This window comes from Salvelinus alpinus, chromosome 3 (assembly GCF_045679555.1).
Source record: "Salvelinus alpinus chromosome 3, SLU_Salpinus.1, whole genome shotgun sequence".
Lineage (NCBI taxonomy): Eukaryota > Metazoa > Chordata > Actinopteri > Salmoniformes > Salmonidae > Salvelinus > Salvelinus alpinus.
In genome coordinates, this window is record NC_092088.1 from 88558934 (window position 1) to 88703112 (window position 144179).

Consider the following 144179-nt stretch of genomic DNA (forward strand, 5'->3'; position numbering starts at 1 on the left):
GTGCGCTATGAAAAGGGTATTTACTGTCTGAGTGCACTAGGAACAACTATTTACTGTCTGAGAGCACTAGGAACAACTATTTACTGTCTGAGTGCAAAAAGAACAACTATTTACTGTCTGAGAGTAACTAGATGTGTAAACAACGATTTACTAGCTTACTTATTGGAATTGCTAGACAGCTAAACTAGCACTTTGTGCATTTCATGTGGAGAGAACGACAGATCATTACTTTATTATGTTCTTTTGATGTGCAAAGATTCCATATTCTACATTTCATATTCTGACATTGACAATTTCATATTCTTTTCATATTTTCACATTTACATTCAAAAGACGATCTTATAAAGTTAGACAAAGTTTTGGTAAAATATATACTTTATTTCTTCATACAAAGAAATAGTATGAATGTTTATCATTTCAATATTTAAAACATTTCTTCCATTTTGCTCTTTCACTGTGTAAAATTCCTTTGATGTACATGATACCACAAAATACTTGATGTACATGTTCTTTTTCATTTTTAAACATACAGAATCTGCTAAACCTCTAAATATTAACCATTTTATATGCAGACGGGGTGGGAAAGACAAACAACACTAGCATTATATTTTGTAGATCTGTAAAAGGGTTGAATAAAACTCAACCAGAACGGATGAGGCAGCATGGGTCGTGACCATGAGTGCAAGCTTTTGAGATAGCGTTTCATTTCGGACCGATCCTATTTCCTATAAAGTGCACTACTTTTGACCAGAGCCCTGTAGGCCTTGGTCAAAAGTAGTGCACTAAATAAGGAATAGAGTGCCATTTGGGATGCAACTCTACTCTCTTAGTAACATGAATAACACCATAATTCCAATGCATTAGAGGGACTGTAAATGTAACAGAGGGCAACTGCCCCAGTCTCCTTTACTCCAACCGTTACAGGGAGAAAGATTGACATTACTCAGATTCAGAATTTCCTGCTCTATACAAAGGCCATTTTAAATGCTTTCAACAAACATTGCACTATAAGGAGAGAAGGGCAGGTTGAGGCGTTGTCCATATAGGCATGATCATTGAAAACAGGTGTAAATTCCTTGGTGGTAAAAGCCACTATGTGAATAAGGGACCAGTAAAATGCTGGGACAAGCCCTCATCTCCACTAATACCATCCACTGGTTTGAGATAAAAATCAACCTTCATAACTGGTTCCACACTGTTGAATTGAGATGGAGGTTGGGTATTTGAATTAGACTGGGTGGTTTAGAGGCGCAACATTTTCTTAAAACTTGAAAAAAGTACCATAATGTCACTTCTTTTTTTATATACTTCTCAATGGCCAATAGTCAGTGACAGACACTTTCAACTTTGCATTTGATTGGAGGGAATTTGATGTGTAGTATGTAGGGGAAAGGATGTGCATATTCACTCTTGGTCCCTCCACACTCAGACGTTTTAGGCTTACCACGCAAATGGTCTCCTATTCCCTATGGGCCCTGGTCACACTGTAGGGACTAGGGTGCATATTCAGCACTCTTACAATCCAAAGAGGATAGGATGGCTTTGAAGTAGCCCCTACCTGCGAGAGTGTGGGCCAGCATAAATAGACTGTTTCTCATATGAAGAAAGTTTTCATATCATCTGTATCAGACATCCTACCTCAACTCATGCCAAGCATTCTCACTGCACCATGAAGACAATGGGTGTCCCAAATGGCACCCTATTCCCTTTATATTTCACTACTTTTGACCAGGGGTCACAAGGCTCTGGTCTAAATTAGTGCACTATATAGGGTAGTGTGCCATTTGGGATGCATTCAAGGACTATACTACAGTCCTCCCCTGATCCAGTGTGTCCTCCCCTCTCAGTCTCTTCAACAAATCAAATGTCCCTCAGAACAAATTTGATTGTTTATGACCTTTGAACCCTGGCTCTGAGCCAACAGTGTCTTATAATGGAGGCAAGACTATAGCGGAGAGGAGACCTGAATCAATTGGCCTCATTAACGTTATTCCATTAGCATCATGTCAACATGGAGCCATATCAATGTGATGCGGTCAGAAATAGGATTTAGATCTTTCGTGGATGGGCCATTCATTAGAACAGCCTATAGGAGCACTAGAAGAGGAAGGCCACACTTTAAGCATGGCTGACACAATGAGCAGCAGTTAGGCCTATTGATCCACCTGTTATTAAGTGAAAGGGACATGAGATTAGCTGGTTAGGCCAATGACAGGGCAGGAGATCCGCTGGTTAAGCCATTGGGATGGTAGGATAATGGGTTGTGGATGGGGGTAACCGGTAATAACTGAAATGACCTAATTTCAATGAAACACAGTGTTTGAATGGATGGAACAGAAACCGATAAGAGTAGATAAGGAGTAATGTGGGGGGAGGGTCTGATGATGGCTTTTGATGAAGGGTCTGATGATGGCTTTTGAGGAAGGGTCTGATGATGGCTTTTGAGGAAGGGTCTGATGATGGCTTTTGAGGAAGCATCTGATGATAGCTATTGAGGAAGGGTCTGATGATGGCTATTGAGGAAGAGTCTGATGATGGCTATTGAGGACGGGTCTGATGATGGCTATTGAGGAAGGGTCTGATGATGGCTATTGAGGAAGGGTCTGATGATGGCTATTGAGGAAGGGTCTGATGATGGTTATTGAGGAAGGGTTTGATGAAGGCTATTGAGGAAGGGTTTGATGATGGCTTTTGAGGAAGGGTTTGATGATAGCTATTGAGGAAGGGTTTGATGAAGGCTATTGAGGAAGGGTTTGATGATGACTATTGAGGAAGGGTTTGATGATGACTATTGAGGAAGGGTTTGATGATGGCTATTGAGGAAGGGTTTGATGAAGGCTATTGAGGAAGGGTTTGATGATGGCTATTGAGGAAGGGTTTGATGATGGCTATTGAGGAAGGGTTTGATGATGGCTATTGAGGAAGGGTTTGATGATGGCTATTGAGGAAGGGTTTGATGATGGCTATTGATGAAGGGTCTGATGATGGCTATTGAGGAAGGGTTTGATGATGGCTATTGATTATGAATGTTTAAATCAGAATGCACATGAATGGAGTATGTATTACTGTTCAGTCAACACTCTATACCCATAAAACGGGGCCTTAATCAATATCCCTCTATTCTTACTTAAAATATACTGTTGACATGAGGGACCATTAAGTGAGGAGTAAAGAAAAAAACATAAAAGGTGAATGTAAAAAATATAAATCAAAGTGTGGGCCAGATATTATGCATGTACATATATGGTTAGGCAGCTTAGTGAATTAATTGCTTAGAAATAAAAAATAAATTATTATAAAATAGATTTCTGTACATTTTACACACACACATGTACATATATATTCATATACATATATACATACATATATATATACATACATATATATATATATAGATATATTTGTATATATATATATATAGCAACATCTCCCATGTCTTACTTGCCATTCATTGAATTACAGAGAAGAAAATAAACAATGTGTTCTCCCAAATTCACATCCATCAATCCCAACCAAAGTTATGTCCCGTCATCTGGTAGAACTTCATGTTGAAAGGCCTGTAGAAGTCCCGTAGCCTCTGCACCACCTCTGGGTGGATGTTGGGGTGGGTCCGCCCTTTGGTTTTGCCCAGGCAGTGGGGCTTGCTGCTGCCCTCAGCCTTCTTGAGGCAGGGGAAGCCCTTGGTCTGGTTGAAGTAGAAGTGTTTGTCTGTGATGATCCTCTTGAGTCCCAGGAAGTCCTGCACCCGGCCCAGCTCTCCGGCCGGGTCGCTGATCAGACGCTCCCCACTCACGAACAGAATCTGGCCCATGGGGAAGTACTTTAGCCAGTTGTCCAGGTGCTTGGCATAGATGCCGATCTGGATGGCGCTCCAGGACGTGTCGATGAGCCCCGTAGTCCTGTTTTTGAAGGTCAGGCTCTCGAAGGTGGGAATGTCTGGGTTCTTGGACAGCGTCTGTGTGTAGTCAGAGATGGCCCTGGTTATGGGGTCCCTCACAACCACGATCAGCTTGGTGTCCCGGGACATGACGGCGATCCGGGCTGGGGCCTCTCTGGTCACAAAGTAGCTGGGGGTCTTCTCCATGGTGATCTGGCCCTCCAGGGTCTTGGGCATCAGCTCCCTGAAGAGAAGGAGGAGAGGGTGAAGAAAAAATCTATGACTCATGACTATTACAACTATGAAATATTACATTTTAAACCAATCAGAGTGAGAGTGAGAGAGAGTGAGAGTGAGATTGAGAGTGAGAGAGAGAGAGAGAGATAGAGAGAGAGAGAGAGAGAGAGAGAGAGAGAGAGAGAGAGAGAGAGAGAGAGAGAGAGAGAGAGAGAGAGAGAGAGAGAGAGAGAGAGAGAGAGAGAGAGAGAGAGAGAGAGGATAATCTTGCATATAGTCATCAACCAGATGGAGACCAGTGTTCTACAACCAATGAGCCAGTCAGTCAGAGAACTTCATAAAACCTATGAAGTAAAACCTATAAGAACACCACATTTTGAATGAAAAGTGAATGTGCTCTCCACTGCGGATTCATGTTTCAGAAATGGTAGCCAATCATAGAGAGTGGATTATGGTGAGGCGATAAGAGGGGCTATGATGGACACCGGGATACGGATCCCATTTTCCTCACTGGTGGAGAACCCCTGGAGCCTCTGGCAGAAAACCCTGTATGTCTCTGATTTCTACATGTGATCACATGTGTTTCTGATACCCGCTAGCTGGAGGTGAGGTGATCCTGCTATAACCCGGAGATTACAGGAACTAGTACACATGCTTATACATGCTCATTAACACAAACACACACACATACACAAACACACACACACACACATACATACACAGCCTTGATACAACCCTGCAGGACACACAGCCTTGATATGACGCTGCAGGACACACAGCCTTGATTACAACCCTGCAGGACACACAGCCTTGATACAACCCTGCAGGACACAAAGCCTTGATTACAACCCTGCAGGACACACAGCCTTTATACAACCCTGCAGGACACACAGCCTTGATACAACCCTGCAGGACACACAGCCTTTATACAACCCTGCAGGACACACAGCCTTGATTACAACCCTGCAGGACACACAGCCTTTATACAACCCTGCAGGACACAGCCTTGATTACAACCCTGCAGGACACGTAGCCTTGATATGACCCTGCAGGACACACAGCCTTGATATGACCCTGCAGGACACACCGCCTTGATACAAACCTTGAAGGACACACAGCCTTGATATGACCCTGCAGGACACACAGCCTTGTTTATAACCCTGCAGGACACAAAGCCTTGATTACAACCCTGCAGGACATACAGCCTTTATACAACCCTGCAGGACACACAGCCTTGATACAACCTTGCAGGACACACAGCCTTGATATGACCCTGCAGGACACACAGCCTTGTTTACAACCCTGCAGGACACAAAGCCTTGATTACAACCCTGCAGGACATACAGCCTTTATACAACCCTGCCGGACACACAGCCTTGATACAACCTTGCAGGACACACAGCCTTGATATGACCCTGCAGGACACACAGCCTTGTTTACAACCATGTAGGGCACAAAGCCTTGATTACAACCCTGCAGGACATACAGCCTTTATACAACCCTGCAGGACACACAGCCTTGATACAACCTTGCAGGACACACAGCCTTGATATGACCCTGCAGGACACACAGCCTTGATTACAACTCTGCAGGACATACAGCCTTTATACAACCCTGCAGGACACACGGCCTTTATACAACCCTGCAGGACACACAGCCTTGATTACAACTCTGCAGGACATACAGCCTTTATACAACCCTGCAGGACACACAGCCTTTATACAACCCTGCAGGACACACAGCCTTGATACAACCCTGCAGGACAAATAGCCTTGATATGACCCTGCAGGACACACAGCCTTGATACGACCCTGCAGGACACACAGCCTTGATACGACCCTGCAGGACACACAGCCTTGATACAACCCTGCAGGACACACAGCCTTGATACAACCCTGCAGGACACACAGCCTTGATACAACCCTGCAGGACACACAGCCTTGATTACAACCCTGCAGGACACACAGCCTTTATACAACCCTGCAGGACACACAGCCTTGATACATCCCTGCAGGACACACAGCCTTGATACAACCCTGCAGGACACACAGCCTTGATATGACCCTGCAGGACACACAGCCTTGATACGACCATGCAGGACACACAGCCTTGATACAACCCTGCAGGACACACAGCCTTGATTACAACCCTTCAGGACACACATCCTTTATACAACCCTGCAGGACACAGCCTTGATTACAACCCTGCAGGACACACAGCCTTGATATGACCTTGCAGGACACACAGCCTTGATACAAACCTGCAGGACACACAGCCTTGATATGACCCTGCAGGACACACAGCCTTGTTTACAACCCTGCAGGACACACAGCCTTGATTACAACCCTGCAGGACATACAGCCTTTATACAACCCTGCAGGACACACAGCCTTGATACAACCTTGCAGGACACACAGCCTTGATATGACCCTGCAGGACACACAGCCTTGATTACAACCCTGCAGGACACACAGCCTTGATACAATCCCTCAGGACACATACGCATAAATGCACAATAGAAGCATGATATTATCTTGTTTGAACCCCGATCAAGTGCAGCAGTGTGCAGTAACAGCAGCAAATTTTTCTGCTACAAGAAAAGGTCAACAAGTGAGTCAGAAACACCAATGGAAATACAACCCATAATCAAATCAAGTTTATTTTATATAGCCCTTCGTACATCAGCTAATATCTCGAAGTGCTGTACAGAAACCCAGCCTAAAACCCCAAACAGCAAGCAATGCAGGTGTAGAAGCACGGTGGCTGGGAAAAACTCCCTAGAAACAGATATAATTATCTGTTTATTTTTCCCCCCTCCCCCTATTTACTGTTCATGTCTGGTTGCTGTTGGTTTTTGTCATTGTTTTGTTTTTTTCATTTGCATTGGCAATGTAAACACGTTTCCCATGCCATTGGATCCCTTTGAATTGAAATCAGATAACCCATGCAGGCAGGCTGTCAGGGTGCATACACTGACAGAGATAAGGGTTCCTGTTAGCCTATTGTCGCCTGAGTATCAGACTGTGTTGTTGTGCAGGGGCAGAGTTACACAGCATTATAAAAGGCCCTGCACTGTGTAATCACACTCTGAGTGTTTACACACCCGAGAAGCTGTTAAACTTCTTGTCAATAGGGGGGCGCTGTTTTCACTTTGGAAAAAATCGTGCCCAATTTAAACGGCCTCACACTCTATTCTAGATCATACAATATGCATATTATTATTACTATTGGATAGAAAACACTCTCAAGTTTCTAAAACTGTTTGAATTATATCTGTGAGTAAAACAGAACTCATTTTGCAGCAAACTTCCAGACAGGAAGTGAAAAATGAGGCTCTGTTTCAGGGCCTGCCTATTCAATTGCCTAATATTTATCGATATGCATGCACTTCATACGCCTTCCACTAGATGTCAACAGGCAGTGGAAGGTGGAATGGGGTGTCTAGCTTGATCTGAGGCCGAACAAGAGCTCTTGGAATGACGTGTCCAGAATTTCCTTTCTCTACCTAGGCGCGGGAAGCACCTCCATATTGTCTTATGATAAGAGTTCGGTATACACGGCTAATATCTCCGGCTCTGTTTGTATTTGATACATATTAGAAAAACATCATAAAGTAGGTTCTTTCAACCGAGTTTCATCAGTTTATTCAACGTTTATTGGGACTTTGGAGTTTTAGGTTCTTTGCGTCGAGAGAAACTGGGAACGTCATCAACATTGGCTAGCATTGTGGCACGAATTCGACAGGAGAAAAGGACATTCTAAAACCAAACAACGATTTATCCTCGACCGAGGACTCCTTGTACAAGCTCAACAAAAGTAAGAACAATTTATGATGTTATTTCGTATTTCTGTGGAAAATGTTATTCCTATTCTCTGCCGTTTTGGCGGGCGCTGTCTCGCAATAACGCAAGCTGTTTGTTATGGTAAAGTTATTTTTTAAAATCTAACACGGCGGTTGCATTAAGAACCAGTGTATCTTTCATTTGCCATACAACAAGTATTTTTATGTAAAGTTATGATGAGTTCTTTGGTCAGATTAGTGTCCAAAATAGCTCCGGACATTCTGGTGAATCAATGCTACATATTCACAATGTATAACCACAGTTTGCAGCTCTAAATATGCACATTTTCGAACAAAACATAAGTGTATTGTATAACCTGATGTTATAAGACTGTCATCTGATGAAGTTGGTCAAGGTTAGTGATTAATTTTATATCTTTTGCTGGTTTTTGCGAATGCTATCTATGCGGTGAATAAATGCGGTTGTGTGTTTGGCTATTGTGGTAAGCTAATATAATGCTATATTGTGTTTTCGCTGTAAAACACTTAAAAAAAATGGAAATATTGGCTGGATTCACAAGATGTTTATCTTTCATTTGCTGTACACCATGTATTTTTCATAAAGTTGCTCTCTGTAATTATTCTGGCTGCTTTGGTGATATTTTTGATGGTAGCTGCAATGTAAAATTATGATTTATACCTCAAATATGCACATTTTCGAACAAAACATACATTTATTGTATAACATGTTATAAGACTGTCATCTGATGAAGTTGTTTCTTGGTTAGTGACTAATTATATCTATATTTGGTCGGTTTTGTGATAGTTACCTATGCGGTAGAAACATGGTGAAAATATGAGTCTTTTGCTATTGTGGTTAGCTAATAGAAATACATATTGTGTTTTCGCTGTAAAACATTAAAAAAATCGGAAATGATGGCTGGATTCACAAGATGTTTATCTTTCATTTGCTGTATTGGACTTGTGATTTCATGAAAATTATATTATATGATATCCCTGTGGCGTTAGGCTAGGCTATGCTAGTCAGCTTTTTTGATGAGGAGGATCCCGGATCCGGGAGAGAGAAGCGGTAGAGGTTAACAACATTCTAAAGTTTGATTCAGTACATCGTTTGACATGTTCCTACTGACTGTTACGGAACTTTTGGACATTTCGTCACGTTATAGTGGACGCGCTTTGTGACTTTGGAATTGTTTCCAAACACGCTAACCAAAGCTAATTGGACATAAATAACGGACATTATCGAAAAAATAAGCATTTATTGTGGACCTGGGATTCCTAGGACTGCATTCTGATGAAGTTCACCAAAGGTAAGGAAACATTTATCATGTATTTTCTGGTTTCTGTTGACTCCAAAATAGCGGCTAATTTTATTATATTTCTGAGCGCCGTCTCAGATTATTGCATGGGTTGCTTTTTCCGTAAATGTTTTTTGAAATCTGACACAGCGGTTGCATTAAGGAGAGGTATATCTATAATTCCATGTGTATAACTTGTATTGTCATCTACATTTATGATGAGTATTTCTGTTGAAACGATGTGGCTATGCAAAATCACTTGATGTTTTTGGAACTAGTGAATGTAACGCGCCAATGTAAACTCAGATTTTTTTATATAAATATGAACTTTATCAAACAAAACATGCATGTATTATGTAACATGAAGTCCTATGAGTGTCATCTGATGAAGATAATCAAAGGTTAGTGATTCATTTTATCTCTATTTCTGCTTTTTGTGACTGCTATATTTCGCTGGAAAATGGCTGTGTTTATTGTGGTTTGGTGGTGACCTAACATAATCGTTTGTAGTGCTTTCGCTGAAAAGCATATTTGAAATCGGACACTTTGGTGGGATTAACAACAAGATTACCTTTAAAATTATATAAGACACATGTATGTTTGAGGAATTTTAATTATGAGATTTCTGTTGTTTGAATTTGGCGCCCTGCACTTTCACTGGCTGTTGTCATATCGAACCCGGTAGCGGGATGCAGCCATAAGAATTAAGGTGACTACAAGCTTCACTCAGTTGATCTACATGTGTGTTTGTGTGCGGAACAGGATTTTTGGAGCATTGGACACTTTTTGTTAACATGATATCCCCACCAGTCCCACTCCCTTTCACAAGGGGGCAACGTTTTCTTGGTATGTCTTTTCAATTGGCGAAAGCAAGGAATAATTGCTTTCCCTTGCTAGTAGTAGCTAGCTGGCAGCCTGGCTAGCTGGCTTTAGCCTGGCTAAAAACATAGCAAGCCAGCTAGTCTTTTCAGCTTCCCAAATTCAGTCCATGTGAAATAATCAGATGTATAATTGTAAAACATATTCATGTACTTGCCGGCTTGAATATTCTCTCTCTAATTCTTTCTTTCTTTCTCTCTCTCGGAGGACCTGAGCCCTAGGACCATGCCTCAGGACTACCTGGCCTGATGACTCCTTGCTGTCCCCAGTCCACCTGGCCGTCCTGCTGCTCCAGTTTCAACTGTTCTGCCTGTGGCTATGGAACCCTGACCTGTTCACCGGATGTGCTACCTGTCCCACACCTGCTGTTTTCATCTCTCTAGAGACCGCAGGAGCGGTAGAAATACTCTGAATGATCGGCTATGAAAAGCCAACTGACATTTACTCCTGAGGTGCTGACCTGTTGCACCCTCGATTACCACTATGATTATTATTATTTGACCCTGCTGGTCATCTATGAACATTTGAACATCTTGGCCATGTTCTGTTATAATCTCCATCCAGCACAGCCAGAAGAGGTCTTGGCCACCCCTCATAGCCTGGTTCCTCTCTAGGTTTCTTCATAGGTTCTGGCCTTTCTAGCCACCATGCTTCTACAACTGCATTGCTTGCTGTTTGGGGTTTAAGGCTGTGTTTCTGTACAGCACGTTGAGTTATCAGCTGATGTAAGGGCTTTATAAATACATTTGATTTGATATTCATTCCCATATCAGGTAAAAATTGAATATTGTGTTTTGGTCATGGAGAAAAAAACACTTGGCTATCTAGCTGGCTACAGCAGGTTCTAATTCATGGACATGTACTTCTGGTTAAGACTACTGCACCTCATGGCTAATTGATGAACATATACTGCTGGCTAAGACTACTGCACCTCATGGCTAAAACTTCTGCACCTCATTGCTAAAACTACTGCACCTCATGGCTAAAACTACTGCACCGCACGGCTAAAACAACTGCACCTCATGGCTAAAACTACTGCACCTCAAGGCTAAAACAACTGCCCCTCAAGGCTAAAACAACTGCCCCTCAAGGCAAAAACAACTGCCCCTCAAGGCTAAAACTACTGCACCTCAAGGCTAAAACTACTGCCCCTCAAGGCTAAAACAACTGCACCTCATGGCTAAAACTACTGCACCTCATTGCGAAAACTACTACACCTCATTGCTAAAACTACTGCACCTCATTGCTAAAACTACTACACCTCATTGCTAAAACGAATGCACCTCATGGCTAAAACTACTGCACCTCATGGCTAAAACTTCTACACCTCATTGCTAAAATTACTGCACCTCATGGCCAATTAATGGGCATGTACTTCTGGCTAAAACTACTGTACCTCATTGCTAAAACTACTGCACCTCATGGCTAATTAATGGACATGTACTTCTGGCTAAAACTACTTCACCTCATTGTTATAACTGCTGCACCTCATTGCTAGAACTACTGCACCTCATTGCTAGAACTACTGCACCTCATTGCTGAAACTACTGCACCTCATTGCTAGAACTACTGCACCTCATTGCTAGAACTACTGCACCTCATGGCTAATTCATGGACATGTAGACAACTGCACCTCATGGCTAATTCGTGGACATGAACTACTGGCTAAGACTACTGCACCTCATGGCTAATTCATGGACATGAACTACTGGTTAAGACTACTGCACCTCATGGCTAATTCATGGACATGTACTACTGGTTAAGACTACTGCACCTCATGGCTAATTCATGGACATGAACTACTGGTTAAGACTACTGCACCTCATGGCTAATTCATGGACATGTACTTCTGGCTAAAACTACTGCAGCTCATTGCTAAAACTACTGCACCTCATTGCTAAAACTGCTGCACCTCATTGCTAAAACTGCTGCACCTCATTGCTAAAACTACTGCACCTCACTGCTAAAACTACTGCACGTCATTGCTAGAACTACTGCACCTCATTGCTAGAACTACTGCACCTCATTGCTAAAACTACTGCACCTCATTGCTAGAACTACTGCACCTCATTGCTAGAACTACTGCACCTCATGGCTAATTCATGGACATGAACTACTGGCTGGTCCCTTCAATGAACTATTAGACATGGTGTATAGTGGAAATTCCCTTTCTTAGAGACAGTGCAAGAGAGAGAGGGGGGTGTTGGAGAGAGAGAGCAAAAGAGAGACCTCCTGCCAAATGTATGACCATATTAGAGACACATATTTCCCTCGGATTACACAGACCCACAAAGAATTTGAAAACAAATCAAATGGTGATAAACTCCCATATCTATTGAGTGAACTACCACAGTGTGCCATCACAGCAGCAATATGTGTGACCTGTTGCCACAAGACAAGGGCAACCAGTGAAGAACAAACAGTATTGTAAATACAACCCATATTTATGTTTATTTATTTTGTACTCTAACAATTTGCATATCATTACAAAACTGTCTGTAGATATAATGTGACATTTGCAATGTCTTTATTCTTTTGGAACTTCTGTGAGTGTAATGTTTACTGTTAATTTTTATTGTTTATTTCACTTTTGTTTATTATCTACTTCACTTGCTTTGGCAATGTTAACATATGTTTCCCATGCCAATATAGCCCTTGAATTGAAATTGAATTGAGAGAGGGGGCGTTAGAGAGAGGGGCGGTAGAGAGAGTGATGAAATAAAAGAGACGAAGCCCAGGGTGGTGTGAGGTAACTCGTGAAATGGCAGATATGTGTAGTAGTTTCAACAGAGTATTTCAAGAGCCAGCCATTGATCTAATTCTGAATATAAACTGGGTGGTTCGAGCCTTGAATGCTGATTGGCTGACAGCCGCGTTATATCAGATCATATACCATGGGTATGACAAAACATTTTTTTTTACTGCTCTAATTACATTGGTAACCCGTTTATAATAGCAGTAAGGCACCTCAGGGGTTTGTGGTATATGGCCAATATACCACGGCTAAGGGATGTATCCAGGCCCTCCGCGTTGCGTAGTGCTTAATTAAGAACAGCTCTTAGCCATGGTATATTGGCCATGTACCACACCCCCCCGGGCCTTATTGCTTAATCATATGAGATTGATTGCTGACATATCAGAAGAGAAGAGGGAAGAGAACCAAGGCTCCTTCCAAAAGCTCATTAACTGCATATTGAAATCGAAAGAGATAGGGGGATGCACTGAATCTCTCTCTGCAAGAGCATGACCGATCTCCCCTAAGTAAGCAGAACCATTATTAGATTGAGAAGAGAGAAGTACAGGCCAGACTGATTATATATATATACACACACAGGTGAGCCCTTACACATACGCACACGCGCACGCACACACACTCCAATCCACTATTTCCTCAAGAGCGTTGATCCCACTTAAAGTGTTTATACAGCCTTCTAGAATGTCTTCAAGGAATATACACCAAAGTCAGCCTTCAAATACAAAGCATTAGTCACTAATTCTCTGTATGATGGTGATACAGCCGGCAACCTTTTTGTCTTATGTAGTGCTAACGTGCTGCATAAAGTGCCGAGAACCAAAACAACTCAGAACAACAGCTCTCATTCTAATGACAATGGGGCCTGGCGATATGAATGGATAGGAAGAGATAGATAGAGATAGGGAGGGATAAGGGAGGGATAGGGAAGGATAGGAAGGGATAGGGAAGGAAATGAAGGGATAGGAAGGGATAGGGAGGGATATGGGAGTAACATGGGAAGGATAGGGAGGGATATGAAAGGGATAGGGAGGGATCCTACCGATTCCTGCTTACAATCAAAAATTAAAGCAGGAAGCACCCGAGACTAGATCAATAAAAAAGTGGTCAGATGAAGCAGATGCTAAGCTACAGGACTGTTTTGCTAGCACAGACTGGAATATGTTGCGGGATTCCTCTGATGGCATTGAGGAGTGCACCACATCAGTCATTGGCTTCATCAATAAGTGCATCGATGACGTCGTCTCCACAGTGACCGTACGCACATACCCCAACCAGAAGCCATTGGTTACAGGCAGCATCAGCACTGAGCTTAAGGCTAGAGCTGCGGCTTTCAAGGAGCGGGACTCTAACCCGGAAGCTTATTAGAAATCCCGCTATGCCCTCTGACAGACCATAAAACAGGCAAAGCGTCAATACAGGACTAAGATTGAATTGTACTACACAGGCTCTGACGCTCGTCGGATGTGGCAGGGCTTGCAAACCATTACAGACTACAAAGGGAAGCACAGCCGAGAGCTGCTCAGTGACACGAGCCTACCAGATGAGATAAACTACTTCTATGCTCGCTTCGAGGCAAACAACACTGAAACATAATAAGCTAAGGATCCTTAAGCTAAGGACCCTGAGACTAAACACCTCCCTCTGAAACTGGATCCTGGACTTCTTGACGGGCTGCCCCAAGGTGGTAAGGGTAGGTAACAACACATGCGCCACGCTGATGCTCAACACAGGGGCCCCTCAGGGGTGCTTGCTCAGTCCCCTCCTGTACTCCCTGTTTACTCATGACTGCACGGCAAGGCACAACTCCAACAGCATCATTCAATTTTCCGAATAAAAAACAGTGGTAGGCCTGATCACCAACAACGACGAGACAGCCTATAGGGAGGAGGACAGAGACCTGACCGTGTGGTGCCAGGATAACAACCTCACCCTCAACGTGACCAAGACAAAGGAGATGATTGTGGACTACAAGAAAAAAAGAACCGAGCACGCCCCCATTCTCATCGACGGGGCTGCAGTTGAGCAGGTTGAGAGCTTCAAGTTCCTTGGTGTCCACATCACCAACAAACTAACATGGTCCAAGCACACCAAGACAGTCGTGAAGAGGGCACGACAAAACCTATTCCCCCTCAGGATACTGAAAAGATTTGGCATGGGTCCTCAGATCCTCAAAAGGTTCTACAGCTGCACCATCGATAGCATCCTGATTGGTTGCATCACTGCCTGGTATGGCAACTGCTCGGCCTCCGATCGCAATGCACTACAGAGGGTAGTGCGAATGGTCCAGTACGTCATTGGGCCAAGCTTCCTGCCATCCAGGACCTCTATACCAGGCAGTGTCAGAGGAAGGCCCTAAAAATTGTCAAAGACTCCAGCCACCCTAGTCATAGATGGTTCTCTTTGCTAACGCACCGCAAGCGGTACCGGAGCGCCAAAACAATAGCAAGTCAATAGTCTCGCTATTGTTGTTTTACTGCTGCTCTTTAATTACTTCATACTTTTATCTCTTATTCTTGTCCGTATTTTTTTGAACTGCTTTGTTGGTTGGGTGCTTGTAAGTAAGCATTTCACTGTAAGGTCTACACCTGTTGTTTTCGGCACATATGTCTAATAAAATTCGATTTGATTTGCTATGAAGAGATAGGGAGGGATATGAAGGGATAGGGAATGATAGGGAGGGATAGGAATGGATAGGGAGTATAGGAAGAGATAGGGAGAGGTAGAATGGAAAGGCAGAATGAGGTAGAATGTGCATGCTGATAGATTATGCTGATCTAGGGAATCCCTTGTGAATCAATTGTTGAAGGTTGGGATGGCTGGAGGGATGGAGGGATAGAGAAGGTAAAAGGAGGGTAGAGTTGGACAGAGAGAGTAGGAAGACAAGACCTGACAAATCCACCACAAGAGTAGAAGAGAAGGCCCCTCAATAAAAACATCCCCCTCTGACTTGACCCACTCATCTCTGAGAAGAGTGGCAAAGAAGCAGAAAGGGAGGGAATAGAATAGAAGAGAAGAGGAGGAGGGATATCAGTTCAGTGGGAAGAGTAGCTCTTGCGGGGAACAATGCCTATTATGCTCAATTTGATTTATGAGGTAGTTCTGTCAGCAAACCGGCAATTGTGTCACAACGAGCCCCTCTTTTTCCCTGCTTTCCTTTCAAAACGAGGGCATTGTCCTTTGGCGGCGGGGTGAACAGGGCAGTGGCCAGGCCATGGGGGCGGGGGTGGAGGGTGGAGGGGGCTGGGTGCCTATTGAGGACTGAGTGGAAGCACTTCTTGACCACTCTTAGCTTTGAGTGAGAGGAGCTTTTGGAGAGCTCTGGAGTGGAACGTGTGCCTAGAGGTTCCCCCTGGAACACTCGGCTGCCCCCTAGGTTCCAGGAGCTCTAGGAGGGTTCCACTGTCTCTCTCTGCTCTGTCTCACATGGAAGAAATGTCTTTACACTAAACAACTAACATCTATCCATGCTTTAGTCTGATATACAGTGGGGAGAACAAGTATTTGATACACTGCCGATTTTGCAGGTTTTCCTACTTACAAAGCATGTAGAGGTCTGTAATTTCTATCATATGTACACTTCAACTGTGAGAGACGGAATCTAAAACAAAAATCCAAAAAATCACATTGTATGATTTTTAAGTAATTAATTTGCATTTTATTGCATGACATAAGTATTTGATCACCTACCAACCAGTAAGAATTCCGGCTCTCACAGACCTGTTAGTTTTTCTTTAAGAAGCCCTCCTGTTCTCCACTCATTACCTGTATTAACTGCACCTGTTTGAACTTGTTACCTGTATAAAAGACACCTGTACACACACTCAATCAAACAGACTCCAATCTCTCCACAATGGCCAAGACCAGAGAGCTGTGTAAGGACATCAGGGATAAAATTGTAGACCTGCACAAGGCTGGGATGGGCTACAGGACAATAGGCAAGCAGCTTGGTGAGAAGGCAACAACTGTTGGCGCAATTATTAGAAAATGGAAGAAGTTGAAGATGACGGTCAACCACCCTCGGTCTGGGGCTCCATGCAAGATCTCACCTCGTGGGGCATCAATGATCATGAGAAAGGTGAGGGATCAGCCCATAACTACACGGCAGGACCTGGTCAATGACCTGAAGAGAGCTGGGACCACAGTCTCAAAGAAAACCATTAGTAACACACTACACCGTCATGGATTGAAATCCTGCAGCGCATGCAAGGTCCCCCTGCTCAAGCCAGCGCATTTCCAGGCCCGTCTGAAGTTTGCCAATGACCATCTGGATGATCCAGAGGAGGAATGGGAGAAGGTCATGTGGTCTGATGAGACAAAAATAGAGCTTTTTGGTCTAAACTCCACTCGCCGTGTTTGGAGGAAGAAGAAGGTTGAGTACAACCCCAAGAACACCCTCCCAACCGTGAAGCATGGAGGTGGAAACATCATTCTTTGGGGATGCTTTTCTGCAAAGGGGACAGGACGACTGCACCATATTGAGGGGAGGATGGATGGGGCCATGTATCGCGAGATCTTGGCCAAAAACCTCCTTCCCTCAGTAAGAGCATTGAAGATGGGTCGTGGCTGGATCTTCCAGCATGACAACGACCCGAAACACACAGCCAGGGCAACTAAGGAGTGGCTCCGTAAGAAGCATCTCAAGGTCCTGGAGTGGCCTAGCCAGTCCCAATAGAAAATCTTTGGAGGGAGCTGAAAGTCCGTATTGCCCAGCGACAGCCCCGAAACCTGAAGGATCTGGAGAAGGTCTGTATGGAGGAGTGGGCCAAAATCCCTGCTGCAGTGTGTGCAAACCTGGTCAATAACTACAGGAAACGTATGATCTTTGTAATTGCAAACAAAGGTTTCTGTACCAAATATTAAGTTCTGCTTTTCTGATGTATCAAATACTTATGTCATGCAATAAAATGCAAATTAATTACTTAAAAATCATACAATGTGATTTTCTGGATTTTTGTTTTAGATTCCGTCTCTCACAGTTGAAGTGTACCTATGATAAAAATTACAGACCTCTACATGCTTTGTAAGTTGGAAAACCTGCAAAATCGGCAGTGTATCAAATACTTGTTCTCCCCACTGTATGTTACCAATCAAATTGTACTATTATTTTTCTATTCTCTCTCTCTCGCTCTCTCAGATGAACACGAGAAGAGAGATGTAGATGCAACGTCTGCTAAAATACAAAGACTTGTCTTTCTTTTGCGGTATAAGATAGGCATCTTCAGCCCCACTTGTTCGTTGACTGGACACAAAGTTTGGAGAATGTTGTGAATTATACCTATTTAACCCCTGTTCTAGACAACTCGCTGACAATTAAGTCTGGGCTCAAAGTAGTCTATTAAGTATTCTATTGGTGCCCCTCTCTCTGTTCTGAATTTAGAAGAATTCTTCTGCATTGTTCAACTCTGAGGACACATTCAAGTTGGCTGTTTTCCTAAACACCATTTATCACGGCATGGATGATGAAGGGTCCATTCAACAAAGGAAAGTATATTATATTTGACCGTTTTTTTGTAAGAACTAATTTGAACAAATGCAGCAGCTTGAAGCCTCTATAGGGCGCTGAAAGAAAGCTACTACAGTCTGTTTGTAATGGCACAGCTTGTCTGTCTGTGAAATGGGATTGAAATGAGTAGAAAGAGTTTATGTAACACACACATACAGTGGATGCCACTGACTGAGCTGACAGGCAGGCAAGCTCAACTCTCCTGGATCACTGCATACATATTTTCAAAGCAGTGTTGAGACACACACAGAAGCCAGATGTTTTGAAATATACCCCGATGAACCTGGAGTCTGACATTATATTTAAACGCAGAGCAAGGTTGCGGCTATAAATTCAAAATAATTAGTGGAGATAAGAGGATAGGAGAGGACAGGAGAGGAGGACATAAGAGGAGAGGAGATAAGAGGACAGGAGAGGAGAGAAGGAGATAAGAGGAGAGGATAGGAGGGGAGGAGCTAAGTGGAGAAGAGAGGATGAAGAGATCAGACGAGAGGAGGAGATATGAGGAGAGGAGGGGAGAGAAGAGGAGGAGATAAGAGGACAGGAGACGAGAAGACAGAAGATGAGTGGAGGAGAGGAGATGAGGTGAGGAGAGAAGAGGAGGAGATAAGAGGATAGGAAAGGTAAGAAGATAAGAGGAGAGGAGAGGAGGTGAGGACAGGAGAGGAGGGAAGGAGATAAGAGAAGAGGAGCAAAGAGGAGATAAGAGGAGGGGATGGTAGGTTCCTGTACATGGCCATTTAGTGTTTCCTGGCATCATTTCCAGTTTGAAGAGATCCAGGGATCTCCTCTTAACCTAAGGGGCAGGAGATTGCATGCATGGATTGCCTGTGTTCGCGCTTACGTCTGTGCTTTCTCTTGATTGTGTGTGTAGTCTCTATTTGTTAGTGAGTAAATGACTGTCTGGCTGCCTGACTGGCTGGCTGGCTGGCTGACTGCCTGGCTGACTGGCTGACTGTGGGATGAACCCTATTTGATACTAAAGCACCATTAAGCCTTGAGAAGGAGCCCCTCTTCAGACTGTCAGGATGCTTTCCATCCAGGCCTGGAGCTACACATTAATAGACCTCGCTGAATAAATGGTGTCACTGGATCCCTGTAAGATGTCGGGTTGGATGGTGGAACAGGCACAAACAATCACACCACATACAGACACAAGCCCCTGGAAGAGGCTGTCTGAGCGGTCTACTGAAGAGGAGAGATTAATAATGTAAACAGGCGTAGCCTCACACTGACACACTGACCTGGCTGGCTGGCTGGCAGAGCCCAGCCTCTTTCAAACCTCTACCGCATACCAGGCGTCAGACACTCAGAACATCGTAGGAAAGAATTGACCTTCGGCTCCAACGTTAACAAACAATGAACTTAAACAGCCCCATACATCACTGAAATCACAGGGAGAAATATGCCAACAAAGGGCATTCTTATCTAAGCATGTTTACTCGTAATGTCTATCTGGTTTAAATTCAGGCTATGGACCAGCCAGAGAAGAGTAAATCAAGAGAAAGCAACCGACACATACAGAGTAGAGGGATTGTATCTCAGGCAGTCAAAAAGACACACCAACACTGTATTACTGTACTCACCAGCTTTATATACTGGCTTGCACTACAAATGGTACACTATTCCTTATATAGTGCACTACTTTGGACTAGAGCCATATGGGCCCTGGTTAAAATAGTGCACTTTATAGGGAATAGGGTGCTATTTGGAATGTATCCACAACACAATAGTCTCCGTTTTTCCATGAAAACACTTAACTGAGGATAGAAAGCTCCAGAAGCCTTTCTCACAACCACAGTGGTTCCTTTGTGATGGGTTACCATCCCCACAGCATGACACACACAAATCACTCAATTCTATAACTCACCATTTGCTACACGGTCTGTTGCGGGTATATTTTTGCTAATCAGCACCTCTGGAAGGAAAAATAACAGGAAGAAAGTGCCATTGTTCTAATCTGAGGGAGATACAGGCCTGAGGCCATGCAGGGTGAGTGACATCACTGAGTGTTAATAAAAGGACTGTGGTAAGGAGAGGCAGCTCTCCATGTGGTATAAATAAAACAGTGAGGATGGTGGGGGAGTAGCAAGGTGGGGGAGTGGGGGAAAACGGTGGGTGATGGGGGAGTAGCGGGGTGGGGGAGTAGGGGAGTGGGGGAACATCGGATGGGGAAGCAGGGGAATGCGGAGTAGAGGAATGGGGGAGTAGCGCAGTGGGCGAGTGGGGGAATGGGGGAGTAGGGGAATGGTGGGGGATTAGGGGAATAGGGTGGTGGGGGAGTAGGGGAGTGGGGGAGTGGTGGGTGAATAGGGTGGTGGGGGAGTAGGGGAGTGGTGGAGTGGTGAAGTAGGGGAGAGGTGGAGTAGGGGAGTGGTGGAGGAATAGGGTGGTGGGGGAGTAGGGGAGTGGGGGAATAGGGTGGTGTGGGAGTATGGGATTGGTGGAGTGGGGGAGTGGTGGGGGAATAGGGTGGTGGGAGAGTGGGGGAGTGGTGGAGTAATCGGGTAGTGTGGAAGTAGGGGAGTAGTGGGGGAATAGGGTGGTGGGGGAGTGTGGGGGAGTAGGGGAGTGTGGAATTAGGGGAGTGTGGGAGTATGGGATTGGTGGAGTGGGGGAGAGGTGGGGGAATAGGGTGGTGGGAGAGTGGGGGAGTGGTGGAGTAATCGGGTAGTGTGGAAGTAGGGGAGTAGTGGGGGAATAGGGTGGTGGGGGAGTGTGGGGGAGTAGGGGAGTGTGGAATTAGGGGAGTGGTGGAATGGGGGAGTGTGGAATACTCTTGTTGAAGCAACATTGGCAGTGATTACACCCTCAAGTCTTCTTGGGTATGACGCCACAAGCTTGGCACACCTGTATTTGGGGCGTTTCTCTCATTCTTCTCTGTAGATCCTCTCAAGATCTGTTAGGTTGGATGGGGAGTGTTGCTGCACAGCTATTTTCAGGTCTCTCCAGAGATGTTCCATCGGGTTCAAGTCCGGGCTCTGGCTGGGCCACTCAAGGACATTCAGAGACTTGTCCCGAAGCCAATCCTGCATTGTCTTGGCTGTGTGTTTAGGGTCATTTTCCTGTTGGAAGGTGAACCTTCGCCCCAGTCTGAGGTCCTGAGAGCTCTGGAGAAGGTTTTCATCTCTCTGTACTTTGCTCTTTCCATCTTTGCATCAATCTTGATTAGTCTCCCAGTCCCTGCCGCTGAAAAACATCCCCACACCATGATGCTGCCACCACCATGCTTCACCGTAGGGATGGTGCAAGATTTCCTCCGGAAGTGAAGCATGGAGGACTCTGAGTTCTTGGGGACCTTCAATGCTGGAGAAATGTTTTGGTACCCTTCCCCAGATCTGTGCCTTGACACAGTCCTGTCTCAACTCAAATAAAAACGTATAACACATGCACCAAATACAACAGGTGTAGACCTTACTATGAAATGGTAGTACAGGCCTTTAACTTCTTTGATATAGGGGCAGCATTTTCACTTTTGGATGAATTGCGTGCCCATAGTGAACTGCCTCCTACTCTGTCCCAGATACTAATATATGCATAGTATTATTACTATTGGATATAAAACACTCTGAAGTTTCTAAAACTGTTTGAATGATGTCTGTGAGTATAACAGAACTCATATGGCAGGCAAAAACCAGAGAAATAATCCAAACAGGAAGTGAGAATTCTGAGACTGGTCATTGTTAAACTCATCGCCTATTATATTCCCTGTAATCCGGTTGGAACCTTATTGGATATATATGATAACAACATCCTGAAGGTTGATTCTCTACTAAGTTTGACCAGTTTATTCGACTTGTAATATAACTTTTTTAAGTTTTCGTCCGACATGGCGCCAATGTAAACCGAGATTTGTGGATATAAATATGCACATTATCGAACAAAACGTAAATGTATTGTGTAACATGATATCCTATGAGTGTCATCTGATGAAGATCATCAAAGGTTAGTGATTCATTTTATCTCTATTTCTTCTTTTTGTGACTACTATCTTTTGCTGGGAAAATGGCTGTGTTTTTCTGTGGCTATGTACTGAGCTAACATAATTGTTTGGTGTGCTTTCCCAGTAAATCCTTTTTGAAATCAGACATGTTGGCTGGATTCACAACATGTGTAGCTTTAATTTGGTGTCTTTCATGTGTGATTTCATGAAAGATAGATTTTTATAGTAATATATTTGAATTTGGCTCGCTACATTTTTTTCTGGATTTTAGCCAAGTGGGACGCTACTGTCCCACCTATCCCAGAGAAGTTAACCAACAATACAGTTCAAGAAGAGTTAAGAAAATATTTGCAAATTAAATTAAAATAAAGTAACACAATACAAATAACGATGCTATATACAGGGTACCTGCATAGATAATAAAGAGTGAGTAGCAGCAGTGTAAAAACTAAAGGGGGGGGGGGGGGGGGGGGGGCGTGTCAATGTAAATAGTCGTGGATGAACAGAGAATACAGGAGGGGACTAAGCACGCACCCCTGAGGGGTACCAGTGCTGAGGATCAGCGTGGCAGATGTGTTGTTGCCTACCCTCACCACCTGGGGGAGGCCCGTCAGGAAGTCCAGGATCCAGTTGCAGAGGGAGATGTTTAGTACCAGGTTCCTTAGCTTAGTGATGAGCTACGTGGGCACTATGGTGTTGAACGCTGATCTGTAGTCAATGAATAACATTCTCATATAGGTGTTCCTTTTGTCCAGGTGGAAAAGGGCAGTGTGGAGTGCGATTGAGATTGCGTCATCTGTGGATCTGTTGGGGAGGTAAGCGAATTGGAGTGGGTCTAGGGTTTCCAGGATGATGGTGTTGATGTGAGCCATGACCAGCCTTTCAAAGCACTTCATGGCTACCAACGTGAGTGCTATGGGGCAGTAATCATTTAGACAGGTTACCATCGCTTCCTCGGGCACAGGGACTATGGTGGTCTGCTTGAAACATGTAGGTATTACAGAATCGGTCAGGAAGAGGTTGAAAATGTCAGTGAAGACACTTGCCAGTTGGTCAGCGCATGCTTTGAGTACACTTCCTGGTAATCTTTCTCGGAGCTCTACAGGCTACTCCTTCAACCTTGTGGCTTGGTTTTTGTTCTGACATGCACTGTCAACTGTGGGACTTTGGATAGACAGGTGTGTGCCTTTCCAAATCATGTACAATACATTTAATTCATCACAGGTGGACTCCAATCAAGTTGTAGAAACATCTCAAGGATGTTCAATGGAAAGAGGATGTACCTGAGCTCATTTTCGAGTCACATAGCAAAGGGTCTGAATACTTGTGTAAATAAGGTATTTCTGTTTTTTTAACTGTTTTTGCTTTGTCATTATGGGGTATTGTGTGTAGATTGTTGAGGATTTTTATTTATTTAATCCATTTTAGAATAAGGCTGTAATGTATCAATGTGGAAAAAGTCAAGTGGTCTGAATACTTCCTGAAGGCAGAGTAATTCCTTCTCGCAACTATCTACGCGCTCTCCTCCTTTCACCTTTTCCCTCTCACACTCCCTCATCAGCTGTCTGTGACCAGGCCAAAAAAAAATCAAAGCCAAATCTTCATTTCATGACCACTAAGTGCTACACACAGCCTTCATCGTTGTCATGTCATAGTCAACATAAGCATTAAATTAATAAAACCAAAAGCTTACCTTGACTTGGAAGAGTTCCAGTGTTGGATAGCCATAGCCAGCTTGATAACATCCCTCTCTGTGAGTAGGCTGCATTTGCTAGCTATGTGAAAGTAAAAAATAAAATAATATACAACCAAATCACTCTCTCTGGTCTAGATACAGCCCTGGCTCTCTGGTCTGGATACAGCCCTGGCTCTCTGGTCTGGAAACAGCCCTGGCTCTCTGGTCTGGATAGAACCCTGACTCGCTGGTCTATATAGAGCCATGACACTCAGCCATGATGAACAAAATATGAAACAGACTATAGAGGAATATACATGTCACCATCCCCATTACAGACAGACAGACAGACAGACAGACAGACAGACAGACAGACAGACAGACAGACAGACAGACAGACAGACAGACAGACAGACTCACTCACTCACTCACTCACTCACTCACTCACTCACTCACTCACTCACTCACTCACTCACTCACTCACTCACTCACTCACTCACTACCGGTCAAAAGTTTTAGAACACCTACTCAATCTAGGGTTTTTCTATATTTTTACATTGTAGAATAATAGTGAACACATCAAAACTATGAAATAGCACATATAGAATCCTGTAGTAATCAAAAAAGTGTCAAGATATATACAAATCCAGATATATTTTATATTTGAGATTATTCAAATAACTACCCGTTGCCTTGATGACAGCTTTGCACACTCTTGGCATTCTCTCAACCAGCTTCATGAGGTAGTCACCTGGAATGCATTTCAATTAACAGGTGTGCATTGTTAACTAGTTAATTTGTGGAATTTCTTTCCTTCTTAATGCGTTTGTTTTGTGAAAAGATAGGGGTGGTATACAGAATACAGCCCTATTTGGTAAATACCAAGTCCATGTTATGGCAAGAACAGCTCAAATAAGCAAAGAGAAACGACTGTCCATCATTACTTCTTCTTCAGGCTAGAGTCTATTTTTCTCAATTTCCATCTGACTGACGTGCCCAAAGTAAATTGCCTGTTGCTCAGGCCCTGAAGCCAGGATATGCATATAATTGGTACCATTGGAAAGAAAACACTCTGAAGTTTGTAGAAATGTTAAAATAATGTAGGATACTATAACACAATAGATATGGTAGGAGAAAATCCAAAGAAAAACCAACCAGAATAATATTTTTTGAGAGCACATGCTCTTCCAATGGAACGTCTAGGGAAATAATAAAATCTATCTCCCAGTATGCAATTCCTATGGCTTCCACTGGGTGTCAGTAGTCTTTGTTCAAGGTTTCAGGCTTGTTTATTCCAAAAAGAGAAAGAAATATGAGTTTTACTACAGGGACACAGACTTGGAAATTCGTATATGTGTTCGCAATGAATATTACGCACACCTGCTAATATCTCTTTCCTATTGAACATACTTCTTTCCGTATTAAATATCATAGTTTAATTACATTTTAGGGTATCTGAGGATTAAATAGAAACATATTTAGGGGTACATTTTCTGATTCCTATCTTGGCATGTTGAACGAGTGGATTTCTCAAATCGATGGCGCCAACTAAACAGACTTTTTGGGATATAAAGAAGGATTTTATCTAACAAAACGCCACTACATGTTATAGCTGGGACCGTTTGGATGACAAATCAGAGGAAGATTTTCAAAAAGTAAGTGAATACTAAATCGCTATTTGTGAATTTATGAAACCTGTGCCGGTGTGAAAATATTTTGATGTGGGGCGCCATCCTCAAAACAATCTCATGGCATGCTTTCACTGTAAAGCCTACAGTAAATCAGACAGTGCAGTTAGATTAACAAAAATGTAAGTTTTTAACCAATATAAGACACTTGTATGTACCTAAATGTTTAATATCCATCATTTTTATGATTATTTATTTGAATTGCGCGCCCTCCAGTTTCACCGGAAGTTATCCCGCTAGCACGACGCCTAGCCTTAATTAATGAATGTCAGTCAATACGGACAATTTCAAGAATTGTGAACGTTTTTTCAAGTGCAGTTGCAAAAACCATCAAGCGCTATAATGAAACTGGTTCTCATGATGTCCACAAAAGGAATGAAAGACGCAGAGTTATCTCTGCTGCAGAGGATAAGTTCATTAGAGTTACCAGTCTCAGAAATTGCAGCCCAAATAAATGCTTCACAGAGTTCAAGTAACAGATACATCTCAACATTAACTATTCAGAGGAGACTTTGTGAATCAGGCCCTCGTGGATGAAATGCTGCAAGGAAACCCCTACTAAAGGACACCAATAAGAAGAAGAGACTTTCTTGGGCCAAGAAACACAAGCAATGTACATTAGACCAGTGGAAATGTGTCCTTTGGTCTGGAGTCCAAATTTGAGATATTTTAGTTCCAACCGCCGTGTCTTTGTGAGATGAACGGATGATCTCTGCATGTGTATTTTCACCGTAAAGCATGGAGGAGGAGGTGTGATGGTGATTTACTGGTGACACTGTGTGTGATTTATTTAGATTTCAAGGCACACTTAACCAGCATGGCTACCACAGCATTCTGCAGTGATACGCCATCCCATGTGGTTTGGGCTTAGTGGGACTAACATTTGTTTTTCAACAGGACAATGACCCAAAACACACCTCCAGGCTGTGTAAGGGCTATTTTACCAAGAAGGAGAGTGATGGAGTGCTGCATCAGATGACCTGGCCTCCACAATCACCCGACCTCAACCAATTTAAGATGGTTTGGGATGAGTTGGACTGCAGAGTGAAGGAAAAGCAACCAACAAGTGCTCAGCATATGTGTCATCAAGGCAAAGTGTGGCTATTTGAAGAATCTCAAGTATAACATATATTTTGATTTGTTTAACACTTTTTTCATTACAAAATGATTCCATATGTGTTATTTCATAGTTTTGATATGTTCACTATTATTCTACCCTGTAGAAAATAGTAAAAATAAAGAAAAACCCTTGAATGAGTAGGTGTTTTAAAAATTTTACCGGTAGTGTACACACACACGTATATATACACACACGCTACTTTGCATCGTGTTTGAATTGGCTGACATCCGTAACTGCCTGAGTACTTTTTAAAGGCAGGTGAGCTACAAAACGAGGGGATTTCCTCCTTGTCAGTCAGTGTACAGGGATCCATATTAATGTGTGTGTGTGTGTGTGTGTGTGTGTGTGTGTGTGTGTGTGTGTGTGTGTGTGTGTGTGTGTGTGTGTGTGTGTGTGTGTGTGTGTGTGTGTGTGTGTGTGTGTGTGTGTGTGTGTGTGTGTGTGTGTGTGTGTGTGTGTGTGTGTGTTCACCATGACATGTCTCTCCTCCATTACTCCCAGACAGTACAGCTGTGGTGTGGGTTAATGGTGTAGAAATTCCTCAAGACAAGCTGTCTCTCTGGGTAACATATAATTAGTGTTGTGTGGCAATAGTAACACAAGTGACAATTAAACTGCTCATTTGTGAGGAGAATAATGACAGCAGTGTTGTTATGCTCTTGGATCCTCAGGCAGTTCTAAAGCTCAGTCTTGGAGGATAGCCTAGATAATGTCTGCTATGATATCTCAGTGCATCCCGAAGACAAGATAAATTGCAGTTAAGTATAGTGAGCTGGTCGGGGCACACGTTGTTACCCAACTGCTGCAAGTTCCAGTTATCGGCCAGCGTTGATGTCCAATATGGAGCGAGATTTCAGGGTTCCATTATTTCATTTGTATGTCGGATAACCGTCGACAGCACGATGACAAATGTTTTCTTTTCGCCCTCCGCTGTCTCTAGCGAGGGCCTCATGGTTCGCAGCGAAACATGATTTGCTCACACTCCATGCCAGAAAGACAAAAAAAATCTGAGATTTGAAAAAGACATTTGAGAAATGGGTCCTGCCAACAAAATATGTGAACCTTGGCCAGAACACTTTAGAGTTTGTTTTCACAAGACTTTTCAACTGTTATACAGTATTTCTTCACTGTCTTTTTACCTCACGTACGTCTTGCTGTGTTTTCTGTGCTCAGTTCCACAGGATAACCAGAACCTGTTTTCTCACTATATGATAGTTTATTTTTTCTCTCACAGTTATTTAGGAAACTCAAACTATTCCTGACAAAGTTAGTCCAGTCCTGTGTCTCAGGGGTCTTCAACTTTTCCTTGCCCAGTGACCCCCTCGCAGGCAAACCGGCAACCCAGGGACATTAGCAAAAAAAGAAAAGGCCCACACACTGGGGAGCCAGAACCAGCCAATAACAATTCGTTTCTGCCCAAAAATAGGCTTTATTACAGACAGAAGTACTCCTCACATGCATCAGCTGTCCGGGTGGCTGGTCTCAGACGATCCTGCAGGTGAAGAAGCCGGATGTGGAGGTCCTGGGCTGGCATGGTTACATGTGGTCTGCGCTTGTGAACCTGGTTGGATGTACTGCCAAATTCTCTAACGCTGGAGGCGGCTTATGGGAGAGAAATTAATATTAAATTCTCTGGCAACAGCTCTGGTGGACATTCTTACAGTCAGCATGCCAATTGCACACTCCCTCAAAACTTGAGACATCTATGGCATTGTGTTGTGTGACCAAAACTTGATTATTTTAGAGTGGCCTTTTATTGTCCCCAGCACAAGGGGCACCTGTTTAATCAGCTTCTTGATATGCCACACCTGTCAGGTGGTCCTGTGTGGCTCAGTTGGTAAATCATGGTGCTTGCAATAGCAGGGTTGTGGGTTCAATTCCAATGGGGGACAAGTCAGTCGTTCTCGATAAGTGTCTGCTAAATTAATTAAATGTAAAATTATCTTGGCAAAGGAAACGCTCACTAAAGTGGATGTAAAAGAGAAATAAGCTTTTTGTGTGTATGGAAATTTTCTGGCATCTTATTTTAGCTCATGAAACATGTGACCAACACTTTACATGTTGCGTTTATATTTTTGTTTAGTGTAAACTACTGGTCAAAAGTTTTAGAACACCTACTCATTCAAGAGTTTTTCTTTATTTGTACTATTTTCTACATTGCAGAATAATAGTGAAGACATCAAAACGATGAAATAACACATATGGAATCATGTAGTAACCAAAAAAGTGTTAAACAAATAAAAATATTTTTTATTTTTGTGATTATTTGAATAGTCACCCTTTGCCTTGATGACAGCTTTGCACACTCTTGGCATGCTCTCAACCAGCTTCACCTGGAATGCTTTTCCAACAGTCTTGAACGAGTTCCCACATATGCTGAGCACTTGTTGGCTGCTTTTCCTTCACGCTGCGGTCCGACTCATCCCAAACCATCTCAATTTGGTTGAGGTCAGGGGATTGTGGAGGCTAGGTCATCTGATGCAGCACTCCATGACTCTCCTTCTTGGTAAAAATATGTCCTGCGCCTGACTCCGTCCCACCTGCTGCACATCGACCCTTGACAATTACAGCATGTTAGATGATTGTCATTCATATTCCATTCCCCCAGTCCAATGTAACACCGATAGGTTTAGTCTACTACATGATACTCAAATGTTCCCTGTACCCATCATGAGGGTGCTACAACCTAACCTATGAATGAAAATGTACAACGTAGGTGCACAGGTCGAGAGAATTTTCAATAACTCTTTTCATAATCTTGTCTGCATCTAGCTGATCAAGGGTGTAATCATTAATCCAACAGTTGCAAATGTGAGTTTCTATAGGACAAATTCAGGTATGTTTATCCGTTTCATTTCGTTTGCTAAGAAACGTTTTTCAACAGAATCGGTTTTCAATATGGTCCAAGTAAAAACTATTTCTCTGAACTTTTTATGTTAGATGTTCCGTTTGGTAAACTGCTATAGCGTAGCTTTACAACTTTGCAGGGGAATAATGCTAACATCACCCAGTGCTATAGTGTAGCTTTACAACTTTGCAGGGGAATAATGCTAACTACACCCAGCGCTATAGTGTAGCTTTACAACTTTTCAGGGGAATAATGCTAACTACACCCAGCGCTATAGTGTAGCTTAACAACTTTGCAGGGGAATAATACTAACTACACCCAGCACTATAGTGTAGCTTTACAACTTTGCAGGGGAATAATGCTAACTACACCCAGCGCTATAGTGTAGCTTTACAACTGCGCAGGGAAAGAATGCTAACTCCACCCATTGCTTTGATCAGGAAATAAAAGAAAGCAGAAGATAGAGACAATATGAGAGAGAGAGAGAGAGAGAGAGAGAGAGAGAGAGAGAGAGAGAGAGAGAGAGAGAGAGAGAGAGAGAGAGAGAGAGAGAGAGAGAGAGAGAGAAACCCCTGGGTTTGATTGGCTGGGTTGCCTTGGAGCTGAACTGTTCTCCTCTGAGGCCCATTCACTATCGAGAGAGAGACAGCAACACAATTCGACCCAACCAAATCATGAGAAAACAAAAAGATAATTACTTGACACATTGGAAAGAATTTAGAAAAAAACAGAGCAAACTAGAATGCTCTTTGGCCCTAAACAGAGAGTACCCAGTGGCAGAATACCTGACCACTGTGACTGACCCAAACTTAAGGAAAGCTTTGACTATGTACAGACTCAGTGAGCATAGCCTTGTTATTGAGAAAGGCCGCCATAAGATGTGGAAACTAAGCTGCACATCCTAAACTCCTGCCAAATATTTGACAATGTTAGAGACACATATTTCCCTCAGATTACACAGACCCACAAAGAATTTGAAAACAAATCGAATTTTGATAAACTCCCATATCGATTGGATGAAATACAACAGTGTGCCATCACAGCAGCAAGATGTGTGACCTGTTGCCACAAGAAAAGGGCAACCAGTGAAGAACAAACACCATTGTAAATAAAAACCTATATTTATTTGTATTTATTTTCCCTTTTGTACTTTAAATATGTGCACATGATTACAACACTGCATATAGACATAATGACATTTGAAATGTCTCTAATATTTTGCTATTTTTGTGAGTGTAGTGTTTACTGTTAATTTTTTATTTTTTATTTCACTTTTGTTTATTATCTATTTCACTTGCTTCGGCAATGTAAATATATGTTTCCCATGCCAATAAAGCCCCTTGAATTGAATTGAGAGAGACCAAGAGAGAGAGAGAAATCACGCAGAGCTCCTAAAGAGGTGTGCTCTTTTATGGCCGAGGGTAAATAGAACACATCCTAGTCCCTGCTACTTAACTCTCACTTTCCCTCTCACAGCCCCAGCCCCTACCCCATCCTCATTCCCTGCCAATACTCAACCACACCCTAATGGTTACCTCTGGGACTTAATACCTGGGACAAGTCGAGGTTTACAGGTTTACTGTCATCTCCTTCCTCTCCTCCTCCACGCCCACCCCTTTCTCACCTACTACTCTCGTCTCTTAATATCCGGGGGAGCAAAGCCAACAGAACACTGACTGACCATGGTGTTGGAAGGAAAGCTGTGTAAGAAAGAGGCTAATGAATAACAAAGCATATAGGAAAGCTTATGTGTTTTTCTCTCTAACTCCAAGCCCCTGGGCTCTGTTTAATGTGCCAAACAGTGTTTATTTAGCAGCAATGAATGACCATTAACTCAGGAGGGAGGTCTGATATTGCTCTGACATGTGTTCCCACATCCAAAGAATCACCTCGTTAAATACTGCCCAATTCACCAACACCACAGAGGGAGGGTCTGTTCAAGGAGAGAGAGAGGGGAAGAACATCACTACCTCAGAAGACCATAGCTTATCATCTTCTTCTTCTTCGATTATTTCTTCTTCTCCCTTTTCATCCTTGCCTCCCTCATCTAGCTTTGACTCCAGTCCCGGGGGGAATACATAAATGATTTCTCAAGAAACAGACAGACAAACAAGTGTCTGCTCTCCTCATCCAGAGTGAATGAATGAGCGCAAACAATAGCCAGAGTTTTTAAAACGTTATTTGCTGTGTGTGTGTTTGAGTGCGTGCATGCGACACTGAGTTCCTGTCAGGCTCAGTGTCCTTTATCCATAGTTCCAGCAGGAGGTGCCTGCCTGTGGCGGCCATCTTCTTCCCAATGTTGTGGTCAGTCCTCAATAGGCTCTCACATGGGCCACCAGGCCACCGCAGTGCTGCACTAGCTAGCTGCCACTCCCCTCTCCCCAGGTCACCCCTTTCACAATTAGCCGGTGGTAATTTGGGGATGAAAGCTCAAAGCTGCCTTCCTCCAGCATCCAGCCCCCTCCTCCACGCCTATTCTAGCCTCCATTCAGTAGGGCCATGCCGGCTTAGGCAGGGGGAGCGAGGGCCTCTTCTCCCCTTCTGTGCTGACCAAAGGGCTCTCTGGGTCATTGAGGCCTGCAGGGAGACCCGCCCAGGATCGGGCGGACAGAGCACAACATGTGACACTATTCTTATTTGCCAATAGACGGAGTGCACAGCTGGAGAATGGAGAAAGGAGATTCTGAAAAGAGAGGATGGGTTATTTTGGGGTGGAGGGGAGAATGGGGGGGGGGGGGGGGGGCAGTCAGGGTTGAGGTTTGAAGCCTGACCACAAAGAAAATAATCCGCTCTCATTTGGGACCACTGGGGAAGTTTACCCAACACTGAGGAATGGTTTCGAGCTACTTGTTTTTATGTTTGCGGCTCCCGCTCTTTGAGGAGGGGATGTCAACCTGCTGTCAGCGGTACGGTTGGCTGGTCGGCCATGTTGGCCCCTGAGGAGGGGAGCTGTGGAGGGAGGGAAGGCCAGGATGTAGGATACAGGAAGCCATCAGAGCGCCAAAGTATCAGACCGTCGCAGAGTAAACATTCCTCTCTAGCTCTAACTACAACGTAATAGCAGCCGTTTCCAGTTTGCGGTTTCAAGGAATATTTCAGCTACCTCATCAGACAAATCCCTTACAGTGAATACATTTCCTGTCTCACAGATGGAAAGTCAGGTTCCTTAATTCAGCAGGTTAGTTTGTATATCGACATAACAATTCATGTTTTCCTGTGTTGATAGTGGATACTCAGCGGGTTAGTCTGTAAATCAACGTAACTAACCATATTTCCCAGGGTGGACTGGGGGAGTAAAAAGATTTGGAATACCCAATGGGACCAGTAAGGTCCAGCAGCCCTGTAGGGTCCAGCAGCCCTGTAGGGTTCAGCAGCATTTTCCTGCTCTGCAGATGGTCAAGCACATAGAGCCTGTCAGTCAGCAGCAGCCATACTGGCTTCCAGTCAAAGGCCCTTAACCCATCTAACCCTTCTACACGCTTCACCTACAATCAGGCCAGACTAATCAATACACACTACTCCCTAAGGACCCAGGGACAAGGCTTTGTGTCATCTGTGTGTGTTTGGTGTCTATCTGTGTGTGTTGACCATTCTTTTGACTGGAGAAGAAAATTATAGTGTTTCACAGCTGCGTCTCAAAGCCTTTCCTCGTCACAGGAGAAGACTTAAAAACTGGTTGACTGACTCCATCATTCTCCATTTGAGATTGAGTTTCTATTCTTTTGGACAACACTCACATTCCTTCCAGGCTTTCGTGTTCGATCATATTAGTTTAAACTTTGCCAGCATGGCATTAAAACCAGGTGGCCTTTCTGCCATTCTGCCTGCCAGAGAGAAAAGGGTGAAGCCTTTCTGCCATTCTGCCTGCCAGAGAGAAAAGGGTGAAGCCTTTCTGCCATTCTGGCTGCCAGAGAGAAAAGGGTGAAGCCTTTCTGCCATTCTGCTTGCCAGAGAGAAAAGGGTGAAGCCTTTCTGCCATTCTGCCTGCCAGTGAGGAGGAAGAGGTCTTTCTGCCATTCTGCCTGCCAGTGAGAGGAGGGAGAGGTCTTTCTACCACTCTGCTTGCCAGAGAGAAAAGGGAGAGGTATTTCTGCCATTCTGCTGCCAGTGAGGAGGAAGAGGTATTTCTGCCATTCTGCCTGCCAGTGAGAGGAGGGAGAGGTCTTTCTACCACTCTGCTTGCCAGAGAGAAAAGGGAGAGGTATTTCTGCCATTCTGCTGCCAGTGAGGAAGAAGAGGTATTTCTGCAATTCTGCTGCCAGTGAGGAGGAAGAGGTCTTTCTTCCATTCTGCCAGCCAGTGAGGAGGAAGAGGTCTTTCTTCCATTCTGCCAGCCAGTGAGGAGGAAGAGGTATTTCTTCCATTCTGCCTGCCAAAGAGAAAAGGGAGAGGTATTCCTCCCATTCTACTTGCCAGAGAGAAAGGGAGAGGTATTTCTGCCATTCTGCCTGCCAGAGAGAAAAGGGAGAGGTCTTTCTGCCATTCTGGCTGCCAGAGAGAAAACGGAGAAGGATTTCTGTCATTCTGCCTGCCAGAGAGAAAAGGGAGAGGTCTTTCTGCCATGCTGCCTGTCAGAGAGAAAAGGGAGAGGTCTTTCTTCCATTCTGCCAGCCAGTGAGGAGGAAGAGGTCTTTCTTCCATTCTGGCTGCCAAAGAGAAAAGGGAGAGGTATTCCTCCCATTCTGCTTGCCAGAGAGAAAAGGGAGAGGTCTTTCTGCCATTCTGCCTGCCAGAGAGAAAGGGGAGAGGGCTTTCTGCCATTCTGCCTGCCAGAGAGAAAAGGGAGAGGTCCCTCTGCCATTCTGCTTGACAGAGAGAAAAGGGAGAGGTCTTTCTTCCATTCTGCCTGCCAGAGAGAAAAGGGAGAGGTATTTCTGCACTTCTGCCTGCCAGAGAGAAAAAGGAAGAGGTATTTCTGCCATTCTGCCTGCCAAAGAGAAAAGGGAGAGGGCTTTCTGCCATTCTGCCTGCCAGAGAGAAAGGGGAGAGGGCTTTCTGCCATTCTGCCTGCCAGAGAGAAAGGGGAGAGGTCTTTCTGACATTCTGCCTGCCAGACAGAAAAGGGAGAGGTCTTTCTGCCATTCTGCCTGCCAGAGAGAGTAGGGAGAAATCGTTCTGCCATGCTGCCTGCCAAAGAGAAAAGGGAGAGGTCTTTCTGCCATTCTGCCTGCCAGAGAGAAAAGGGAGAGGTCTTTCTGCCATTCTGCCTGCCAGAGAGAGTAGGGAGAAATCTTTCTGCCATTCTGCCTGCCAGAGAGAGTAGGGAGAGGTCAGTGGAGAGGACAGTGTGTGTTGGGTCACCTACATGTAAACAGGAGTGCTCCTGTGGTGAAGAGATAAAGAAGAGACATCCAACCAGAACTGTCCTTGATACGGACATGAGCCCCTGTCTGGTCTCTGGAAGCAGGGGGCAGGATGGCCCATAGATAACTATCAACTCACCGACTTCCGCAACCATCTCCAGTTTGATAGCATAACTGGGTTCTTCCACTATAAAGGCCCCTTTAGAAGAATGCTCCACTTGTCCCTTTGTTGTGGTGAAGTTTCAAAGCAGGCCCTAACTAGCTAACCAAAGCTAGCTGCCATTAAGTGTTTACTTCTTTGGTTCTTTATCACGGGGTGGAGGGAAACAAAGGTTCTACGGCCCAAAAAGACACCCCACTCAGGGATGGCGCCATTTCAGTCCAACTAGTCCTTTAACAGAAGACTGAAGCATAACCTTTGATCAACCACTGCAAACAAAACAGCAGCCAGATTAACTTGATATTGTTGAGAAAGCCTATCCACGTTTCAATGATCGATTATGAGCTTTTTCTGAGTTATGTATATTTACTTAATACATCACATGAATGGATTGTAATCTCTATATGGGAATGGCATTACTACAACACTCCTTCTGAGGCCTCCAACTGCTTTTAAATGCAAGTAAAACTTAGTGCAAACTCTTCAATCGATTGCTGCCCGCACCCTTCCGCCCGACTAGCATCACTACTCTGGACGGTTCTGACGTAGAATATGTGGACAACTACAAATACCTAGGTGTCTGGTTAGACTGTAAACTCTCCTTCCAGACTCACATTAAGCATATCCAATCCAAAATTAAATCTAGAATGGGCTTCCTACTTCGCAACAAAGCCTCCTTCACTCATGCTGCCAAACACCCTCGTAAAAATGACTATCCTACCGTTCCTTGACTTCAGCGTTGTTATTTACAAAATAGCCTCCAAAACTCTACTTAGCAAACTGTATGCAGTCTATCACAGTGCCATCCGTTTTGTCACCAAAGCCCCATAAACTACCCACCACTGCGACCTGTATGCTCTCGTCGGCTGGTCCTCGCTACAAATTCGTCGCCAAACCCACTGGCTCCAGGTCATCTATAAATCTATGCTAGGTAAAGCCCTGCCTTATCTCAGCTCACTGGTCACCATAGCAACACCCATCCGTAGCACGCGCTCCAGCAGGTATATTTCACTCGTCATCCCCAAAGCCAACACTTCCTCTGGCTGCCTTTCCTTTCAGTTCTCTGCTGCCATTGACTGGAACGAACTGCAAAAATATCTGAAGCTAGAGTCTTATATCTCCATCTCTAACTTTAAGCATCAGCTGTCAGAGCAGCTTACCGATCACTGTACCTGTACACAGCCAATCTGTAAATAGCACACCCAACTACCTCATCCCCATACTGTTTTTATCATCTTGCTCTTTTGCACCCTAGTATCTCTACTTGCACATCATCATCTGCACATCTATCACTCCAGTGTTAATGCTAAATTGTAATTCGCCTCCATGGCCTATTTATTGCCTTACCTCCCTACTCTTCTACATTTGCACACACGGTACATAGATTTTTCTATTGTGTTATTGACTGTACATTTGTTTATGTGTAACTCTGTGTTGTTGTTTTTGTCGCACTGCTTTGCTTTATCTTGGCCAGGTTGCAGTTGTAAATGAGAACTTATTCTCAACTGGCCTACCTGGTTAAATAAAATAAAACAATTACTTACATATAATGGTGAACTAAGGGCCATTTTGTAATGCAGGGCCATTATATAGATGTTTACACCACCTCAGCTCTCCACGGTGGTGTCATTGTTCTGAGTATACAGGTTCCAGACAGGTTCAAACAGCCCTCATTCCCTAATGTATAATAAGAAACGTGACAGTTTACAAGTATCATAAGGACACTCATTAACCACAGACAGTAACGGTCAAAAAAGGAACGTTGCACATTCCCCAAGAGCTCCAAATCAGGGAAGAATCCATTTTTTTTTCAAGACAAAAAAGTTTGAATGCCAGAAACTCAATATAAACTTTTGTTCAGACTAAGCTCAACTATTCTCTTTCTTATAGGCAGAGGCTGGGGATATTATGCAGAAGTACAGATTGATCTTTCCTCAGTTATTCACACAAGAGTGACAGATTCCATATCTAGAGCATGAAAGTTAGAAGGAGCCTTGTGGCTATAAGTGTTCAGAACTACTTGTTAAATCATAAAAACACTTTTTGGGAGGAGCCGTGAGAGAGCACAGTACAGCACTGCATAGAGCTGACAGGCAGCTAAGATGAAAGCCCACGACACGTTAGCAAACCACAGAACCAGTCATTATAAATCAAAGCCCCTTTATGATCAATACATCTGTATGGAATGTGAACACGGAAAGAGAAGCACCACATACCACCAACTGTCATAATCAACTTGACAAATGTAGACTAAGTTGTATATAAAATCTACATGTCATTTGGATGAGGAAACAAAAACTTTGACATGACAGAAGAAACAGTAAAAAGGTTGGAAATAGAGAGTGAAAAGTGTGAAGAATGAATTGTGAGCAGCTAATGAAAACAGTCCAACGGAATGGACCTAACAGTACCTCTAGAACTAATAAATCTACATCCAGGTTCAGTTCCAGGAGGTAGAACCATAGAATTAGAATACTAATTGAATAGGATCTCTATGGGTAGAACACAGAGGGATCCATGTTGTGTTCTAAAAAGTATAACACTGAGAAAATCTCTCTCTCTCTCTAGTTGGAGGTATTCCAAGGTTAAATTTAGGTGTCCATGGGCTCACAGAGACAAAGATGGTGCAAACTAGCCAGAGAAGAACAGTGGAAGGCAAATGAACATCATGGCATTACACATCCCTTTATAAATGACCCACACATCTCTTTCGTTGATCTTCTCCTTGAAGAAAAAAAGAAACCGGTGCCCAGATATAGACATCTGTGATTGCATGAGAGGAGTCACTACAGCATACTAAAAACATGAGATGCTTTCTGACAAACTGGGTTAGATCGAAAAGCTCAGCTTAACTTTTCAGTCAGTTGAACAGAGTGTGTGTGTGTGTGTGTGTGTGTGTGTGTGTGTGTGTGTGTGTGTGTGTGTGTGTGTGTGTGTGTGTGTGTGTGTGTGTGTGTGTGTGTGTGTGTGTGTGTGTTTAACTATTCTTGTGGGGACCCGAAGTCTCCGCAAGAATAGTAAACTAACAAAAATTGGACCAACTGGGTATTGTAAAGTGGTTGTTCCACTGGATATCATAAGGTGAATGCACCAATTTGTAAGTCGCTCTGGATAAGAGCGTCTGCTAAATGACTTAAATGTAAATGTAAATGGGACATTTTGTTAGTCCCCACGAGATCAAAAGCTATTTCTAGGGGTTTAGGTTTAAGGTTCAAATTTTTTGGGGGGGTTAGAATTATGTTAAGGGTTAGGAGCTAGGGTTAGGTTTAGGGTAAGAGTACGGGTTAGGAGCTAGGGTTAGTTTTAGGGTTAGGAGCTAGGGTTAGGTTTAGGGTTAAGGTTAGGTTTTTGGGTTAAGATTAGAGTAAGAGTACAGGTTAGGGTTAGAGGTTAGGATTTTGAATGGGACTGAATTGTGTGTCCCCACAAGGTTAGCTGAACAAGTGTGTTTATGTACTAAACAACAATTTGACCACAGATCTAACTGTGTCCCAATGTTATTACCATTGTCCCATCAAATGATAAGCCTAAAGAGATAGAAACAGATAGGGGTTTATGGGCCCAGATAAACTACAGCCAGGAGCCCAGCCAAACCACATCCAGGAGCCCAGATAAAACACAGCCAGGAGCCCAGATAAAACCCAGCCAGGAGCCCAGATAAAACACAGCCAGGAGCCCAGATAAAACACAGCCAGGAGCCCCGATAAAACACAGCCAGGAGCCCCGATAAAACACAGCCAGGAGCCCAGATAAAACACAGCCAGGAGCCCAGATAAAACACAGCCAGGAGCCCAGATAAAACACAGCCAGGAGCCCAGATAAAACACAGCCAGGAGCTCCGATAAAACACAGCCAGGAGCCCAGATAAAACACAGCCAGGAGCCCAGATAAAACACAGCCAGGAGCCCAGATAAAACACAGCCAGGAGCCCAGATAAAACACAGCCAGGAGCCCAGATAAAACACAGCCAGGAGCCCAGATAAAACACAGCCAGGAGCCCAGATAAAACACAGCCAGGAGCTCCGATAAAACACAGCCAGGAGCTCCGATAAAACACAGCCAGGAGCCCAGATAAAACACAGCCAGGAGCCCAGATAAAACACAGCCAGGAGCTCCGATAAAACACAGCCAGGAGCTCCGATAAAACACAGCCAGGAGCCCAGATAAAACACAACCAGGAGCCCAGATAAAACACAGCCAGGAGCCCAGATAAAACACAGCCAGGAGCCCAGATAAAACACAGCCAGGAGCCCAGATAAAACACAGCCAGGAGCCCAGATAAAACACAGCCAGGAGCCCAGATAAAACACAGCCAGGAGCCCAGATAAAACACAGCCAGGAGCTCCGATAAAACACAGCCAGGAGCCCAGATAAAACACAGCCAGGAGCTCCGATAAAACACAGCCAGGAGCTCCGATAAAACACAGCCAGGAGCCCAGATAAAACACAGCCAGGAGCTCCGATAAAACACAGCCAGGAGCCCAGATAAAACACAGCCAGGAGCCCAGATAAAACACAACCAGGAGCCCAGATAAAACACAGACAGGAGCTCCGATAAAACACAGCCAGGAGCCCAGATAAAACACAGCCAGGAGCCCAGATAAAACACAGCCAGGAGCTCCGATAAAACACAGCCAGGGGCCCAGATAAAACACAGCCAGGGCACCAGATAAAACACAGCCAGGGGCCCAGATAAAACACAGCCAGGAGCTCCGATAAAACACAGCCAGGAGCTCCGATAAAACACAGCCAGGAGCTCCGATAAAACAGCCAGGAGCTCCGATAAAACACAGCCAGGAGCTCCGATAAAACACAGCCAGGAGCTCCGATAAAACACAGCCAGGAGCTCCGATAAAACACAGCCAGGAGCTCCGATAAAACACAGCCAGGAGCTCAGATAAAACACAGCCAGGGCACCAGATAAAACACAGCCAGGAGCTCAGATAAAACACAGCCAGGGGCCCAGATAAAACACAGCCAGGGCACCAGATAAAACACAGCCAGGAGCTCCGATAAAACACAGCCAGGGGCCCAGATAAAACACAGCCAGGAGCTCCGATAAAACACAGCCAGGAGCTCCGATAAAACACAGCCAGGAGCTCCGATAAAACACAGCCAGGGGCCCAGATAAAACACAGCCAGGAGCCCAGATAAAACACAGCCAGGGGCCCAGATAAAACACAGCCAGGGGCCCAGATAAAACACAGCCAGGAGCCCAGATAAAACACAGCCAGGGGCCCAGATAAAACACAGCCAGGGGCCCAGATAAAACACAGCCAGGGGCCCAGATAAAACACAGCCAGGGGCCCAGATAAAACACAGCCAGGAGCCCAGATAAAACACAGCCAGGAGCCCAGATAAAACGTAGGTGCATTTGTGTTTATTTTATCTGTTGGTGCCTTCTTATGGTGGGATAAAGGTCAGCCATTTTGGTCAGGGAGTTGGTCAACCATGGTTTGCCAGTCCTGTGATAAGATAGTGTAGAATTGATCTGCACTGTATGTTTGTGAGCTAGCTAGCCAGCCAGTTTTAGAAGAATGATTACATACATTTTTCAAATTAGCTGCCAATATTCCAACATTCCATTCAAACAATGCAGTCAATCCACAGCCGTACACTGGCCGAAATCAGTTGATGATAGGACTGAGACAACTTGTAAATGCAACAACTACTGATACTGTATCATAAAAGAAATCACACTTTCCAAGAACACAAAATGTTGACATTTATGGTCTGTTTACATATATTTCAGAGGCTATTCATACAGAAAATGTGTATAAAACCTGTATAAACTGTATTTATAACTTCGTGACAATATTTTACGTTGACAATAATTCTATTACACAATGTCGAATATATCCCATGACTTTCTTTTATTTTCCTGCTTAAGAAATTCAGGATTATGTCTCTACTGCCATTCATTTCAATCAAACTGGTTTTGATTTCTCCCTGACCAATGTGGCTGCCAATTTCATTCCATTCTGGAACATTGAGGGTTTATGACATTGCCCCTCTAATTTAGGGTGCGTTAGTAAATTCCCTCTGGTTATCTCCCCTGACTTCAGAGCACTCTCGTACGAGTGTTCCGAGACCAGAATAACTGATGAATTTACGAACGCTCAACGCCCGTTGAATATTACCAGTAAACGTCGGCAAAAAAGCGTCATTAAATTGTTGCCAGCAGCACAGTTACAGTCGCCAACGCTCTGAATTTATGAACACCCAGAGCGCAGTCTGAGCATACTCTGGCACTCCAGATTGAATTTACGAACACACCCGCAACACCGACCCAAAATAATACACCTTAGCCTTTGTCCACATTACCGTTATCACAAACTGTTCAATGTTCCCTATTAGCCGTGGATGTTCTTTCTAAAATGATGCAATTGTGACGAGGAGATTGGGTTATTGGACAATGTAAATAAAATGATACAACAAGCACCATTTGGATAACGTATTTCAGCCAAAGTGTGCACAGTTTAATAAAGCCTACTTGTAAGCTATGTCTATCAATGCAAATTCAAAAGCTCAAGTTGGATCCCACCCTGAATAATAAATTGGGCGGCAGAAAGTATGTTTATTTTAAATCAAATCCATATAGCCCGTCACCCCCTCTAAACACCCAGATTTCTCATGCCGCTTTTTCTTTCATTTAGTTGCTTTACTTTAGTTTGGGCTCTCAACCACCTCGCATATTTAACAGCCCGGCTCTTCACACCACACTGCACCAAATCCGGTTATTCAGAGGGGCATGCAATCCAGAAGTGTTTTTATCAACTTGTCAGATAAGCTATTAGTTCTGCTCCGCGTCCAGGGAAAAGAGAGGAAGAAACTCTCCCTAAGCTATAACAATGTCCCCGGGGTTAAGGCGAGAAGGAAACCATCCACTATGCTCTCGGATTTTGCTGCAAAGACCTTCAAGTTTCTTTCGGCTACCTTTCACTTAAATAAACAATTCACACATTTCATCCATTAACTTAATTATTTTAAAGTGTTGCTTTGACTAATTTAATTAGGTAAGATGATTAGGCTACATAATATTCCACTCATATTGATTGGATATGAGTAGCAATTGCCGAGTCGTCGTTGACTATAGTGGCCTATTTAAAAACACGTCTAAATTATATTACTAAACCGGGCGCCATCAACTGAGTAGGCCCTGGTTCTTTTATAGGTCGAGTCAAGAGAATGCAACGCGAGGTAGAGTCCTCATTATCTCTGTTAGAAGTCACACTGGCTCTGCACGTTGTTTATAATGTTTAATTATGCATGAAGAATATAGGAGGGGAGGGACAGGGTGGGTCATGTATTTCCAAATATTGATCAAGAATAGCGCTCATACTGTTGGTGGGATTTTGTATTAATTTATTATTTAATTAATTCTGGCAAAAATGTTTTATTCTTTATACTACAGTAGCCTACTTAGCCTAGTATATTAGGCCTCCTCCCACTCATTGTCTGTTCAAATGTAAATGGCTGGTGTAAAGGTATAGCTACCATCTTAAAACACGTTTGAATAATTTTTGTTTGATTGATGTTCTCAGAGAAGCTCAGTGCTACTGTGTTGTAGAGTAATTACTGTTCCATTCGAGAGCATGTATTATGTAGTTCTATTGAAGGAGAGAGCTAGGACAAATCCGCTTAGTTTAGAATATATTTAAGATTAACATAATTTCTTCAAACTCAAATAGGACTAACTAAAATAATAAGTATAGCCTGATATTGCATATTTATTTACATTGAAATGTGTAAATATAAAAAATTAATAATAATAATTAAAGTAATCAAGCACATCTTACTTCAAATACATTAGGCCTATACTTTCTCGATCTTGAATTAATTACATTTCCACATCAGACCACAACTTGCACATTGCCTAACCTTTTCAGCGTTGTAGTATAAGAAACGCATGTATAACTAGCTTGTATTCATTCCAATTATTTATTTATATTCAAAGGTTAAACTCACCTCAACAGCGCTGAAAAGTAACCCGTAAACTTGCAATGTTGCACTGTGTCCAATAGAGACCACTGCACAACGTGGAAACCGCACAGCCCATAGCTTAGCCTATGTGACCGTGACGGTGCATTGATTCATTATTCAGGCAAAGTCTAGCCTACTACCGGAACATGGTGAAAGATGAATACAAAAAATATGAATTTGTTCTCACTAATGCTATCCAATGACCCTACAGTTTTACTCAGGTTTGGATACTGGATGATCATATGTCCACGTTGATGCCAAGACTGCTTGGATTTTGGAAAGCACCCTACTAACAAATATACAGAACAAAACATCGATTGAAATAATAGTAAATAACTGTATCTTATAAATATCTTATAAATATGGTCACTGACATTATCCATAAACATTTATTTAGAATACATTTATGTGGCAAATAGAGATTAATATATGATCAAGGCCTATTAGTGTGCATTATGGAGCTAACTGAATTGAGTTTTGGGACATATTTAGTTCTATTTGATACATTATTAATACAAATCGTATTGTAAAAACGCACAGACATAAATCGCCTGAATTATGCTATCGAATCCTTTACATGCATTGTTTAATTATATAATGATTATAACTTTGTAATACATAGGATAATCAAACTTCTCCTGTGATTTAAATACATTGTCAACTATACCATTCTAAGTCGATATTCGAATGTTTTAATGCGAAGAAACCCTTCACAGTTTCAATCCAATATGTTGTTTGTGGAAGATATAGGCAACGAAACGAAAAGCAATAGGCTGCTATGGACAACTATTGGAAGCTGAGTTCTAATAACTGGATGGATAGCTATGACTGTCATGCCTATTCCCTCACCGTTTCTTGTATAGCGCTGGTTGAGCTATGGGAATCATTGATGTACGTCTGATAGCCTATCTTTAATGCACATCGAACGTGAGAGCATACAAGGTTGATATATTTACCTGTACCACTCCAGTCCGTTCTCGTAGTTGCGGTCGAAGAAGTGCGGCTCGGCTCCCACCGCTCTGATGTCTGGATGCACGCGGAGGAACTCGAGCAGCGCGCGCGTCCCTCCTTTCTTTACCCCGATGATGATCGCCTGCGGCAGTTTCTTGCTCCCCAAGTCGTTGGAGAAACTTGACATCGCACCGGGTTCAGGAGCTCTCTGCCCCTCACCCCTCATCTCACCCCAGTCATCAACTCCTCTGTACGCGTCTATCTCTTTATTGAGCAGGTCTCTGGAGGAGGTCCGGACGGATGGTTCGTCGTAATCGGATTCTATATCCACCCAGGGTGGGAGTCTAGGGAGTAGTCTGGACACGAGGTCCGCTCTGGCGTTATTCTCGGTCCTTTTACCGACCACGGACCCCGTGCCAGTCTCCTTTCCCCGGTTATTGTCCACGACCAAACTTGGCATGGGGGCACAGTAGCCCACGCAGGAGTAAAGCATATATACCCAGAGTAAAAACATGATGCCGAGCAAAAATAATATATTTTTAACCGGGCTGAATGAGAACGCATACAGATTGTGAGAAATCTGGCTATATTCCATAAGCCTTTAGGTTGCATACCATATCGCAGCAACACATATTGCCAAAACCTCTCACTCTCGATTGTACCTCAAGTATCCTCGCCATTCACCTAAAATGAAAAAAAATAACAAACCAAGCAAATAATCTAAAGCGGATGATGTATCCACGAGTGCAAAGTCATTGCATGCTATAATTGTTATTCACCAGAGCCACGGGAAATAATTCGGAAATTGATAGGAACGACTGGTGCACTTCAGTGGTGCTACTCCAAGCCCCAGCCGTCTCTCTCCACAAGCACCCCCGTCGCCAAACCTTTCTTCAAACTGTAAATTTGAGGGCTTCCTCCGAGGACTAGACATTTACAGCGCGAGGGGGCGTACCGGTACTTTTGATTGACAATCACCATGGCCAATTGACGCAGGCAAGCTAATTAGCAAGCTAAACTGACCTATCACAGGAGATTGTGGGAGGGCGCTCGCGTGGGATCCTCGTTGAAATCATTAAGTAAGGGATAGTCAACGAGCGGCTAAGCGTTCTATGGAAAACAATGAACGACGTGGAACGGACCTTCCAAGGAGTTGCATTATTTTCCAGAGAACGCATGGAGCCCCGAGTTGATCATCCCTTTTATACCAGGGCTATAATTTAATACATTTGCTGCTAGAAATTAGTTAATTTGCCGGTAGAAATGTGTTCAACATTAACTGAAGTAGCTGGCAAGTTTACTAGATAACTACAGCAGTTGCCGTGGTAACCAAACCATCAGTCCTAGCTTGCTATTATGAACATCAAATTCAACAATGCCAATAATGTTTTCAATTCGACTTTTGCTTTCAAAAGCAGCTCAAACAAAACATGTAAAAAATAACTATAGCCATTAAATTCTACTATGCAAATATTATGTGCCTTATTTAATCAATTAGGCCCGAGGGGATGTGGTATATGGCCTGTATACCACGGCAAAGGGCTGGTATATTGGCCATATATCACAAACCCCCGAGGTGCCATATTGCTATTATAAACTGTTTACCAAAGAAGTGTTTTGTCATACCCCTGGTATACAGTCTGATATACCACGGCTGTCAGACAATCAGCATTCAGAGCTCGAACCACCCAGTTTATAAAGGGAAATAATGCACGCTCTAGAATGCCCTTCAAGCCATTCAGAAACAAGTATTCAACAATGCCATGGTATATTTAAGCAATAAGGCCCGAGGGGGTGTGTTATATAACCAATATATCAAGGCTAAGGACTGTTCTTAACCACGACAATGCAGAGTGCATGGATACAGCCCGTAGCCCTATACCACAAACGCCTGAGGTGCCTTATTGCGATTATAAACGGGTTGCCAACGTAATTAGAACAGTACTAGTAAATGTTTTGTCATACGTGCGGTATGTGGTCTGATATACCATGGCTTTCAGACAAATCAGCATTCAGGGCTCGAATCACCCAGCTTATGTCTGTATACCACGGCTGTCAGACAATCAACATTCGAACCACCCGGTTTATAAATGCTCTTATTGGATTTAGAGACATTATGGATTCTAATCACTAAGGACATTCTAAAGAGTTCAAATTATTGTTGCCGAGGCAGCTGTGAAGTCCAGCAGCTGTGCTATTCCCTTTGTATCTTTGAGCATTATTTAATGTGTATATGAACACATTGGATTGGATAGGGTAGTCTGCTCTGGTTCTATGTCATATATCCTACAGGCCTACGGCAATACATGATTTATTATGCATAACGATGACCCATCTTGTCTTCTCAAACTCAATATCAACTGATATAATTGTTGCTGGCACAGATCTTCTGTATTGACAAACATATAGGCCATCGATTGTGCGAAGCACAGTATATAGGCTGCATATAAGTTAAATAGGCTGCATTATACGTTAAATATTTTCTTCCATATTTTCAAGGAGAAAAACAGTTCGATTATTGTGCTTGCAAGTCATTTTAGATGAAGAAAGTAGCGGTGGTTATCAAAGGAGAGTAAGCAGCCTTAGCCATTTGATTATTATTATTTATTTTTTACACTGAACGTAAGTAGCCATTAAATAAAAATGAATAACAATGGTTCATACCTTTATTATTGATAACAATACATTAATTATCAGCAGTTGCATGACAACAACGACAAGATTTTTTTACATGATTTATTATTATGATCGAAAACGACACAGTAATTCATTTTGAGTTATATAAGTGTTGTAAGAAAAACATTTTGTTCATTCGTTGGGACTTTGGCCTATCCATTTGTTATTTGTTAATGTTAAACTACTTGTTTTATACCAACGGCAAATACCCCATGTTGGCCTAAATTCAAAGTAAATACTCAGAGAAATGTCGAACTGTGTGTGCTGGAACTTTCGATCCAGTTCACCAACAAGTCTCCAAACTTTATGCTCGCTCTGATAAGGTGGCTATTCATGATTAAATAAACGCTTTTGTATACCTGTTGAGAACGTTTTCACGCTCACATGAATATGAATGTTATAATGTGGATGAAATATGTTTTATGTTTTTGGAGCAACATATGATTGCTCATTCATAAAGGTACATTTGTGTTTATTATTTCTTACTGCATTTGAACTCATACGGCTACCTCATGAACTGGTGAACATGTTCTTCTTAAAGAAATTAGACAAACGTTTGGTAAATAAATCAAGTCTTTTTTCGTAAATTGTCAAGGCAACTGTTGTAGCCTAGTAGCCTGCAGACCTCTGCCAGCGCCTGCTCAACAGCCTACAAACTGATGCATGGTACATGAAAACTAAACCCATTTTCCGAGGACAAAAAACGATTATATTTTAGCATGATCGTTGTTAACAATATTTTCAAACTATCAAAAAGGTCAAAAAATCAACAAGATCTTAGCATGCCTAAATAACAGCAATATTTTAACACAACTTTGCAAGGCTGACGTAACTAAATGACAACCCTAACATTGTTTAATTTAACTTCAAAAGACATCTAACTTCACATGAATTAGGGGTCCTAGCACCGAAGTTACTGGACAAAAATACTGCTATTGTAGGAGTTATTTTACTTGTTATTATTAAAATGAATAACTGATAAACCAAATGATAAAACAACGACTGCCAAAAAAGATTAGCCTACTTGAGCCTGAACATTTAACAAAGACACCAGTAATGTTAATGCTATATAATTTACAGGCCTCCATAAAAAGACAGTTCCGGATACAATTCAAATCCTTATGAGTCACTGAAATCTTTGCATTACATTGTGTTTTTGTATCTGAGCTTGAATATCTCACAAGTTCTAAATACATTTCGTACAAGATCAAGTAAATTGGCCACGATCTGTTAAAAGGGCACACATTTACTTTTAAAGTATGCTACATTACCGAGGGATCGGAGGTAAATCCACGACCCCAAGAGTAGGCTAGTTTACATGACTGGCCAGGCACAGTAAGGCCGCGCGGGGAGACTCGGCCAGATGTTACCGTCAAGAATCAACTCAGTCCTCCTTCGGGAGCCGGGCTCATTCGGGAGTCGGGATACACATCGAGTGTACAAAACATTAAGCACACCTTCAGGACAGCCTCAAGTAGTTGGGGCATGCACTCTACAAGGTGTCGAAAGCGTTCCACGGGGATGCAGACCAATGCTGGCTTCAATGTTTCCCACAGTTGTGTCAAGTTGCTGGATGTCCTTTGGTTGGTGTACCATTCTTGATACACACCGGAAACTTTTGAGCATGAAAAACACCGCAGGGTTGCAGTTCTTGACTCACAAACCGGTGTACCTGGCACCTACTACCATACCCTGTTCAAAGGCACTTAAGTATTTTGTCTTGCACATTCACCCTTAATGCCACACATACACAATCCATGTCTCAATTGTCTGGAAGATTATAACTCGTTCTTTAACGTATCTCCTCCCCTTCATCTACACTAATTGAAGCGTATTTAACAAGTGACATCAATAAGGGATCATAGCTTCCACCTGGATTCCCCTGGTCAGCCTGTCATGGAAAGAACAGGTGTTCAAGATGTTTTGTAAACTGAGAAAATCATCTGTTAATGGTAGCCTATAGCAACAAAATCTCCCTCAATTCGTGCAAATATGTACAACAAATATTTCAGCAGATTTTGTGCATTTCTGTGTGACTTTTTGTGCTAATTAATTTGTAGGAGAATACCCCCCAAAATGTTTATTTTTATTTGTATTTAACCTTTATTTAACTAGGTAAGTCAGTTAAGAACAACTTCTTATTTACAATGACGGCCTACCCCGGCCAAATCCAGAGGACACTGGACCAATTGTGTGTCACCCTATGGGACTCCCAATCACGGCCGGATGTGATACAGCCTGGATTCGAACCAGGGACTGTAGTGACACTTCTTGCACAGAGATCCAATGCCTTAGACCACTGCACCATTCACAGTGAGAACATTTTTTGGGGGGGCAAACTTCCAGAACCCAATTTGTAAGTCGCTCTGGATAAGAGCGTCTGCTAAATGACTTAAATGTAAATGTAAATGTAAACAACATTTTAGAGTTATTAGAGTTTCGGGAAATGGGTTTCGGGAAATGGGGTTCTACGCTGCCTTTTTTTGTGTCCCACAGTTATTTGTATATAAAAAAAAACATTCTAACTCAATATTGTTATCTAGGCAAGTCAGTTAAGAACAAATTCTTATTGCCAATGACGGCCTACCAAAAGGCAAGTCTTTGTCCTTGTCTTTGAAAGAAATGCACATTTCTTCCATTAAAATAATATCAAATTGACCAGAAATACAGTGTAGACATTGTTAATGTTGTAAATTACTATTGTAGCTGGAAACGGCAGATTTTCTATGGAATATCTACATAGATGTACAGAGGCCCATTATCAGCAATCATCACTCCTGTGTTCCAATTGCATGTTGTGTTAGCTAATCAAAGTTTATAATTTTAAAAGGCTAATTGATCATTAGAAAATCCTTTTGCAATTATGTTAGCACAGCTGAAAATGGCCAGAAACAAAGATATTTCTTCTGAAACTCATCCGTCTATTCTTGTTCTGAGAAATGAAGACTATTCCATGCAAGAAATTGCCAAGAAACTTATGATCTCGTACAACGCTGTGTGCTACTCCCTTCACAGAACAGCGCAAACTGGCTCTAACCAGAATAGAAAGAGGAGTGGGAGGCCCCGGTGCACAACTGAGCAGGAGGACAAGTACATTAGAGTGTCTAGTTTGAGAAACAGTCCTCAACTGGCAGCTACATTAAATAGTACCAGCAAAACACCAGTCTCAATGTCAACAGTGAAGAGGCGACTCTGGGATGCTGGCCTTCTAGCACATTCGGATGGCCGAATGGTAAAGAACATCTAGCCGCTCGAGAGCACCCTTACCTGCCGATCTATAAATTATGTCTCCGTAATCTAGCATGGGTAGGATGGTCATCTGAATCAGGGTTAGTTTGGCAGCTGGGGTGAAAGAGGAGTGATTACAATAGAGGAAACCAAGTCTAGATTTAACTTTAGCCTGCAGCTTTGATATGTGCTGAGAGAAGGACAGTGTATCATCTAGCCATATTCCCAAGTACTTGTATGAGGTGACTACCTCAAGCTCTAAACCCTCAGAGATAGTAATCACACCTGTAGGGAGAGGGCCATTCTTCTTACCAAACCACATGACCTGTGTTTTGGAGGTGTTCAGAACATGTATTCATTATCTTTAACTGGTTGAATGTTTGTAGTTTGCACATTTCAGTAATGATTAACATGCACAAATAGTGTTAAATCTCTGCTTGATTTAGCGTTTGGTATATTTGGCATTTTTATACATATTTTGTATTTCCACTGAAGAAGCAATAATTAATCAACACTACTGTAAATAAATGTACACTACACCTTTTATAAAATGGAAATTGCTCTAGGTAAATAAATGGTGAGAAATGCTCAGTCTGAAGCCATTAGGCTATGGGTTTCACAGCCCTATAATAATTAACAAAAGGTTATATTACAAAACAAAATGTTATTTAAGGTGGCGATAAACACCATCTTTCCCACTAGCTGGATATCTAGTTTGGAAAACAATAATCCACGTCTGAGTCGCTCTGAAGAGTGAGATTTGAACCAGTTCATCAGAGTTTAACATGTGTACAGTAGGATGTAGTACACAGACATTAACTTTCTAAAACACCATAGCTGCTCTTTGGCCCAAAGTTGGATCAACAAGTGTGGGTGTATCCTTCTTTTCTCTCCTCCATCCCCCGTTTACCAACATATTCAGTTTGAACAGCTCGTCATAAACCCACTGCTTCATCGTGAAACACAAGATGAGGTATCAGTACTGTGTGTGTGTGTGTGTGTGTGTGTGTGTGTGTGTGTGTGTGTGTGTGTGTGTGTGTGTGTGTGTGTGTGTGTACATTGTGTGTGTCCTACAGTTCAGTACCTGTGTCCAGAGTGGCCGTCCTGTCCATGACAGGGGGAATGGCCCCCACCACGGCTCCCACCCAGGTATTGGTGGTGCTGAGCCTCTTCAGGGGGGTGTAACAGCAGGTGTAGAGGAAGATGTTGAGGGCCCCCAAGGGCCCTTTAGAGTGTTCACAGCCAGGGTCACCACGATGATACCAGGGACCCCACAGGCTAAGGTAAAGCCCACCGCATGGAGAGGACTGAGGGAGACAGAGAGAAAGGATAGAGGGAGAGGGAAGGACAAAGTTAGGGAAGTACAGAAAGAGGGAGGGGGGGAGCGGGAGGGAGGCAGAGAAAGACACAATCTTAATACAACTTTCCCCACATTTGTATTTCACCAACAACAAATTCAGCAAGCAATAGCAATACTGAACACGGGGCTTAACGACAGAGAGAATACTGAACACCGGGCTTAACGACAGAGCGAATACTGAACACCGGGCTTAAAAGACAGAGCGAATACCAATCACCGGGCTTAAAGACAGAGCGAAAACTTGAGTGGGTTTAGTCGCTGACGTGGTCTTCCTGTCTGGGTTGGCGCCCCCACCCCCTTGGGTTGTGCCGTGGCAGAGATCTTTGTTGGCTATACTCGGCCTTGTCTCAGGATGGTAAGTTGGTGGTTGAAGATATCCCTCTAGTGGTGTGGGGGCTGTGCTTTGGCAAAGTGGGTGGGGTTATATCCTCCCTGTTTGGCCCTGTCCGGGGGTATCATCGGATGGGGCCACAGTGTCTCCTGACCCCTCCTGTCTCAGCCTCCAGTATTTATGCTGCAGTAGTTTGTGTGTCGGGGGGCTAGGGTCAGTCTGTTATATCTGGAGTATTTCTCCTGTCTTATCCTGTGTCCTGTGTGAATTTAAGTATGCTCTCTCTAATTCTCTCTTTCTCTCTTTATTTCTTTCTCTCTCTCGGAGGACCTGAGCCCTAGGACCATGCCTCAGGACTACCTGGCATGATGACTCCTTGCTATCCCCAGTCCACCTGGCCATGCTGCTGCTCCAGTTTCAACTCCTCTGCCTGCGGCTATGGAACCCTGACCTGTTCACTGGACGTGCTACCTGTCCCAGACCTGCTGTTTTCAACTCTCTAGAGACAGCAGGAGCGGTAGAGATACTCTCAATGATCGGCTATGATAAGCCAACTGACATTTATTCCTGAGGTGCTGACTTGTTGCACCCTCGACAACTACTGTTATTATTATTATTTGACCATGCTGGTCATTTATGAACATTTGAACATCTTGGCCATGTTGTGTTATAATCTCCACCCGGCACAGCCAGAAGAGGACTGACCACCCCTCGTAGCCTGGTTCCTCTCTAGATTCTTCCTAGGTTTTGGCCTTTCTAGGGAGTTTTTCCTAGCCACCGTGCTTCTACACCTGCATTGCTTGCTGTTTGGGGTTTTAGGCTGGGTTTCTGTACAGCACTTTGATATATCAGCTGATGTAAGAAGGGCTATATAAATACATTTGATTTGAATCCCGAACACCGGGCTTAATAACCTCTTGTCACTATAGGGGGTGCTGTTTCAACTTGGACATTTATCGTTCCCAAATTAACCTGCCTCGTACTCAATTCTTGCTCATACAATATGCATATTATTATTACTATTGGATAGAAAACAATCTCTAGTTTCTAAAACCGTTTGAATTATGTCTGTGGGTGATCCAGAACTCTTTCTGCAGCGAAATTCATGACAGGAACTGCGAAGGTCTGAAAACGAGGCTCTGTTCTCAGATCAGTTTAAAGCTCTGTATGTATCCTATGGGTCGACATGAACTGCACCCGCCTTCCCCTGGATGTCAGTAACCAATGAGAATTGGAATGGAGTTTCTACGTAGATCTCAGCCCTTATAAAAGGCCAAGGAACGAAGGGAGCTCTCTTTTCGACGTTCGTCATTACGCAAAGCAAGACCTCAGGATGGCATTTTGAAACGCTCAGTTATCGGCCTTAGATATATCCGTCTGTAATTTAATTCGATATAGGTGTTAGAAACATCATAACGAAGTTATTTTAAACCGAGTTATATCAGTTTATGCGAGTATATTGCTATTTTCGGAATTTCCTTAGTATTGCGTTTTGAACATTTGGGCATGTTGTGGCCACATAGCTATTGTTAGCTGCTAAATCCGAAGTTGAAGATGACGTTTTACAACCAAGCAACGATTATTTTGGACAAAGGACAACTTGCCCAAGATTCTGATGGAAGCTCGTCCAAAAGTAAGAGCTATTTATGATGTTATTCCGTATTTATGTGGAAAAATGTAAATGGATTTGTCCGCCATTATTGCGGCACTGGTCTGGCTGTAACGCACACTGTATGTCTAGTAACGTTCATTTTAAAAATCTAACACAGCGGTTGCATTAATAACTAATGCATCTTTCATTTGCTGTCCAACCTGTATTTTTTAGTCAAGTTTACGATTATTTATTGATTAGATTAGGTGCGCCTCCAAGATGGCGCCGGCCAGAATGCATGAAATGTTGCTAGTGATCACATTGTATAACCACGATTTGTGCTGCTAAATATGCACATTTTCGAACAAAACCTATATGCATTGTGTAATATGATGTTACAGGACTGTCATCTGATGAAGTATATCAAGGTTAGTCAAAAATTATATATCTTTTGCTGGATTGTCACGATCGCTAACATTTGCTGCTGGTAAATGCGGTTGTGTTTCTGGCTATTGTGGTAAGCTAATACAATGCTATATTGTGTTTTCGCTGTAAAACACTTAAAAAATCTGACATATTGGCTGGATTCACAAGATGTTGGGCTTTCATTTGCTGTACGCTGTGTATTTTTCAGAAATGATTTATGATGAGTAATTATGTATTTGACGTTGGTCTCTGTAATTATTCTGGCTGCATCGACGCTATTTCAGATTGCAGCTGCAATGTAGAACTGTGATTTATACCTGAAATATGCACATTTTTCTAACAAAACATATGCTATACAATAAATATGTTATCAGACTGTCATTTGATGAAGTTGTTTCTTGGTTAGTGGCTATTTATATCTTTATTTGGTCGAATTTGTGATAGCTACTGATGGAGTAAAAAACTGGTGGAGTAAAAAAAGTGGTGTCTTTTGCTAACGTGGTTAGCTAATAGATTTACATATTGTGTCTTCCCTGTCTTCTAAAAATCAGAAATGATGGCTGGATTCACAAGATCTGTATCTTTCATCTGGTGTCTTGGACTTGTGATTTAATGATATTTAGATGCTAGTATTTACTTGTGGCGCTATGCTAGGCTATGCTAGTCAGCTTTTTTACTGATGGGGGTGCTCCCGGATCCAGGTTTGGGAGGAATTAGAGGTTAAAGACAGAGCGAATACCGAACTCCGGGCTTAAAGACAGAGCAAATACCGAACTCCGGGCTTAAAGACAGAGCGAATACCGAACACCGGGCTTAAAACTTCTTAGGGATCAAATCCCGTTAACGGGATCGATTTGACAACATCCGGTGAAATGGCAGATCGTCAAATTCAAATAAAATGATTAGAAATATTTAACTTTCATACAATCACAAGTGCAATACACCAAATTAAAGCTCTACTTTTTGTTAATACAGCCACCATGTCAGATTTCAAAAAGGCTTTACGACGAAAGCAAACCATGCTATTATCTGAGGACAGCACCCCATCAAACAAACACATGACAATCATATTTCAACCCGCCAGGCGCGACACAAAACTCAGAAATAACGATATAATTCATGCCTTACCTTTGAATAGCTTCTTCTGTTGGCACTCCAAAATGTCCCATAAACATCACAAATGGTCCTTTTGTTAGATAAATTCCATCGTTATATCTCCAAAATGTCCATTTATTTGGCACGTTTGATTCAGAAAAACATCGGTTCCAACTCGCCCGACATGACTACACATTATCTAATAAGTTACCTGTAAACTTTGTCCAAACATTTCAAACATTCCTAATCCAAATTTAGGTATTTTTTAATGTAAATAATCAATGAAATTTAAGACGGGATTAACTGCGTTCAATAGCGGATCAAATTAAAGTGGAGCGAGCCTCAGGTCGCGCGCCCCAACCACAACAGTACACTTGGCTATCCACCCAGATAGGAAATGGCTACTTCTTCATTTCTCAAAGGAAAAACATCAACCAATTTCTAAAGACTGTTGACATCTAGTGGAAGCGATAGGAACTGCAAGCATATTTCTATTAAAACGGGCTTGCAATAGAAATATAATAGAAAACAGATTGACCTCAAAAAAATTTTTCCCTGGATGGATTGGGCTCGGGGTTCCGCCTGCCAAATCAGTTCTGTTACACTCACAAACATTATTCAAACAGTTTTAGAAACTTCAGAGTGTTTTCTATCCAAATATACCAATAATATGCATATCCTAGCTTCTGGGCCTGAGTAGCAGGCAGTTTACTTTGGGCATGCTTTTCATCCGGACGTGAAAGTACTGCCCCCTAGCCCAAAGAAGTTTTAAAGACAGAGCGAATACTGAACACCGGGCTTAAAGACAGAGTGAATACTAAACACCGGGCTTAAAAACAAAGAGAATACTGAACACCTGGCTTAAAGACAGACTGAAAAAGGGAATAGAACAATTGCTCAATCCCCATCACAGATCTACAATGAAGCCTTAATGGTCTGATTGAGAAATGCAGACATGTGGAGATTATAGGATAAGATGATAATAGCCCCACATGCAAAGACACACACACACACACACAAACAGCGAGCGCCACAGAGCCGGGCCACAGAGCCGGGCCACAGGGCCGGGCCACAGGGCCGGGCCACACACTCAGACAGTTTGCGGCGGAACGGCGCATAGTCTGAATACAGGGGCTTAGAGGAGAGCTCATGTGATCAGCATTTGTCAGGGATAAAAGATGCCCTGCAAGACAAAGAGTGTGGCTACGTGGCTGTAGGCATTACACACGTCCAGAGATCAAACCCTCCTCAGCCCTAACTACAGAGACTCCGGCTTTTAACCGGATGAAGACTTCCTCCTTCTCTCTCTAGCTTTTATTGAAAGCAGCTAGCTACAGACTGGTTCAAATTCAAAAGTAAATACTTTGTAAATTAGAGGGGGGTAGGTTTGGAGATTAAAATCTTGACCAAATGCAGCAGGCCTTCAGAAGAGAAAACTGGGCTTTTATTTTCTGTCGAGTTCAGGAGATAGTGTATTAATGGGATTAGTGGTGTTATTTCTGTTTTATGTGCCCGTGGTGGTGGTGAGTCCTGTGTGTGTGTAGGCTGAGTTTGGGTTATCTCTGTGTGGGTCGAAGTACGGAATGTGTCACGCGGCCTGAGGGGGGTTATCTGGCTTTTGTTTACAGTTTATTTATTTTGTACTTTTACCCCTTTATCTCCCCAATTTCGTGGAATCCAATCGGTAGTTATAGTCAACGGGAGAGGCGAAGGTCGATATCCTAATATGGGCATATCAACTTCCTAACACATCATATCTGCTCTTTGGCCCATGCGTCTTCCGAGATCCATGCGTACTCTGAAACACGACCCTGCCAAGCAGCACTGCTTCTTGACACACTGCTCGATTAACCCGGAAGACAGCCGCACCAATGTTTCGGAGGAAACACCTGCCGACACCTGCCGACCATGTCAGCGTGCAGGCGCCCGGCCCTCCAAAAGGAGTCGCTAGAGCTCAATGAGACAAGGACTTCCTGGCCGGCCAAACCCTCTCCTAACCCGGACAATTGTGCGCCGCCTCATGGGTCTCCCGGTCGGCTGCGACACAACCTGGTATCAAACCCAGATCTGTAGTGAAGCCTCAAGCACTGCGATGCAGTGCCTTAGACTGCTGCGCCACTCGGGGGACCCTCGTTGTTTACAGTCTGACACTGTCCCAGTCATAACACGGTCAGCCAGGTGGGTAAAGTCAGCTCTAAACACTAAGGCAATGAATCTGAAGCTGGCTGGCTATCAGAGGGAACTTACTCTCCACAACCGGGGGATAAAAGGTCTTCACCAAGTTCTAAGTTACTCAAGCTATAGTGAGAGAATGAAGAGACGATGAGGATTCATACAGGAACATAAGTTGAAGGGGTGTCTCAGAGTGATGAGGGGTGGATAGTCTCAGGCATCCAGGCTTTTCCAATTAGATCAATGAAAAGGGCTACACTAAGGAATGTGTATGTGTTCAATTGAAATGATATCAAGAGTGTGAGGTGCAAGAGGAGATGGTGGTGAGGTGAGCCGTCTCTCTCTCTCCCCCCATCTCTCCCCCGTCTCTACCCCCCCCCCACCGCCGTCTCTCTCTGAATTGGTTATGTTCCAGAACCACCACATGCTTCAACATCACACCACAATAGAGAATGACTCAATTTAATTGAAAGATTAGAGGGAGAGGAGAGCTCTGACAAGATGTACAGAACGTTTATCAAAGATATCCACCAGAACGCTTGGTTATATAAGAGAAAAAAAATTTTTCCTCATTGAGCATATTTTATAATCGGAGCTAAGCTTGAGCTGGGTCCAGGGAGCCTCATGGAGAGAGAGAAAGAGAGAGAGAGAGAGAGAGAGAGAGAGAGAGAGAGAGAGAGAGAGAGAGAGAGAGAGAGAGAGAGAGAGAGAGAGAGAGAGAGAGAGAGAGCGGATGGAGAGAGAGAGAGCGGATGGAGAGAGAGAGACAGCGAATGGAGAGAGAGAGAGAGCGGATGGAGAGAGAGAGCGGATGGAGAGAGAGAGAGAGAGCGGATGGGGAGAGAGAGAGCGGATGGAGAGAGAGAGGATGAAGAGAGAGAGAGAGCGGATGGAGAGAGAGAGAGCAGATGGGGAGAGAGAGAGAGAGAGAGCGGATGCGGAGAGAGAGAGAGAGAGCTGATGGGGAGAGAGAGAGAGAGAGAGCTGATGGGGAGAGAGAGATAGCGGATGGGGAGAGAGAGAAAGAGCGGATGGAGAGAGAAAAAGCGGATGGAGAGAGACAGCGGATGGAGAGAGAAAAAGCGGATGGAGAGAGAAAAAGCGGATGGAGAGAGAAAGAGCGGATGGAGAGAGAAAAAGCGGATGGAGAGAGAAAGAGCGGATGGAGAGAGAAAGAGCGGATGGAGAGAGAAAGAGCGGATGGAGAGAGAAAAAGCGGATGGAGAGAGAAAGAGCGGATGGAGAGAGAAAGAGCGGATGGAGAGAGAAAGAGCGGATGGAGAGAGAAAAAGCGGATGGAGAGAGAAAGAGCGGATGGAGAGAGAAAGAGCGGATGGAGAGAGAAAGAGCAGATGGAGAGAGAAAGAGCGGATGGAGAGAGAAAGAGCGGATGGAGAGAGAAAAAGCGGATGGAGAGAGAAAAAGCAGATGGGGAGAGAAAAAGCGGATGGAGAGAGAGAAAGCGGGTGGAGAGAGAGAAAGCGGGTGGAGAAAGAGAATGTGAGATGCTGAGGGCTTGTTTGACAGCGACTGTAACGGTTGTCTAGGCCACAAATGGCACCTTATTCCCTATATAGTGCACTACTTAGGCTATGGTCATATTCCCTATGTAGGAAATGGGGTGCCATTTGGGACCCAGTTGTAGCTATCCAGCTGGTCCACAGGTTACGTGTGTGTCACACACATTACTCAGTCACGTCAACAACAGGAGGTACGGACACAGCCAAGCTGTGTTTGGAGAACAGTCTACATTCTGAATCACCAAATCAACAAGAGGAGTGTCCTTTAAACAACACGTCCCATGAGGATTCCACTGTGGACATGACGAGATAGGGCCAGGTCAGGGTTCAACAGTTGTTATGGTAGGAGTCTTCTCATTTACCCTGGAGTTCCCCTAGTCCAGGGATCATCAACTAGATTCAGCCAGGGGACGATTTGTTCTTGAGCGGATGGTCAGGAGGCCTGGAACATAATACTAAGAATTTGTAGACTGCAAATTGACCCACGAGAAGCTGAAACATGGTCCAGTGTGCCTCAGTTGGTAGAGCATGGCGTTGCAACGCCATGGTTGTGGGTTCGATTCCCACGGTGGACCAGTATGGGAATAAAGTATGAAAACTCACTACTGTAAGTTGGTAAATCTGCTAAAAATGACTAAAGAAATATCATATTTGACTAAAACCTAATCATTTCAAGTCTTGCTTACATTTGTATACAATCACATATCTCTCTATTATGCGTGGGAATACTTTGGAACAGATTTTCCAAATTAAAATCACTTGAAGCTGATTTGTTGGCGTTTTGACCCTTTTTAATTTCCCCCCACCAGTTGGGGAACCCTGCCCTATGCTGTGTGTGCATGTAGGCTACCATGCTTCAGAACCAGCACAATAATTAGGCTTCTAGCTTCTAGGTGGCAGGTAGCCTAGCTGTTAAGAGTGTTTGGCCAGTAACCAAAAGGTCGCTGGTTTGAATCCCTGAGCCAACTAGGTGAAGAATCTGTCAATGTGCCATTGAGCAAGGCAGTAATTTGCATGTCTCCTGGCCAATGTTCCCAGCTCCCTGGGACTGCCACGCAGAAATATCAGCCCATGGAGAGGAGCACGACATTGAACTTCACTCAACTTTCTAAAGCAGTGGTCACCAACCGGTCAATTGTCAAACATTTTCTGTAGAAAAACAAGCCTTGTGTTCCATTTTTATTTATTTTTTGTCTAGGGCTGTTAGATGCACCCGATTCAGCTGCCCTGCGCGCCGGGTAGGCGAACTGTGCCATTTTTAACCATTTCATGTGTCAGAAGGCACAAACTCTGCCTTCCCGGCAAGACCAGAAAGCAAATTAAGAGCACTATAGGCCTACCACTTGCCAATCGGATGGCTCAGATGACCGTGTCTACAGTAATGTAGCAGGCATAAAAGAAAGCAACAGCAAAGTTGATACTGTGAGAATTCAAAACATTTAAAACTATGACTAGAGAGACTCAACGAATACAGCAAAGAGATGCTGTTTTTATGAGTGGGTTCATGTCATAAAATGGACATTCTTCCCATTTCCACTCAGCGCTACAACAAGCGGTGCAGCAGTAGTTAATGAGTAAGAAAGTGTATCTATAGGCTTGCATTGTTATGAATATCAATAAATATTTATATTTCTCTGGTCATAGGAGTAACAACATGAATTTGTGCATGATGCAGAAATAATGTGTTGCGACTCAAGTTTGGCCATCAGCTGGAAGACGGTGTCTATTTTTGGTCAGTGTCAGTGGAGGAAAGGGAGAGCGGAGGGATGTTGAGAGGTGGACCCTCAAGTCTGCTGCTCTCTCCCCCCACTGTGACTGACCATCATATGTAGGCACCATCAGCCCAGTAAAATACAAATAAAAAGCTAATTATTTAAATGTATGTTCACTCAGCTGTTCTTCACAAGTAATACAACGGGATCTATTACCGGTGTGATCATACAGTATAGCCTACCTCAAATGTTGAAATATATATATTTTTTAAATGCCTGAACATCAGCAGGGCAATTCAAGCAATATATGGGGTGGTAAAGTATTGGGCCTATAGCTTACTGCACAAACCTCATTGCTACAGTACAGTTTTTAATTGGTTAATGTTGCATAAGCTTACGTTTTTTAAGTCATGTAAAAAAAAGATCTGATCGGTAGTTCTCGGCTTGCATTTTGATTCAAAGTGATCCAGAAGAGGTTGGTGACCACTGTTCTGCAGTTTTCTTTGTTAACACTATCAATGTTCTCCCTGAGTGCTGCCTGCTCTCACTCACACAGCTCCCCATCACATGATCGGGCATTTCTAACAGGCTACAAGTGAAGATTAACACATCGGGGACACAACTGCACTCGTCCTTATCCAATTCCGAGTTGCGTATAAATGCAGCAGAAAAATTTCCCTTTATCAGGACACTGTCTTTCAAAGATAATTCACAAAAATCCAAATAACTTCACAGATCTTCATCATAAAGGGTTTAAACACTGTTTCCCATGCTTGTTCAATGAACCATAAACAATTCATGAAAATGCACTTGTGGAACAGTCGATAAGACACTAACAGTGCATTTTTTATAAAAAATGTGCATTTTTTATAATGAAGATTATCTTCCCCAAACTTGAAACACACACTGCGTACGGTGTGTGCTAGTTAGGTTCTACACCTGTTTTAAAGCGGATAAATGTGCTTTATTTAAGAAGTTATTCGGCCACTTTAGTTGTGATACAAACCTTGACTAAACATATAGGCATATTTATTTATTTATTTTTATTTCACTTTTATTTAACCAGGTAGGCAAGTTCTCATTTACAATTGCGACCTGGCCAAGATAAAGCAAAGCAGTTCGACATATACAACAACACAGAGTTACACATGGAGTAAAACAAACATACAGTCAATAATACAGTACAAAAATAAGTCTATATACAATGTGAGCAGATGAGGTGAGATTAGGGAGGTAAAGGCAAAAAGGCCATGGTGGCGAAGTAAATACAACATAGCAAGTAAAACACTGGAATGGTAGATTTGCAATGGAAGAATGTGCAAAGTAGAGATAGAAATAATGGGGTGCAAAGGAGCAAAATAAATAAATACAGTAGGGGGAGAGGTAGTTGTTTGGGCTAAATTATAGATGGGCTATGTACAGGTGCAGTAATCTGTGAGCTGCTCTGACAGCTGGTGCTTAATTGATAGGGGGCGCAATTTTAACATATGGCAAAATATGCGTACCCATTTCAAACTGCCTATTTCTCAGCCCCCGAAACTAGAACATGCATATAATAGTCAGATTATGATAGAAAACACTCTGAAGTTTCCAAAACTGTAAGAATTTTGTCTGTGAGTTATTGCAGTTTTATTGCAGGTGAAAACCTGAGAAAATTTCAAGCAGGAAGTGGCACTCATTTTGAGAGCTCTGTGTTCCAATGCCTTCCTATCGCATTTGTGAAGTCACATCAATAAGACCTCTTTTTCTATGTCTTCCCTAAGGTGTCAACAGCCTTTAGACGTAGTTTCAGGCCTTTATTTTGAAGGATGAGCCTGCAAGAGCACATTGGGTAAGTGGACAGGTGGGGGCTCTCTGGGTGATTTTTGCGCAAATCTGAAAGGTAGCCATTGTCTCTCTCGCTCCTAGTGAGAAGCCAACTGTCCCGGTTGATTTATTATCGAATAGATATGTGAAAAACACAATGAAGTTGGATCAAAAACAACGTTTGGCATGTTTATGTGGACATTATGGATATAATTAGGATTTTTTTCCGCCGTTGTCGCGAACACTTTTTCCGGTGGATTCCTGGTCATGACGCATCAAACAAACGGAGGTATTTGGATATAAAACATATCTTTATGGAACAAAAGGAATATTTGCTGTCTAACTGGGAGTCTCGTGAGTGAAACCAACCGAAGATCAACAAAGGTAAACGATTCATTTGATTGCTTTGCTGGTTTTTGTTACCGAGTTACCTGGCGCTAGCTGTTCTTATTGTTTTGTCTAGCGATCAATACATTTACACAAACGCTTGTATTGCTTTCGCTGGAAAGCATAATTTCAAAATCTGAGACGACAGATGGATTAACAAAAGGCTAAGCTGTGTTTTGCAATATTGCACTTGTGATTTCATGAAATTATATTTTATGATTACCCTCTGGCGCTAGACTACGCTATGCTAGTCAGGGTTTTTAATGACAGAAATCCTGGATCCGGGATGGGTATGACTGAAAGGTTAAAGCTAGTGAGGGAGATAAGTGTTTCCAGTTTCAGACATTTTTGTAGTTCATTCCAGTCATTGGCAGCAGAGAACTGGAAGGAGAGGCGGCCAAAGGAAGAATTGGTTTTGGGGGTGACCAGCGAGATTTACCTGCTGGAGCGCGTGCTACAGGTGGGTGATGATATGGTGACCAGCGAGCTGAGATAAGGGGGGACTTTACCTAGCAGGGTCTTGTAGATGACCTGGAGCCAGTGGGTTTGGCGACGAGTATGAAGCGAGGGCCAACCAACGAGAGCGTACAGGTCGCAGTGGTGGGTAGTATATGTGGCTTTGGTGACAAAACGGATGGCACTGTGATAGACTGCATCCAATTTATTGAGTAGGGTATTGAAGGCTATTTTGTAAATGACATCGCCGAAGTCGAGGATCGGTAGGATGGTCAGTTTTACGAGGGTATGTTTGGCTGCATGAGTGAAGGATGCTTTGTTGCGAAATAGGAAGCCAATTCTAGATTTAACTTTGGATTGGAGATGTTTGATGTGAGTCTGGAAGGAGAGCTTACAGTCTAACCAGACACCTAGGTATTTGTAAGTCAGAACCGTCCAGAGTAGTGATGTTGGACAGGCGGGCAGGTGCAGGCAGCGATTGTTTGAAGAGCATGCATTTAGTTTTACTTGTATTTAAGAGCAATTGGAGGCCACGGAAGGAGAGTTGTATGGCATTGAAGCTCGTCTGGAGGGTTGTTAACACAGTGTCCAAAGAAGGGCCAGAAGTATACAGAATGGTGTCGTCTGCGTAGAGGTGGTTCAGAGACTCACCAGCAGCAAGAGCAACATCATTGATGTATACAGAAGAGAGTCGGTCCAAGAATTGAACCCTGTGGCACCCCCATAGAGACAGCCAGAGGCCCGGACAACAGGCCCTCCGATTTGACACACTGAACTCTATCAGAGAAGTAGTTGGTGAACCAAGCGAGGCAATCATCTGAGCAACCAAGGCTATCGAGTCTGCCGATGAGGATGTGGTGATTGACAGAGTCGAAAGCCTTGGCCAGGTCAATGAATACGGCTGCACAGTATTGTTTCTTATCGATGGCGGTTAGGATATCTTTTAGGACGTTGAGCGTGGCTGAGGTGCACCCATGACCAGCTCTGAAACCAGATTGCATAGCGGAGAAGGTATGGTGGGATTTGAAATGGTCGGTAATCTGTTTGTTGACTTGGCTTTCGAAGACCTTAGAAAGGAAGGGTAGGATAGATATAGGTCTGTAGCAGTTTGGATAAAGAGTGTTCCCCCTTTGAAGAGGGGGATGACCGCAGCTGCTTTCCAATCTTTGGGAATCTCAGACGACACGAAAGAGAGGTTGAACAGGCTAGTAATAGGGGTTGCAACAATTTCGGCAAGATAATTTTAGAAAGAAAGGGTCCAGATTGTCTAGCACGGCTGATTTGTAGGGGTCCAAATTTTGCAGCTCTTTCAGAACATCAGCTGACTGGATTTGGGAGAAGGAGAAATGGGGAAGGCTTGGGCGAGTTGCTGTGTGGTGGGCAGTGCTGTTGACCGGGGTAGGGGTAGCCAGGGGGAAAGCATGGCCAGCCGTAGGAAAATGCTTATTGAAATTCTCAATTATAGTGGATTTATCGGTGGTGACAGTGCTTCCTGTCCTCAGCGCAGTGGGCAGCTGGGAGGAGGTGTTCTTATTCTCCATGGACTTTACAGTGTCCCAGAACCTTTTTGAGTTTGTGTTGCAGGAAGCAAATTTCTGCTTGAAAAAGCTAGCCTTGGCTTTTCTAACTGCCTGTGTATATTGGTTTCTAGCTTCCCTGAAAAGTTGCATATCACAGGGGCTTTTCGATGCTAATGCAGAACGCCATAGGATGTTTGTGTGTTGGTTAAGGGCAGTCAGGTCTGGAGAGAACCAAGAGCTATATCTGTTCCTGGTTCTAAATTTCTTGAATGGGGCATGCTTATTTAAGATGGTGAGGAAGCCATTTAAAAAAATAAACAGGCATCCTCTACTGACGGGATGAGAACAATATCCTTCCAGGATACCCCGGCCAGGTCGATTAGAAAGGCCTGCTCGCTGAAGTGTTTCAGGGAGCGTTTGACAGTGATGAGTGGAGGTCGTTTGACCGCTGACCCGTTACGGATGCAGGCAATGAGGCAGTGATCGCTGAGATCTTGGTTGAAAACAGCAGAGGTGTATTTAGAGGGCAAGTTGGTTAGGATGATGTCTATGAGGGTGCCCGTGTTTACGGCTTTGGGGTGGTACCTGGTAAGTTCATTGATAATTTGTGTGAGATTGAGGGCATCAAGCTTAGATTGTAGGATGGCTGGGGTGTTAAGCATGTTCCAGTTTAGGTCTTCTAGCAGCACGAGCTCTGAAGATAGATGGGGGCAATCAGTTCACATATGGTGTCCAGAGCACAGCTGGGGGCAGAGGGTGGTCTATAGCAGGCGGCAACGGTGAGAGACTTGTTTTTAGAGAGGTGGATTTTTAAAAGTAGAAGTTCAAATTGCTTGGGTACAGACCTGGATAGTAGGACAGAACTCTGCAGGCTATCTAGGGCAGTAGATTGCAACACCGCCCCCTTTGGCCGTTCTATCTTGTCTGAAAATGTTGTAGTTAGGAATGGAGATTTCAGAATTTTTGGTGGTCTTCCTAAGCCAGGATTCAGACACGGCTACAACATCCGGGTTGTATATGGAATAGGCTATATGAGGTGTGGGACTATGATAAAAAAAGGCACAAAAAAAAGTATGCACTGTTTCTTGACTTAAGCTGGGCATCATTCACAAGTGATAATATGTAATTCACAAGTGATAGGCTAATCCTGTCACCCGTCAGACTATTCTTGTTTTAATCTTGTCTTTACATATACTAAATCATATACAGTACCAGTCAAAAGTTTGGACACATCTACTCATTCAAGGATTTTTCTTTATTTTTGTCATTTTCTACATTGTAGAATAATAGTGAAGACATCAAAACTATGAAAATTGTTTTGATTTAGAATGGAACATTATCATGCACCTTTCTCGAAACAGGGGCAAGGGAAAATATATGTCATCCCTGGACTTCACTCGTGAATTGAGGACGCTATTCCTGTGGTTCATTTTCATGCCAGCCAGGTAGGCTATACTCCTGTTGTAAAGAGAAGCAATATTCTTAATATTAGGAAAGTTGAGAAATAAATATAGTAGGTCTAGCCTATAGAAAGCTGATGGAATCCTCCTCTTTTTAAGAGGCCATCACTCTGTTTTCTCACACAATTTCATTACCTGTAGAAATGTTGTTCAACATGAGCTCATGGGCTCTCATGAAGTGTTTGATTAGATTTTCGAATACATTTGCGTTGATGTCAGAGTGATTAGAGGGACAATAGAGTGCTGAGTACCAGACAGTTAGCACGTTTGGTAGGATACTAATGACCATCAGCATCATCAGAGCTTGGCCTGATTACTGTGATTAAACGGTCACTTGAAATTTGACTGCCTTCGTGACTCGTGACCACCGGTGTGGCGATAATACGATCACCGCAACAGCCCTATTTTCAATGCATCATACCGAACCAAGAACTATGCAACAGATTTTGTCGTAGGCAGAACGCATCGGAGTAGGCTTCAATTGCATTGACACTCATGACTCAGGTGCTCCATAACCAATCAGAGCTGCAGTAGGCGTATATGCAAATAGACCATTGCCATACATGGATCTGTGCCATTTACTTTGAACTGGACTGTGTTTAACACATCTTTGAAAAGAGAGTCAGGTAAAGTGTTTTTTTTTTGTCTTAAAGGGACAGTGTTGCATTTTGAGACAGACTTGAATAAGCGAAGTAGCCAATAGGCATGGGGTAGAATAATGTCACGTTCCTGACCTTGTTTTCCTTTTGTATAGTTGTGTTTAGTGGGTCAGGACGTGAGCTGGGTGGGCAGTCTGTGTTGTTTGTTCTATGTTAAGTGTCATTGTTAATTGACCTTGTATGGTTCTCAATCAGAGGCAGGTGTTTGACGTTTCCTCTGATTGAGAACCATATATAGGTAGGTTGTTTCACATTGTTTGGTGTGGGTGGTTGTCTTCCGTGTCTGTGTATGTCGCACCACACGGGACTGTTTCGTTTTCGTTCGTGTATGTAGTCTGTTCCTGTTCGTGCGTTCTTCATATTGTACGTTCGTTTGTTCAGGTCTGTTGACTTCGTTTATTATTTTGTAATTTCTCAAGTGTTCTTCGTGTTTCGTCTTTGTTTAAATAAATCATTATGTATTCATCACCCGCTGCGCCTTGGTCCAATCTCTCACCTAAAGACGACCGTTACAAATAATTTGTCTGATTCTCTGTAATAATGGTATGGGAATAATAATGCATTGTATTTTGTAAAGTGATTTCTTGTATCAGACAACAACACTTTCAGTCACCTCCTTGTCTGAAGTGTGTGTGTGTGTGTGATGCTGTGCCTTGCGTGCACAGCAGCACTACTGTTTCATTGAAGGTGTACCCACGGCGCTCCTGCCTCCCCACGGCGCTCCCTGCCTCCCCACGGCGCTCACTGCCTCCCCACGGCGCTCCCTACCTCCCCACATTATGATATGAGACACAGAATAACACAGAGCTGCTATTACAGTGATCCCGTTTCCCCACTGGTAACACACTCCACTAGATAGATCAGATACCAATATAGAGATGATAAGGGCAGTGGCAGCATATTTGGTGATGGTATCCAGGTCTCACTCAAAAGAGAGGGATTAAAGTAAAATGATTTTATCCTGGTTAAATAAAGGCTGAATATATTTTATGTCAAAATGTTGTGAGACATAAACAGATGTCGAGAGACAAAGACAGGCTAAGTCCCAAATAGCACGCTATTCCCTATCTAGTGCAGTACCTTTTGACCAGGACCCATAAGACTCTGAACTATATAGGGAATAGGGTGCCATTAGGGATGCACTTTAGAGGAAGTATAATTTTTAGTTTACCTTATCTGTCCTCTGACCAGGGGCCGTTTCTTTGTGCGGTTCATGTTGGAGTCAAAGGGCACCTCAAAGTACTGTGGAGAGGAAATTATGGGTTAATGAATGAGTCATGCAAACACAGACTCCAGATCAGTGGCACTTTCCTCAATAACACCCACACAGACCCCAGATCAGTGGCACTTCCCTAAATAACACCCACACAGACTCCAGATCAGTGGTACTTTCCTAAATAACACCCACACAGACCCCAGATCAGTGGCACTTCCCTAAATAACACCCACACAGACCCCAGATCAGTGGCACTTCCCTAAATAACACCCACACAGACCCCAGATCAGTGGCACTTCCCTAAATAACACCCACACAGACACCAGATCAGTGGCACTTCCCTAAATAACACCCACACAGACCCCAGATCAGTGGCACTTTCCTAAATAACACCATCGCTCTGGTATAGTGGGTGTCTTAACCAATATCATCTTTTATGGGAGAATTAAAAATATCACCACAACTAAATGGTGGTGAACATACACTGAAAAATATTTAGACATCGGTAGTGAAGGAAAGTGATGGGAACAGCTCATGGCAAATCTCTGAGCAGAACAGAGTCTCTTTACGTCACAGTGCAGGGACAGAGGAGGGACAGAGGAGAGTCCCTTTGCATCACAGAGCAGGGACAGAACAGAGTCCCTTTACATCACAGAGCAGGGACAGAACAGAGTTCCTTTGCATCACAGAGCAGAGACAGAACAGAGTCCCTTTGCATCACAGAGCAGGGACAGAACAGAGTCCCTTTGCATCACAGAGCAGGGACAGAGCAGAGTCCCTTTGCATCACAGAGCAGGGACAGAGCAGAGTCTCTACATCACAGAGCAGGGACAGAACAGAGTCCCTTTGTATCACAGAGCAGAGACAGAACAGAGTCCCTTTGCATCACAGAGCAGGGACAGAGCAGAGTCCATTTGCATCACAGAGCAGGGAGAGAACAGAGTCCCTTTGCATCACAGAGCAGGGACAGAACAGAGTCCCTTTACATCACAGAGCAGGGACAGAGGTGGGACAGAGCAGAGTCCCTTTACATCACAGAGCAGGGACAGAACAGAGTCCCTTTGCATCACAGAGCAGGGACAGAACAGAGTCTCTTTACATCACAGAGCAGGGACAGAGGTGGGACAGAACAGAGTCCCTTTACATCACAGAACAGGGACAGAGGTGGGACAGAGCAGAGTCTCTACATCACAGAGCAGGGACAGAGCAGAGTCCATTTGCATCACAGAGCAGGGAGAGAACAGAGTCCCTTTGCATCACAGAGCAGGGACAGAGCAGAGTCCCTTTGCATCACAGAGCAGGGACAGAGGTGGGACAGAGCAGAGTCCCTTTACATCACAGAGCAGGGACAGAACAGAGTCCCTTTGCATCACAGAGCAGGGACAGAACAGAGTCCCTTTACATCACAGAGCAGGGACAGAGGTGGGACAGAGCAGAGTCCCTTTACATCACAGAGCAGGGACAGAACAGAGTCCCTTTGCATCACAGAGCAGGGACAGAACAGAGTCTCTTTACATCACAGAGCAGGGACAGAGGTGGGACAGAACAGAGTCCCTTTACATCACAGAGCAGGGACAGAGGTGGGACAGAGCAGAGTCCCTTTACATCACAGAGCAGGGACAGAACAGAGTCCCTTTGCATCACAGAGCAGGGACAGAACAGAGTCTCTTTACATCACAGAGCAGGGACAGAGGTGGGACAGAACAGTGTCTCTTTACATCACAGAGCAGGGACAGAGGTGGGACAGAACAGTGTCCCTTTACACCACAGAGCAGGGACAGAGGTGGGATGTGGTGGGGGGCGTGACGAGGGGGTTGAAGGGATCTGGGGTACATAGGGGGACAATTATGTGGGAAAACTACTTATTTTTCAGTTTTCTGATCTACTCTGGGGGAGTCTGCTTCAAAGTGGCCCCAAGAGATCAGCGATGTGTGACTAACACACACACACATGGGGGTACTTAAACGCAGGAACTGGCTAATCTGTCTGTGTGTGTGTGTGTGTGTGTGTGTGTGTGTGTGTGTGTGTGTGTGTGTGTGTGTGTGTGTGTGTGTGTGTGTGTGTGTGTGTGTGTGTGTGTGTGTGTGTGTGTGTGTGTGTGTGTGTGTGTGTGTGTGTGTGTGTGTGTGTGTGTGTGTGTGTGTGTGTGTTTATGAGCTATCAGCCTAATGAATAAAACAGAGTACTCGGACCAAAGTCCAGACGACCAGAGAATATCAAGATCCATTACTTTTGAAATATGGATGGAATAAAATAAACAGATAATACACTTCTCTCCATCCTTAAATTACTGGCCGTTTGACATCGGAAAGTCTCCATATTTAAAAACACCCCTGTGGTCGGTAATAGGTTTCACATAGAGTACATTTATATTTTGCTAGAGGCCTCTGGGAGTTGGGTCATACCACTTTAGTGGCACAGCAGGGGAAAAATGTCTTTGCATTAACTGTGACAAAAGAGTCTGTCTGCTTGGCCTGCCTGCATAGTGTTCAGGGAACAAACATCTCCTTGGATAGGCTAGCTAGATGAGTGGCTGCATAACGACCTTCAGGATTCACCTAATAGGGCCCTGGTCAAAGTAGTTCACTAGCCACTATAGGCAATATTGTGCCATTTGGGACACACAGTGAATTGTTCACTATATTCACACACTACTGAGGCGATGAATACAACATTGATTGATGACCAACAGGTAATACTGTACAAACAGGTAGGTACTCTACTAGTCAGGTCTAGACTGCATCCAGAGGTTTGGGTTGATAATTGATGTCTTTCATTTTGTTTTATTGGCTTCTGGCAGCAGAGTGTGTAACACAAACCCACAAGCCACCCACAGTGATAAAGTTAGTGGAGGGATAAGCTAAGTTCCATAGCTTCATGTGTTCCATATAGAGTCAGTCTTCCATCTTTCCCTCCATGATACAGCTGTGGTCCATACAGCACTGTACTGGGCCTGGCCTGACTGTGCTGCAGACCTGGGTTCAAATTAGGGCTGGGCGATATGGCCAAAAAATTTGATCACACTATTTTTCTAATTTTGACAGTCTTTTATGTTTCTTTTTATGTGGGCTGAGTTGCCACTTTTGGGACTATTCTATTGGTCTATTAAGTCAGGCAAGCTCAATCAAGCACAGCTAAAATACAGTGCTTTCATAAAGTATTGAGACTTTTTCCACATATTGTTACGTTACAGCCTTATTCTAAAATTGATGAAATTGTTTTTCACCTCATCAATTTACACATAATACCCCATAATAACAAAGCAAAACAACAATATCACATTTACATAAGTATTCAGACCCTTTACTCAGGACTTTGAAACACCTTTAGCAGTGATTACAGCCTCAAGTTTTTTGCGGTATGATACTACAAGCTTGGCAAACCTGTATTTGGGGAGTTTCTCCCATTATTTTCTGCAGATCCTCTCAAGCTCTGTCAGGTTGGATGGGGAGCGTCGCTTCGCAGCTATTTTGAGTTCTCTCCAGAGATGTTCGATTATGCTCAAGTCCGGGCTTTGACTGGGCTACTCAAGGACATTCAGATACTGGCAATGCCAGTGGCAATGCCACTCCTGCATTGCCTTGGTTGTGTGTTTACGGTCTTTGTCCTGTTGGAAGGTGAACCATCTCCCAAGTCTGATGTCCTGAAAGCTCTGGAGCAGGTTTTCAACAATGATCTCTCTGTACTTTGCTCAGTTCATCTTTCCATCAAACCTGACTAGCCTCCCAGTCCCTGCCACTGAAAAACATCCCCACATCATGATGCTGCCACCACAATGTTTCATCGCAGGGATAGTGTCAGGAGTCCACTTGGCACTTGGCACTTGGCATTCAGGCCAAATATTTCAATCTTGGTTTCATCACACCAGAGCATCTTGTTTCTCATGGTCTGAGTCCTTTAGATGCCTTTTTGGCAAAATCCAAGTGGGCTGTCATGTGCCTTTTACTGAGGAGTGGCTTCTGTCTGGCCACAAATATAAAGGCCTGATTGGTGTAGTGCTGCAAAGATGGTTGTCCTTCTGGAAGGTTCTCCCATCTCCACAGAGGAACTCTGGAGCTCTGTTAGAGTGACCATCGGGTTCTTGGTCACCTCCCTGACTAAGGCCCTTCTCCCCCGATTGCTCAGCTTAGCCGGGCGGCCAGCTCTAGGAAGAGTCATGGTGGTTCCAAACTTCTTCCATCTCAGAATGATGGAGGCAACTGTTCTTGTGGACCTTCAATGCTGCAGAAATGTTTTGGTACCCTTCCCCAGATCATGGCTTAGTTTTTGCTCTGACATGCATTGTCAACTGTGGGACCTTATATAGACAAATTTACCACAGGTGGACTCCAAGTTGTAGAAACATCTCAAGGATCATAAATGGAAACAGGATGCACCTGAGCTCAATTTATTTCGAGATTCCTAGCAAGGGTCTGAATACTAAAAACCTGTTTTCACTTTGTCATTATGCGTATTGTGTGTAGATTAATGAGGAAAAACATTTAATCAATTTTAGAATAAGGCTGTAGCGTAACAAAATGTGGAAAAAGGGAAGGGGTCTGAATACTTTCCGAATGCAGTGTATTTGAAAGAAAACAAATACTATTCTACTGTGGCTGTGGGACCCAGGGCTCAGGCTGAGGTGTTAATTCTATTCCTGGGTCAGGAAACACATCAGGATGTCAGTGGCGGCGGGACGGTACATAGGGGAAAGAGAGAGGGACAGAGCTTCGTACTCCAGCTGGAGTCGCAGACTGGGCCAGAGCAGAACTGGCCCTCAGGCAGACCAAGTTATCACATGCAGGACCGGTCACTGGTCACATAAAAACACAACAATCGTTTCAGTTTCCAATAACGCCATCATTCTGACCTGTACATAAAAACTGACTCCCACCTATCGGACCCTCACATAACTGGACTTCTCTGTGGTTTTCTCTCCCTTCAAGGCCTGTGTGGGGAGGAGGTTAGCTGAAAACAGCCCTGGGGTTTGGAGCTGTACGGACACTGACACACTGGCTGGTTTGGCTATGTGCTTGTCCTCTATGGATGCCTGGATTGATATGAATGTCATACTCTAGTTACTCAGTGAGCCCACTGTGTGTCCGCCGTCTGTCCCCATAACAGTGTGTCCCCTTCTATTCTCCTCCTGTCAGCCTTTCTTTTGGATCACAGCACTACCAGCCCTCTCCTCTCAGCCCATTACTTCCCTACAACCACACAGTCCCATGTTACAACCGTTGGTCCTTGGCTTTAAGCAATTATGCCATTCCACTGTGTGTGTGTGCGTGTGGGCTTGCTTGCATTTGTGTAGGAGCAGGTAAAAAGGGTCAGAGCAGTTCAAAACTGTTTAAAGCTGTTTAAATCTGATTGGCACAATAACACAACCACCTGACAACTTAATCACTTCCTGTTCCTGGGAGACTCTCAGTCCACAACCAATCACATCACGAGGGCGTAAATGTCAATCTGATACCATTTTGAACAGTGGAATGTCAAACACTCTATTACGTGTTCTGTATAAGTAATAGAGACTCTCTGTCCCAGATGGAACCCTATTCCCTTTCTAGTGCATTACTTTTGACCAGGTCCAGAGAGTTTGTGTCAAAAGTGTTGCACTGTAAATGGAATAGGGTGCTATTTGGGAACCAGTCATAAAGAGCTTCTCCCAGCCAGTTAGATTGATGGTGTACAACTGAAAGGAGGTCCAGCCAGAGGGGAGCTGGAAGCTATGGAGGGGTTGTGCTGCTTTTGATTACACACACTCCACCACCACTGTAAAGACAACTATCCACCTGATGAGGGCAGAAAAAAGGGGTGAGACCAGAGAGAGAGAGAGAGACAGAGACACAGAAAGAGACAGAGAGACACAGAGAGAGACAGAGAGAGACAGAGAGAGAGACGGACAGAGAGACGGACAGAGACGGACAGAGAGACCGACAGAGACGGACAATAGGGTACCATACAGACAGTACAGCGGCCAGATCCTGGGGGTATCACAGACAAATTGTGATCCTCCAACCACCACCAGGGATCAATTGATAAAAGGCCTTTCGGAGGAAGAAAGAGAGAGAGAGAGAGAGAGAGTGTGTGTGTGTGTGTGTGTGTGTGTGTGTGTGTGTGTGTGTGTGTGTGTGTGTGTGTGTGTGTGTGTGTGTGTGTGTGTGTGTGTGTGTGTGCACACACACACACAAACATACACACACACAGACCAAAGCAGCTGCTTCCCTCAGGCGTCAATCATAACCACAGTGCTACAGTGTGTGTGTGTTATAACAGTAACCACATACCAGTGTCTGAGGCCAGCCCCATGTGTTATAACAGTAACCACATACCAGTGTCTGAGGCCAGCCCCATGTGTTATAACAGTAACCACATACCAGTGTCTGAGGCCAGCCCCATGTGTTATAACAGTAACCACATACCAGTGTCTGAGGCCAGCCCCATGTGTTATAACAGTAACCACATACCAGTGTCTGAGGCCAGCCCCATGTGTTATAACAGTAACCACATACCAGTGTCTGAGGCCAGCCCCATGTGTTATAACAGTAACCACATACCAGTGTCTGAGGCCAGCCCCATGTGTTATAACAGTAACCACATACCAGTGTCTGAGGCCAGCCCCATTTGGGCACCTCTTACTCTCACGGGGAGAGGGGTTGCCCTACCAACCTACCCACAACAGACACAGCCAGCCAGGCCTCACAAACAACAACAGGAGAGTGACAGAGGTCAGGGCAAGGAACAGCTGTACAGTATCAACCCCACGGCAGTGCCAGCTGACCTAACATCTCTAGCCATCTCCTCCTCTCCCTCTCCTCATTTCTTTCTATCACTCTTTTTGTCTGGTGATTGAGGGAAACCCAGGTGCACTGTGTCTACTCAGTAAACTCGACAGAATCACCAAGTCATCACTTGTTTCGACCCGTCACCTGTTTGTACTGTACACCTGTACATTGACTCGGTACCGGTACCCCCTGTATAAAGCCTCATTATTATGTAATTTTCTTGTGTTACTTTTTGATTTTCAAGTAACCATTTCACGGCAAGGTCTACAACTGTTGTATTCAGAGCATGTGACAAATAATATTCAATTTGACCTGTTTGTACTTCACTGTACACCGATTGGTCCAGTCACCTGTTTGTACTGTACTCTGCAGCTAAAGGGGACATGAGACTGTTCCAACTCCAAACATTCATGGAGTGGTTTCTAGCTTCTCGTACACGCCAATCCTATTTACACACCACCTGAGATTTTAGCTGTTGAGAGGTGCTTGCTCACCGCTCTGGGCCCTCCAACCGGTCCTCTAAAAACCACTCCGTGCTCACAGGGGGAAAAAAACTGCCACTCCAAATTCGCTCCATTCATTAAAATCACAATTTAACTGTTACAGCTGTCGTCGGAATGAGACCAAGGTGCAGCGTGGTAGCCGTACAGTTTGAATTTATTAAATGAACACCAAAAAAACAAGAAAGATAAACGACACGTAAAGGTTCGGGACGTAGCCCCCGCTCCCTACGCTGATCCCTCCGCTTCTGTGGAACCGGACAGTGGATCGTCGCCGGAGACTCCGGACTGGGGACCGTCGCCGGAGGCTCCGGACTGTCGCCGGAGGCTCCGGACTGGGGACCGTCGCCGGAGGCTCCGGACTGGGGACCGTCGCCGGAGGCTCCGGACTGGGGACCGTCGCCGGAGGCTCCGGACTGGGGACCGTCGCCGGAGGCTCCGGACTGAGGACCGTCGCCGGAGGCTCCGGCCTGGGGACCGTCGCCAGAGGCTCCGGACTGGGGACCGTCGCCGGAGGCTCCGGACTGGGGACCGTCGCCGGAGGCTCCGGACTGGGGACCGTCTCTGGAGGCTCCGGACTGGGGACCGTCTCTGGAGGCTCCGGACTGGGGACCGTCTCTGGAGGCTCCGGACTGGGGACCGTCTCTGGAGGCTCCGGACTGGGGACCGTCACTGGAGGCGACGGAGACATACTGGAGGCCTGGTACGTGGAACCTGAACAGGTCTCACCGGACTGAGGAGACGTACTGGAAGCCTGGCGCGTGGAGCTACCACAGAGCTTACCAGGCTGGTGAGACATACTGGAGGCCTGGCACGTGGAACCGGAACAGGTCTCACCGGACTGGGGAGATGCACTGGAAGCCTGGTGCGTGGAACAGGCACCGGATACACTGGGCCGTGGAGGCGCACTGGAGGTCTCGAGCGTAGAGCTGGCACAACCCGTCCTGGCTGTATGCCCACTTCCGCCCGGCAAATGCAGGGCGCTGGTACAGAGCGCACCGGCCTGTGAATGCTCACTGGAGACACCGTGCGCATCACCGCATAACACGGTGCCTGACCAGTCACACACTCCCCACGGTAAGCACGGGGAGTTGGCTCAGGTCTAAACCCTGACACCGCCAATCTCCCCGTGTGCTGCCTCTCGTGCTTGCTTTGTTGGTATAACTCCTCGTAACGTCGCCGTTCCGCTTTCGCTGCCTCTATCTCCTCCTTCGGACGGCGATACTCCCCGGCCCTTGTCCATGGTCCTGCTCCCTCCAGGATTTCCTCCCAGGTCCAGTCGTCCTGACCACGCTGCTTGGTCCGTTGGTGGTGGGATCTTCTGTTACGGCTGTCGTCGGAATGAGACCAAGGTGCAGCGTGTTAGGCGTACATTTTGAATTTATTAAATGAACACCAAAAAACCAAGAAAGATAAACGACACGTAAAGTATTGTAGCGCTAAACCAGCAACTAACAAAAACAAGATCCCACAACAGAAAGTGGGAAAAAGGGCTGCCTAAGTATGATTCCCAATCAGAGACAACGATAGACCGCTGCCTCTGATTGGGAACCATACTCGGCCAAAAACAAAGAAATAGACAACATAGAATGCCCACCCCAAATCACACCCTGACCTAACCAAATAGAGAAATAAAACGGCTCTCTAAGGTCAGGGCGTGACATTAACAAACACATCTATTTTTGTGACAACCTGAACCTACCATTTGGTTTTGAAGCATTGAAACCAAACTTATGATTTGAATGAAACGTTTTTTAATAAACATGAAAAGGTTAATGTAAGAAGCACTCATAATTTCAAATATGCTACATGTTGTGTTAAACAGCATATAAACACTCTAAATAGGTCAGAAGGCAGACAGGGAACATAAGAAGGTATGGTAATTCATTATTTAGGCTAAATTATTAAAATTATTTCAAGGCTATAGCCTACAAAGAACAACTGTACATTGTGAGGCATTTGCGAGTGTGACACAATAGGCTGGTGAGGACATAAAGCGCTCAGCAGTTAAACAACATTTTATTGAATTAAATCACTATAGTCTATAAATTGAGCATATAGGCTGTGACTTAGAATTAAATAAGAGATCAGATTTTTTGTTTAGAAATACGTTGCTAAAATGACACACTTCGTTGTCTACCCACCTCGATCCTTTCTTTTAGCATGTGCACATAGTGGTTACACCATCATGCTTTCGGGATACGTGTCTTTTCAGATTCCACAATGATTCTTTAGTTGTGGACACTACGTCACCGCACTCCCTCTTTTGCTCTTGGCCCTCATCTTTGTAAGTCACCTTGATTTAGCACCTGTGTGTTTTATCCGTTTCTTTACAAAAATATTTAGCCAACTCCATGACTGTAGCTAAAGCAAGGGGCTATAGCAGCACATAAGTAGACAACAGATGCATGCTGGGCGGGGCATGCCCTGAGCTCATGAAGTGAGCGCTACTGGAGCAAAATTGGAGCAGGTGAGAAGGCTGATGCTCCAGCCTTTGGGAATCTCGCTCTGCACTACAGACAAATTGTCAGCAACGGGTGTGGCTGAAATAGCCAAATCCACGAATTTTAAGTGGTGTCCATATGCTTTCGTATATTTACTGTATGTCTTGGAGCTATGTCTTGGAACTATGTTAACAGGGGGTTAACAATAGGACTGTCTGGCATGTAGGAGAGGAGAAACAGAAATGGAGAGAAAAGGAGAAAGACAGAGAGACAGACAGAGAGACAGACATACAGAGAGGGGGCTGTGCAAAGCACAATATTTATTTCACACCCTTAGTTGTGGCCGTGGTTTGTGAGAGATAAAACGGCAGACAGACAGCTGTGTCTGGTTGGAATGCTGTGTTGTGGACGGCTGGCAGATGTTCCTGGGTGCTATTGGTTCTATAGCCAGCCAGATCTATAACCCTCTGATCCAGAGACGTAATGAAATGACTGGGATCACCAGAGTTTGATCTAAATGTGTGTGTGATCTAAGTACACAGAGAAAACCCCCAACTCATACAGTCTTACACTCTGGTCCACGTGTGTGGAGGTGATAGGGGACATTAACAAAAGGAGTTCAGATCTCTCTCTCTCACTCCCTCCATCTCCCTCTCTCACTCACAGTCCCTCACTCCCTCACACTCACTCCCTCTTTCTCTCTCACACTCACTCCCTTCCTCCCTCCCTTTCACTCCCTCCCTCCCTCTCTCCCTTTCACTCCCTCCCTCCCTCTCTCCCTCTCTTTCTTTCCCTCCCTCCCTTTCACTTCCTCCCTCCCTCCCTTTCACTCCCTCCCTCACACTCACTCACTCCAACCCAGCTGTGAACACTATATCAGAGGTCCTCATGGCACCATTTGCATGACATAGTCTTTGCAGAAACAGACCGTGGGCTGACTTACTCCAGACATATGGAGCTGGTAAGGGTTACACCTCTCCTCTCTGCCTACTAAATCCCTCAACCATGGAGGTATAGCCTAGCTGTACAGTTGAAGTCGGATTTGGGGGTTGCTAGGCTACACAGCGGTCTAAGACTACATCATTACATAATTTCTCCTGTTGGCTGTGCTTGCAGGGCTAAGCTATACATTCCTATGTTCCTCCCTCCCTATCTCCGGGCATATAGCCTCGCTCTCCTCTCTCCAAGTCTCTCCCTCTCTTTACGGGTATAGCCTCGCTCTCCTCTCCCACTCTCTCCCCTCCCTCTCCTCTCACCGTAGTGTAACAGTCTGTGTTGGCAGTGAGTTGGCACAGCCTTGTCTTGATTAATGGGCTGAGTGTGGGACAGTGAAGTGCTAAACTGGCCTCATGTTAAATCAACCAATTACTGCAGTGTGGAGCAACATTACCCAGCATTACCCCTATAGCCTAGCCTGGCGACAGTAACTCCCTCAGGTTGTAGCAAGGGGATCTGGGGTGCATCTCAACAGGCACCCTATTCCCTATGTAGTGCACTATTTTGACCCAAAAGTAGTGTACTATATAGGAAATAGGGTGTCATTTGGGATGCACAGTGGGAAAGCTAGGACTATGCTAAATGCAGAGCATTAGGCAGGGGCATGCCTTCTTAACCAGATAGAGGAAGTTGAGGAGGATGAGGAAAACAAGAAGGTGGAAGAGAAGCAGGACGAGGAGGGGCTCCCGAGTGGCGCAATGGTTTAAGGCACTGCGTCTTAGTGTAAGAGGCATTACTACAGACCCTGGTTTGACTCCAGGCTGTATCACAACTGGCCATGATTGAGAGTCCCATAGGGCGGTGCACAATTGGCCCAGCGTCGTCCGGTGTAGGGGTTGGCCGGGGTAAGCCGGCATTGTAAATAAGAATTTGTTTTTAACTCACTTGCCTAGTTAAAAAAAGGTTAAAAACATGTTTATAATAATAAATAAATACCACATTCCTACTAAAATTCCAAATCTCTTTTTTCCTGGCATACTGATGTTTTTCGTCCAGCTCCACCGATCCGATCAGATCACAGATGGTTTTGCGGCTGACGCTCCGCTTGTTAAGAAACCATGAAGAACATTTCCTAAGCCCTTGACTCCCTCACCAGTGTCTCATGATGGATGAGTGTTGTCTATTCTGGTTGGGCGTTGGAGGCGGTTGGAGACAAGCGTCTTAACCCCCTCTGGCAAGGGTCCTGGGGGAGGAGGGGGAGTAGAATGTCCCATGTAGAGGTGATGGAGCCGTAGTTCATCATGAGTCCCACAAGATGTCATATCGCATCACTACGCTCATCGTTTACGGCAGCACCACGGCCCGGCTATAGCGCCTCCTACTGAGAGGGAGGGCTCCGGTTTCAGTTTACAATGTGTGTGTGTGTGTCAGAGTGATTGTGTGTGCGCCGTGTCTCACGTGTTTGTGTGTGGATAGCAGTGGGGATGATGAGATGGTGATTACGTTAGCTATGGCTCTAGAAAACCCAGAGGGTGGTATTCTGTTCCAGGTCAGGTTTCTATTATCTCACGCAGCAGGTAGACATACTGTACCTTCCTGTTTTGACCTTACTGCATATTTCTAGTCATCTGGAAGCAAACTACCCAATGTGCATCCCACCAGGAAGTGATCAACAGAGCTGCTTACAGGCCATGTCTGCTATGTAGTGCACTACTTTAGACCAAGGCTAATAGGGAATAGGGTGCCATTTGGGAGACAGTTTATGACTCTGGCTGTGACCGCGGTTGGCGTCAGAGACAATGGGTCTGAAAGTAAATCCATGATCACAAAATGAGTTCCAATTTCAAACTTTGTTGTAGTTTAAATCTTCCATCTTGGCTAGTGACCTAATTCTCCTAGTAGGGACTAAGTTGGTACAATGTCCCCACAATGAATGTCTTCCTAGTTCCCTCCCAATCAGACTCACTGCAGCCTAACACCCTGGCAAAGTAAACATCAGCATAGAACTGGATTAGTTAGGTGATAGGCCTGACATTTTCACTCCAATGTAAACACATCAATTGTGCTAATAGGACAAATTCCTTTCTCTGGAGCACTTGTTGGCTGGCCATATCTATCTCTGTCTCGGACTGATAAGTTAACACACACTCTTACTAACAAGAGCATTCCACTGAGGCTCCTGTTAATCATTAACTCTCAAAAATGGACTAGTCTTTACAACCAGCCTTAGAGTGTGTGTGTGTTTTCACACACCCACATGTTACAATGTTCCAAACACTTAACATGTTTGAAGGGAAATATTACAATCACTTGACAATAACTGAGGGTGTGTGAGTGAGATGACATATGTTTTGCTAGCTTGTAACTTTATCTCTCTCAACAGTTTAGTTGGAGACCAGGTATGTGCATGACTGTGTATAGGGGGAGAGAACAAGAGGGTTCAGATTCCATATCTCTCCTCCAGCTGTGTGGAACAGTAAAGGCTCTCCTCCAGCTGTGTGGAACAGTAAAGGCTCTCCTCCAGCTGTGTGGAACAGTAAAGGCTCTCCTCCAGCTGTGTGGAACTGTAAAGGCTCTCCTCCAGCTGTGTGGAACAGTAAAGGCTCTCCTCCAGCTGTGTGGAACAGTAAAGGCTCTCCTCCAGCTGTGTGGAACAGTAAAGGCTCTCCTCCAGCTGTGTGGAACAGTAAAGGCTCTCCTCCAGCTGTGTGGAACAGTAAAGGCTCTCCTCCAGCTGTGTGGAACAGTAAAGGCTCTCCTCCAGCTGTGTGGAACAGTAAAGGCTCTCCTCCAGCTGTGTGGAACAGTAAAGGCTCTCCTCCAGCTGTGTGGAACAGTAAAGGCTCTCCTCCAGCTGTGTGGAACAGTAAAGGCTCTCTTCCAGCTGTGTGGAACAGTAAAGGCTCTCCTCCAGCTGTGTGGAACAGTAAAGGCTCTCCTCCAGCTGTGTGGAACAGTAAAGGCTCTCCTCCAGCTGTGTGGAACAGTAAAGGCTCTCCTCCAGCTGTGTGGAACTGTAAAGGCTCTCCTCCAGCTGTGTGGAACAGTAAAGGCTCTCCTCCAGCTGTGTGGAACAGTAAAGGCTCTCCTCCAGCTGTGTGGAACAGTAAAGGCTCTCCTCCAGCTGTGTGGAACAGTAAAGGCTCTCCTCCAGCTGTGTGGAACTGTAAAGGCTCTCCTCCAGCTGTGTGGAACAGTAAAGGCTCTCCTCCAGCTGTGTGGAACAGTAAAGGCTCTCCTCCAGCTGTGTGGAACAGTAAAGGCTCTCCTCCAGCTGTGTGGAACAGTAAAGGCTCTCCTCCAGCTGTGTGGAACAGTAAAGGCTCTCCTCCAGCTGTGTGGAACAGTAAAGGCTCTCCTCCAGCTGTGTGGAACAGTAAAGGCTCTCCTCCAGCTGTGTGGAACAGTAAAGGCTCTCCTCCAGCTGTGTGGAACAGTAAAGGCTCTCCTCCAGCTGTGTGGAACAGTAAAGGCTCTCCTCCAGCTGTGTGGAACAGTAAAGGCTCTCCTCCAGCTGTGTGGAACAGTAAAGGCTCTCCTCCAGCTGTGTGGAACAGTAAAGGCTCTCCTCCAGCTGTGTGGAACTGTAAAGGCTCTCCTCCAGCTGTGTGGAACAGTAAAGGCTCTCCTCCAGCTGTGTGGAACAGTAAAGGCTCTCCTCCAGCTGTGTGGAACAGTAAAGGCTCTCCTCCAGCTGTGTGGAACAGTAAAGGCTCTCCTCCAGCTGTGTGGAACAGTAAAGGCTCTCCTCCAGCTGTGTGGAACAGTAAAGGCTCTCCTCCAGCTGTGTGGAACTGTAAAGGCTCTCCTCCAGCTGTGTGGAACAGTAAAGGCTCTCCTCCAGCTGTGTGGAACAGTAAAGGCTCTCCTCCAGCTGTGTGGAACAGTAAAGGCTCTCCTCCAGCTGTGTGGAACAGTAAAGGCTCTCCTCCAGCTGTGTGGAACAGTAAAGGCTCTCCTCCAGCTGTGTGGAACAGTAAAGGCTCTCCTCCAGCTGTGTGGAACTGTAAAGGCTCTCCTCCAGCTGTGTGGAACAGTAAAGGCTCTCCTCCAGCTGTGTGGAACAGTAAAGGCTCTCCTCCAGCTGTGTGGAACAGTAAAGGCTCTCCTCCAGCTGTGTGGAACAGTAAAGGCTCTCCTCCAGCTGTGTGGAACAGTAAAGGCTCTCCTCCAGCTGTGTGGAACAGTAAATGGGTTCCTAGGAAGGGTTCAGTCTGAATGCTGTGCTGTGTTGTATTCATTAAGCACCAAACATTAGAAAACAGACTGGAACAAGGAGGGACTAACTGGTGGTGGATGAGGGGAGTTTCCCCCTACTATGTAAAGCACTTTGAGTAACTCAGTTGGTAGAAAAGCGCTATATAAATCAAATTATTATTAAACTATCCGATAAGAAAAACATTTGTTTTCTGTTCTAAAATGTTTTTCCCTAATGAATACAACCCAGATGGTGAGCCCTTGAGGTCTAGGGAGGTGGGGAGCTCCTCTATGGTTTTCTCCTAACTCAGACAGTCAAACATCTGAAGGAGGGCCTCCCTGGTCTGATCTCTCTAAACATGACAGGACCCCATCAGCACCTATGGCAGGTTTGTGTTGAAGCCGTGGGCACCAGCGTCCCACAGTTATATCCACTCATTCATCTGGATAGGGTCATTCATCAAGCTGCTCAAATCACACTGATAGAACATCAGAACTCTCAGAGAAGAACATTCACAGAGAGAACTAACACTGCTCTCTAATCCACTAACATGGTGGAACTCTCAGAGAAGAACATTCACAGAGAGAACAAACACTGCTCTCTAATCCACTAACATGGTGGAACTCTCAGAGAAGAACATTCACAGAGAGAACTAACACTGCTCTCTAATCCACTAACATGGTGGAACTCTCAGAGAAGAACATTCACAGAGAGAACTAACACTGCTCTCTAATCCACTAACATGGTGGAACTCTCAGAGAAGAACATTCACAGAGAGAACTAACACTGCTCTCTAATCCACTAACATGGTGGAACTCTCAGAGAAGAACATTCACAGAGAGAACTAACACTGCTCTCTAATCCACTAACATGGTGGAACTCTCAGAGAAGAACATTCACAGAGAGAACAAACACTGCTCTCTAATCCACTAACATGGTGGAACTCTCAGAGAAGAACATTCACAGAGAGAACAAACACTGCTCTCTAATCCACTAACATGGTGGAAACACTCAAGTCGGAATGCTCATAGTTTGGTTCGACAGACTAGACAACTGCCTGTCCATTTTGAAAAAGCCCCTTTTTTTGTAGGATACAGGGCTATGGAAAACGACAAATTGATACAAATTCAAAAAGACACTGTGTAAAACAAACCAACTATACCTTTCTCCATGGTCCCCGTCAGGACATGTTTGTAAGTTTGTGGTGGGAGGGCTGGTGAAAATGTACAACTGACAGGCTTACAGACATATTGGGCTATTTAGTTCATTTGAGTGATCCAACATCTACGATAGAAATGCCTAGTCGACAGTCTTATACACAAACACATAGGCACACACTCTACAGGCTACACAGAAAAATATTTTCAATTCTTATGATTCTCTTTTATCAGGGTCCTGCCGTAAGTGCTCTAGCATGCTGAGACATGGGTCACGGGCCTCCAGTGTTTTGCCTCGTTTTTAAGTCTCCCGAGTGGCGCAGTGGTCTAACGCACTGCATCTCAGTGCAAGAGGCGTCACTACAGTCCCTGGTCCGAATCCAGGCTGATCACATCCGGCAGTGATTGGGAGTCCCATAGGATGCACACAATTGGCCCAGCGTCGTCCGGGTTTGGCCGTCATTGTAAATAAGAATTTGTTCTTAACTGACTTGCCTAGTTAAATTAAAAATTGAAAAATAAAAAAATAAAAAAATGCCACTCACACAATGACACCCAACCAACGCTGCTGCATTCCTCAAACAGGGCTGCTTTTTCTTCACTCTCTCTCTCTCGCTCTCTCTCCCTCCCTACCTCCATGTTCTGTACACTAGACAGAGTAAGACAGATGAAACAGGACAGCCTTTGGAATACACAAGGCACGAACAAGTTAACACAACGACTGCAAACATCTCAGACGAGAGACATGCGCTGTGCATGTTAGTATGAATGCAATGTCAAATGGTTTGCTCTATGGAGCAACAGTCCAGTTTGACAGCATGTACTATATCAATGAGAAGGACACATACAATTCAATTCCAAACCATCCTAGTCTTTGTCCCAAATGGCACCCTATTCCCTATGCAGTGCACTACTTTTGAGCAGAGCCCTGTGGACTAGGGTGTCATTTGGGACTCGGGGCTAGTATTATATATATCCTCCTCAACACACTACACAGCCACATCCTCCACTATAATAGAGTAGTTTAGCAAAGCATGGAGCCAGTCTGCCAGAGAGCACATGGTTAATATCAGCGCTGTCTCTGAATATGTTACAAAGGGAGTGAGTGGGAAGGAGAGATCCCTTCAACCATCACATGGAGGCTGGAGAGTTGAATAGAAGCAACATCTTGATAATCTTCAATTATGAACCAGGATGTAAGTGTGGGTTCCCCCACTCTCTATATGAGGGGGTTAAAAGCCTGCATTGATCAGATGTCCTGCACTAACCTGTTATTAGTTCAACATGTTGACAGGAAATGGATTGAGATAAAAGTTTAATTTTTTATTATGTTTATTTAACTAGGCAAGTCAGTTAAGAACAAATTCATATTTTCAATTCTTTGTTCAGAACAACAGATTCATACCTTGTCAGCTCAGGGATTCGATCTTGCAACCTTCCGGTTACTAGTCCAACACTCTAACCACTAGGCTACCTGCCACCCCATGTAAGCAATGGGGGTGGCAGCATATTAACTGGTAAAACCTCAGAGGAAACTGAGTTTGAACTGAGGGGGTAAACTATTGAGGATAAATACTGTACAATACTATTCACAGTCCCTTAGTGAATAGACAAAATAAATGGAGAGCTGCTCTCATAGCCTGTCCATGCCCACTCCATGAGAAGAGCCCTAGAGACCTAGGCTCTCTCCCTCTGTCCCTCTCATCTCAGCCAGTTAGCTCCTATGATGCATCATGAAAATGAGTTGTCAACCGTCTGTCACTTTAAATCCACAACATGGTTTCTGAAAAACACGTTGTGTGTGTCTGTCTCTCTGGGAGGTTTGAGTAGGCTCACTGCATGTGTGTCTGTCTCTCTGGGAGGGTTGAGTAGGCTCACTGCATGTGTGTCTGTCTCTCTGGGAGGGTTGAGTAGGCTCACTGCATGTGTGTCTGTCTCTCTGGGAGGGTTGAGTAGGCTCACTGCATGTGTGTCTGTCTCTCTGGGAGGGTTGAGTAGGCTCACTGCATGTGTGTCTGTCTCTCTGGGAGGGTTGAGTAGGCTCCCTGCGTGTGTGTCTGTCTCTCTGGGAGGGTTGAGTAGGCTCACTGCGTGTGTGTCTGTCTCTCTGGGAGGGTTGAGTAGGCTCACTGCATGTGTGTCTGTCTCTCTGGGAGGGTTGAGTAGGCTCCCTGCGTGTGTGTCTGTCTCTCTGGGAGGGTTGAGTAGGCTCCCTGCGTGTGTGTCTGTCTCTCTGGGAGGGTTGAGTAGGCTCACTGTGTGTGTGTCTGTCTCTCTGGGAGGGTTGAGTAGGCTCACTGTGTGTGTGTCTGTCTCTCTGGGAGGGTTGAGTAGGCTCACTGCATGTGTGTCTGTCTCTCTGGGAGGGTTGAGTAGGCTCCCTGCGTGTGTGTCTGTCTCTCTGGGAGGGTTGAGTAGGCTCACTGTGTGTGTGTCTGTCTCTCTGGGAGGGTTGACTGGCTCCCTGCGTGTGTGTCTGTCTCTCTGGGAGGTTTGAGTAGGCTCACTGCGTGTGTGTCTGTCTCTCTGGGAGGGTTGAGTAGGCTCACTGCGTGTGTGTCTGTCTCTCTGGGAGAGTTGAGTAGGCTCCCTGCATGTGTGTCTGTCTCTCTGGGAGGGTTGAGTAGGCTCACTGTGTGTGTGTCTGTCTCTCTGGGAGGGTTGAGTAGGCTCACTGCGTGTGTGTCTGTCTCTCTGGGAGGGTTGAGTAGGCTCACTGTGTGTGTGTCTGTCTCTCTGGGAGGGTTGAGTAGGCTCACTGCGTGTGTGTCTGTCTCTCTGGGAGGGTTGAGTAGGCTCCCTGCGTGTGTGTCTGTCTCTCTGGGAGGGTTGAGTAGGCTCACTGTGTGTGTGTCTGTCTCTCTGGGAGGGTTGAGTAGGCTCCCTGCGTGTGTGTCTGTCTCTCTGGGAGGTTTGAGTAGGCTCACTGCGTGTGTGTCTGTCTCTCTGGGAGGGTTGAGTAGACTCACTGCGTGTGTGACTGTCTCTCTGGGAGGTTTGAGTAGGCTCACTGCGTGTGTGACTGTCTCTCTGGGAGGGTTGAGTAGGCTCACTGTGTGTGTGTCTGTTGTCTGGGAGGGTTGAGTAGGCTCACTGTTTGTGTGTCTGTCTCTCTGGGAGGGTTGAGCAGGCTCCCTGCGTGTGTGTCTGTCTCTCTGGGAGGGTTGAGTAGGCTCCCTGCGTGTGTGTCTGTCTCTCTGGGAGAATTGAGTAGGCTCACTGTGTGTGTCTGTCTATCTGGTAGGGTTGAGTAGGCTCACTGTGTGTGTGTGTCTGTTGTCTGGGAGGGTTGAGTAGGCTCACTGTTTGTGTGTCTGTCTCTCTGGGAGGGTTGAGCAGGCTCCCTGCGTGTGTGTCTGTCTCTCTGGGAGGGTTGAGTAGGCTCCCTGCGTGTGTGTCTGTCTCTCTGGGAGGTTTGAGTAGGCTCACTGCGTGTGTGTGTCTGTTGTCTGGGAGGGTTGAGTAGGCTCACTGTTTGTGTGTCTGTCTCTCTGGGAGGGTTGAGCAGGCTCCCTGCGTGTGTGTCTGTCTCTCTGGGAGGGTTGAGTAGGCTCCCTGCGTGTGTGTCTGTCTCTCTGGGAGGTTTGAGTAGGCTCACTGCGTGTGTGTGTCTGTTGTCTGGGAGGGTTGAGTAGGCTCACTGTGTGTGTGTCTGTCTCTCTGGGAGGGTTGAGAAGGTTCACTGTGTGTGTGTCTGTTGTCTCGGAGAATTGAGTAGGCTCACTGTGTGTGTGTGTCTCTCTGGGAGGATTGAGTAGGCTCACTGTGTGTGTGTCTGTTGTCTGGGAGGGTTGAGTAGGCTCGCTGTGTGTGTGTCTGTCTCTCTGGGAGGGTTGAGTAGGCTCACTGTGTGTGTGTCTGTCTCTCTGGGAGGGTTGAGTAGGCTCGCTGTGTGTGTGTCTGTCTCTCTGGGAGGGTTGAGAAGACTCACTGCGTGTGTGTCTGTTGTCTGGGAGGGTTGAGTAGGCTCACTGTGTGTGTGTCTGTCTCTCTGGGAGGGTTGAGAAGACTCACTGTGTGTGTGTCTGTCTCTCTGGGAGAATTGAGTAGCCTCACTGCGTGTGTGTGTCTGTCTCTCTGGGAGGGTTGAGAAGACTCGCTGTGTGTGTGTCTGTCTCTCTGGGAGGGTTGAGTAGGCTCACTGTGTGTGTGTCTGTCTCTCTGGGAGGATTGAGTAGACTCACTGCGTGTGTGTCTGTTGTCTGGGAGGGTTGAGTAGGCTCACTGTGTGTGTGTCTGTCTCTCTGGGAGGGTTGAGTAGGCTCACTGTGTGTGTGTCTGTCTCTCTGGGAGGATTGAGTAGACTCACTGCGTGTGTGTCTGTTGTCTGGGAGGGTTGAGTGTGGACAGTGACTGAGCTGAGAGAGAGCAGTCGGAGGAAACCACAGAGGAATGGAGCCAGGGTCCGTGACCTCAGGATTGGGACACATCTACATGGCTGAAGACAGGTTTGCTAACACGTGATTTTACAGCTAGAATGTACTGCGGATTGTGTTAGCTGAAGAAACTTGAGCTGCTCCTCCAATACCTAGCCTCTATCAGTCAGGAAGCACTTCATAGTCGAGGAAGTAGCCTATCAGATAAAAGGTCTCTAAACATCAAACAGACACAGAAACGACAGAGACACTTTAGAAGACAGACAGACAAAGTGGAAACAGCTAATCCCAAGGATGTGGATAGGAGAAGGAAAGGCAGATTCAAGTCCAATCCTCTCCTTTACACACAGCACCTCTGACACACACAGCTACTAGGAGGGACTAACACAACCCCCATCCCAGTCACACCTCCTCTGAAGTACCACTATGAGGGTAGGAAATTAATGGTCAGATAAGCTGTGCCCTATCTGAACGACTGGCTATAGAACCCTTCATCTCTAGCTAAGTGGGTTGGTGGAGTGTGTGTGTGTGTGTGTAGTAGGAGTGGTTGTATTTCTTTGTGGCATGATCATAGCTGTGTCTGTATTGAGATGGCATGATCGTAACCGTGTCTGTATAGAGATGGCATGATCATAGCCGTGTCTGTATTGAGATGGCATGATCATAGCCGTGTCTGCATTGAGATGGCATGATCATAGCCCTGTCTGTATTGCGAGGAAGCGAGTAGGAGGTAGGCAGATCAATGTTGAAGATGAGAGTAGCTACTGGACCAGGCCCCGTTTCATTAGATAACGACTGGACCAGGCCCCGTTACATTAGACAACTACTGGACCAGGCCCCGTTACATTAGATAACGACTGGACCAGGCCCCGTTACATTAGACAACTACTGGACCAGGCCCCGTTACATTAGATAACTACTGGACCAGGCCCCGTTACATTAGATAACTACTGGACCAGTCCCCGTTACATTAGATAACTACTGGACCAGGCCACGTGACATTAGATAACTACTGGACCAGGCCCCGTTACATTAGATAACTACTGGACCAGGCCCCGTTACATTAGATAACTACTGGACCAGTCCCCGTTACATTAGATAACTACTGGACCAGGCCACGTGACATTAGATAACTACTGGACCAGGCCCCGTTACATTAGATAACTACTGGACCAGGCCACGCTACATTAGATAACTACTGGACCAGGCCCGTTACACTAGATAACTACTGGACCAGGCCCCGTTACATTAGATAACTACTAGACCAGGCCACGTGACATTAGATAACTACTGGACCAGGCCACGCTACATTAGATAACTACTGGACCAGGCCCGTTACATTAGATAACTACTGGACCAGGCCCCGTTACATTAGATAACTACTAGACCAGGCCACGTGACATTAGATAACTACTGGACCAGGCCACGCTACATTAGATAACTACTGGACCAGGCCCGTTACATTAGATAACTACTGGACCAGGCCCCGTTACATTAGATAACTACTAGACCAGGCCCCGTTACATTAGATAACTACTGGACCACCAGTAGCTGTTGGATTAGTGATGACACCAACTCACTGTGTTTAGCTGTTGGTTTAGTGATGACACCAACTCACTGTGTTTAGCTGTTGGTTTAGTGATGACACCAACTCACTGTGTTTAGCTGTTGGTTTAGTGATGACACCAACTCACTGTGTTTAGCTGTTGGTTTAGTGATGATACCAACTCACTGTGTTTAGCTATTGGTTTAGTGATGACACCAACTCAATGTGTTTAGCTGTTGGTTTAGTGATGACACCAACTCACTGTGTTTAGCTGTTTGTTTAGTGATGACACCAACTCACTGTGTTTAGCTGTTGGTTTAGTGATGACACCAACTCACTGTGGTTAGCTGTTGGTTTAGTGATAACACCAACTCACTGTGTTTAGCTATTGGTTTAGTGATGGTACCAACTCACTGTGTTTAGCTGTTGGTTTAGTGATGACACCAACTCACTGTGTTTAGCTGTTGGTTTAGTGATGACACCAACTCACTGTGTTTAGCTATTGGTTTAGTGATGATACCAACTCACTGTGTTTAGCTGTTGGTTTAGTGATGACACCAACTCACTGTGTTTAGCTGTTGGTTTAGTGATAACACCAACTCACTGTGTTTAGCTATTGGTTTAGTGATGGTACCAACTCACTGTGTTTAGCTGTTGGTTTAGTGATGACACCAACTCACTGTGTTTAGCTGTTGGTTTAGTGATGACACCAACTCACTGTGTTTAGCTGTTGGTTTAGTGATGACACCAACTCACTGTGTTTAGCTATTGGTTTAGTGATGATACCAACTCACTGTGTTTAGCTGTTGGTTTAGTGATCATACCAACTCACTGTGTTTAGCTATTGGTTTAGTGATGATACCAACTCACTGTGTTTAGCTGTTGGTTTAGTGATGATACCAACTCACTGTGTTCAGCTGTTGGTTTAGTGATGACACCAACTCACTGTGTTTAGCTGTTGGTTTAGTGATGACACCAACTCACTGTGTTTAGCTGTTGGTTTAGTGATGACACCAACTCACTGTGTTTAGCTGTTTGTTTAGTGATGTCACCAACTCACTGTGTTTAGCTGTTGGTTTAGTGATCATACCAACTCACTGTGTTTAGCTATTGGTTTAGTGATGATACCAACTCACTGTGTTCAGCTGTTGGTTTAGTGATGACACCAACTCACTGTGTTTAGCTGTTGGTTTAGTGATGACACCAACTCACTGTGTTTAGCTGTTGGTTTAGTGATGACACCAACTCACTGTGTTTAGCTGTTGGTTTAGTGATAACACCAACTCACTGTGTTTAGCTATTTGTTTAGTGATGTCACCAACTCACTGTGTTTAGCTGTTGGTTTAGTGATCATACCAACTCACTGTGTTTAGCTATTTGTTTAGTGATGTCACCAACTCACTGTGTTTAGCTGTTGGTTTAGTGATAACACCAACTCACTGTGTTTAGCTATTTGTTTAGTGATGTCACCAACTCACTGTGTTTAGCTGTTGGTTTAGTGATAACACCAACTCACTGTGTTTAGCTATTTGTTTAGTGATGTCACCAACTCACTGTGTTTAGCTGTTGGTTTAGTGATAACACCAACTCACTGTGTTTAGCTGTTGGTTTAGTGATAACACCAACTCACTGTGTTTAGCTATTGGTTTAGTGATGATACCAACTCACTGTGTTCAGCTGTTGGTTTAGTGATGACACCAACTCACTGTGTTTAGCTGGTGGTTTAGTGATGCACCAACTCACTGTGTTTAGCTGTTGGTTTAGTGATGACACCAACTCACTGTGTTTAGCTGTTGGTTTAGTGATTATACCAATTCACTGTGTTTAGGTATTGGTTTATTGATGACACCAACTCACTGTGTTTAGCTATTGGTTTAGTGATGACACCAACTCACTGTGTTTAGCTGTTGGTTTAGTGATGACACCAACTCACTGTGTTTAGCTGTTGGTTTAGTGATGACACCAACTCACTGTGTTTAGCTGTTGGTTTAGTGATGATACCAACTCACTGTGTTTAGCTATTGGTTTAGTGATGACACCAACTCACTGTGTTTAGCTGTTGGTTTAGTGATGACACCAACTCACTGTGTTTAGCTGTTGGTTTAGTGATGACACCAACTCACTGTGTTTAGCTGTTGGTTTAGTGATGATACCAACTCACTGTGTTTAGCTGTTGGTTTAGTGATGACACCAACTCACTGTGTTTAGCTGGTGGTTTAGTGATGACACCAACTCACTGTGTTTAGCTGTTGGTTTAGTGATGACATCAACTCACTGTGTTTAGCTGTTGGTTTAGTGATGACACCAACTCGCTGTGTTTAGCTGTTGGTTTAGTGATGACACCAACTCACTGTGTTTAGCTGGTGGTTTAGTGATGCACCAACTCACTGTGTTTAGCTGTTGGTTTAGTGATGACACCAACTCACTGTGTTTAGCTGTTGGTTTAGTGATCATACCAATTCACTGTGTTTAGGTATTGGTTTAGTGATGACACCAACTCACTGTGTTTAGCTATTGGTTTAGTGATGACACCAACTCAATGTGTTTAGCTTTTGGTTTAGTGATGACACCAACTCACTGTGTTTAGCTGTTGGTTTAGTGATGACACCAACTCACTGTGTTTAGCTGTCTGTTTAGTGATGACACCAACTCACTGTGTTTAGCTGTTGGTTTAGTGATGACACCAACTCACTGTGTTTAGCTGTTGGTTTAGTGATGACACCAACTCACTGTGTTTAGCTATTGGTTTAGTGATGACACCAACTCACTGTGTTTAGCTGTTGGTTTAGTGATGACACCAACTCACTGTGTTTACCTGTCTGTTTAGTGATGACACCAACTCACTGTGTTTAGCTGTTGGTTTAGTGATGACACCAACTCACTGTGTTTAGCTGTTGGTTTAGTCACACTATTGAAAATACCACAGACATAATGACAGTATCTCCTTCAGACAAAGCAACAGTTAAGTACTGGTGCTGCCTGCCTGCCACACTCCAAACACTTTCAGGTTTGTTTTGTTCAGGGAGAATTGGACAGGGAGAATTCTAAGTGCAGGTGAGCTAGCAGGTGAGCTATGGAGAATCAGGAAAACGGTTATTAAGCATTAGTGCATGGAGAACTAACGTCATTTCACGCTGTTGGAAGGGGGAAAGATGATGTAAGGCAAAAACAAAGTGGTACTTCAGAAGCTGTATGCTTCAGTTTGGGCGAGCTGTAAAGTGTAGATTGATTGAAGAGGGACTTCTACCGCTCATGTGGACAGTAATCAGTAACTAGAGTGTGACAGGGTCTGACAGTTTTACAAAACAGTGGATTCCTCCATTCCTCCAGACCACCTGTAGTCTACCTAGAACACAGAGACAGACAGGGGGCCCTCTGCTCTCCACACTGCCCAGCCCCATGTCGCCTCAACCTGGACTGGCAGGTAGGCCAGGTGAGAGCCAGTTGACTGGGAAAGGAATGCAGGTGGGATCAGACAACAAGACGACTAAACAGATCAATGGTAAAATGTAGTATCATCTCACATGTACTCACACATGTGAGCAAGAGGTTGTGAAGGGGACATTTGTTTAGAAAGGAAAGGAGAGAGAAGCAATTTTGTGTGACACCATACCAATGTCTGCATTGGTCTGCATTGCATAGAACAACATCAAATATCTTCAAAATGACAGACGCACAGCAGATTATGGATTATGGTATCAAGGTAGTGTTTCAGACTATGATTTCCTGTTTTTAGCAGAAAACCACCATTAATCAAAATAACCATGGGTGGTCCTGCAAAAGACTGCTCTTTTGAGACATACACTGTCAGGTGGCAGCCTGTACTTCTTAAAAGCCAGGCAAGGAACTGTGCGAGTACATATTAAAACAAGGCAACAGTAAACATGTCGTCCCCCACGAATGACCCAGCACCACCCATTGGCCAATCAGTGTAATCTTGTAAATGCCAGATCTCTATGGCAAGACGCATCACCCAAGTCTCGTCAAAATTGGGGCCAGTGGTGTCATATATCGCATTGGTCAGCTAGACTCACATTCCTAAACATGTGAGCTAAATTTCACCACTCAAGTCAAACAGATCGAGACATAAACATGTGACCGTTATAGCGCCACCGTGAGGTCGATATGAATGTTCTTGCATATGTTGAGTCTTACCAGTGATTGCAACATGTGTACCAAATTTTGTTACCAATAGAAATATCCTTGACTGATTTATAGGCATTTATGTGCGAAACCATGCCCATGTGAATGTTTACTGGTCAATTGCACCCATGTTGTTTAAGGTATATAGATGCCAGAAAAGATGGCACTGAAGAACATGGCTAAAGTTTTACATTCTCCCAAGCAATTGTGCTATTTTGTTAGTTTTTTCAACTAGTTTTTTCAACTTATTTTGTACATAATGTTGCTGCTACCGTCTCTTATGACCGGAAATTACTTCAAATCAAGTTTATTTTATATAGCCCTTCGTACATCAGCTAATATCTCGAAGTGCTGTACAGAAACCCAGCGTAAAACCCCAAACAGCAAGCAATGCAGGTGTAGAAGCACGGTGGCTGGGAAAAACTCCCTAGAAAGGCCAAAACCTAGGAAGAAACCTAGAGAGGAACCAGGCTATGAGGGGTGGCCAGTCCTCTTCTGGCTGTGCTGGGTGGAGATTATAACAGAACATGGCCAAGATGTTCAAAATGTTCATAAATGACCAGCATGGTCAAATAATAATCAGGAATAAATGTCAGTTGGCTTTTCATAGCCGATCATTAAGAGTTGAAAACAGCAGGTCTGGGACAGGTAGCACGTCCGGTGGACAGGTCAGGGTTCCATAACCGCAGGCAGAACAGTTGAAACTGGAACAGCAGCAAGGCCAGGTGGACTTCTGGCCATCAGAACAGCGATTACTCACTGCGGACTGGAAGAAACCTTCTCCATTAACGAGTCCGACGAGAAGGATATGTTGCTTTCACTGGAACAGGCCCAGATCCCCATCATTTGCTTGAAGAAAAGACGCAGGTAAAGGGGCCGCAGATCGGGCTGCCTTCTGAGAATCCATAGGCGAGCTAGTAAACTCCCACTGCCATCCGTTCCTCTTGCTAACGTGCAATCATTGGAAAATAAAATTGATGACCTACGATTAAGATTATCCTACCAACGGGACATTAAAAACTGTAATATCTTATGTTTCACCGAGACGTGGCTGAACAACGATATGGATAATATAGAGCTGGTGGGATTTTCCATGCACCGGCAGAACAGAGAAGCTACATCTGGTAAGACGAGGGGTGGGGGTGTGTGTCTATATGTCAATAACAGCTGGTGCGCAATGTCTAATACTAAAGAAGTCTTCAGGTATTGCTCGCCTGAGGTAGAGTACCTTATGATAAGCTGTAGACCACTCTATCTATATTATTCGTAGTCGTTTATTTACCACCACAGACCGAAGCTGGCACTAAGACCGCTCTCAACCAACTCTATAAGGCCGTAAGCAAATAAGAAAATGCTCACCCAGAAGCGGCGCTCCAGAGCCGTGGCGCCGACAGAGATGGTCGCCTCGCTTCGCGTTCTTAGGAAACTATGCAAAACATACATGTATTGTGTAACATGATGTCCTATGAGTGTCATCTGATGAAGATCATCAAAGGTTAGTGATTCATTTTATCTATATTTCTGCTTTTTGTGACTCCTATCTTTGGCTGGAAAAATGCTGTATTGGACTTGTTACTGTGTGAAAGTAAATATATTTTTTAATTTCACACGCTGCCTTTTCAGCGGAATGTTGTCGAGGGGTTCCGCTAGCGGAACGCCTGCGCTAGAAAGGTTAAGCATCTCCAATCCAAAATAAATCTAGAATCGGCTTCCTATATCACAACAAAGCATCCTTCACTCATACTGCCAAACATACCCTCGTAAAACTTACCATCCTACCGATCCTCGACTTCAGTGATGTCATCTATAAAATTGCCTCCAACACTCTACTCAACAAACTGGATGCAGTCTATCACAGTGCCATCTGTTTTGTCACCAAAGCCCCATACACTACCCACCATTGCGACCTGTACGCTTTCGTTGGTTGGCCCTCGCTTCTTACTCGTCGCCAAACCCACTAAGGACAGGTTATCTACAAGTTTCTGCTAGGTAAAGCCACACCTTAGCTCACTGGTCACCATAGCAGCACCCACCCGTAGCACGCGCTCCAGCAGGTATATCTCACTGGTCACCCCCAAAGCCAATTCCTCCTTTGGTCGTCTTTCCTTCCAGTTCTCTGCTGCCAATGACTGGAACGAACTCCAAAAATCTCTGAAGCTGGAGGGTCATATTTCCCTCATTAGCTTTAAGCGCCAGCTGTCAGAGCAGCTCACAGATCACTGCACCTGTACATAGCCCATCTGTAAACAGCCGATCTATCTACCTACCGCATCCCCATACTGTATTTATTTATTTATCTTGCTCCTTTGCACCCTAGTATCTCTACTTGCACATTCATCTTCTGCACATCTACCATTCCAGTGTTTAATTGCTATATTGTAATTACTTCGCCACCATGGCCTATTTATTGCCTTAACTCCCTTATCTTACCTCATGTGCACTCACTGTATATAGACTTTTTGTTTTCTTTTGTTGTACTGTATTATTGACTATGTTTTTTTTATTCCATGTGTAACTCTGTGTTGTTGTATGTGTCAAATTGCTATGCTTTATCTTGGCCAGGTCGCAGTTGCAAATGAGAACTTGTTCTCAAATAGCCTACCTGGTTAAATAAACGTGCAATAAATAAAATAAAAAACCTACACCACACGCTGTCACAGGAAGGCCAATAAGATCATCAAGGACAACAACCACCCGAGCCACTGCCTGTTCACCCCGCTATCATCCAGAAGGCGAGGTCGGTACAGGGTCATCAAAGCTGGGACAGAGAGTATGAAAAACAGCTTCTATCTCCAGGCCCTCAGACTGTTAAAACAGCCATCACTAAAATTGAGTGGGTGCTGCCAACATACTGACTCAAATCTCTAGCCACTTTAATAATGAAAAATTGGATGTATGATGTATGATAAATGATAAATGTATCACTAGTCACTTTAAACAATGCCACTTTATATAATGTTTACATACCCTACATTACTCATCTCATATGTACAGTTGAAGTTGGAGGTTTACATACACCTTAGCCAAATACATTTAAACTCAGTTTTTCACAATTCCTGACATTTAATCCTAGTAAAAATTCCCTGTCTTAGGTCAGTTAGCATCACCACTTTATTTTAAGAATGTGAAATTTAAGAATAATAGTAAAGATAATTATTTATTTCAGCTTTTATTTCTTTCATCACATTCCCAGTGGGTCAGAAGTTTACATACACTCAATTAGTATTTGGTAGCATTGCCTCTCCCTTTTTCCTCCAAACATAACAATGGTCATTATGGCAAAACAGTTCTATTTTTGTTGCTTTGATGACTGCTTTACACACTCAGCTTTGCACACTCTCAACCAGCTTTTCCAACAGTCTTGAAGGAATTCCCACATATGCTGAGAACTTGTTGGCTGCTTTTCCTTCACTCTGTGGTCCAACTCATCCCAAACCATTTCAATTGGGTTGAGGTCAGGTGATTGTTGAGGTCAGGTCATCTGATGCAGCACTCCATCACTCGCCTTGATCAAATAGCCCTTACAGAGCCTGGAGGTGTGTTTTGGGTCACTGTCCTCTTGAAAAACAAATAATAGTCCCACTAAGCGCAAACCAGATGGGATGGCGTATCGCTGCAAAATGCAGTGGTAGCCATGCTGGTTAAGTGTGCCTTGAATTCTAAATAAATTTGGACTCATCAGACCAAATGACAGATTTCCATTGGGCTAATGTCCATTGCTAATGTCCAGTGTTTCTTGGCCCAAGCAAGTCTCTTCTTGTTATTGGTGTTGGCTGCAATCTGAGGTGCAGACTTTAAGGAAATTAACTATTAAAGAGACTTCTCGTTAACTCTTCAGTTTAATCTAGTGTCCATCGGGGCTGCTCTCGTGTCATCCTGATCCGACCAAGCAATTAAACAAGGGACTTTCCCTCGTCATAATAAGGCTCCCAAGTGAATTCCCTCCACAGCTTGGTGGAAAAGGAGACAGAATACTAACATCTAAAAGTGGCAAGTCTAAAGGTCAACTAGCTCTATTGTTTTAATAAAGCTGGTTGAAAAGAAGATCACAAATACACACAGTGTAGTGTTAAACCTCTCCTTAGGCAGCCTGCTGATGTAGCGGGCCATTACCATCAAAAAGCAAGTATCTTCTTGTTATTGGTTGCATCACTGCCTGGTATGGCAACTGCTCGGCTTCCGACCGCAAGGCACTACAGATGGTTATGCGAATGGCCCAGTATGTCACTGGGGCCAAGCTTCCTGCCATCCAGGACCTCTATACCAGGCGGTGTCAGAGGAAGGCCCTAAAAATTGTCAAAGACTCTGGCCACCCTAGTCATAGACGGTTCTCTCTGCTACTGCATGGCAAGCGGTACCGGAGCGCCAAGTCGAGGTCCAAAAGGCTTCTCAACAGCTTCTACCCCACAAGCCGTAAGACTCCTGAACAGCTAATCAAAGGGCTACCCAGACCCCTCTTTTAAGCTGCTGCTTCTCTCTGTTTATAATCTATGCATAGTCACTTTAACTCTACCTACATGTACTGTACATATTACCTCAATTGGGGCGGCAGGGTAGCCTAGTGGTTTGAGCGTTGGACTAGTAACCGAAAGGTTGCAAGATTGAATCCCCGAGCTGACAAGGTACAAATCTGTCGTTCTGCCCCTGAACAAGGCAGTTAACCCACTGTTCCTAGGCCGTCATTGAAAATAAGAATTTGCTCTTAACTGACTTGCCTAGTTAAATAAAGGTAAAATATAAAATTACCTCAACTTACCGGTGCCCCCGCACATTGACTCTGTACCAGTCCCCTGTATATAGCCTTGCTCTTAATTTTACTGCTGCTGTTTAATTATTTGTTACATTATTTTTTATTTTCTACTGAACACTTTCTTTTTTATTTTTTTATTTTTTTACTTCATAAGCATTTCACTGTAAGCTCTACAGCTGTTGTATTCAGCGCATGTGACAAATACAATTTGATTTGAAAATGCAGCCAAATAACCCTCAAAACATTGATGTGATGTAGACGAATGTCACGTCCTGACCATAGAAAGCCTGTATTTTCTATGGTAGAGTAGGTCAGGGCAGGAATCACAGCAGACACTGTGTCTCCAGTGCGCCTCCACAGTGCAGTACGTCCTGTGCCTCCTCCTCGCACTCGCCCTGAAGTGCGTGTCACTAGTCCGGTGCCACCTGTACCGGCCCCACGTACCAGGCTGCCTACAAGGAGCCCCAGTCCAGAGCCTCCGGCGACGGTTCCCAGTCCAGAGCCTCCGGCGACGGTTCCCAGTCCAGAGCCTACGGCGACGGTTCCCAGTCCAGAGCCTCCGGCGACGGTCTGCAGCCCGGAACCTCCAGCGATGGTTCACAGTCCGGAACCTCCAGCAACGGTTCGCAGTCCGAAGCCACCAGTGATGATCCATGGTCCGAAGCCTCCAGTGATGATCCATGGCCCGAAGCCTCCAGTGATGATCCATGGCCCGAAGCTTTCAGTGATGATCCATGGCCCGGAGCCTCCAGTGATGATCCATGGCCCGGAGCCTCCAGTGATGATCCATGGCCCGGAGCCTCCAGTGATGATCCATGGCCCGGAGCCTCCAGTGATGATCCATGGCCAGGAGCCTCCAGTGATGATCCATGGCCCGGAGCCTCCAGTGATGATCCATGGCCCGAAACCTCCAGTGATGATCCATGATCCGAAGTTGGCGGAGCCACAGGCGGAGCGAGGTCTGCGTCCCGCACCGGAGCCGCCACCGAGGGTAGATGCCCACCCGGACCCTCCCCTATTGGTTCAGGTTTGCGGCCAGATTCCGCACCTTTTGGGGGAGTTACTGTCACGCCCTGACCTTAGAGATCCTTTTAATTCTGTATTTGGTTAGGTCAGGGTGTGACTAGGGTGGGCAATCTATGTTTTCTATGTCTTTGTTGGTCTGGTATGGTTCCCAATCAGAGGCAGCTGTCTATCGTTGTCTCTGATTGGGGATCATATTTAGGCAGCCTATTCCCACCTGTTGTTTGTGGATTTTTGTCTATGTATAGTTGCCTGCGAGCACTACATCAGCTTCATGTATCGTTTATCCTTTATTGTTTATGTGAGTGTCATTATTAAAGTTGTGGAACTCTACGCACGCTGTGCCTTGGTACATTTATTCAACAAACGATCGTGACACAGTATCTGGTGGTACGCAGACTGAACCAGGTTTTCCTTTAGGATTTTGCCTGTGCTTAGCTCCATTCCGTTTCTTTTTTCATCTTGAAAACTTCCCCGTCCTTTACGATTACAAGCATACCCATAACATGATGCAGCCACCACTATGTTTGAAAATATGGAGAGTGATAGTCATGTGTTGTATTGGATTTTCCCCAAACATAACACTTTGTATACTGGACAAAATGTTTAATTGCTTTGCCACATTTATTGCAGTATTACTTTAATTGCCTTGTTGCAAACTGGATGCATGTTTTGGAATATTTTTATTCTGGACATGCTTCTTTTTCACTCTGTCAATTTGGTTAGTATTGTGGAGTAAGTACAACGTCCAGTTTTTTTCCTATCACAGCCATTCAACTCAAATTGCTGAGTGGTTTTCCTCCTCTCCTGCAACAGAGTTAGGAAGGATGCCTGTATCTTTGTAGTCACTGTGTGTATTGATACACCATCCGAAGTGTAATTAATAAATTCTCCATGCTCAAAGGAATATTCAATGTCTGCATTTTTATTTTTACCCATCTACCAATGGTTGCCCTTCTTTGCGAGGCATTGAAAAACCTCCCTGGTCTTTGAGGTTGAATCTGTGTTTGAAATTCACTGTTCGACGGAGGGACCTTACAATTATCTGTATGTGTGGGGTACAGAGATTAGGTAGTCATTCAAAATGTATGTTAAACACTATTATTGTACACAGATTGAGTACATGCAATTTATCGTGACTTGTTAAGCACATTTTTACTCCTGAACTTATTTAGGCTTGCCATAACAAAGGGGTTGAATAGTTATTGACTCAAGACATTTTAGCTTTTCATTTTTAATGACTTAGTAAAAAAATTCTAAAAACATATTTCCACTTTGAAATGATGGGGTATTGTGTGAAGGCCAGTACCACAATCGCAATTCAATCCCTCTTAATTTCAAGCTGTAACACAACATTTTCAAAAAGTCAAGGGATGGGATACTTTCTAAAGGAACTGTAAATTAGTCTTCATGCTCATTGCACATTTATAAAACCCAGACTAAACAGCTAGTTTAACAGTCTGGGGCTAAAACGCTGCTACCAGTACATGGTACCGCAATTCTGCGCGCAACAGAAACCGAACATTCATTTTCCACAATCATGTTCATTGATGCTTCCATTTTAGTAGGATCTGTCCATTCAAATATTATATTTTTTTTACGTAAAAATTGTATTGTTAAAAGGGGAATCGACTGATTCTGTAAGACCAAAATTAATTTGCAAATAGCGAGTTGAAACTGTTTGTTGTCAGAGAGGAAGAAGTGATTTTTAGTTTTTGTTGATGTGAGTGGCAGGGGCTTGGTGTTTGTGTGCGAGTGGGAAGGTGCACACAAAAGACACAAAAAAAAAATAAAAAAATAAAAGCTCTTAATTCTTTTTTTATAAACACTATAGTCTTGGAACATTGCGCTAAAACATAAATTCTAATGAATTAGATGTATCGCCCTGCCCTAACGTGCACTACTTTTGACCAGACCCTATGGACCCTTGTAAAAAGTAGTGCACTAAATAAGGAACAGGGTGCCATTTGGGACACAGATAATACTTCTAGACTGCACTTTTCCTCCTGGTTTGACAGTAGAGATCAGCCAGGTGCTTTTTGTTTAGCTGAGGACCTCAGGTTACAGCAGGGGTCTTTAGGACCACCAGACTTAGCTTGAAACGGTCTTCAGTCCCAATTACCCAATTAGGTTTAATTGGAGCTGGAGAGTGAGGAGTCAGTAATGGGGGGGTGATAGGCTAGAATGGCCTTCGGATGGCTAGAACACCGGGAAGTTCTTCCCTGCTGTGACCCCCAGGGGCTTGGAAGGTTTGGAAGGCCAGACCACAGTCAGACCTCCAGGAGGCTCCAACAGTTAGGGCTCTGTCTCCAGACCCCTTACAGAGCTGTTAAACCATCCTGCAGGCTGGTAGAGACACAGGACGCTCTGAGCGAAAACCACCACCTCAGCGGAGGCCATAGCTTCACATCATTCCCACAGACCACACCCACAAGGTGCTGTACTACAGAACAAATGAAACCCAATTCCCTAAAAATGCACTAAATGTGACCAGGGCCCATAGTGCTATGGTCAAAAGTAGTGCACTATATAGGGACTAGGGTTCTATTCGGGATGCACCCTCCAGAGTCAGTCAGACATTCCTCTCCCCAAAGGCATTTTCTTGTCTCTCTTTCCTGAAGGTAACCTTACCACAGTTGTCTGGTGTGGTCACACATTCACTCAATAGCACACACACACTGTCAGCTGCCACCAGCGACTCTTCAGTCTTCAGGGCCCAAAACATTAAAGGATTAAAGGGAGACGGGGAAATCCATTTCATCTACCCATTCCGCTTGCTTTGTTTTGTTTGTCATTCTTTTGTTTCATTGGTCAAATCAAGAAGAAAAAAAGTAGTCTGTGCTTTGATCAAGCAAAAGCACAGTACTGACAATGTGGCTCTCCTTTTGAAGATGGCCCAAGCACGGTACCGACAATGTGGCTGTCCTTTTAAAGATGGCCCAACCACAGTACTGACAATGTGGCTCTCATTTTAAAGATGGACCAACCACAGTACTGTCAATGTGACTCTCCTTTTAAAGATGGCCCAAGCACAGTACTGACAGACAAAATGACACTCCATTAAAGATGGCCCGAGGAAAGAACTGACTGACAATGTGACTCTCCTTTTAAAGATGGCCCAACCACAGTACTGACAATGTGGCTCTCCTTTTAAAGATGGCCCAACCACAGTACTGACAATGTGGCTCTCCTTTTAAAGATGGCCCAACCACAGTACTGACAATGTGGCTCTCCTTTTAAAGATGGCCCAACCACAGTACTGACAATGTGGCTCTCCTTTTAAAGATGGCCCAACCACAGTACTGACAATGTGGCTCTCCTTTTAAAGGTGGCCCAACCACAGTACTGACAATGTGGCTCTCCTTTTAACTTCTTTGGGGTAGGGGGCAGTATTTTCACGTCCGGATGAAAAGCATGCCCATAGTAAACGTCCTGCTACAAAGCCATAAAAGCTAGAATATGCATAGTATTAGTAGCTTTGAATAGAACACACTCTGAAGTTTCTAAAACTGTTTGAATAATGTCTGTGAGTATAACAGAACTCAAATGGCAGGCATAAACCTGAGAAAAATTCCAACCAGGAAGTGGGAAATCTGAGGTTGGTGGATTTTCAACTCCGCTCCAATTGAAGTTACAGTGGGATATTGGTAATGTTGCACTTCCTAAGGCTTCCACTCAATGTCAGTCTTTAGAACCTTGTCTGATGCTTCTACTGTGAAGTGGGGCCGAAGGAGAGGGGAATGAGTAAGGTCTATCACGTTCACGTGAGAGCGAGCTCGTTTCCATCGCACTTCTGAAGACAAAGGAATACTCCGGTTGGAACATTATTGAAGAGTTATGTTAAAAACATCCTAAAGATTGATTCAATACTTTGTTTGTCATGTTTTTACGGACTGTAATATAACTTTAACTTTTCCTCCGTACTTTCTGCTGGACTTGCTCGCGCGTCATGAGTTTGGGAAATGTACTGAACCCTAGAACAACAAGGAGGAATTTGGACATAAATTATGGACATTATCGAACAAAACATTTATTGTGGAACTGGGATTCCTGGGAGTGCATTCTGATGAAGATCATCAAAGTTAAGTGAATGTTTATAATGTTATTTCTGACTTCTGTTGACTGCATAATATGGCGGATATATTTGTGTCTGGATTGGTCTCTGAGCGCCGACTCAGATTATTGCATGGTTTGCTTTTTCCGTAAAGCTTTTTTGATATCTGACACAGCGGTTGCATTAAGGAGAAGTGCATCTAAAATTTCATGCAAAACAGTTGTATCTTTTAGCAATGTTTATTATGAGTATTCCTGTAAATTGATGTGGCTCTCTGCAAAATCAAAGGATGTTTTGGAACTTCTGAACGTAAGGCGCCAATGTAAACTCAGATTTTTGGAAATAAATATGAACTTTACCGAACGAAACATACATGTATTGTGTAACATGAAGTCCTATGAGTGTCATCTGATGAAGATCATCAAAGGTTAGTGATTAATTGTATTGTTTTTTGTGAATCCTCTCTTTGGCTGGAAAAATGGCTGTGTTATTCTGTGAATAGGCACGCACCTAACATAATCGTTTGGTTTGCTTTCATCGTGAAGCGTTTTTGAAATCGAACACTGTGGCTGGATTTACAACAAGTGTATCTTTAAAATGGTGTAAAATACATGTATGTTTGAGGAATTTTAATTATGGGATTTCTGTTGTTTTGAATTTGGCGCCTTGCAGTTTCACTGGCTGTTGACGAGGTGGGACGCTACCGTCTCACGTACCCTAGAGATGTTAAGACACTAACAGCTTACAGACGGTAGTTGTCGTTTCTTTTCTTTCATTCTACCCCTCCCTCTCATTTTGGGGGGTTTTAAACACCAAAAGGACGACCAAGGTGAAAAGATCAACTTCGCCCAGGTGAGGGTGTGCCTCTTTTACGAGACAAACCCCTGACAGATGATATGGTGTGTCAAGCCGACACAGCGGAGATCGCATAGTTGCCAGCGAGGCGAAGTGTGTGTGTGTATGGCAACTCACCACAGTGTTATTATGTGTCACAAGACAACCCCTGGGCCTTTGCGTGCGTAATTACACAAAAGCAAATAGTATTATTCTTCAAACAAAGCAAAAACATGTAACGCTCGTCGTCGGTGGAAGGAAGAGTGGACCAAAGCGCAGCGTGGAAAGTGTTCATGATATTTATTACAAGAAACACTCAAACAAAAATAACAAATACAAAAACAAATGCGAACAGCTCCATCAGGCACAGACACTAAACAGAAAATAACACCCCACAAAACCCAAACGGAAAATCACAATTTATATATGATCCCCAATCAGAGACAACAATAGACAGCTGCCTCTGATTGGGAACCACACTCTGCAAAACAACAAAGAAATAGAAAACATAGATTTTCCCACACGAGTCACACCCTGACCCAACCAAACATAGAGAATAAAAAGGATCTCTAAGGTCAGGGCGTGACAAAACAACTACTTAACAGTCACATATATATATATGTACAGTCTTTATATAGACACAAGGAAGCAACTGCCAAATAGTAATTAATTAACTGGCTTTGTTATGTCTAAAAATTGTGTTACCCTATTAATTAGAGAAGCATAAATACTTTAAAACCTCTGGGCTGATGGGAGAAAATAATTTCATGAAAGTATCACTGGCCAGCTGGAGTTTCATTGAGTAGTCATTAGTGATGGGGGAGAAACTCCATAAAATGACTTATCGGGATATTTTTTTGTGATCGTTTGCTGTACCTGCAGAAAAACGGCAGTATTTTTTCTTCATTGCTTGTTATCCATCTTTTTAATAGGGATCCCATTTGTTTTCAGCACCTTTATTTCCATGACTGATCAAAACTCATTTGCTTATGACTCTCGCGTCTCTCTGCAGCAGGCATATGGTGAGCAATATGTATGGAACATCGAAACTCATTAACCTTTCATTGCTACCCATCCCGGATCCGGGAGCATCCTCATCAAAAAAGCTGACTAGCATAGCCTAGCCTAACGCGACAGGGATATCATATAATATAATTTTCATGAAATCACAAGTCCAATACAGCAAATGAAAGATAAACATCTTGTGAAATCAGCCATCATTTCCGATTTTTAAAATGTTTTACAGCGAAAACACAATATGTATTTCTATTAGCTAACCACAATAGCAAAAGACTCAACCGCATATTTTCACAATTTTTCTACCACATAAGTAGCTATCACAAAACCGACCAAATAGAGATATAATTAGTCACTAACCAAGAAACAACTTCATCAGATGACAGTCTTATAACATGTTATACAATAAATGTATGTTTTGTTCGAAAATGTGCATATTTGAGGTATAAATCATAGTTTTACATTGCAGCTACCGTCAGAAATATCACCAAAGCAGCCAGAATAATTACAGAGAGCAACGTGAAATACATAAATACTCATCATAAACATTTATGAAAAATACATGGTGTACAGCAAATGAAAGATAAACATCTTATGAATCCAGCCAATATTTCCAATTTTTTAAGTTTTTTACAGCGAAAACACAATATAGCATTATATTAGCTTACCACAATAGCCAAACACACAAATGCATTTATTAGCAGCAAAAGGTAGCGATCGCAAAAACCAGCAAAAGATATAAAATAAATCGTTGTTTGGTTTTAGAATGTCCTTCTCTCCTGTCGAATTCGCTCCACAAGGCTAGCCAATGTTGATGACGTTCCCAATTTCTCTCGACGCAGAGAACGGAAAACTCCAAAAGTCCCATTAAACTTTGAATAAACTGATGAAACTCGGTTGAAAAAACCTACTTTATGATGTTCTTCTAATATGTATCAAATAAAAACAAAGCCGGAGATATTAGCCGTGTATACCGAACGCTTATCATAAGACAACATGGAGGTACTTCCCGCGCCTAGGTAGAGAAAGGAAATTCTGGACACGTCATTCCAAGAGCTCTTGTTCGGCCTCAGATCAAGCTAGACACCCCATTCCACCTTCCACTGCCTGTTGACATCTATTGGAAGGCGTATGCAGTGCATGTAAATCCATAAATATAAGGTAATTGAATAGGCAGGCCCTGGAACAGAGCATCGTTTTCAGATTTTTCACTTCCTGTCTGGAAGTTTGCTGCAAAATGAGTTCTGTTTTACTCACAGATATAATTCAAATAGTTTTAGAAACTTGAGTGTTTTCTATCCAATATTAATAATAATATGCATATTGTACGATCTAGAATAGAGTACGAGGCAGTTTAATTTGGGCACGATTTTTTACAAAGTGGAAACAGCGCCCCCATATTGACAAGAAGTTCAAATCCCTATTGAATCGCAATACATATCGTATTGGCACCTAAGTATAGTGATAATATGGTATGGTGGGGTCCCTGGAAATTCCCAGCCCTAGTAGGCATACTACTATTACAGGTTAGGGCTACATCCCAAATGGCATTCTATAACCTATACAGTGTACACTTTAAATATGGTCAAAAGCACTATACAGGAAATATGACACCATTTGGGACAATGAGTACGTTTACATGCACACTAATAAGTCAATATTAAACTGATTATGACAGTAGGCAGATCATGGAATAGTCATGTAAACACCTTACTCTGATTATGTTAAAATCGTCCGAGCGAGCCTCCCTCAAGTGAGTTGGGAACAACTGAATGTATGCGTGTCTTAGAAGTAGTTTTCACATACAAACTCTATATGTCAGAACTCAGAATCAAATATGCTTCCCAAAAATAACATGGTCGCTGTGGTAGAACGTTTAGTTTGGTTGGAGATTTTCTGCATTAATCAGAGTGCCATCAGGTGGCCTGATTTCTGATGTGTCCATGTAAACATGATTATTATGGAAAACATTACTTTGCAAAGCATGAAAACATTTTAATAGAACTATTATATTAATCTGATTATGCACAACAGTCACATTATTGTGGGCATGTAACCGTACTCAATTTTTATCCAATCCCTCCAAACTTGCCAATTAAACCTAGGATGACACCACAGGGATTATTCACCGCAGAGGACAAATGAAAAAGAGAAGGGACATGAGGGCAGATAGCCTGGTGTGGTGTGAAGTTGCTGCTGGCCACTAGAAAGAGAAGCCCTGGCCTAAAGATGTAATGCTCTCAGATCCCAGACAGAACGGTGAGGAGACTCAGGCTCTGCTTACGTAAGGTCTGAGGAAAACAAGGCCATCAATATAAAAGGGGAGGCAAACAACATTTTGAGGTATGCAGAGTCCAACAAGATATCTGTATTTACTTTCAAAGATCTCTGAGGAAGATGTCAGCTTGATGTTGAAACGTCACATGTTCACATCCTGTACAGTGGATTACAGTGAGCTAAAATAAATACATCTCTGCTTTTTTTGTTGAGTGCTTCAACTCCTTTCTACCTTGAATTAGTGCTTTTGTTGGTAAGCCCTTCTCACTTTCAAAGACCATTTACAGCGATCCAATATCACCTCAGATTCAGTGGCATTTTTATCTCCACAATTTTCTTCCTGTGTGTGTCTCTTTGCCAGCATGAATAAATGGGTTCCAGTTGGCCAAGTGCACGCAACCACCCACCCACAAGGCACTGGTCCGGCTGGCCCATTAAGACATCAAAGCAGAGGCACATCAAACGAAACAAATCAACAGGGCGCCCATTTGTCCTTCTCTACTGTAATACTACCTCACCAGGCTACTACTTAGTCTACTATCCCTCATGTCCGGTTGAGGGTAACACTACCTCACCAGTCTAGTACCCCTCATGTCCGGTTGAGGGTAACACTACCTCACAGGTCTACTACCCCTCATGTCCGGTTGAGTGTAACACTACCTCACAGGTCTACTACCCCTCATGTCCGGTTGAGGGTAACACTACCTCACAGGTCTACTACCCCTCATGTCCGGTTGAGGGTAACACTACCTCACCAGTCTAGTACCCTTCATGTCCGGTTGAGGGTAACACTACCTCACAGGTCTACTACCCCTCATGTCCAGTTGAGGGTAACAGTACCTCACCAGTCTAATACCCCTCATGTCCGGTTGAGGGTAACACTACCTCACAGGTCTACTACCCCTCATGTCCGGTTGAGGGTAACACTACCTCACAGGTCTACTACCCCTCATGTCCGGTTGAGGGTAACACTACTTCACCAGTCTACTACCCCTCATGTCCGGTTGAGGGTAACACTACCTCACCAGTCTAATACCCCTCATGTCCGGTTGAGGGTAACACTACCTCACAGGTCTACTACCCCTCATGTCCGGTTGAGGGTAACACTACCTCACAGGTCTACTACCCCTCATGTCCGGTTGAGGGTAACACTACTTCACCAGTCTACTACCCCTCATGTCCGGTTGAGGGTAACACTACCTCACCAGTCTAATACCCCTCATGTCCAGTTGAGGGTAACACTACCTCACCAGTCTAGTACCCCTCATGTCCGGTTGAGGGTAACACTACCTCACAGGTCTACTACCCCTCATGTCCGGTTGAGTGTAACACTACCTCACCGGTCTACTACCCCTCATGTCCGGTTGAGGGTAACACTACCTCACAGGTCTACTACCCCTCATGTCCGGTTGAGTGTAACACTACCTCACAGGTCTACTACCCCTCATGTCCGGTTGAGGGTAACACTACCTCACCAGTCTAGTACCCTTCATGTCCGGTTGAGGGTAACACTACCTCACAGGTCTACTACCCCTCATGTCCAGTTGAGGGTAACACTACCTCACCAGTCTAGTACCCCTCATGTCCGGTTGAGGGTAACACTACCTCACAGGTCTACTACCCCTCATGTCCGGTTGAGGGTAACACTACCTCACCAGTCTAGTACCCCTCATGTCCGGTTGAGGGTAACACTACCTCACAGGTCTACTACCCCTCATGTCCGGTTGAGGGTAACACTACCTCACCAGTCTAGTACCCCTCATGTCCGGTTGAGGGTAACACTACCTCACAGGTCTACTACCCCTCATGTCCGGTTGAGGGTAACACTACCTCACCAGTCTAGTACCCCTCATGTCCGGTTGAGGGTAACACTACCTCACAGGTCTACTACCCCTCATGTCCGGTTGAGGGTAACACTACCTCACAGGTCTAATACCCCTCATGTCCAGTTGAGGGTAACACTACCTCACCAGTCTAGTACCCCTCATGTCCGGTTGAGGGTAACACTACCTCACAGGTCTACTACCCCTCATGTCCGGTTGAGGGTAACACTACCTCACCAGTCTAGTACCCCTCATGTCCGGTTGAGGGTAACACTACCTCACCAGTCTAGTACCCCTCATGTCCGGTTGAGGGTAACACTACCTCACCAGTCTAGTACCCCTCATGTCCGGTTGAGGGTAACACTACCTCACCAGTCTAATACCCCTCATGTCCGGTTGAGGGTAACACTACCTCACAGGTCTACTACCCCTCATGTCCGGTTGAGGGTAACACTACCTCACCAGTCTAATACCCCTCATGTCCGGTTGAGGGTAACACTACCTCACCAGTCTAGTACCCCTCATGTCCGGTTGAGGGTAACACTACCTCACCAGTCTAATACCCCTCATGTCCGGTTGAGGGTAACACTACCTCACCAGTCTAATACCCCTCATGTCCGGTTGAGGGTAACACTACCTCACCAGTCTAATACCCCTCATGTCCGGTTGAGGGTAACACTACCTCACAGGTCTACTACCCCTCATGTCCGGTTGAGGGTAACACTACCTCACAGGTCTACTACCCCTCATGTCCGGTTGAGGGTAACACTACCTCACCAGTCTAATACCCCTCATGTCCAGTTGAGGGTAACACTACCTCACAGGTCTACTACCCCTCATGTCCGGTTGAGGGTAACACTACCTCACCAGTCTAATACCCCTCATGTCCGGTTGAGGGTAACACTACCTCACCAGTCTAATACCCCTCATGTCCGGTTGAGGGTAACACTACTTCACCAGTCTACTACCCCTCATGTCCGGTTGAGGGTAACACTACCTCACCAGTCTAGTACCCCTCATGTCCGGTTGAGGGTAACACTACCTCACCAGTCTAATACCCCTCATGTCCGGTTGAGGGTAACACTACCTCACCAGTCTAATACCCCTCATGTCCGGTTGAGGGTAACACTACCTCACCAGTCTAATACCCCTCATGTCCGGTTGAGGGTAACACTACTTCACCAGTCTAGTACCCCTCATGTCCGGTTGAGGGTAACACTACCTCACCAGTCTAATACCCCTCATGTCCGGTTGAGTGTAACACTACCTCACAGGTCTACTACCCCTCATGTCCGGTTGAGGGTAACACTACCTCACCAGTCTAGTACCCTTCATGTCCGGTTGAGGGTAACACTACCTCACAGGTCTACTACCCCTCATGTCCGGTTGAGGGTAACACTACCTCACCAGTCTAATACCCCTCATGTCCGGTTGAGGGTAACACTACCTCACCAGTCTAATACCCCTCATGTCCGGTTGAGGGTAACACTACTTCACCAGTCTACTACCCCTCATGTCCGGTTGAGGGTAACACTACCTCACCATTCTAGTACCCCTCATGTCCGGTTGAGGGTAACACTACCTCACCAGTCTAATACCCCTCATGTCCGGTTGAGGGTAACACTACCTCACCAGTCTAATACCCCTCATGTCCGGTTGAGGGGTAACACTACCTCACCAGTCTAATACCCCTCATGTCCGGTTGAGGGTAACACTACTTCACCAGTCTAGTACCCCTCATGTCCGGTTGAGGGTAACACTACCTCACCAGTCTAATACCCCTCATGTCCGGTTGAGTGTAACACTACCTCACAGGTCTACTACCCCTCATGTCCGGTTGAGGGTAACACTACCTCACCAGTCTAGTACCCTTCATGTCCGGTTGAGGGTAACACTACCTCACAGGTCTACTACCCCTCATGTCCGGTTGAGGGTAACACTACCTCACCAGTCTAGTACCCCTCATGTCCGGTTGAGGGTAACACTACCTCACAGGTCTACTACCCCTCATGTCCGGTTGAGGGTAACACTACTTCACCAGTCTACTACCCCTCATGTCCGGTTGAGGGTAACACTACCTCACAGGTCTACTACCCCTCATGTCCGGTTGAGGGCAACACTACCTCACCAGTCTAATACCCCTCATGTCCAGTTGAGGGTAACACTACCTCACCAGTCTAGTACCCCTCATGTCCGGTTGAGGGTAACACTACCTCACAGGTCTACTACCCCTCATGTCCGGTTGATGGTAACACTACCTCACCAGTCTAGTACCCCTCATGTCCGGTTGAGGGTAACACTACCTCACAGGTCTACTACCCCTCATGTCCGGTTGAGTGTAACAATACTTCACCAGTCTACTACCCCTCATGTCCGGTTGAGGGTAGTCTACATCTTCCACACAGCCACTTCAGAACAGTGTCCAACCCACTCCCAAAGCCTCCCAAACTACAGCCCCAAACCCCCACCTCTAACCTACACACAGCCTGACTGCAGAGCTCCCTAGCCCCAGGCTTCTGTTGTGACTAGGCCGGGCAGGTGACTGCTGTACAGGGAGATGATGAAAGGAGAATGACCTAGTAAATGACAGATATACAGTGGGGAGAACAAGTATTTGAAACACTGCCGATTTTGCAGGTTTTCCTACTTACAAAGCATGTAGAGGTCTGTAATTTTTATCATAGGTACACTTCAACTGTGAGAGATGGAATCTAAAACAAAAATCCAGAAAATCAAATTGTATGATTTTTAAGTAATTAATTTGCATTTTATTGCATGACATAAGTATTTGATACATCAGAAAAGCAGAACTTAATATTTGGTACAGAAACATTTGTTTGCAATTACAGAGATCATACGTTTCCTGTAGTTCTTGACCAGGTTTGCACACACTGCAGCAGGGATTTTGGCCCACTCCTCCATACAGATCTTCTCCAGATCATTCAGGTTTTGGGGCTGTCGCTGGGCAATACGGACTTTCAGCTCCCTCCAAAGATTTTCTATTGGGTTCAGGTCTGGAGAGTGAGTGGAGTGGCTCCGTAAGTAGGAAAACCTGCAAAATCGGCAGTGTATCAAATACTTGTTCTCCCCAATGTATGTTAATGTAAAACACTGCCCCGAGCCATTTCTATAGAGAAAATACATATTGACAGGGGCTGACTTGAGGGTGGCCCCACAGAAACAGAAACGGGCATGGACACACAGTCGGTGTAGCAACTGTAGCTTCCGCCTCTCCCATCTCTCAACACTTTGAACTCCTGAGGGCTGGAGCCCTGCAGCTGGGGCCCTGGAGAATGCCAACCTGCCTTTAGAGGAGACAAAGCTGTCATACTTGGAGGACATTTACACACCTGCTGTAGTGTAAGGGAGGCAGGTAAAAGAGGTAGGCTACATGGAAGAGGGAAGGCAGGCAGAGCATAGTTCCAAGAAGTCATTGACGGGACAACTAAGTGTTTTCCCTCTATGTATTTAAGTTTAATGGATTGATGCTATTCATACTCCCACCGCACATTCAAATCCACAGACGTAACCCTGACCATGACACACTAGACTAGAGAAAACAATACTACATGCCTGCACAGAAAGGTCCAAGAGCTTTGGAGTTTTGGGACAAATTGTAGGTTCAGTTCATTGTGCGTTTGTTTGGTGACTAGTGAACACGACCTTGCTGTCTCGCCCCTAGCACAGAAACCTGCAGTGTAATCAGGGCCTTGGCCAAATTACAGGCTGAGGACCGCAGCTAAATGGGGATCAACCCAGGGCTCAGGGAGAGGTCGCCCATTAAACTAATATTCTTAAGTCACGGAGCGCATTCCAGCACACAGCGTCAACACTCGGCAACCCAGCGCAGCCTGATTATTCCAGACCTTTTAAGTGTCCAGCGCGGCAGTCTCTTCTTTATCTTTCGTTATGAAAAAGCTTTCAGCAAATAATAACAGTATTCGAGTTTGAGTCCCTGTTATTGTGATCCGCAGCGAGAGAGCAATGAGACTATAGTCCAAAGGGGCCATCATTGGCTCCTGAAATGTCTTCTAGAACAACAACAAGTGCGCGGTGAGGGACAGCACTGTGTGTACGTGTGTGTGTGTGTGTGTGCGCGTCTTTCAGCCAGTGAGTTCGTGTTTGTGTAAAGTGCAATGAAAACCCATTATGCGTTGCAGAACCCAACTGTAATCCTGCCAGCCGTTGAAATGAGGCCTCATCCATCTTTCAGAGAAACAATTTAAGAGAAATAACAAAGAGACCAGTAGACCGATTACTAGACCAGGGGAAGATGTTAAATTATGTTTTTCTGAGGCATTACCCACCCATATAGTGACAGAACCCAAAGACGTGGCTTTTATTTGCCATGTAAAACAATGGTCATCATGGCAGGAGGAAATAATTCTCAATAATACATGCATTAATAACACAGCAGGCCTTTAACTAATTGGGCTTTTCTTCAGTCATTTATCGAGGTCATATCTCACTGCAATACCAAGATAATGTCTTACACCAAACCAAGAGAGTCCAGGCAGGCTAAACACAGCAATTCTGCACCACAATTTGGACACACACACACACACACACACACACACACACACACACACACACACACACACACACACACACACACACACACACACACACACACACACACACACACACACACACACACACACACACACACACACACACACACACACACACACACACACACACACACACACACACACACACACACACACACACACAGCTGTGACCCAACCCATAGACGCTTCACTACCGATTCCGTCCAGCAAACAGTACAGGAGCGTCAGCTCTCGGACCAACAGGCTCTGAGACAGCTTCGAACCCTAAGCCATAAGAATGATAAATAGTTAATGAAATGGTTACCCGGACTATTTGTACTGACTCTACGCACACACACGCACAAATAAAACCTACACATTCATATACTTCCACACTCATTATATGCTGCTGCTACTCTGTTCTATATTTTACTCTTATCATCATCTATCCAGATGCCTAGTCACTTTACCCTGCCTTCATGTACATATCTACCTCAAATACCTTATTATTATCTATCCTGATGCCTAGTTACTTTACCCTGCCTTCATGTACATATCTACCTCAAATACCTTAATATTATCTATCCTGATGCCTAGTCACTTTACCCTGCCTTCATGTGCATATCTACCTCAAATACCTTATTATTATCTATCCGGATGCCTAGTCACTTTACCCTGCCTTCATGTACATATCTACCTCAAATACCGTATTATTATCTATCCTGATGCCTAGTCACTTTACCCTGCCTTCATGTACATATCTACCTCAAATACCTTAATATTATCTATCCTGATGCCTAGTCACTTTACCCTGCCTTCATGTGCATATCAACCTCAAATACCTTATTATTATCTGTCCTGATGCTTAGTCACTTTACACTGCCTTCATGTATGTACATAACTACCTCAAATACCTTATTATTATCTATCCTTATGCCGAGTCACTTTACCCTGCATTCATGTACATATCTACTTCAAATACCTTATTATTATCTGTCCTGATGCCTAGTCACTTTACCCTGCCTTCATGTATGTACATAACTGTCACGTTCCTGACCTTTTTTCCTTTGTTTTGTATTTATTTTAGTTGGTCAGGGCGTGAGTTGGGTGGGTTGTCTATGGTTGATTTTCTATGTTGGGATTTTGTGTTCGGCCTGGTATGATTCTCAATCAGAGACAGCTGTCAATCGTTGTCCCTGATTGAGAATCATACTTAGGCAGCCAGGGTTTCACTTGTGTTCCTGTGGAGGTTTTGTTGCCACACAGGACGGTTTCGGTTTTGTCACGTTGGTTGTTTTTGTATTTTGAAGTGTTTTGTTGATTTTCATTAAAAGAATGAACACTAACCACTCTGCGTTTTGGTCCACACCTTCTGTCAGCGAGGACAGCCGTAACAATAACTACCTCAAATACCTTATTATTATCTATCCTTATGCCGAGTCACTTTACCCTGCCTTCATGTACATATCTACCTCAAATACCTTATTATTTTCTATCTTGATGCCTAGTCACTTTACCCTGGCTTCATGTATGTACATAACTACCTCAAATACCTTATTATTATCTATCCTTATGCCGAGTCACTTTACCCTGCCTTCATGTACATATCTACCTCAAATACCTTATTATTTTCTATCTTGATGCCTAGTCACTTTACCCTGCCTTCATGTACATATCGACCTCATTATTATCTATCCTTATGCCTAGTCACTTTACTCTGCCTTCATGTACATATCTACCTCATTATGATCTATCCTGATGCCTAGTCACTTATCCCTGCCTTCAGGTCCATATCTACCTATACCTTGTACCTCTGCACATTGATCTGGTACTCCCTGTATATATTGCCACATTGATCTGATACTGGTCCTCCCTGTATATATCTCCACATTGATCTGATACTGGTCCTCCCTGCATATAGCTCCACATTGATCTGGTACTGGTCCTCCCTGTATATAGCTCCACATTGATCTGGTACTCCCTGTATATAGCTCCACATTGATCTGGTACTTTTACTCCCTGTATATAGCTACACATTGATCTAGTACTGGTTCTCCCTGTATATAGCTCCACATTGATCTAGTACTGGTACTCCCTGTATATAGCTCCAATCTTGTGTATTTTATTTACTTCCTCGTGTTACTACTCTACATTGTTAGGAAGGGCTCGTAAGCAAGCATTTCACCCGTTGTATTCGGAACATGTGACAAATACAATTCTATTTGATTTTGACATAACTGACCAGGTTGATGGAATTGGCGGTGCAGGAGGCGAGCCCTGTCCCAGTGGATGCCAGGAAGAAGGTGGAAGGGTCAAAGCGTACCTGAGCCATGGCAAAACCAGCTGCTGTTGTCCACCGTACTAACCCTGAAACAACAACATTAATATCATACCGACACACAAGCAACATGCTTCATACTTCATTCCCCACCATAGTTTCCATATCAATTAAAGGCCCACAGATTTGGGCAATTACTGGCAGAGCAGTATATGCGAAAGCTACAAGCAAAGATTTTTATAACTAACCCAAGATAGACCACAGCCTGTCATTTCCAATGGGAGCAAATGAGTCATAGTGGGCAGAACAAGCAAGTAGGGGGGCAGAACCAAGCACAAGCTAGCGAGATCCTATTGGTGTGTTCTAGAATATATTTGCATATTTCCATTAGGGAATGCCTACTCTGGAGTGCACGTTTGGAATAACTCAAAGGTGTCGGCCAAAATCCATCTGGCTCCATCTTCTCCCACTGCCGTCCACTGGGATTCCTCTCATCACCATATTTGGTAGAGAATGGGAACGCCAAGCAGATGCTTAACATTTATACATCCAGTGAAACATCTGGCTCATTTTTCTCTCTGTGGTACAAGTTCGCATCTTTGTGAAAGGCGAAGCAATGCCCTAGGCCATATAGATCTTTTTTTATCAAGGATATGCACAAACATTACGCTTTGATACATGTTCCTGGTCCATGTCATACCTGTGAGTTTGATTTTGACAAGTTTAGCGTACACATCTGAAAGTTCAGCCAGGTTCACCTTGAGCACCTTCCACTGCCTGTCCAGCCGAGCCTCCCTGGCTTCATCAGACTCCACCTGCAGATGGGGCACCTCTAACATCTCAGTCCCAGACTCTGCTGTGCTGGAAGACCGTGGTGGTGACACAGTCTTGCTGGATGTTGGTTTCAACAGAGCAAGTATCTCCTGTGCTGCCACAGTCGAGACAGGACTTGAGACAGGTGTTTTGGTCACATTTGTGTTTGCACTCTCTGGCTGTTGTGGAGGTGGTGTGACAACGGTGACCACAGGCACATGGTCGATGGTTGGGACCTGCTGGATCTGTCTGTCCACGCTGCCATCACGATGGTCCTCCAGGACGGTCAAGATGGCTGTCTGCTTAGTTTCAGCTCTCTGATAGAAGACATTGTTACTCCTCATCACAGTCTCATTGTCCTGTCCAAACATCGTTGATGGACAGAATGTGAATTACAATGTGGGTGGGGTGGGGAGGGGGGGTGATTGCACTGCACGGAAAATGTTATGAGCCTAATAATATATATAATTTAATGGTGAATTACCTTTTATAGTGGCATGAACACAACCAGTCATGATGCTTTCATCTGATTGTCAAACAAATCACTAATCCAAACATTGCAATGCATGTACACTCTGATGAACAGAAATAGACATCTGTTTGCAAAACACAAAAAGGTGTGCATTCAGTGATTGCCATTGAATGGTCCTTCATTAATTGATACGTCTTGATGACAAATTGACCTTTTCTGTATCCTGAAAAGTCAAGACACATGTAATGGGGCAGAAACTGTCCCGGGAAAAACATGATGGTCACCCTAACACAGTCAACTTACTAGACTAGGCTACAATGTGTCTTACCATGAACATCAAATAGGCCTACCGGTAGTCAGTGATGTTAAAAAATGATTGGTGGGTATAACTGCTTAAGCCAGTACATGTGCAGGCCCATCTGCTTAAGCCAGTACATGTGCAGGCCCATCTGCTTAAGCCAGTACATGTGCAGGCCCATCTGAAGTTTGCTAGAGAGCATTTGGATGATCCAGAAGAAGATTGGGAGAATGTCATATGGTCAGATGAAACCAAAATATAACTTTTTGGTAAAAACTCAACTTGTCGTGTTTGGAGGACAAAGAATGCTGAGTTGCATCCAAAGAACACCATACCTACTGTGAAGCATGGGGGTGGAAACATCATGCTTTGGGGCTGTTTTTCTGCAAAGGGACCAGGACGACTGATCCGTGTAAAGGAAAGAATGAATGGGCCCATGTATTGTGAGATTTTGAGTGAAAACCTCCTTCCATCAGCAAGGGCATTGAAGATGAAACGTGGCTGGGTCTTTCAGCATGACAATGATCCCAAACACACCGCCCGGGCAACGAAGGAGTGGCTTCGTAAGAAGCATTTCAAGGTCCTGGAGTGGCCTAGCCAGTCTCCAGATCTCAACCCCATAGAAAATCTTTGGAGGGAGTTGAAAGTCCGTGTTGCCCAGCAACAGCCCCAAAACATTACTGCTCTAGAGGAGATCTGCATGGGAGGAATGGGCCAAAATACCAGCAACAGTGTGTGAAAACCTTGTGAAGACTTACAGAAAACGTTTGACCTCTGTCATTGCCAACAAAGGGTATATAACAAATTATTGAGATAAACTTTTGTTATTGACCAAATACTTATTTTCCACCATAATTTGCAAATAAATTCATAAAAAATCCTACAATGTGATTTTCTGGATTTTTTTCCCTCATTTTGTCTGTCATAGTTGAAGTCTACCTATGATGAAAATTACAGGTCTCTCTCATCTTTTTAAGTGGGAGAACTTGCACAATTGGTGGCTGACTAAATACTTTTTTGCCCCACTGTGTATATACAGTATATACAGTGGGGAGAACAAGTATTTGATACACTGCCGATTTTGCAGGTTTTCCTACTTACAAAGCATGTAGAGGTCTGTAATTTTTATCATAGGTACACTTCAACTGTGAGAGACGGAATCTAAAACAAAAATCCCGAAAATCACATTGTATGATTTTTAAGTAATTAATTAGCCTTTTATTGCAAGACATAAGTATTTGATACATCAGAAAAGCAGAACTTAATATTTGGTACTGAATCCTTTGTTTGCAATTACAGAGATCATACGTTTCCTGTAGTTCTTGACCAGGTTTGCACACACTGCAGCAGGGATTTTGGCCCACTCCTCCATACAGACCTTCTCCAGATCCTTCAGGTTTCGGGGCTGTCGCTGGGCAATACGGACTTTCAGCTCCCTCCAAAGATTTTCTATTGGGTTCAGGTCTGGAGACTGGCTAGGCCACTCCAGGACCTTGAGATACTTCTTACGGAGCCACTCCTTAGTTGCCCTGGCTGTGTGTTTCGGGTCGTTGTCATGCTGGAAGACCCAGCCACGACCCATCATCAATGCTCTTACTGAGGGAAGGAGGTTGTTGGCTAAGATCTCGCAATACATGGCCCCATCTATCCTCCCCTCAATACGGTGCAGTCGTCCTGTCCCCTTTGCAGAAAAGCATCCCCAAAGAATGATGTTTCCACCTCCATGCTTCACGGTTGGGATGGTGTTCTTGGGGTTGTACTCATCCTTCTTCTTCCTCCAAACACGGCGAGTGGAGTTTAGACCAAAAAGCTCTATTTTTGAATCATCAGACCACATGACCTTCTCCCATTCCTCCTCTGGATCATCCAGATGGTCATTGGCAAACTTCAGACGGGCCTGGACATGCGCCTGCTTGAGCAGGGGGACCTTGTGTGCGCTGCAGGATTTTAATCCATGACGGCGTAGTGTGTTACTAATGGTATTCTTTGAGACTGTGGTCCCAGCTCTCTTCAGGTCATTGACCAGGTCCTGCCGTGTAGTTCTGGGCTGATCCCTCACCTTCCTCATGATCATTGATGCCCCACGAGGTGAGATCTTGCATGGAGCCCCAGACCGAGGGTGATTGACCATCATCTTGAACTTCTTCTATTTTCTTCTATTTTCTAATAATTGCGCCAACAGTTGTTGCCTTCTCACCAAGCTGCTTGCCTATTGTCCTGTAGCCCATCCCAGCCTTGTGCAGGTCTACAATTTTATCCTTGATGTCCTTACACAGCTCTCTGGTCTTGGCCATTGTGGAGAGGTTGGAGTCTGTTTGATTGAGTGTGTGGACAGGTGTCTTTTATACAGGTAACGAGTTCAAACAGGTGCAGTTAATACAGGTAATGAGTGGAGAACAGGAGGGCTTCTTAAAGAAAAACGAACAGGTCTGTGAGAGCCGGAATTCTTACTGGTTGGTAGGTGATCAAATACTTATGTCATGCAATAAAATGCAAATGAATTACTTAAAAATCATACAATGTGATTTTCTGGATTTTTGTTTTAGATTCCGTCTCTCACAGTTGAAGTGTACCTATGATAAAAATTACAGACCTCTACATGCTTTGTAAGTAGGAAAACCTGCAAAATCGGCAGTGTATCAAATACTTGTTCTCCCCACTGTATATATATATCTTGGTTTCTTGTTTTTCTCTAAACAAATTAAAAAAGGCCAAGACGTAATTCTTAACTGAATTTTCTTTATTAAAATTAAATAATATACAAGGCCTCAAGGCCTATTTGTGCAAAACAAATTAACACACACCCACACGTCTATTCTATTGTTTAGGAATGTTTGACCACTAGCTGTTTGAATATGTAATTTATAAAATCATTTTGATTGAAAATGTATTAATTCAGTTAATGTGTTGTTATAATTAAAACAGCCTGTGGTTATTTGTTATTGGATTGGCAGAATGACATTAGCCTACCAGCTCTGTCAGGAGGAACGGGCCAAAATTCACCCAACTTATTGTAGGAAGCTTGTAGAAGGCTACCCAAAATGTTTGACCTAAGTTAAACAAGTTAAAAGCAATGCTACCAAATACTAATAGAGTGAATGTAAACTTCTGACCCACTGGGAATGTTTTGAAATAAATAAAAGCTGAAATAAATCATTCTCTCCACTATTATTCTGACAATTCATATGCTTAAAATAAAGTGCTGTTCCTAACTGACCTAAGACAGGGAATTTTTGCTAGGATTAAATGTCCGGAATTGTGAAAAACTGAGTTTAAATGTATTTGGCTAAGGTGTATGTAAGCTTCCGACTTCAACTGTAGCACAGACAATTGGGTCAGCATGATGAACATGTCCAAGTTTCACATCATCTAGTTTGCAACATTTGCACAAACCTCAAACGTCGCAGGTTTAGGTACAATTAATATACCTGTCATGGGGGATTTGCTACACAGTATACAATTTTCCATTCTATGTTTTTTGGCTGGCCCACTGAGCCCACTTATACCAGCCATTTTTTGTTACTTTTCTAAATTTTGGGTTAATGTTTGATTCTGGGGTAGTTTCTTCATTGTAGCTACCCCAGTTGGTAACAGATGTCCAGATTTTCTGCATCAACCCACTTTCTTGTGGTTTTGCCATTGTCTTAGTTGGTGTACTAGTGCTAGTGGGAGGTGATTTTTAAATTTCTTGTAGGTTTTCCGCTGTTGCTGTCAAGGCCATTCTACCGTTCTTCATCTGTCATGGTTTCCAAATGTCTGTTAGGAAGATCATGTGATGGTAGAGAAGTCAATGGTAAGAATGTCTCCTTCCCATTCCCCTGTCGTTGTTTCTCTGTCCCCTTGGACAGTGCCTCCATCAGGGGTATCTGCCAGAATAGGTATGTCATCAGGATCAACGTGCATGTCACTCCTCCCCATCCCTGAACTCTCTGGATATTCAGGAGAGAGTGTTTGTTGGCTATTGGGAGTTGCACCTTGGTCCTCTTCTCCTTCTGTTTCCTCCAGGCTCCTGCCTGGTATATCAATATCCTCTGCTTCTTCATGGCTCAATGGTCGCTCGCCGATTCCTTCCCGGAACTCTAGTACATTGGTTTAGATGGTAGCATGTAGTGCTTCCTTTCACCTGGACGGCTGTTGGTGTCGCTAGGACCACTTCGTAGGGACCCTCTCGCCTTGGCTCGTTCCACTTCCTCCGGAACACTTGGATGTAGACCTGGTCCCCTGGGATCACCGGAGAGGGAACCTCTCGTCTTGGTTCAGGTTTTCGCCCTCTTTCCGTGAGGTTTTCAAACTCAGAGATGTATGGCCTCTGCTCTATGATCACACCATACACAATCTTATTTCCATCTCGCATCAGACAACAAAATGACATTCCAGCTGACTTCTTCACTTCAGCTGAGCTGCTTTTAATTTCTCCACTTTCTCCTTCTGGTTCCTAAGAGAGTGATCGGATAAGACTTGCAAAGCAACGAGAAACACATAACACAACAGTATTAACAATGTGATAAGCTATGCATAATTATATATGCATAAACCAAAGTCTGAGACCATGACAATTCCCACTCTCTCTTCACCTGACTCTATGCCTTCAGGATACTTTTCTGCTGGATTCCACAAAAATTACAGCCCTAAAAAGCTTCCTCATGCTTCCACCCAGTCTTCCCCTTTCCGGCCCCAGGTTCCCGAGAGGTGTTCCCAAGCCATGTCATTTCCACTTTGTTCCCCATCTCCTCTTTTGCCACCTGATAGGCAAGTGCATATCCCTAATCAATGCTAAATCCTCTTGAGATAACTCAGCACTGTATATGCTTTTCACATCGATGCCTTCAAAATGTTGTTTAGAGTACAATTACCCCAAAATCTATCCTCTTCATATGATGCATTAACCAATAAAACAGCTAACCCAACCCAAGTATGATGTTTAAAGTAGCTCCCAGACCCAACCCATCTGCATGTCTACAGTGGAATCTAGTCTCTCTCTCTCTCGCTTTGGCTCCGCTTCCTCTGTCATGGTGTCTTCAAGCTCACCCATTATGCAGCTGGACTTCACTTTACTATGCACCCACCGAGGAGAGACATGATCATCTTTACCGCTGCAGGTGCTGTAAGGAGTACTGTGTGTGGACCAGACTAACTCTGTCCCAACACCCCATTCTGGTGTACCTTGATGTACACTCAATCTCCAGAATTCAGACCTTGCCCTTGGTTATCTCTGCTTTCACCTGAGGATATACACACTGCAACACATGGGTCATTTCCTGACAGCATAGACTCTCCTCTTATGGCAAGATCACTAACTTGTGACATTTGAATAACTGCCCCCCCTGTACTCCCATTCGTCTTCCAGTTACCAGATACCAAGCCATGTGGCATAAGTCCTCATCAACTAATATCCCAACAATGCTACTAAAGTAACCCCTGCTACTACTAACATAGCCCATATCTAAAGCCTCCTTCAATTACGCTCCCTACAGCAACTGCATAGTCTGCATGAAATACATAGTCTCTATAAATTACACCCTTCTAACACCATGACCTGAAGAGTAGTGTGAAGTTATTAAACATGGTTTTTTTCTCTCTGTTTTCTTGTTAAGTCAATATGTTTTTGTGGAACATAGAAGTGAGTATTGTTCCAGAGGTGTTATTGATGTATATTGACTAAATTGATTTGAGAATGTCTTAGTATGTTTATAACTGTGGAAGTACATTAGGAGTAGTCACTAGTGTGTTATGGGTTAGATTGAATGTGACTGCATTGGGAATCTGGGGGGAGGGGGGGGGGTGGGGGGAGGTGGCTCAAAAATGAATGCAACTTAAACTGGGGGAAAAAAACATCCATCGATTACTTTCTATGCCCATGTTATGCTGGTCTCCATGCCGTCTCCTTCATCTCCATCATTGGGTGATATCGGAAAACAAGTTTATTTCACCTTTATTTAACCAGTTAGGCCAGTTGAGAACAAGTTCTCATTTACATCTGCAACCTGGCCAAGATAAAGCAAAGCAGTGCGACACAAACAACACAAAGTTACACATGGAATAAACAAACGTACAGTCAATAACACAATAGAAAAATCGATATACAGTGTGTGCAAACGTAGTAAGATTAGCGAGGTAAGGCAAAAAATTGTCCATAGTGGCGAAATAATTACAATTTAGCAATTAAACACTGGAGTGATAGATGTGCAGAAGAGGAATGTGCAAGTAGACATACTAGGGTGCAAAGGAGCAAAATAAACAAAATAACAATATGGGGATGAGGTAGTTGGGTGGGCTATTTACAGATGTGCTGTGTATAGGTGCAATGATCGGTAAGCTGCTCTGACAGCTGATGCCTAAAGTTAGTGAGGGAGATATAAGACTCCAGCTTCAGTGATATTTGCAGACCCCACATCATGGAGAGTAGGAGAGGGAGGAAGAGAGGAGACCCCATATCATGGAGAGTAGGAGGTGGAGGAGGAGAGGAGACCCCATGTCATGGAGAGTAGGAGGTGGAGGAGGAGAGGAGACCCCACATCATGGAGAGTAGGAGGTGGAGGAGGAGAGGAGACCCCACATCATGGAGAGGAGGAGGAGTAGAGGAGACCCCACATCATGGAGAGTAGGAGGTGGAGGAGGAGAGGAGACCCCACATCATGGAGAGTAGGAGGTGGAGGAGGAGAGGAGACCCCACATCATGGAGAGTAGGAGGTGGAGGAGGAGAGGAGACCCCACATCATGGAGAGTAGGAGGTGGAGGAGGAGAGGAGACCCCACATCATGGAGAGTAGGAGGTAGAGGAAGAGAGGAGACCCCACATAATGGAGAGTAGGAGGTAGAGGAAGAGAGGAGACCCCACATCATGGAGAGTAGGAGAGGGAGGAAGAGAGGAGACCCCATATCATGGAGAGTAGGAGAGGGAGGAAGAGAGGAGACCCCATATCAAGGAGAGTAGGAGGTGGGGGAGGAGAGGAGACCCCATATCATGGAGAGTAGGAGGTGGAGGAAGAGAGGAGACCCCATATCATGGAGAGTAGGAGGTGGAGGAGGAGAGGAGACCCCATGTCATGGAGAGGAGGAGGTGGAGGAAGAGAGGAGACCCCATGTCATGGAGAGTAGGAGGTGGAGGAAGAGAGGAGACCCCATATCATGGAGAGTAGGAGGGGGAGGAGGAGAGGAGACCCCATGTCATGGAGAGGAGGAGGAGTAGAGGAGACCCCACATCATGGAGCGTAGGAGGTGGGGGAGGAGAGGAGACCCCACATCATGGAGAGTAGGAGGTGGGGGCGGAGAGGAGACCCCTCAACATGGAGAGTAGGAGGTGGAGGTGGAGGAGGAGAGGAGACCCCATATCATGGAGAGTAGGAGGTGGAGGAAGAGAGGAGACCCCACATCAAGGAGAGTAGGAGTTGGAGGAGGAGAGGAGACCCCATGTCATGGAGAGTAGGAGGTGGAGGAGGAGGAGGAGAGGAGACCCCTCAACATGGAGAGTAGGAGTTGGAGGAGGAGAGGAGACCCCATGTCATGGAGAGTAGGAGGTGGAGGAGGAGAGGAGACCCCTCAACATGGAGAGTAGGAGGTGGAGGAGGAGAGGAGACCCCATGTCATGGAGAGTAGGAGGTGGAGGAGGAGAGGAGACCCCTCAACATGGAGAGTAGGAGTTGGAGGAGGAGAGGAGACCCCATGTCATGGAGAGTAGGAGTTGGAGGAGGAGAGGAGACCCCTCAACATGGAGAGTAGGAGGTGGGGGAGGAGAGGAGACCCCTCAACATGGAGAGTAGGAGGTGGAGGAGGAGAGGAGACCCCTCAACATGGAGAGTAGGAGGTGGAGGAGGAGAGGAGACCCCTCAACATGGAGAGTAGGAGGTGGAGGAGGAGAGGAGACCCCTCAACATGGAGAGTAGGAGGTGGAGGAGGAGAGGAGACCCCTCAACATGGAGAGTAGGAGGTGGAGGAGGAGAGGAGACCCCACATCATGGAAAGTAGGAGGTAGAGGAGGAGAGGAGACCCCTCAACATGGAGAGTAGGAGGTGGAGGAGGAGAGGAGACCCCTCAACATGGAGAGTAGGAGGTGGAGGAGGAGAGGAGACCCCTCAACATGGAGAGTAGGAAGTGGGGGAGGAGAGGAGACCCCACATCATGGAGAGTAGGAGGTGGGGGAGGAGAGGAGACCCCTCAACATGGAGAGCAGTGGGAGAGGAGACCCCACATCACGGAGAGTAGGAGGTGGAGGAGGAGAGGAGACCCCACATCACGGAGAGTAGGAGGAGGAGAGGAGACCCCTCAACATGGAGAGTAGGAGGTGGAGGAGGAGAGGAGACCCCACATCAAGGAGAGTAGGAGGTGGAGGAGAAGAGGAGACCCCATGTCATGGAGAGTAGGAGGTGGAGGAAGAGAGGAGACCCCATATCATGGAGAGTAGGAGGTGGAGGAGGAGAGGAGACCCCACATCAAGGAGAGTAGGAGGTGGAGGAAGAGAGGAGACCCCACATCATGGAGAGTAGGAGGTGGAGGAAGAGAGGAGACCCCACATCATGGAGAGTAGGAGGTGGAGGAGGAGAGGAGACCCCACATCAAGGAGAGTAGGAGGTGGAGGAGGAGAGGAGACCCCACATCAAGGAGAGTAGGAGGAGAGGAGACCCCACATCATGGAGAGTAGGAGGTGGAGGAAGAGAGGAGACCCCACATCATGGAGAGTAGGAGGAGAGGAGACCCCACATCATGGAGAGTAGGAGGTGGAGGAGTAGAGGAGACCCCACATCATGGAGAGTAGGAGGTGGAGGAAGAGAGGAGACCCCACATCATGGAGAGTAGGAGGAGAGGAGACCCCACATCATGGAGAGTAGGAGGTGGAGGATTAGAGGAGACCCCACATCATGGAGAGTAGGAGGAGAGGAGACCCCACATCATGGAGAGTAGGAGGTGGAGGAGTAGAGGAGACCCCACATCATGGAGAGTAGGAGGTGGAGGAAGAGAGGAGACCCCACATCATGGAGAGTAGGAGGTGGAGGAAGAGAGGAGACCCCACATCATGGAGAGTAGGAGGAGAGGAGACCCCACATCATGGAGAGTAGGAGGTGGAGGAGGAGAGGAGACCCCACATCATGGAGAGTAGGAGGTGGAGGAGGAGAGGAGACCCCACATCAAGGAGAGTAGGAGGTGGAGGAGTAGAGGAGACCCCACATCATGGAGAGTAGGAGGTGGAGGAGTAGAGGAGACCCCACATCATGGAGAGTAGGAGGTGGAGGAGGAGAGGAGACCCCACATCAAGGAGAGTAGGAGGAGAGGAGACCCCACATCATGGAGAGTAGGAGGTGGAGGAGGAGAGGAGACCCCACATCATGGAGAGTAGGAGGTGGAGGAGGAGAGGAGACCCCATGTCATGGAGAGTAGGAGGTGGAGGAGGAGAGGAGACCCCTCAACATGGAGAGTAGGAGGTGGAGGAGGAGGAGAGGAGATCCCATGTCATGGAGAGTAGGAGGTGGAGGAGGAGAGGAGACCCCACATCATGGAGAGTAGGAGGTGGAGGAGGAGAGGAGACCCCACATCATGGAGAGTAGGAGGTGGAGGAGGAGAGGAGACCCCATGTCATGGAGAGTAGGAGGTGGAGGAGGAGAGGAGACCCCATGTCATGGAGAGTAGTAGGTGGAGGAAGAGGAGTAGAGGAGACCCCACATAATGGAGAGGAGGAGGAGTAGAGGAGACCCCACATCATGGAGCGTAGGAGGTGGAGGAGGAGAGGAGACCCCATATCATGGAGAGGAGGAGGAGTAGAGGAGACCCCACATCATGGAGCGTAGGAGTTGGAGGAGGAGAGGAGACCCCACATCATGGAGAGTAGGAGGTGGGGTAGGAGAGGAGACCCCACATCATGGAGAGTAGGAGGTGGAGGAGGAGAGGAGACCCCATGTCATGGAGAGGAGGAGGAGTAGAGGAGACCCCACATCATGGAGCGTAGGAGGTGGGGGAGGAGAGGAGACCCCACATCATGGAGAGTAGGAGGTGGGGGAGGAGAGGAGACCCCTCAACATGGAGAGTAGGAGGTGGAGGTGGAGGAGGAGAGGAGACCCTATATCATGGAGAGTAGGAGGTGGAGGAAGAGAGGAGACCCCACATCAAGGAGAGTAGGAGTTGGAGGAGGAGAGGAGACCCCATGTCATGGAGAGTAGGAGGTGGAGGAGGAGGAGGAGGAGGAGGAGGAGGAGGAGGAGGAGGAGAGGAGGAACCATCAGGATGGTTACACTTAGCAGGCCAAGCAGTCATGCTATACGGAGGACACAGAAAGGCAGGGAGACAAAAGGCCAGGTATTGAATTAGAAGGAAATTTAGAGTTAAAAAGTATACCATCTGCAATTCAGATTTATTGGACAGCGACAGGGGTAATCTGATTGGTAACCCCCCAGTTCAGTTACAACTAAATGAAAAACCAACTGATATAGTATATCTAAATAAACAGGTCATCTTGCTGCAACAAATACGTTGTTTGATCTGCTATAGGAACAAACAGTGGATGGGTTAACCTTTACTTAACACCCATCCCGGATCCGGGAGCATCCTCATCAGTAAAAGCTGACTAGCATAGCCTAGCATAGCGCCACAAGTAAATAATAGCATATAAATATCATGAAATCACAAGTCCAATACAGCAAATGAAAGATAAACATATTGTGAATCCAGCCATCATTTCCGATTTTAAAATGTTTTACAGCGAAAACACAATATGTATTTCTATTAGCTAACCACAATAGCCAAAGACTCAACCGCATATTTTCATCATGTTTCTACCGCATAGGTAGCTATCACAAAACCGACCAAATAGAGATATAATTAGTCACTAACCAAGAAACAACTTCATCAGATTACAGTCTAATAACATGTTATACAATAAATTTATGTTTTGTTCAAAAATGTGCATATTTGAGGTATAAATCATAGTTTTACATTGCAGCTACCATCAAAAATATCACCAAAGCAGCCAGAATAATTACAGAGAGCAACGTGAAATACCTAAATACTCATCATAAAACATTTATGAAACATACATGGTGTACAGCAAATGAAAGATAAACATCTTGTGAATCCAGCCAATATTTCAGATTTTTTAAGTGTTTTACAGCGAAAACACAATATAGCATTATACTAGCTTACCACAATAGCCAAACACACAACCGCATTTATTCACCGCATAGATAGCATTCTCAAAAACCAGCAAAAGATATAAAATTAATCACTAACCCTGACCAACTTCATCAGATGACAGTCTTATAACGTCAGGTTATACAATACACTTATGTTTTGTTCGAAAATGTGCATATTTAGAGCTGCAAACCGTGGTTGTACATTGTGAAAATGTAGCATCGATTCACCAGAATGTCCGGAGCTATTTTGGACACTCACCTAATCTGACCAAAGAACTCATCATAAACTTTACATAAAAATACTTGTTGTATGGCAAATGAAAGATACACTGGTTCTTAATGCAACCGCTGTGTTCGATTTTTTAAAATAACTTTACCATAACAAACAGCTTGCGTTATTGCGAGACAGCGACCGCCATAACGGCAGAGAATAGGAATCAACATTTTCCACAGAAATACGAAATAACATCATAAATTGTTCTTACTTTTGTTGAGCTTCCATCAGAATCTTGTACAAGGAGTCCTAGGTCCAGAATAAATAGTTTTTTGGTTTTAGAATGTCCTTTTCTCCTGTCGAATTAGCAACCTTAGCTAGCCATGTGGCGCGAACATGCCCATCTTCTCTTGACGCAAAAAACGGAAAATTCCAAAAGTCCCAATAAACGTTGAATAAACTGATACAACTCGGTTGAAAAAAACGACTTTATGATGTTATTATCACATGTATCAAATAAAATCAGAGCCGGAGATATCCGCCGTGTATACCGAACGCTTTTCAGAAGCCAACGTCGACGTACTTCGCGCACCAGAGAAGACAAAGAAATTTCCAGACCTGTCACTCCAAAAGCTCTTGTTCGGCCTCAGATCAAGCTAGACACCCCATTCCACCTTCCACTGCCTGTTGACATCTAGTGGAAGGCGTATGAAGTGCATGCATATCGATAAATATTAGGCAATTGAATAGGCAGGCCCTGGAACAGAGCATCGTTTTCAGATTTTTCACTTCCTGTATGGAAGTTTGCTGCAAAATGAGTTCTGTTTTACTCACAGATATAATCCAAACAGTTTTAGAAACTTGAGAGTGTTTTCTATCCAATAGTAATAATAATATGCATATTGTACGATCTAGAATAGAGTACGAGGCAGTTTAATTTGGGACACGATTTTTTCCAAAGTGAAAACAGCGCCCCCCTATTGACAAGAAGTTTTAAGAAGCCCTTGATGGGTTAAGAAGCCCTTGATGGGTTAAGAAATATCTACAGTATAATGGATGGGATAAGACTTGGAGTTATCATGACTATAGGAATTTATATGATTGGCTAAGTAAGGGATTCAAATGATCATGTACAATAATATCTGGAAGATTTCTAAAATGAATTAACTGAATTTAAAACAACTGGTTCTGACTTTTGAGGGTATATGTAACGGGATTCCCCAGGTAGTGCTGCTCTTTCCGTGCACCAGTTCCGGAGGTCTACGTCACCGGCCTCTAGGTGTCACTGAACTGTCACATTATGCACACCTGATTCCAATTCCCCTGATTAGTAATTGTATATATGTGACCTCTGTTCACCATTGTCTTGTCGGTTATTGTTCCCATGTCTGTTGGTCTGTGAGTTCCTGTGCTTTGTGGTTTGGTCTTTCGTGCTGCGTGTATTGTGTACTCGTTATTACGGGTCTCGTCCCGTGTATTGTTGTGCACTTGTTATTACGGGTCTCGTCCCATGTATTGTTATTACGGGTCTCGTCCCGTGTCTTTTTTAGAGGTTATACCTCGCTCTTTTGTTTGGGTTACATCCCTGTGTTTTTGTATACGTGTTTGTTTTGGTCTTCGTCCCCATGCCTTTCATGGCATGTTGTATTTTTGGGAGAGTATTAAAACCACCTATTACGTATTCCTGCGCCTGTCTCCAATAATTTATACAATGTGACAGTATATATTTTTAAAAAGCTGAATTTAAAGGTGTACTACGAGATTCTGACACTTAAGCCATTTTTCTACTTTTAATTTTTACTTAACCTTTTATTTAATTAGGCAAGTCAGAACAAATTCTTATTTACAATGACAGCCTACCCCATCCAAACCCTAACCCGGACGACACTGGGCCAATTGGGCGCCGCTCTATGTGACTCCCAATCACGTCCGGTTGTGATACAGCCTGGAATTGAACAAGGGTCTGTATATCTCTAGCATTTAGAGCTGCGCCATCTAGCTGCGCCACTCAAGAGCCCAAAAGTCAGATACTTACACAGAGTCAGATTAACTTGTGGATACCATTTTTATTTCTCTGCGTGCAATATGAAGGAAGTTATAGGAAGTTTGGAGAGCAAATGCTAACTAGCGTTAGTGCAATGACTGGAAATCTACAGGTACACTAGCTACTGTACCTGTAGACTTCCAGTCATTGTGATAATGCTAGCTAGCATTGGCTCATGAAAGTACCTTCATGAACAAATACTACTGAATTACTACTCAAAACCTATTCATTCAGTATTGATTATGTTGAGAGTTGTAGTGAATGTGTTGTATATGCACTACTCAAGTAGAGTTTTGACGTGTTCAGTAGGAAAGCAGTAGTCTTTCCAGTTGCAATCAGGTAGAGATGTGTACTACTTGATGTAGGTAGTAAATAAGTACTCCAAACACTACAGCTTTACTACACAGGCTTTTCAAGACCGCAGAAGAAGCTAGCTACTTTTTTTGACAATGCAAATGTAATCATCATCCATTCTTCGACATTCTATCTTTCATAGCCCTAATGCTGGCACCATCTGTAAATGTAACTTTCCTTTATGGTTTATGAATACTTTCATGTCATTCTTTAGCCGTTGATATAACCTTTTTCCACATCAAAAAGACTGCTAGCAAAATTGATCTTAGCCGTTAGCCGTTGTCATAGAGATGGATTGAGTTCAGCCTAGCTATTTGCTAGCCCCATTGAAATGTAGTTATGTAGCCCCTGTTTTCATTATGCTATCAGGTTTAAGGTATGACCCAGATGCAGACAGTGTCAAAGAAACAAAAGTTTATTTCTAGTACAGGGGTAGGCAAACGACAGGTCAAAGGCAGGCAGAGGTCAGTAATCTAGAGAGGGATCAAAAGGTTCAGAACGGCAGGCAGTCTCAGAGTCAGAGCAGGCAGAATGGTCAACACCAGGAGTAACTAGAAAACAGGAGCAAGAACAGAAAGAAGCAGGTTTCACAAATAAAAAACTCAAAAAACTCTGGGCACATGAAAGGTGGAATGTATTTGGAGGGTATAGGGCAACAGCAGAGTGGCAAATGACCTTGGCAATGGGAAAAGGGCTGATAAATCGGGGGGAGAGTTTGCAGGATTCCACCCAGAAGGGCAGATCCCGGGTGGACAGCCATACCTTCTGCCCGAGACGATACCGGGGAGCCGGGGTCCGGTGGCGATCTGCTTGTCATCTATACCTGGAGGGGGTCTTGAGGAGGGCCGACCGGGCTCTCCTCCAGGTTCAACAACAGCGGCGGATGAACATCTGGGCCGAAGGTATTCCGAACTAAGGACCTCTGTCGGAGACCATGTCTACTGGCAGTCCATGGATCCGGAAGAGGTGCTGCACCATGAGCTGGGCCATCTCCTTGGCATAGGGTAGCTTGGAGAGAGGAATGAAGTTGGCGGCTTTGGAAAACTGACCCACTATGGTCCGGATGGTGGTGTTGCCATCAGACAGGGGGGGACCCCTGACAAAGTCCAGGGAGATGTGAGACCAGGGACAGTGAGGGACAGGCAGAGGTTGGAGGAGACCAGCCGGAGCTTGCCGATGAGTCTTGTTCTGTGCACAGACCATGCAAGCTGCGACAAATGCGGAGACTCAGGAACCATGTTAGGCCACCAAAAGCATTGTCGCACAAAAGACAGGATCCGACGGAAGGAGTGGACCCACTGGGATCGCTGCGCATCATGAACCTGCTTCCCTATTCCCCAGCTGAGTGTCGTCGCCAGGCACGAGGTGGGATAGATGGTTTCAGGTTCCGGGTTATTAGAGGTGGGGCTATAGCGGCATGACAGCGCATCCAGCTTGACATTCTTGGATCCCGGCAGGTAAGAGAGGGAGAAGTTGAACCGGGTGAACAGTAGGGCCCACATACAGTAGCTTGCCTGGAATTGAGGTGCTTGGCGGTGCGGAGATATTCCAGGTTCTTGTGGTCGGTCCACACAATGAACGGACGTTTTGCTCCCTCCAGTCAGTGCCTCCACTCCTCCAACGCCATCTTCACCACGAGAAGCTCACAATTCTCCACATCGTAGTTCCTCTCTGTGGCATTAAGGCGGTGGGAGAAGAAGGCGCAGGGATGTCATTTGAGGTACAGGGCTGGGACAGGACAAACCCACTCTGACATCCAAAGCATCGGCCTCCATCACGAACTGGTGGGACGGATCAGAATGAACCAAGATGGGAGCTGTGGTGAACCGCTGTTTGAGATCCCGGAACGCCCAGTCAGCAGCTGGGGACCACGTGAACGGAACCTTGGGTGAGGTGAGTGCAGACAGTGGGGAAGCCAGGGTGCTGTAGCCCCGGAAAAAGCGGTAATAAAGTTGGAGAATCCCAGGAAACGTTGCAACTGTACTCTGGACATAGGCTGGGGCCAATCCACCACCGCTCTCACCTTCCCGGGATACATCTGTACACTCCCTGCAGCGATGATGTAACCCAGATAGGGGACGGTGGAGCGATGGAATTCACACTTCTCTGCTTTTTTGCTGGTTCTCCAGTAGGAGTTGGAAAACGTGTCGGAAGTGGAGCATGTGTTCTTGGGTGGAGCGGGAGAAGACCTGGATGTCATCGAGGTAGACGAAGACAAACCAGTTCAACATGTCACAGAGAACATCATTAACCAGAGCCTGGAACACAGCAGGATCGTTGGTAAGGCCAAATGGCATGACCAGATACTCTTAGTGACCGCTGGCTGTTTTGAAGGCAGTCTTCCACTCGTCCCATTCCCATATCCTCACAAAGTGGTAGGCATTCCGTATGTCCAGCTTGGAGAACATGGTGACCCCCTGGAGCGGCTCGAAGGCCAAAGAGATGAGAGGTGGCGGGTAGCATTTCTTCACCTTGATATTGTTGAGACCCCGGTAGTCAATGCATGGGCACAGGGTTTTGTCCTTCTTCTCCACAAAGAAGAACCCTGCGCCGGCGGGGGAGGGCAGAAGGACGGATGAAGCCTGCAGCCAGGGATTCCTCAATGTACGTGTCACGCCCTGACCTTAGAGATCCTTTATTCTCTATGTTAGTTAGGTCGGGGTGTGACTAGGGTGGGCATTCTAGTTTCTTTATTTCTCGGTTGGCTTGGTATGGTTCCCAATCAGAGGCAGCTGTCTATTGTTGTCTCTGATTGGGGATCATATTTAGGCAGCTTTTTCCCACCTGTTTGTTGTGGGATCTTGTTTTTGTATTGTTACCTTTGAGTACGACAAAGCTGCACGTTCGTTTCTTTGCTCTTTATTGTTTTTGTGCCGGTTCTCATAATAAAAGATGATGAACCCAAGCCACGCTGCATTTTGGTCCGAATCTTTCAACAACGATCGTGACAGAAGATCCCACCACCCACGGACCAAGCAGCGTGCCCAGAAGGAGCAGGGATCCTCGGCCTGGGAGGAAAGCCAGGAGTGGAGGACATCCTGGACTTGGGACGAAATAATGGCAGGAGACAAAAGCCTGCCAAGGAAGCAGGCGGAAGCAGCGAAGGAGGGACAGCGATGACACCGGAGTTCGCGGCAACAACGTAGGCTCAGGAAGCAGCCTCAAAACATTTTGGGGGGGGAACACAGGGTGGTCGGCGACGCTGAGGGATGAGTCAGAGACCATGGAGGAAGAGTTGGATAGATTGAGAGAGAGTGAACGGAGGGGTGAGATAGAGACCTTCGAGGAGTGGTTGGCGAAATGTGAAGAGAGTGAAGCGGAAGGGCTGTTGGTTTGGCTGGAGAGGCAAGACAGTTGCCCTGAGGAGCGTGTTAGCCATCCGATGCCACCTGTGCCAGCTCTCCGCACTCGCTTTGAGGAGAGTGTCATTGTTCTGGTACAATGTGTGCCGGATCTACGCACCGTGTCTCCACTGCGCTTCCACAGCCCGTTGCGTCCTGTGCTGATCCATGGCACGAAGCCTCCAGTGAGGATCCATGGCACGAAACCTCCAGTGAGGAGTTATTGCACGAGGCCTCCAACGAAGGACGCTAGTCCGGAGCCTCCAGCGTCGCCCTCTAGTCCGGAGCCTCCAGCTACGCCCTCTAGTCCGGAGCCTCCTCCTGCCGTGCGAAGGTTGTCATCTGTCCAGGACACGTTGTGCCAGCTCTACGCTCCAGACCTGCAGTGCTCCTCCACGGCCCAGTACGTCCTGTGCCGGTTCTACGCACCGTGTCTCCAGTGCTTCTCCACAGCCCAGTGCGTCCTGTGCCAGCCCCCCACACTTGCCGTGCAAAGGTTGTCATCTGTAAAGGACACATTGTGCCAGCTCTACGCTCCAGACCTCCAGTGCTCCTCCACTGCCCGGTATACCCTCTGCCAGCTCCACACACCCAGGCCTCCAGTGCGTCTCCCCAGCCTGGTACGCCCTGTGTCAGCTCCACAAACCAGGCCTCCAGTGACGGTTTGCAGTCCAGGTCCTCCAGCGACGGTCTGCAGTCCAGAGCCTCCAGCGACGGTCTGCAGTCCGGAGCCTCCAGCGACATTTCACAGTTCGGAGCCTCCAGCGACAGTTCCCTGTCCGGAGCCTTCAGCGACGGTTCCCAGTCCGGAGCCTCCAGTGATGATCCATGGCCCGGAGCCTCCTGTGCTGATCCATGGCACGAAGCCTCCAGTGAGGATCCATGGCACGAAGCCTCCAGTGAGGATCCATGGCACAAAACCTCCAGTGAGGAGTTATGGCACGAGGCCTCCAACGAAGGACGCTAGTCTGGAGCCTCCAGCTTCGCCCTCTAGCCTGGAGCCTCCAGCGACGCCCTCTAGTCCGGAGCCTCCAGCGACGCCCTCTAGTCCGGAGCCTCCAGCGTCGCCCTCTAGTCCGGAGCCTCCAGCGACGGGCTTCAGTCAAGAGCAGCCAGAGTCTCCCTCCTGTCCGGAGCAGCCAGAGTCTCCCTCCTGTCCGGAGCAGCCAGAGTCTCCCTCCTGTCCGGAGCAGCCAGAGACTCCCTCCTGTCCGGAGCAGCCAAAGTCTCCCTCCTGTCCGGAGCAGCCAGAGTCACCCTCCTGTCCGGAGCAGCCAGAGTCTCCCTCCTGTCCGGGGCAGCCAGAGTCTCCCTCCTGTCCGGGGCAGCCAGAGTCTCCCTCCTGTCCGGAGCAGCCAGAGTCTCCCTCCTGTCCGGGGCCCGCTGCGAGGGTGGTAAGGGTCCCCGCCACCTAAGTGGGCCAAGACTAAGGTGGAGCGGGGTCCAAGTCCCGCACCAGAGCCGCCACCACGGTGAAATGCCCACCCAGACCCTCCCCTATAGGTCCAGGTTTTGCGGCCGGAGTCCGACCCATTGGGAGGGGGTACTGTCACACCCTGACTGTAGACATTCTTTGAATGTCTCTATTTTGGTTGGTCAGGGCGTGAGTTTGGGTGGGCATTCTATGTCTGGTGTTCTATGTTGTCTATTTCTTTGTGTTTGGCCTTGTGTGGTTCTCAATCAGAGGCAGCTGTCTATCGTTGTCTCTGATTGAGAACCATATTTAGGTAGTCTGTTTTCCCACTTTGAGTTGTGGGTGATTATTTTCTTATTAGTGTGTGTCGTCACCTTACAGAACTGTTCATTTGTCGTATTTTGTTGTTTTGTTCAGTGTTCAGTTTATTGATTAAAAATAGGAACACTTACCACGCTGCACCTTGGTTCTCTTCTCCTTCTCCCGACGACGTTCGTTACAGCGCCCTTCCAGTGCTCTAACGTCCACGGGAATAGAGAGGGGCTGAGTGGGGATATCCAGCTCCTCTTGAGGAGCTCCTGTCCCATCTTGTGCAAAGTAAAAAAGTTAATGCATGTGATGTTGTGGCCACGGAGTCCATGTGTCACGTCCAGGACAACCCACATCCCTTGGTTCTTCTCAGGGTCTCCTCCATCTGCCTTCCCCATATACACTTGCAAGTTCCATGTATATGATGAAGCAGCATCACAGGCAGCCCAGATCTTGATTACATATTTTGCGGATTTTGTAAGAGAATGATTTGGATAAAACAAGAGAGAGTTGCTTTTGAACAGTGAGGGTTGGTGGAACTGTTTACATTTATTAGTTCTAGGTAAGCTCTGGAAACCTTATCTCTAAGTATACTTTGATAGGGAGGTTGTTAGAACTTACTGGATGATAGCTTTGTTTAACATGAAGGTTTATGTTTTTTGTTTCTTTTGTTTTATTATGTCATTAGAATTGTAATGTTAAATTGTATTGATAAATAGAGATGGCTGGATGATATGATATAATTACATCAAGATGGCGTAGCAGTAGGATGTGTGTGTTTGTCCGTGTCTTATCCCATGTAAATAGCCGGTCTTCTTCGTATATATCTTAATCTCACTTTCTATCTATGAACTAAATATACTTTTCTGCAACCTGCCTCACCCAATGTGATACGGATCTGCTATTTTTATTCCTTATAACTGGAATTTCCATCAGGAGCTAGCCAGCTAACTAGCTACTAGTCTTTGTTAGCCAAGACTAGCGGTCTTCACCTTTTTCTCGGTCACCAGACAGCCAGCCTTAGCTCGGACAACACCTGACTGTCTCCTCAGCGCGATATCAACCCAGAGCATATCGGACTGCTTCTCTCTACCAATCACCGGATTCCTGCCGCTGTGGATCATTACACCGGATCATCGCAGCTAGCTAGTTGCAAACGAGTGGCTACGGTTACCTAACGCCTCTGTCCCGAAGCAAGCACCAGCTAGCCTTGAGCTAGCCTCGAGCTAGGCCCATATACCAGCTAAGTCTAGGGCTACAACTCCTCCTTTGCCAACTGGCTTGGACCCTTTATTGTCGACACGGAGCCCCGCCGATCCATCACAACTGGACTGCCGACGTGATTGCCCGATGAGGCCTCAACATGCTATTCTGTTACGATGTCGCTGAAGAACCGTCAACTATCCCCGGCCCGCTAGCTTATCTGAACGCTATGTCCCCTGCTCGCCTAGCGTAGTAGTGACTACCGAACAGCACCCTGACTCAACTATTGCTGCTCTTTTGACCCTAAGATCACTCGACTACACAGCTGATGCCCCCTGGACTGTTTCAATAACACGGTACCTAATTTTGTTTACCTGTCGGACTCAGCCTCGAACTCCTGTATGTTCTGTATGTACCTAACTGACCCGCTCTGCCCATTCATCGGCATTTACCCGTTGTTGTCTTAGCTCTCCTGATCAACACCTGTGTTTGCTTTATGCCTCTCTCTAATGTCAATATGCCTTGTCTACTGCTGTGTTGGCAAGTTCGTATTGTTTTATTTAACTGTAGCGCCATCAGTCCCATTTAAAATGCCTTAGATAGCTCTTTTGTCCCATCCCACACACATGCGGAGACCTAACCTGGCTTAACTGGTGCCTCCAAAGATGAAACCTCTCTCATCGTCTCTCAATGCCTAGGTTTATCTCCACTGTACTCACATCTTACCATACCATTGTCTGTACATTATGCCCTGAAACTATTCGACCACGCCTTGAAATCAGCTAATTTCATTCTCTGTCCGCAACGCACTAGACGACCAGTTCTTATAGCCTTTAGCCGTACCCTTATCCTACTCCTCCTCTGTTCCTCTGGTGATGTTGAGGTTAAACAAGGCCCTGTAGCCCTCCTATTCCCCAGGCGCTATCATTTGTTGATTTCTGTAACCGTGAAAGCCTTGGTTTCATGCATGTTAACATCAGAAGCCTCCTCCATCAGTTTGTTTAAATCACTGCTTTAGCACACTCCGCCAACCCTGATGTCCTAGTCGTGTCTGAATCCTGGCTTAGGAAGGCCACCAAAAATTCGGAAATTTCCATCCCCAACTACAACATTTCCCGCCAAGATAGAACTGCCAAAGGGGGAGGAGATGCAATCTACTCCAGAGATAGCCTGCAGAGTTATGCCATGCTATCCAGGTCTGTGCCCAAACAGTTCGAGCTTCTACTTTTAAAAATCCACCATTCCAGAAATAAGTCTCTCACTGTTGCTGCTTGTTATAGACCTCCCTCAGCCCCCAGCTGTGCCCTGGACACCATATGTGAATTAATTGCCCCCCATTTATCTTCAGAGTTTGTACTGTTGGTGACCTAAACTCGGATGTGCCTAACACCTCAGCCGTCCTACAATCTTAACTAGTTGCCATCAATCTCACACAAATTATCAAGGAACCTACCAGGTACAACCCTACATCCATAAACACTGGCACCCTCATAGATATCATCCTGACCAACCTGCCCTCTAAATACACCTCTGCTGTCTTCAACCAGGATCTCAGCGATCACTGCCTCATTGCCTTCATCCGTAATGGGTCCGCGGCCAAACAACCAGTGAACAGGCCTTTCTAATCGACCTGGCCCGGGTATCCTGGAAGGATATTGACCTCATTCCGTTAGTAGAGGATGCCTGGTTATTCTTTAAAAGTGCTTTCCTCACCATCTTAAATAAGAATTCCCCATTTAAATTTTTTTTTTTCTTAGAACAGATATAGCCCTTGGTTCACTCCAGACTTGACTGCCCTTGACCAACACAAAAACATCCTCTGGCGTACTGCATTAGCATCGAATAGCCCCCCCACAATGTAACTTTTCAGGGAAGTTAGGAACCAATATATACACAGGCAATTAGGAAAGCATCCTGTTGCACAAACTCCAAAAAGTTCTGGGACACTGTAAAGTCCATGGAGAATAAGAGCACCTCCTCCCAGCTGCCCAATGCACTGAGGCTAGGAAACACTGTCACCACCGAAAAATCTATGATAATCGAGAATTTCAATAAGCATTTTTCTATGGCTGGCCATGCTTTCCATCTGGCTACCCCTAACACAGTCAACAGCTCTGCACCCTCCACAGCAACTTGCTCAAGCCTCCCTACATTTCTCCTGCAGCCAAATCTAGATAGCCGATGTTCTGAAAGAGCTGAAAAATATGGACCCCTACTAATTAGCTGGGCTAGACAATCTGGAGCCTCTGTTTCTAAAATTATCCGCCACAATTGTTGCAAACCTTATTACCGGAATGTTCAACCTCTCTTTCGTATCGTCTGAGATCCTTAAAGATTGGAAGGCTGCCGTGGTCATCCCCCTCTTCAAAGGGGGAGACACTAGACACAAACTGTTACAGACCTATATCTATCCTACCCTGCCTTTCTAAAGTCTTCGAAAGCCAAGTTAACAAACAGATCACAGACTAATTTTGAATCCCACCGTACCTTCTTCGCTATGCAATCTGATTTCCGAGCGGGACATGGGTGCACCTCAGCCACGCTCAAGGTCCTAAACGATATCAGAACCGCGATCGATAAAAGACTATACTGTGCAAAAGTCTTCATAGACCTGGCCAAGGCTTTCGACTCAATCACTGCATTCTTATCGGCAGACTCAACAGCCTTGGTTTCTCACATGTCTGCCTCGCCTGGTTCACCAACTACTTCTCAGATAGAGTTCACTGTGTCAAATCGGAGGGCATTTTGTCCAGACCTCTGGCAGTCTCTATGGGGGTGCCACAGGGTTCAATTGTCTGGCCGACTCTTTTCTCTGTATACATCAATGATGTCGCTCTTGCTGCTGGTGATTCTTTGATCCACCTCTACGCAGACGACACCTCTATACTTCTGGCCGTTCTTTGGACACTGTTAACAAACCTCCAGACGAGCTTCAATGGCATTCAAACACTCCTTCCGTGGCCTCCAACTGCTCTTAAATGAAAGTAAAACTAAATGCATGCTCTTCAACCGATCGCTGCCCACACCTGCCCGCCCGTCCAGCATCACTGCTCTGGACGGTTCTGACTTAGAATATGTGGACAACTTCAAATACCTAGGTGTCTGGTTCGACTGTAAACTCTCCTTCCAGACATTAAGCATCTCCAATCCAAAATTAAATGTAGAATCAGCTTCCTATTTTGCAACAAAGCATCCTTCACTCATGCTGCCAAACATACACTCGTAAAACGAATTATCCTACCGATCCTTGACTTCGGCGATGTCATTTACAAAATAGCCTCCAACACCCTACTCAGCAAACTGGATGTAGTCTATCACAGTGCCATCCGTTTTATCACCAAGCCCCATATACATCCACCACTGTGACCTGTATGCTCTCGTTGGCTGACCCTCGCTTCATTTTCGTCGCCGAACCTCCTCCTCCTCATCTCCATGATGTGCTGTCTCCTCTCCTCCTCCTCCTCCTCCTCCTCCTTCTCCTCCTCCTCCTCCACATGATGTGGGGTATCCTATCCCACTGACCATGATGTGGGGTCTCATCTCCTCCTCCTCTCCATTAAGTGGGGTCTCCTCTCCTCCTCTCCTCTCCATGATTTGAGTTGTCCTCCACCTCTCCTCCTCATCTCCGTGATGTGTGGTCTCCTGTCCTCCTCCTCTTCTCCATGATGTGGGGTCTCCTGTCCTCCTCCTCTTCTCCATGACGTTTGGTCTCCTCTCCTCCTCCTCCTACTCTCCATGATGTGGGGTCTCCTCTCCTCCTCCTCCTCTTCTCCATGATGTGGGGTCTCCTCTCCTCCTTCTATTCTCCATTATGTGGGGTCTCCTCTCCTCCTCCTCCTCCTCCTACTCTCCATGATGTGGGGTCTCCTCTCCTCCTCCTCCTCCTCCTCCTCATCCTCCTATCCATGATGTGGGGTCTCCTCTCCTCCTTCTATTCTCCATGATGTGGGGTCTCCTCTCCTCCTCTTCCTACTCTCCATGATGTGGGGTCTCCTCTCCTTCTCCTCCTCCTCCTCGTCCTCGACATGATGTGGGGTCTCCTCTCCTTCTTCTTCCTCTACATGATGTGGGGTCTCCTCTCCTCCTCCTCCTCTACATGATGTGGGGTTTCCTCTCCTTCCTCCTCCTCTACATGATTTGTCGTCTCCTCTCCTTCTTCTTCCTCTTCCTCTACATGATGTGGTGTCTCCCCTCCTCTTGTTCCATGCCATGATGTGGGGTCTCCTCTCCTTCTCCTCCTCTACATGATGTGGGGTTTCCTCTCCTCCTCCTCCTCCTCTACATGATGTGGGGTTTCCTCTCCTCCCCCTCGTCCTCTACATGATGTGGGGTTTCCTCTCCTCCTCCTACTCTCCATGATGTGGGGTCTCCTCTCCTCCTCCTCCTCCTCTACATGATGTGGGGTCTCCTCTCCTCCTCTTCCACTCCATGATGTGGGGTCTCCTCTCCTCCTTCTATTCTCCATGATGTGGGGTCTCCTCCTCCTCCTACTCTCCATGGTGTGAGGTCTCCTCTCCTCCTCCTCCTCCTCTACATGATGTGGGGTCTCCTCTCCTCCTCTTACACTCCATGATGTGGGGTGTCCTCTCCTCCTTCTATTCTCCATGATGTGGGGTCTCCTCCTCATCCTCCTCTCCATGATGTGGGGTCTCCTCTCCTCCTTCTATTCTACATGATGTGGGGTCTCCTCTCCTCCTTCTATTCTCCATGATGTGGGGTCTCCTCCTCATCCTCCTCTCCATGATGTGGGGTCTCCTCTCCTCCTTCTATTCTCCATGATGTGGGGTCTCCTCCTCATCCTCCTCTCCATGATGTGGGGTCTCCTCTCCTCCTCCTCCTCCTCTACATAATGTGGGGTCTCCTCTCCTCCTCCTCTACATGATGTGGGGTCTCCTCTCCTCCTTCTATTCTCCATGATGTGGGGTCTCCTCTCCTCCTCCTCCTCCTCTACATGATGTGGGGTCTCCTCTCCTCCTCTTCCACTCCATGATGTGGGGTTTCCTCTCCTCCTTCTATTGTACATGATGTGGGGTCTCCTCCTCCTCCTCCTCATCCTCCTCTCCATGATGTGGGGTCTCCTCTCCTCCTTCTATTCTACACGGTGTGGGGTCTCCTCCTCCTCCTCCTCCTCCTCCTCCTCATCCTCCTCTCCATGATGTGGGGTCTCCTCTCCTCCTTATATTCTACATGATGTGGGGTCTCCTCCTCCTCCTCCTCATCCTCCTCTCCATGATAAGCGGTCTCCTCTCCTCCTTCTATTCTCCATGATGTGGGGTCTCCTCCTCCTCCTACTCTCCATGATGTGGGGTCTCCTCTCCTTCTCCTCCTCCTCCTCTTCCTCTACATGATGTGGGGTCTCCTCTCCTTCTTCTTCCTCTACATGATGTTGGGTTTCCTCTCCTCCTCCTCCTCTACATGATGTGGTCTCCCCTCCTCTTCTTCCACGCCATGATGTGGGGTCTCCTCTCCTTCTCCTCCTCTACATGATGTGGGGTTTCCTCTCCTCCTCCTCCTCCTCTACATGATGTGGGGTCTCCTCTCCTCCTGCTCCTCTACATGATGTGGGGTCTCCTCTCCTTCTCCTCTTTTCCTCTCCATTATGTTGGGTCTCATCTCCTTCTCCTCTTTTCCTCTCCATTATGTGGGGTCTCCTCTCCTCCTATCCACGATGCCGGGTCTCCTCTCCTCCTCATCCCCCCCATAATGTGGGGTCTCCTCCTCCCCCATTTCCTCTTCATGATGTTAGGTCTCCTCTCCTCCTCTTTCTCTTCATTATGTCGGGTCTCTTCTCCTCTTCCTCCTCTCTATGATATTGAGCTCCTTTCCTCCCCGCCATGATGTGGGGTCTCAACTCCTCCTCCTCTCTATGATGTGGGGTCTCCTCTCCTCCTCCTGTCTATGATGTGGGGTCTCCTTTCCTCTTCTAGTTGATGTGGGTTCTCCTCTCCTCCTCCTCCTCTCCGTGATGTGGGGTCTCCTTTCCTCCTCTTCATGATGTGGGGTCACCTCTCCTCCTCTTCCTCCTCCTCTCCATCATCTGGGGTCTCCTCTCCTCCTCTTCATGATGTGGGGTCTCCTCTCCTCCTCTTCATGATGTGGGGTCTCCTCTCCTCCTCCTCCTCCTCCTCCTCCTCTCCATCATTTGGGGTCTCCTCTCCTCCTCCTACTCCTCCTCCTCTTCATGATATGAGGTCTCCTCTCCTCCTCCTCCTCTCCGCGATGTGGAGTCTCCTCTACTCCCCCCCTCATCTCCATGATATGAGGTCTCCTCTCCTCCTCCTCCTCCTCCTCTCC

At 45.1% G+C, this 144179-nt stretch overlaps 1 protein-coding gene and 1 pseudogene across 1 annotated transcript; both read right to left on the reverse strand.

The window, feature by feature from the left end:
* Window positions 1-357: 357 nt before the first annotated feature.
* LOC139571492 (heparan sulfate glucosamine 3-O-sulfotransferase 3B1-like) lies at window positions 358-44935 on the reverse strand. Its single transcript, XM_071394418.1, has 2 exons — window positions 44028-44935; window positions 358-4121 (listed from the first exon to the last, which is right to left on the reverse strand). The coding sequence occupies exons 1-2, from the start codon at window positions 44615-44617 to the stop codon at window positions 3503-3505; spliced, it is 1209 nt and encodes a 402-aa protein (XP_071250519.1). The 5' UTR covers window positions 44618-44935; the 3' UTR covers window positions 358-3502.
* A 6061-nt stretch (window positions 44936-50996) lies between these two features.
* On the reverse strand, window positions 50997-117491 carry LOC139569870 (protoheme IX farnesyltransferase, mitochondrial-like; annotated as a pseudogene).
* Between the last annotated feature and the right edge of the window lie 26688 nt (window positions 117492-144179).

Bases quoted from the DNA above. Each gene is read 5' to 3' on its own strand.
- LOC139571492 (XM_071394418.1), bottom strand. From the start codon at position 44,617: ATGGAATATAGCCAGATTTCTCACAATCTGTATGCGTTCTCATTCAGC. The intron at 4,122-44,027 runs GTAAATATATCA...CCTTCTCTTCAG, and splicing joins AACGGACTGGAGTGGTACAG to GGAGCTGATGCCCAAGACCC.